General features: G+C 43.6%; 2 protein-coding genes and 1 non-coding gene across 6 annotated transcripts; all 3 read right to left on the bottom strand.

Annotated features, from left to right (window-relative positions):
• Window positions 1-13705: 13705 nt before the first annotated feature.
• Window positions 13706-13817, bottom strand: LOC133378638 (U5 spliceosomal RNA). Its single transcript, XR_009761074.1, has one exon. It is a non-coding gene; the product is annotated as a U5 spliceosomal RNA (small nuclear RNA).
• Window positions 13818-44206: 30389 nt separating this feature from the next.
• Window positions 44207-68854, bottom strand: VCPKMT (valosin containing protein lysine methyltransferase). 3 transcript variants are annotated; one of them, XM_061612612.1, is made up of 6 exons: window positions 68449-68854; window positions 67697-67807; window positions 66808-66880; window positions 64865-64984; window positions 64463-64567; window positions 44207-44789 (listed from the first exon to the last, which is right to left on the bottom strand). In XM_061612612.1, exons 1-6 carry the CDS (start codon window positions 68730-68732, stop codon window positions 44607-44609), a joined length of 876 nt encoding a protein of 291 aa, XP_061468596.1. In that variant the 5' UTR covers window positions 68733-68854; the 3' UTR covers window positions 44207-44606. The 3 variants fall into 3 exon arrangements, with proteins under 3 accessions (XP_061468596.1, XP_061468597.1, XP_061468598.1); XM_061612613.1 differs by lacking the exon at window positions 44207-44789 and adding an exon at window positions 57182-58331 and having other exon boundaries at window positions 68449-68852; XM_061612614.1 differs by lacking the exon at window positions 44207-44789 and adding an exon at window positions 61939-63176 and having other exon boundaries at window positions 68449-68848.
• Window positions 68855-71604: 2750 nt separating this feature from the next.
• Window positions 71605-114972, bottom strand: SOS2 (SOS Ras/Rho guanine nucleotide exchange factor 2). 2 transcript variants are annotated; one of them, XM_061612608.1, is made up of 23 exons: window positions 114588-114972; window positions 109130-109255; window positions 108288-108419; window positions 106707-106871; window positions 106141-106344; window positions 104786-104929; window positions 102977-103087; window positions 97025-97123; window positions 95787-95914; window positions 94189-94844; window positions 93962-94043; window positions 92404-92526; window positions 87885-87988; window positions 86180-86396; window positions 84987-85106; window positions 83981-84143; window positions 83238-83355; window positions 81904-82076; window positions 80221-80337; window positions 75229-75490; window positions 74589-74633; window positions 73968-74077; window positions 71605-73463 (listed from the first exon to the last, which is right to left on the bottom strand). In XM_061612608.1, the coding sequence occupies exons 1-23, from the start codon at window positions 114675-114677 to the stop codon at window positions 72963-72965; spliced, it is 3990 nt and encodes a 1329-aa protein (XP_061468592.1). In that variant the 5' UTR covers window positions 114678-114972; the 3' UTR covers window positions 71605-72962. The 2 variants fall into 2 exon arrangements, with proteins under 2 accessions (XP_061468592.1, XP_061468593.1); XM_061612609.1 differs by lacking the exon at window positions 114588-114972 and adding an exon at window positions 109851-109907.
• Window positions 114973-116426: the final 1454 nt, after the last annotated feature.

Genomic DNA, 116426 nt, shown 5'->3' with positions numbered 1-116426 from the left:
TGCAATCTGTTAGAATTCAGTTTCAAAAAAAAAATCAGTACATCCAACTTCTGTGTTCATGTGACTATAAAGTGCAACTGAATACATTTTTGAATGGCGTTAACTTTGTCTGGTAAGTGAATGAGTCTGTAGACTGTGATCTCCCTGAATAAAGTAAACAGGAATTCTTGTGTTCACAATATGGTTGTAGTGTTGGTAAAAGAACTAATAAACAGAAAATAAAGCAATTGTACAGTGCAGCACCAGCTCTCCTGTTATGTTTGAATGTGGGAGAAATAAGAGTATTTCAGTATTTGCTTTTGGAAGTTATGTTTTCTGGCAGGTGTTGAAAAGTTTGCCTGCTGTGTGGTTTCCTGGGGTGAGGGGAGTTTTGGTCTTGGGGATCTTTTAACTAACTGAAATGTAACTTTATCTGCTGTTGGAAAGTCAAGAGAATCTATGATCCACATATTTTCTTCAAGGATGTTAAACACAGCTATATGGAACATTTGGACAAAGATGCTGCTTTAAGGATATGCGCAACAGTAAAAAACTTACTGTCAAGAACTGATGAGTGCTTCTGTAAAGATCAATACTGAAAGGCACTGTGCCGAAGGAAGAGTAGCATAAAAGTTCAAGAAGAGCTTGGTTATTATTTATGCATTTATTTGTTGCTTTTTTCACAAAAAGTGACCCAAAGCAACTTACAAAGTGAAACAAAGATTAAAACCAGGTATAAAAACCACAATAAAATAAAAATCTAAAAAGCACATTTGTAATACATTTAAAAGGGGAGATCAAACCCAACCCACCCCACAAAAAAGTTGCGTAAAAAAGAGGCCTCAAATATATCTGATGATCTCCAGATTAAGGGCCAAAAACTTGAGTAAACAGAGAGAGACGTTTAAATTATATGAAAAATGCCAACTAAGTGGAAAGCATGAGGATTTCAAAATGCAGTAACTAGTGAGGCTCATGGGGGAGAATTTAAAGCAGGAGTGGGGAATCTGTGGCCCTCCAGATGTTCCTGGCCTACACCTCCCATCCTCCTTGACTACTGGGCATGCTGGTTGGCCCTATGCTATAGCTCTGACAGCAGTACTGTATAGCAGTTGTCCCCAAGACTGGAATACAGAGAACCCAACTGATTATACATGCAGCCATGTTCTATACGTATTTTGTAAGTAAGCCACACCAGCTGTGTGTGTATAAGGTGGTAAGCTATAACATGCACAGCAAATAACACCCACTTCATTCCTCCTGGCTGGCTTTGGAAGAATCCCTGGTTTAGGATTGCATCCGACACAGGCTCCGTGTGACTGCAGATCTTCCTTCCAGGCCTTTTTGAACATTTTCATCTTATTTCAACATCTAATTTTAGTCTCTGTTTAATCCAATGGGCAATTTAGTTTTTGGGATTGTATTCAACTAAGCCCTACTTAGAGTAAACACAATGGAACAAACAAGTGAAGTTATATCTATTAACTTCGGTAGGTCTACTCTGAGCAAGGCTAGCACTGAACACCCTTAGCTTGCGTGGGTTGTGTGGGGGGGGGGGTGTTTGTTTTTATGTGATTGTTCCAGTTTGATATGTGGTGTTGCTCCTGGCTTGTTTTATTATGAACTGTTTTATTGTGTGCTTTTTATATTTTGTATGTTGCCTAGAGGCTTATCACATGAGACTAATAAATATTCCCAATAATAATAACAACCAGGGATTGTGGTTTGTTTTACTCGAGAACAAACCTTGGCTGTAGGTTATGATCTGTTGAGAGTGATGATCCTTGGTTCAGACTAAAGAATCGTGGTTAGAGCAAAACATGGGTTTATGCCTTATTACAATGGACAAACAGCTGCTATATTCAATGGGCTTTACATGTAAGTGTTCCTACGATGTCTGGAGTTCAGAAAGGTGAATACATTAATGTTGGGGCAGCTAGTTCAACTGAGATAAAACGGTAGAAGTTCTGTATACAGTACATGGATTGAGATTATAAGTGAGACTGGAGGGTTGTAATTAGGAGAGGTAATTCAGGTCTGACAGCTGTACTTTAACCCAACTCTAAATCTCATCTTCACCGTAATTTTTGCTCCATAAATACTTGAGAATCTCAAAAGTATAGTTTTTGTAGTGTCTACATTTTATCTAGTTAATTAAACATATTCTAAATCAGTTGGATGTATGTGACTGAATTATCTGGCTCTTTCAACAAGTTGACTTCAAGTCGCTTACTAAATTTAAAGGAGTATTTTTTCTTTATTCTGTCGGGGTTTTTTTGTTTTTTGCATGGGTTCTGAGCTATATCTTGAAGGATATATCTAACATCTAAATTGGTGTTCACAAACCTACTTCATGAATGAACAACTTCAAAGTTAATAGCGATGGTGCAATGAGTAAATATATGAAAATGGTGAGGCTAGTGTCATTACTGAATTAAAGAGCTATGCAGGAAATTAAATTTTTATTTTGTAATAGCTCAAATTTAAGTAGTAGCTGCAGTAACGTATCTGAAGGTTTAAAATAATGTTGGTAGTCATGGTGCTTTTCTGATTTTTAAAATACGAGAATCCTTTTTTCATGGAAGCTTTTGAAGTCCATGGGAATATTGTCATAGTTGCTTGCTGTAAACTAATTTGGCTTTAAGTCCTTTTTATGGTTAGTATATGTGAGAGAACAGGATTCAAAATCACAGCGACTCCATCATGTGCTAGTAACTATTTCATGTTTTACGTAATCATTTTTCTTGCTCAGAGTTAATCTTAAAACCATTAGCATCCCATGACAGGTTTATACATACACCAAATTTCACACTGATTAATTAGTGAACACTGTATGAATTTCAGCCAAATGTGTGTTGTCTTACTTCAATTGCAAAACATTTCAATTATTGTTGGGTGACGATTAAACTGTGGTAGCACTTGCAAAGCATTAGTTGATGCCACAGTCAACATGGGATGAGCATGCAAGTGTGAATTAGCCTTTAAAGCTGTAATCCATGGTATACACACGCACCACGGAGTAAGTCCCATTGAATTGTGTGAGGCCCCTGAGTTTACATGGATAGAATTGCACTATAAAGAATTGTGAATAGTTCCAGCTAGAATCATTCTGCAGAGATAATGTAGCATGCTAAACAGTTTGTCCATGTATAAAACTTCTGGCATCTGGCCATCACTGGATACGTCATATGCTCAAAACCTGTGACTATTAGTCTCTCCTGGAGTTTGGTTAGTTCTCTGTTTGGCAACACGCAGCAGCCTTTGTCTCCCTCCATGCTTGCGTGTTCTGTTGATGCAGGCACTCTGCACAGTGATGGGACAGTGTGATCCCCAACTTGTTTTCTTTGGTATTGCAAAAGGCAATACTGGGAATCTAGCATATGTAGAGCATTGCACCCAAATGTCATCAATTTCCAGCCGTGCTGTGCTGGGCAGGCCTATGGCCAGATTGAAACATAGCTGGAAAACTCTCAGATCCTTGAGAATGGGCTGTACCACTTAGTATGTGGAGATAGTGCTGCCATGTGACCTTTCTTTAAATTGTGTTTTCCTTGAGTGTAAAAAAATAGGAAGGTGTGAAGATGTATAAAGTGTCCAAAATAAATGACTATTCCCTAGACCAGTTGGTCATGGAACCGACCAAAGGGACGGCAACCCTGGACTCAATCCTCAGTGGGGACCGGGACCTGGTGAGAGATGTAAGTGTTGTTGAACCAATTGGGAGCAGTGACCATAGTGCTATTAAATTAAACATACATGTAAATGGCCAATTGCCAAGAAAATCCAACACGGTCACTTTTGACCAAGAGAGGAAACTTCACAAAAATGAGGGGATTGGTAAAAAGAAAGCTGAAAAACAAAGTCCAGAGGGTCACATCACTCGAAAATGCTTGGAAGTTGTTTAAAAACACTATATTAGAAGCTCAACTGGAGTGCATACCGCAGATCAGAAAAGGTACGGCCAGGGCCAAGAAGATGCCAGCATGGTTAATGAGCAAAGTCAAGGAAGCTCTTAGAGGCAAAAAGTCTTCCTTCAGAAAATGGAAGTCTTGTCCGAATGAAGAAAATAAAAAAGGACACAAACTCTGGCAAAAGAAATGCAAGAAGACAATAAGGGATGCTAAAAAAGAATTTGAGGAGCACATTGCTAAGAACATAAAAACCAACAACAAAAAATTCTATAAATACATTCAAAGCAGGAGACCATCTAGGGAGGCGATTGGACCCTTGGATGATAAGGGAGTCAAAGGCGTACTAAAGAACGATAAGGAGATTGCAGAGAAGCTAAATGAATTCTTTGCATCTGTCTTCACAGTGGAAGATATAGGGCAGATCCCTGAACTAACATTTGCAGGAAGGGATTCTGAGGAACTGAGACAAATAGAGGTCACGAGAGAGGAAGTTTGTAGGCTTAATGGACAATATAAAAACTGACAAATCACCGGGCCCGGATGGCATCCACCCGAGAGTTCTCAAAGAACTCAAATGTGAAATTGCTGATCTGCTAACTAAAATATGTAACTTGTCCCTCGGGTCCACCTCTGTGCCTGAGGACTGGAAAGTGGCAAATGTAATGCCAATCTTCAAAAAGGGATCCAGAGGGGATCCCGGAAATTACAGGCCAGTTAGCTTAACTTCTGTCCCTGGAAAACTGGTAGAAAGTATTATTAAAGCTAGATTAACTAAACACATAGAAGAACAAGCCTTGCTGAAGCAGAGCCAGCACAGCTTCTGCAAGGGAAAGTCCTGTCTCAGTAACCTATTAGAATTCTTTGAGAGTGTCAACAAGCATATAGATAGAGGTGATCCAGTGGACATAGTGTACTTAGACTTTCAAAAAGCTTTTTACAAGGTACCTCACCAAAGACTTCTGAGGAAGCTTAGCAGTCATGGAATAAGAGGAGAGGTCCTCTTGTGGATAAGGGATTGGTTAAAAAGCAGAGAGTAGGAATAAACGGACAGTTCTCCCAATGGAGGGCTGTAGAAAGTGGAGTCCCTCAAGGATCGGTATTGGGACCTGTACTTTTCAACTTGTTCATTAATGACCTAGAATTAGGAGTGAGCAGTGAAGTGGCCAAGTTTGCTGACGACACTAAATTGTTCAGGGTTGTTAAAACAAAAAGGTATTGTGAAGAACTCCAAAAAGACCTCTCCAAACTGAGTGAATGGGCGGAAAAATGGCAAATGCAATTCAGTATAAAGAAGTGTAAAATTATGCATATTGGAGCAAAAAATCTTAATTTCGCATATACGCTCATGGGGTCTGAACTGGCAGTGACCGACCAGGAGAGAGACCTCGGGGTTGTAGTGGACAGCGCGATGAAAATGTCGACCCAGTGTGCGGCAGCTGTGAAAAAGGCAAATTCCATGCTAGCAATAATTAGGAAAGGTATTGAAAATAAAACCGTCGATATCATAATGCCATTGTATAAATCTATGGTGCAGCCGCATTTGGAATACTGTGTACAGTTCTGGTCGCCTCATCTCAAAAAGGATATTCTAGAGTTGGAAAAGGTTCAGAAGAGGGCAACCAGAATGATCAAGGGGATGGAGCGACTCCCTTACGAGGAAAGGTTGCAGCATTTGGTGCTTTTTAGTTTAGAGAAAAGGTGGGTCAGAGGAGACATGATAGAAGTGTATAAAATTATGCATGGCATTGAGAAAGTGGATAGAGAAAAGTTCTTCTCCCTCATAATACTAGAACTCGTGGACATTCAAAGCAGCTGAATGTTGGAAGATTCAGGACAGACAAAAGGAAGTACTTCTTTACTCAGCGCATAGTTAAACTATGGAATTTGCTCCCACAAGACGCAGTAATGGCCGCCAGCTTGGATGGCTTTAAAAGAAGATTAGACAAATTCATGGAGGACAGGGCTATCAATGGCTACTAGCTGTGATGGCTGTGCTCTGCCACCCTAGTCAGAGGCAGCATGCTTCTGAAAACCAGTTGCCGGAAGCCTCAGGAGGGGAGAGTGTTCTTGCACTCAAGTCCTGCTTGCGGGCTTCCCCCAGGCACCTGGTTGGCCACTGTGAGAACAGGATGCTGGACTAGATGGGCCACTGGCCTGATCCAGCAGGTTCTTATGTTCTTAAATGGCTAGCACAGCCTTACAGGAAAAAAAAGTCATACCTGTTGTATTGAGCTGCTGAGCTGCTTTTAAAAGTCTTGTCTAATGTTTGACTTGGATTTACATTGTCCTGTCATCTGCTGTTTAAATCCAGCCTAACTTTTCCCTTCATCCTTTTAACACCCTTTACTGAATAAACGATGGGTTGCTGTCATGTAAACCTCCACTACAGTTAGCCTTCTTTCTACACTAGACATACAAAGGCCTGGGGAACCGGGTATGTCATGTTTATCATCCTCATGGGAGGCACTCTGTACTACAAATCAAAAGCCTTGACACTAAGTCCTGCTGACCGCTAACTCCTCCTCTAAAAAACCAAAATGGTTGTATTTTCTGCCCTCGTATGTTTCCATGTTGTTCAGAAATACTGAATTGAGTATAAATTCTAGAAGAGTAGCTGTATTAGGGCAGGACTACATGTTGGAACACACAGCTACCACTGAAAGCCTGTGTGGAAAACCCAAGAGTTTTGTGGTACCCCAAAGATTAATGGCTACAACTGAACATGACTTAGTTGGATACAGTCCTATACCTATAAAGCAGCCTGAAGTAGTTTATATAAAATAAGTTTTCCTGTTTGGCTCATTATCATTCCAACATTTCAGATAATAGTTTGTATCCTGGTTCTGGTGGCTTATTAGAATAGCTGTTGGGCTACATCCTAAGAACATATCATTTATGTAAAAGTTCAGGAACATTACATCCCAGTTTCCTGCTACATCTGAACCAGGAAACTCGATTTTCATTTCAGGTGATAAATGAAAATATCCTGGTATGTATTTGGGGATGAAAGCAGTTTCCTGCTTTTTAGTGTAATATGGAAACGGTGGTTTTAACAACCCCATGAAGTTTGGCATTGTGGTGCACAAGGGAAGGGGAGAATCGAGCATGTAGGCCCAACCTTGGTCTAATAAATCATGGTTTACTTCGCCAAGATCATTGCCTCTGAACCAGATGACTGTATGAAACCTGTGTAGATGATGACAGAGATTCCAAATCTGGTGGAATCCTGGCTTTCTTCACAATGAATATCAAGTTCCTCAGATGGATATTTTGCCATTCCTGCAAGCACACTACCTCTTACAGCACAAATACATGTTCATAATATTAGCGTTTGGGTTACCCCGTGAAATTGGGAAGAATCCAACATAGCGCTAACTAGTGGAAGTTCTCAGCGCAAGGATTGTTGCTTGAACTATGGGATGTTGTCCCCCTCTCCTCCCCCCACAATCTGTTCTAGGGATTCACCCAACCGTCTGCAGCAGACTTGGGGAGAGAGGGGAAGTCCTGTTGCCCAAGCAGAAAGCGTAGCGCTGATGAAACGCGTTAGTAGAACTCAGCCCATTGATTCTGAACTGACAAAAGAAAGTACATTTTGCACAAGATGCATAAGTAGTTCATGAAATTTCACCGCCACAAGTTATGGCAACAGCCACTGAGTTTAAAAGAAGTAGAAAATTTGTTGGCGGGAAGGGATATTAAGGCATATTAGCAATTAAATCTAAAGTGTCTACATAAGTGGAAGTCTACCTCCCAAGAACTGAGTGCTGTGGTCAAACAACAGATGAAGACTATCACATTCACACTTCGCGTGTGGACACCCAGAGGGATCTAGTTGGCTAGTGCTGGAAGCAGAATTCTGGATTTGTCTGATCTAACATTCTGAATGGCCTTGTTGGTCTTGGCCAAGAGGCATGCATATGTACACACAGAGCTCCACCCATCACCTGCTATACCCTTTCATCAAAAAGGTTCTTGCCTTTAATCTGCATTATTGACTGCTGTATTTGGATTAATTTGTACTGTTAATCTTTAAGTAATGTAATGTGATTGTGCAGATTTTACTGAATTTTGAATGTTGATTTGTGAGGGCTAATTCCTGTAAGTGGTTTAAAAATAAAAACAATGCTTGTTGTTGTTATGTGCCTTCAAATCAATTACAATTTATGGCAACCTTATGAATCGGCAACCTCTAATAGCATCTGTTATAAACCACCCTGCTCAGATCTTATAAGTTCAGGTTTGTGGCTTCCTTGATGGAATCAATCCATCTCTTGTTTGGCCTTCCTCTTTTTCTACTCCCTTCTGTTTTTCCCAGCATTGTTGTCTTTTCTAGTGAATCATGTCTTCTCATGATGTGTCCAAAGTATGATAACCTCAGTTTCATCATTTTAGCTTCTAATAATAGTTCTGGTTTAATTTGTTCTAATACCCAATTATTTGTCTTTCGCGGTCCATGGTATCTGCAAAGCTCTCCTCCACCACCACATTTCAAATGAGTTGATTTTTCTCTTATCTGCTTTTTTCACTGTCCCAACTTTCACATCCATACATAGAGATCGGGAATACCATGGTCTGAATGATCCTGACTTTGGTGTTCAGTGATACATCTTTGCATTTGAGGACCTTTTCTAATTCCCTCATAGCTGCCCTCCCCAGTCCTAGCCTTCTTCTGATTTCTTGACTATTGTCTCCATTTTGGTTAATGAGTGTGCCAAGGTATTGATAATCCTTGATAAGTTCAGTGTCCTCATTGTCAACTTTAAAATTATATAAATCTTCTGTTGTCATTACTTCAGTCTTTTTGACATTTCAGCTGTAGCCTGCTTTTTGTGCTTTCCTCTTTAACTTTCATCAGCATTCGTTTTAAATCATTACTGGTTTCTGCTAGTAGTATGGTATTGTCTGCATATCTTAAATTATTGATATTTCTCCCTCCAATTTTCACACCTCCTTCATCTTGGTCCAATCCGGCTTTCCGTATGATATGGTCTGCGTATAGATTAAATAAATAGGGTGATAAAATACACCCCTGTCTCACACCCTTTCCGATGGGGAACCAATCGGTTTCTCCATATTCTGTCCTTATAGCCTCTTGTCCAGAGTATAGGTTGCGCATCAGGACAATCAGATGCTGTGGCACCCCCATTTCTTTTAAAGCATTCAATAGTTTTTCATGATCTACACAGTCAAAGGCTTTGCTGTAATCTATAAAGCACGGTGAGTTTCTTCTGAAATTCCTTGGTCCGTTCCATTATCCAATGTATGCTTGCGATATGATCTCTGGTGCCTCTTCCCTTTCTAAATCCAGCTTGGACGTCTGGCATTTCTCGCTCCATATATGGCAAGAGCCTTTGTTGTAGAATCTTGAGCATTACTTTACTTGCATGGGATATTAAGGCAATAGTTCGATAATTACTGCATTCCCTGGGATCCTCTTTCTTTGGAATTGGGATGTCATTCATTCATTCATTGGTGATCACTCGTGGCCGAGTAAGATTGTCTTCCAAGATAAGGTCTTTAATGGTGGGTCCGTAAGTGACTGTGGAGGCCAATTCTGGATCCACACAGCCTCCCACAGTGAGGACATAGGTTTCCAGATGGAAGATGGTCACGATGAGGATTTGCTTGACGTGCCTTTGCTTAGAGCCATTATTATCCAAAATTGTTGCCATCATGTTGTCATGGAGGAGTCGCAAAATATTCACAAATTTATCAGGGCATCCAATTTTCAGAAGGATGGTCCAGAGAGCAGTTCGATTTACAGTATCAAAGGCCTTAGTCAGATCTATAAACGCCATATACAGAGGTCAGTTTTGCTCCCGGCATTTTTCTTGAAGCTGTCATGCAGTGAAGATCATGTCCACTGTCCCCCTGGAAGGGCGGAAACCATTTTGGGATTCAGGGAGGATGTCTTCTGAGATAGGCAGGAGGCAATTTGCGAGGATCCTTGCAAGGATTTTACCTGCGGTAGCTAGAAGAGAGATGCCTCGGTAGTTCCCACAATCTGTTCTATCACCCTTCTTGAAAAGATTGATAATTATGGCATCCCTAAAGTCTTCTGGGATCTCCCTCATTCAGATTTTTTCAATGAGCTTATGAAGTTGTTGTGTAAGTTCAGGCCCACCTTCTTTAAAGACTTCAGCAGGAATCCTATCAGGTCCACTAGCTTCGTTATTCTTCATTTGATTAATGGCTTTACTGACTTCATCCAAATTAGGGGATGCTGCAAGCTCATCTCTAATTTGTTGTTGTGGGATTTGCAAGAAGACCTCATCAGCCACAATAGAGTTACGATTAAGGAGGCCATGGTAGTGCTCTTTCCAACACAGTGCAATAAACTTTGTCCTTTAAAAGTTTGGTACCATCTATTGAACGTAAGGGATTTGTACCATAATTTGTTGGTCCGTAGATAGCCTTTGTGGCATTAAAAAAGCCCCGTGCATCATGGGCATCTGCAAAATGCTGGATTTCTTGAGCTTTTTTTACCCACCAGGGGTTCTTAAATTCTTCTTTGGACCTCAGCCTTTGCACTGGCATATATTTTTTTCTTAGCAGCACAGTTAATGTCTTTTTTGCCATATCTAGAAGGCTTTCCTTTTCTTGTCAGTGATATGTTCAGTCTCACTATCATTCTCATCAAACCAGTCCTGATGTTTCTTAGTTTGCTTTCCAATAGTTTGTTCACATGCTGCAATAATGGAAGTCTTCAGTTTAATCCAGTGTTCCTCAACGTTTTCAGGGTAGATGTTTCTCGAGAGTTGTTTGAAAGCAAGCTCGTTTAATAGGATCTTGAAGGGTGTGGATGTTCATTTTACGCCTTGGTTTTCTTCCTTGGAGCCTATGTTGAGGAACAATATTAATGGCCATAGTGGATCAAATTAATCGGTGATCTGTCCAGCAGTCATCAGCACTCATCATGGCCCTGGTGAGGAGTACATAACGATGATCTCTGGCACGGTCAATTACGTAATCCAGGAGATGCCAGTGTTTTGACTGAGGGTGCTTCCATGATGTTTTAAATTTATCTTTCTCGTGAAAGAGTGTGTTTGTAATAACAAAATTATGCTCTGCACATTTAGTCAGAAGTAGAATACCATTCAGGTTGCTATTGCCAACTCCTTCTTTCCCAATGGAAGCCTCAGGAGGGGAGAGTGTTCTTGCACTCGGGTCCTGCTTGCGGGCTTCCCCCAGGCACCTGGTTGGCCACTGTGAGAACAGGATGCTGGACTAGATGGACCACTGGCCTGATCCAGCAGGCTCTTCTTATGTTCTTATGTTAATGGTTTCTGGCCATAAATCAAAATCATGCCCAACTCTTGCATTGAAATCGCCCAGAAGGATAATTTTATCCTCAGGTATCTCTGATAAGATGGTGTCCATTCTTTGGAATTGGGATGTATATGGAACGCTTCCAGTCTGTGGGCCATTGTTTAGTTTTCCATATTTCTTGAAAGGTTTTAGTCAAAATGTGGACAGATTCAGTCTCAGTAGCTTGTAGCAACTCTGTTGGTATGCCATCTGTTCCTGGTGATTTGTTTCTTCCAAGTATTTTAAGAGCAGCTTTCACCTCACATTCTAAAATTTCTGGTTCTTCATCATACGATTCTTCCATGAATTAGTCTGTCATCCTGGCAACTCTTTTATAGAGTTATTTAGTGTATTGCTTCCATCTTCCTTTTATTCCATCTCGGTCAGTCAGTGTGTTCGCCTGTTGATAGTCAGCATCCCTATTCTTGGTTTAAATTTCCCTTTCATTTCTCTAATCTTTTGGAATAGGGCTCTGGTTCTTCCCTTTTTGTTTTCTATTTCTATACAATAACTATTGTAATAGTTCTCTTTATCCCTACGTACTAGTCGCTGTATTGTTGAATTTAGGGTTCTGACCATATTTCTATCTCCTTTTGCTTTCCTTCTCTCTTTAACCATTTTAAGAGTTTCTTCAGTCATCCATTGAGGTCTTTCTCTCTTTTTAACTAGAGGTATTGTCTTTTTGCATGCTTCCCTGATAATGTCTCTGACTTCAATCCATAGTTCTTCTGGTTCTCTGTCAACTAAGTTTAAAGCCTCAAACCTGTTCCTTATTTGCTCTTTATATTCTTCTGGGATGTTATTTAAATTGTATTTTGGCATTATGATTGCTTTGTTCTTCTTTAGCTTTGCTCTGGTTTTCGATACGACCAGGTCATGATCTGTACCATAGTCTGCTCCTGGTCTTGTTTTCGCAGAAAGTATGGAACTTCCCCATCTTCTGTTACCAAGTATATAATCAATTTGATTTCTATATTGACTATGTGGTGATGTCCACGTGTACAGTCGTCTTTTTGGTTGCTCAAAAAAAGTGTTCGCAAGAAACAAATTATTGGCTTCACAGAATTCAAGAAGTCTTTCTCCTACTTCATTTCTGTCTCCTAAGACCCATTTCCCCACAATTCCTAGTTCTTCTCTGTTCCCTACTTTTGCATTCCAGTCCTCCATGATTATCAGCACATCTTGTTTTGTGTGATCAATTTCTTCTTGTACTTCTGCATAAAATCTCTCCAATTCTTCTTCTGCATTTGCCATTGGAGCGTAGACTTGGAAGATGGTTATGTTAATAGGTTTCCCATTTAATCTCATTGATATCATTCGCTCAGACCTTGTGTTGTAGTCCTAATTGCTTTTGCTACATCACATCTCACTATTAAAGCAATCCAATTTCTTCTTAATTTCTCATTTCCTGCATAAAATATTTTGTAGTTGCCTGATTGAAAATGTCCCATTCCTGTCCATTTTAATTCACTCACACCAAGTATTGTAATGTTGATGCGTTCCATTTCTTGCTTGACAATTTCTAACTTTCCCTGGTTCATGCTTCTCACATTCCATGTTCCTATTGTGTGCATCGTACAACTCCGGACTCTCCTTTCGCATCTGTGCGCATCAGCCTCTGGGCTTCCTTTCGGCTTTGACCCAGCTGCATCATTAGTTACAGCGCTACTCGTACTTGTCCATTGTTCTTCCCCAGTAGCTCGGTGAGTGCCTTCTGACCTGGGGGTCTCATCTTCCAGCACTATCTCGTGTTGCATTTTGGATACTCTGTTCACCGGGTTTTCATGGTAAGAGATATTCAGAGGTGGTTTACCATTGCCTTCCTCTGCGTCTGGATGCATCTTAGTCTGGTGTCTCAGCTTTGACCATTCCGCCTTGGGTGACCCTGGTAGAAATCTAGTCTCTTGGTCTAGACTCCTGACGGCATTGCTCTCACCAAAAATTAGCATTGCAAGAAAACTTACTTTGAATCCAAATAGCTGTCCATCCTATTGTACTCACTCTAAATGTAAAGAATCAACCTGCCTCCCCTATGAAGAATATGTGAGCATATTGTTAAATCAGTCTTGCTGAATCTGTTTATAAATGCATTGAGTTTAAATTCTTTTCTTAATACTACAAAGCATACCTGAAATTGGCAAATAAAACTTTTTTTTTAAAAAAGGACACATTAGAAGAGCTTGCTATAGGAACACACTAAAGGTGCATCTGGTCCATCATTCTGTTCTCATGGGTGCCAGCCAGATGCCTCTGGCAAGCACAAGTGTTCTCCCACTTGTGAATCCAAGCAACTCGAATTCCAGGCAACTGGCATATTAACTCTGATACTGGAGGTTATACACAGCCATTATGGCTAGAAGCCAGTGATAAACTTATCCTCCATTACCTTGTTTAATCTCCCACTTTGATGCTGTCCAAGTTGGTGGCTATGAGGTCATGTGGATTTTGGTAGCCAATTCCATAGTTCAATTATGTGCTATGTCTGTCAGCTTCACGGGATGATGCCGGGTTCTAGTAGTAGTATTCATGAAGGAGAAAAAAGTCTCCCTATCTTTCTTTCCACAGAAATCTTTAGTAAAAGGTGAAAGATTTTTGTGATTTAAAAAGAAACCAGAGTCTCCCTATTTACTTTCTTCACTCATATATACATTTATATGCCTCTTATGATGTTCCCCCTTGCTCACTTTTTCCTCTGAAGCTAAAACCCCCCAATGTTGTAACCTGTCTTCGTAGTGGAGTTGCTCCAACCCCTTCATTGCCTTTTGATCATTTTGGTTGCCCTGCACCTTTCCAGCTCTGCAATATCTTACTTGCAGTGACCAGAATGGGACGCAATATTCCAATGAATGCATTAGTAAGGGAAGAAAAATGCACTGAAGATTTCAATCAATGAAATTACCTCGTTCTAAATGGTGTTGGGTACAGTCCCCCCCTTGATGCCCATGACACTGATATTGGGGCCATAATGGAGACGAGCTATTTGTATCACTACAGATTTCTTTTGAAAATGCTTGTATTGCCAGAATGAGTGGTATTTTGAGGGATTTTTTTATGTGCATGTTGTTGTGATTATTCAGGGCTACATTGTGGGTCCTGCTTGTAAGATTTGATAAGTGCCATATAAAATTGTTTCAAGCTGAAGGAAGGAAATTGTTCCCTACTAAAAAGTGTGAATGCAGTAATGGACATTGGAGAGACTAGTATGCTGCATTTGGATGTGTGAAACGCAGGTTCAATTCTCCTAGACCAGCCTTTCCCAACTAGTGGGCCACCAGATATTTGTTGGACCACAATTCCCATCTTTCCTGACCATTGGCAATGCTGGCTGAGGCTGATGGGAATTGTGGTCCAGCAACACCTGGTGGCCCACTAGTTGGGAAAGGCTGTCCTAGACCTTGTAAACTCTAATAATGAAAAGTACCAGAGCTCAAATGTCAAAGCATCTGCGTAGCATTGTTGGTTATGAATAAGGCATACATTTGTTTTTAAAACAGATGGGCTTCTCTGCCACGTAGGGTCGGGGAATTAGTTCCTACCAATTAACCCAAAGCCGCTCCTGGGTGATCAAGCCAGGAGACGGCAGGAACAAGCAGAAGGAGTGTTGGGCCACACCAAGATAAAGGTTTTAAAAGATTTGTTGAAAGATGTCCAATTGACACACCCAGAGGAGCTCTTGTGAGTCACCCATTGCAGGAATGGTAAAACTCAAAATTAGATATGCCCAGTAGTCCTGATCTTTCACACTCAGACAAGTAGCTGGTGGCCAACCTGTACTGTAGCAAGGAAGAAGAGACTTGGAGAAGGAGCTCACGGAGTCTCAGGTGGTAAGCTATAGTAGAAAACCTCTCAAATCTTCTGGTGAAGCTGGGGTGTCTTTATAGTCAGATAATCTTTTGATATCTTCACTAAGCCCCAGTCTCTCATCCATCAGTTGGTCAGGTTGGTATCCTGTGCCTCTTTTCCATGTCACTATGCTGACACATCTCCTTTTTCCCATACCAGCTTGGTGCCTGTCAAGGGCTTTTGTCATGGGATCTCTTTCAGGGTACTCAGACTTACATTAGAATTATGACATTTGTTTATGGTTGATGTATTCTAGATACCCTCTAGTAGTTGGCGCCTTTATCTTCAGTGCCTCCAAGCCTCCAGTTTCAGCCATAAGCCCTAGAAAGAGAAATTAATTCACACCCATGCATCCTTTACATGTTATAACATAGACCATGCAGTCATCGGTGGCCTTGGGTAATTAGCTGGTTCTGTAGTACGTACAAGCACCATAACAGACACTGTGCTTTGTTTTGCAAACAAGATGGAGAAAGTTATAAACATTCCTGGCTTGATCTCAAACACTGTGTTTCTGACATTTTCAATTCTAACCTCCGTCCCTGAGGACTGGGAAGTGGCAAATGTAACGCCAATCTTCAAAAAGGGATCCAGAGGGGATCCCGGAAATTACAGGCCAGTTAGCTTAACTTCTGTCCCTGGAAAATTGGTAGAAAGTATTATTAAAGCTAGATTAACTAAGCACATAGAAGAACAAGCCTTGTTGAGGCAGAGCCAGCATGGCTTCTGCAAGGGAAAGTCCTGTCTCAGTAACCTATTAGAATTCTTTGAGAGTGTCAACAAGCATATAGATAGAGGTGATCCAGTGGACATAGTGTACTTAGACTTTCAAAAAGCGTTTGACAAGGTACCTCACCAAAGGCTTCTGAGGAAGCTTAGCAGTCATGGAATAAGAGGAGAGGTCCTCTTGTGGATAAGAAATTGGTTAAGAAGCAGAAAGCAGAGAGTAGGAATAAACGGACAGTTCTCCCAATGGAGGGCTATAGAAAGTGGAGTCCCTCAAGGATCGGTATTGGGACCTGTACTTTTCAACTTGTTCATTAATGACCTAGAATTAGGAGTGAGCAGTGAAGTGGCCAAGTTTGCTGACAACACTAAATTGTTCAGGGTTGTTAAAACAAAAAGGGATTGCGAAGAGCTCCAAAAAGACCTCTCCAAACTGAGTGAATGGGCGGAAAAATGGCAAATGCAATTCAATATAAACAAGTGTAAAATTATGCATATTGGAGCAAAAAATCTGAATTTCACATATACGCTCATGGGGTCTGAACTGGCGGTGACCGACCAGGAGAGAGACCTCGGGGTTGTAGTGGACAGCATGATGAAAATGTCGACCCAGTGTGCGGCAGCTGTGAAAAAGGCAAATTCCATGCTAGCGATAATTAGGAAAGGTATTGAAAATAAAACAGCTGATATCATAATGCTGTTGTATAAATCTATGGTGCGGCCGCATTTGGAATACTGTGTACAGTTCTGGTCGCCTCATCTCAAAAAGGATATTCTAGAGTTGGAAAAGGTTCAGAAGAGGGCAACCAGAATGATCAAGGGGATGGAGCGACTCCCTTACGAGGAAAGGTTGCAGCATTTGGGGCTTTTTAGTTTAGAGAAAAGGCGGGTCAGAGGAAACATGATAGAAGTGTATAAAATTATGCATGGCATTGAGAAAGTGGATAGAGAAAAGTTCTTCTCCCTCTCTCATAATACTAGAACTCGTGGACATTCAAAGAAGCTGAATGTTGGAAGATTCGGGACAGACAAAAGGAAGTACTTCTTTACTCAGCGCATAGTTAAACTATGGAATTTGCTCCCACAAGATGCAGTAATGGCCACCAGCTTGGACGGCTTTAAAAGAAGATTAGACAAATTCATGGAGGACAGGGCTATCAATGGCTACTAGCCATGATGGCTGTGCTCTGCCACCCTAGTCAGAGGCAGCATGCTTCTGAAAACCAGTTGCCGGAAGCCTCAGGAGGGGAGAGTGTTGTTGCACTCGGGTCCTGCTTGCGGGTTTCCCCCAGGCACCTGGTTGGCCCCTGTGAGAACAGGATGCTGGACTAGATGGGCCACTGGCCTGATCCAGCAGGCTCTTCTTATGTTCTTATGTTCTTATGTTAACCACATTTCTTATATGCATTTAAAAGACACAATTATAAATGTGAATACAATGATAGAATAATATTTATAGTAAATGCATAGCAAAGCAGAAGCATGTAGAAATATTCCAGTAGCATTATCAATAATAAATGGCATGAATATGTAAGCGTATAGAGGTGTTTAGGTGTTGATACATATAAGAAGGAGGAAATAAACAGCAAATATACTTTAATTCATGTCATCTTGGTATCAAAGTGCTGGTTCAATCCTTTTTCCGTTGCAGGTTCTGTGTGTTTATGACAGAGAACCCCAGGCATATAAATGCTTATGGACCATTCATAGTTGGTACTATTGCATGTGAGTCAAACCCTGTAAACTTGCATCCTTCTTTTATACAAGTTCCAAATGTAAAGTATGAACCTGGTCCTTGGCTTATGAAGATAAAACTGAACCTTGACACACTGCTTATAAGAAAGAGTAGGATGCAAAGGTGTCAAGACTCAAAACAACTAACACAAATTCTCCTTTCTCTGTTATTCTTCTTAAACCTTGTTTTTATTGGAACATTTTACGTGAAAATGCATTATTTACCTCCCCCTTTCAGTTCTACAGGGTAGAGGGCTGGAACAACAAATGAGTGGGGTACTGCAGGGCTCAGCCCTGGGCCCAGGGCTCTTCAACATTTTTATTAATGACTTGGATGAGGAGATGCGGGGAATGCTTATTAAATTTGCAGATGACACAAAATTGGGACGGATAGCTAAGACCCTGGAAGACAGAAACAAAATTCAAAGTGATCTTGATAGGCTGGAGCACTGGGCTGAAAACAATGGAATAAAATTTAACAGGGATAAGTGCAAAGTTCTACATCTGTGTTTAAGATAGGGCCTCATAAGGTCTGTTGTACTGTTCTATGGTCCTATTCTTAATGTTTTAAATTGTTTTAGTATCTTAAGTGTATGTTTCATGGTTTTAATGTCACGAATAGTTTAATTCTATTTTAATTGTGTATTTTTGTATGTTTTTTTACCTATGTGTGGTTTTTATTTGTAAGCCGCCTTGAGTTCCAGTTTTGGGGAAAGGGCGGGGTAAAAATACAGAGTAATAATAATAATCTGGGAAAAATAAACCAAATGCATATAGCTGTAAGAGGCGGGATACTTGGCTCAGGAATACTGCACTTATCCCAGAATCCAGGACATGCAATAATGGGCTAAGTTACAGGAAGTCAGATTTCAGCTGAACATCAGGAAAAACTTCCTAACATGGCTACTAGCCATGATGGCTGTGCTCTGTCACCATAGAGGCAGCATGCTTCTGAAAACCAGTTGCTGGCAGCCACAGGAGGGGAGAGTGCTCTTGGACTCTGGTCCTGCTTGTGGGCTTCCCATGGGCATCGGGTTGGCCACTGTGAGAACAGGATGCTAGACTAGATGGGCCACTGGCCTGATCCAACAGGCTTATCTTGCGTTCTTAGAGCAGTGCGTCAATGGAACCAGTTACCTAGGGATGGACTGTCCAACACTGGAGGCATTCAAGAGGCAGCTGGACAGCCACCTGTTGGGTATACTTTAGGTTTGATTCCTACATTGAGCAGGGGGTTGGACTCAATGGCCTTAGAGGCCCTTTATAACTTTACTATTGTATGATTCTTTGACTTATATGGGGGGGAGATGCTGACCGTCAAAATTGTGGATATCCAACATAAGCATCATCCCTCTAATTAATGGGTATTTTCAATTATTTTTTACTCCCACCTTTCCATGTATGCTGCTTTCAGCTTCCTGAAGGGTTATTCCACATCCTAATAGCAACCCTGTGCTATAGCATAAGCTGAGAGATGTGATTAGCCCAAGGTCACTTCATAAGAACAAAAGAGGAGCTTGCTGCATCAAGCCATCTAGTCCAGCTTCCTGTTCTCACAGTGGCCAGCTACATGACTATGTGGATTTGAAGCTTGGTCTTAGATGCGATTCCACCACCACGTTAACAGGGACCACTCTGATTTCTGCTGGGTTTCTGAAATTCATCCTCCCAATTCCTGTGATGCTGGTTGGCGTACTACAATCACTGCTGAATATAAAACAAAACTTCAAAGTCTTGTTCATCTCTTGAATTTCAGAATGATGCAACAACATTGCACATTGAGAGAGAGAAGCCCTCTTGGCTCAAAATACTCTTCCACTGTAGTATTCTGTGTTCCTTAAGCAAATGTTTGCTATGAAAGCAGGTGGCATTGACATGTTGCTAATGTAAAACAAATACTTCCAGCATTTCAATTACCACTTCTGTGTGCTGGCAAAACATGTTAATCTAATTACTGTATTAGCTAAACATCTGTCATGATTCCCTTCTCCCAACGGGATAGATTAATTTGGAACAGCCCATCTCCTGGAAGTGGTTCCCTCTCAGACATTGTCCCAATAAGCCAGTCTGTTTCAAACATCTGACAGTGGAGGCACTTTCTCTTCCGGATTCAAGTTTGGAAGCAGGGATGGGATCTGTTGGCTGGTGCCGGTTCAAAAGCATCCCATTGACCTAGCAAGCTGGTATCGATTTGAGTTTGTTCTTTGTCTTTATCCGCTGCTGTCACCAATAAATTTTTCCCTCCGAAAAAGTATTGCTATTAACATCAATATTTTGAAAGGGAATATTGATAAAATTATTGTTCTTAATATTAATATTTTATTAAATACCACTTTATTGATGTTTCAGTAACAAGAATAAGTACAATCATAAAATCAAGGGGAATAAGAGAAAAGGGAGGTAATTAAAACAAACATAGTGGATCAGAAAAAGTAGATAATATTGATATTTTAGAGGCAGTTTTCAAATACAGAGATGGATCACTGAACACCAAAGTCAGGATCATTCAGACCACGGTAGTCCCGATCTCTCTGTATGGATGTGAAAGTTGGACAATGAAAAAAGCGGATAAGAGAAAAATCAACTCATTTGAAATGTGGTGTTGGAGGAGAGCTTTGCACATACCACAGACTGTGAAAAAGACAAATGATTGGGTGTTAGAACAAATTAAACCAGAACTGTCACTAGAAGCTAGAATGATGAAACTGAGGTGATCATACTTTGGACACAAAATGAGAAGACCTGATTCACTAGAAAAGACAATAATGCTGGGAAAAACAGGAGTAGAAAAAGAGGAAGGCCAAACAAGAGATGGATTGATTCCATAAAGGAAGCCACAGAGCTGAACTTACAAGATCTGAACAGGGTGGTTCATGACAGATGCTGTTGGAGGTCGCTAGTTCATAGGGGTGCCATGAGTCATAATCAACTTGAAGGCACATAACAAAGAGGCAGTTTTTTTTAAAAAAAACCAAACAGTTCTCACAAATTGCTGCATAAAAACCCAAACCACAATACAGAATAAGCAAATTAAAGTAAAATTTGGTACCAAATCTGAATTGGGCAAAATTCTAGCACATCCCTTGTTAGAAGTCACCCTTTTACACCCATAGAGGTTTCTATGGTTTCTATCCTTGTATTCGAATCCTGACTAGAAAGAAGCTAACCTGGGGCAAAAACTCATACAGAGATGCATTGGGCGGCATCCCTCCTGAGTGTAGCTAATATTGCTATATCATTTTGCGCATTCGAAGGGATTGAATGGGATATTTACATCTTCTGCAAAGATGTGACAAAGTTATCTGCTTGCTGGAGAGGCTGGCTGAGAGGAAGCAAGGCCCAGAACATTGGATCATGCAGAGAACCAGTAGGCAACTGTCTCCTATGAATTAGCTCACTGGAGCCTTTGGCTGTTTGTTTCTCACTGGCACACTAGAGGTGCTTCCAGACTGTCGCTCTTTTGGGCGGGGAGAGAGTTCATTCACGTACTGGAAAGCTCTGGTTGTGCCATTAAAGTTGATTTGGAACTCTTGTGCAACAAATCAGTTTCCCCTCCCTTGCAAAAAAAAATTGGACTTTTTGTAGTAAGGATGGGGAAATGCAATGAAAAATATAGGATAATAATTGTTTGATGCAATGACATATAATGCCTCCATAGTCAAAGGCAGTTTGCTTCTGAAAACCGGTTGCTAGAAGCCGCAGGATGGGAGACTGCTATTGCACTCAGGTCCTGCTTGCAGGCTTCACTTTGGAGCATCTCCTTGGCCCAAGTGAGAACAGGTTGCTGGACTAGATGGGCCCTGTTGGCCTGATCCAGTTGGATTCTTCTTATGTTCTTTGTTGTTGTTGTTGTTATGTGCCTTCAAGTTGACTACGACTTATGGTGACCCTATGAATCAGTGACCTCCAAGAGCATCTGTCATGAACCACCCTGTTCAGATCTTGTAAGTTCAGGTCTGTGGCTTCCTTTATGGAATCAATCCATCTCTTGTTTGGCCTTCCTCTTTTTCTACTCCCTTCTGTTTTTCCCAGCATTATTATCTTTTCTGGTGAATCATGTCTTCTCATGATGTGTCCAAAGTATGATAACCTCAGTGTCATCATTTTAGCTTCTAGTGACAGTGCTGGTTCAATTTGTTCTAACACCCAATTATTTGTCTTCTTCACAGTCCATCATATGCACAACGCTCTCCTCCAACACCACATTTCAAAGGAGTTGAGTTTTCTCTTATCCGCCTTTTTCACTGTCCGACTTGCACATCCATACACAGAGATCGGGAATACCATGGTCTGAATGATCCTGACTTCAGTGTTCAGTGATGTTCTTAACCTCCCTGCAAACAAATCGAAAGGAATGCCCAATAAATAGCTCCCTCTAAATGTTGTGCAAACAAATTGGGTTGAATGCCCAATGAACAGGTTGTCTGGGAGTGACCTAGAAATGCCCTCCTGGCACCATCTCTGACATCTTCTCAGCACCAGCACTTTCCTCCTGTCCCTGGCATTTGATGAACTATGATCCTCTGTGTCAAGGGCAAGGTGTTAGTGTCACTCTGAATTGCTGATAACGTTTTGTTTCTATAGTTTTTCTGTGGAGGCTAGCGTTTTATGTTTTATGCATTGATATGTTAACTTTTGATGAACATTTTTAACAGTTTTGTATGTTTTTAGTGTAAGTCATCTAACTACTGCCTAACATTTCTGTACTCCTACAGAGTTGCAACACTATTAAAAGTTTGTGTTGCAACTCTGTAGGAGTACAGAAATGTGTAGTAAGTTCTGTGGGGCACATCGTTCAACTTCCTGAAAATTTCAAGCTTTGCTTTTGAAAAAAGGTTTCTAGTCCTTATGGCTGCAAAGAGATGCTTGGGATGACTTCTGAAATCTCCACAGTTAAAAGGGTTGCTGTGTAAGATTTCCAATTATTGGGGACAGAACTTCACTGTCCCTTAGCTTCTTACTCTTCCACGGGGTTTATCTGAGGCAAATAAAATTTCTAGGTTTTGCATATTTGCATTTAAGTTATAGAAGACTTAAATGTTATTGCATTGCATTGCCTGGGTTCAGAAACCCTAGTTATTTCAGCATGGAGTTCATGCAGCTCTGACCTTTGTGTCCTGAAGATAAGTTGCAAGAAATGTAATTAGATGGTTTTCATATTGATATTAACCCCCTAACGGGAAGGGGGGGAGGAATCATGCTGTCTGCAGAAGTATTGTTCTTGCTTTATTTTTTTTCTGTTTACGCCCATATTGGAAAAAAATTAAAAGACTTCTGTGGTACCTCAGAGTTTTAACAAGTGTGTACACAGAATAAAATATTAAGCAGTTTAGAAATACTGTTAAATAAATACATTTATTAAGGCATAAGCTTTCTTGCGCTTGACTCTATGAAAACTTCTGCCATAACAAATGTCAGTCTTTAAGGTGCCACTTTGTTGTTTCTCCAGCAACAGAGTAAGACAGCCACCCCTTCAGAAACTGAAAATCAACAAACTCAGTGGATGAGGGCATGGAAGCAATAGATGTGTTCTCCGTACATTCACTGTTCAACAATGGTTTTTCCTCTCTGTTTAATGAGCTGGAAGATGGAGTAATGAGGCTGAATTTCCTGCCCAAGACAAAGGGTCTTTCTTCCCAAGGGCTGTGATCCTGTTCCAAGTTGCATGTTAAACTCCCATGAACTGATCATTATGGCTTTTCTCTTAAGCGCTTGAAGAGAGGACAGGGTTGTTTTTTCAGTTTCCTTTCTCTTCTGCACACGCACATGTGTACACACACATGCACACCACCACCAACAAACATCAAATGGAAATGGATGATGCCCCCAACCCCCCAAAAGCATAAGCCTTTGTTTTGCATATAGCAAGACAGGATAACTATGGGCTGGTAATCAAACTGATGGTTTTGACCTATAAAGCTCTTTATGGCTCAGGACCCCAATATCTTCCGGAATGCCTCTCTTGATATGAACCTACCTAGACCCTTAGATCTTCTTCTAAGGTCCTTCTCCAGGCCCTCCCTCTGAGCAAGGATTGAAGGGCGGTGATAACGGAGAGGGCCTTTTCAATTGTGGCTCCCCATCTGTGAAATGCATGGCAGCTTTGTTGACATCTTTTCGGTGCCAGGTAAAGTCTTACCTTTTTTCCCCAGGAAGTTGATAGACTGAGATTATACTGGTGTGCTGCCAAAGCTTCCTTTGGCTGTTATGAGGATTGGTGGTTCTGCTTTTATAAGTATGCTTTTAACGTAAGTCACTTGAAGATGTTTGGATAACAAGCAACTAACAAGTCTACTAAATAATAAAAAAAACAAGCTTCACTTTTGCACACTTCCTGTGCGAGCTTGAGGAAAAAAATTTTTAAGGTGCACATGTACAAGTAGAGAAATACTTCATTTTAATTTTTTTAATTTATTTGATTTATATCCCACCCTTCCTCCCAGTAGGAGCACAGGGTGGCAATACCTGCACACACGCTCAGAATCAGCAAAAGTAGTTGAAGGCAGTGGAGTAGTATTGAGGGGAGGGGCCAAAAAAACAAACATCCCCTCAAGGACAACTCACTCACATGGGCAGGAAACAGAGGAATACGTGTGAAAAATCTTAAGACAAAAAAAACTCTGTATGTGGCCAGTCTCGCATACCAGAAAAATTAGACTTGAATGACCCACTTGTAATATAAAGCCCCCATTCGGAGGCACCCTAAGAGTCTATCAGATGCAGCCTCGCTGTTTCCAACACAAGCATGGAATGTAGGAAACATTCCTCATATTGTTTTCTCTCCAGCATCTGGTATTTTGAGAAGTATGCTATCCACGAACGTGATTATGGCTCAGCTACACACACAGCCGATGCCACATCATCATCTTGTGGCAGTTATGTAGGGGCATGCCAAAGTACTTGTCTGTACCTTTCCATTTGCCAAACTATAGCTTTGTTTCCAGTTTTTGACTCACTACCCCACAGTTCCAAGCTCTGATCTTACATTAGAACCGTACTCTAGACTCAAAGGGAGCTGACTGTCCTTCAGATGTTCTGGAACCCTTTCCTCAATGCCTAACTTAGAATTTTTAAATAATATGCTACTCCATAGATTTACAATATTCTGCCTGCTCGGGAAGAAGAAAATTTGGTTCCATTGTGTTGGCCAATGAATCGATACTCACTGGAATGGCTGGCAACTATTTGGGCAACTAGCCTAGAAAACAGACCCTTGGTCAGCTTAACTCCACTAGCCCACACTGAGCTACAGTTGTCAGTGGCCTGAGCTAGAGAGCAAATAGATGGACTTTATTTCAAGAGGCTGGCTTGTAAACTGTGCCATCCTACTTTGTGGGCAAATAAGCACAGCTGTTGCACCACACGCAAAGTTATTGTGACCCAGGTCTGAATTGATTCTGGGGTGATTTGTAGGAGCTGGGGTTTGTCATGCAGAGAAAAGATCAACTTAAAAAACCAAACAATCCACAGGGAAAACGGGCGAGGAGAGACAGAGAGAGAGGAAAGACATATGTGGCAGAACTGTTAACTGACCCAAGCTATGTTGCTGCAGCAGTTTCTGTTGTGGAAGAGGCAAGCCACCTGAAGAACAAAAGGTGGCTTGCAACTTCAGCCATCTGAGCTGCTGGGTCAAAACCAACAAGCAGAGCTTTGTATGTATTTACTGTTTTTACAAAGATAATAATGCTAGGAAAAACAGAAGGGAGTAGAAAAAGAGGAAGGCCAAACAAGAGATGGATTGATTCCATAAAGGAAGCCACAGAGCTGAACTTACAAGATCTGAACAGGGTGGTTTACAACAGATGCTATTGGAGGTTGCTGATTCATAGGGTAGCCATAAGTCATGATCGACTTGAAGACACATAACAATCACTAGAAGCTAAAATGATGAAACTGAGGTTATCCTACTTTGGACACATCATGAGAAGACCTGGTTCACTAGAAAAGATAATAATGCTGGGAAAAACAGAAGGGAGTAGTAAAAGAGGAAGACCAAACAAGAGATGGATTGATTTCATAAAGGACCTGAACTTACAAGATCTGAACAGGGTGGTTCATGACAGATGCTCTTGGAGGTCACTGATTCATAGGGTCACCATAAGTCGTAGTTGACTTGGAGGCACATAACAACAACAGAGTGGTGGGATTGCTAAAATGTGTCTTCCAATCACAGGCATTCAATTAAAAAAATCCACCATGAACAAGATCTGTCAATGTTTTAGTGAGTCCAGAAGTGCCAACTTTCAGCCAACCAAACAGATAAAACAACAACAGAAACTATTATAGGAAGGAATTGCAAATTAATGCCTCCTGAAGTGAAAATGAATTCCAAACATACCTGCACTAATTACTATGTTGACCGGTGAGTCCTCCCTTGTGAGGAGGCAGGCGATGTGTGGGATTTGGAAGCTTCCCAAGATCTGATTTGGAATGCAAAGTTGAGCAGGCTGAGCCTTCCCCAACCCGGTGCCCTCCAAATGGTTGGACTACAGTTCCCATCAGCCCCAGCCAGCACAGGTTGATGGGGGTCGTAGTGGAGAACATCTGCAGGGCACGAGGTGGGGAGGGTTGAGCTACTGAGTTTGGAAAGAGATACTGTATTTGGTGCACATTCTGAGGACCAGGGCTCAAAGTCCTGAGTTACCTATATACTTTATAGTGTTGGGCATTGTGGGATTTTTTAGTGTTTCATTTTATGGGTGGGGATAATAGTAGCTTATCCTGTCCCAGAGGACAGTGTGTTTTTCCCCACGGACCACTTGAAGATTACTGATGGTCTTGGTGGACCACTTAATGATTTTTTCTGCCCATCGTACCAATTGCTGTTGCTTCATGATTTTTAACTGTATTTATATTGCTTCTTTTTTTGTTATATTGTACTTTATTGCATCATAATTCAAAGTGTAATACAATTATCAGAAATAAAAGGAAGAAAATGCTACTAAATATGAATGTATAATGCGGACATGCATGAAGCTTGCAGGCTGCCGGTGGTTCACAGACCGTAGGCACTTTATTAATAAAATTGGAAGAAAACCTTTAAACACTCAGGCCTGCTTCTGTCTGGGCATCCTCTGCTTTGCTAATCACCCCTTTATAACATGGCTGGATCTTGGCAAAGGTGTAGTCCAGTTAGGAACGGACTGGAGAAAGCTGCCATTTACTGAGTCAGGCCATCAGTCCGTCTAGCTCATTATCGCCTACTCTGACTGGCAGCGGCTCTCCAGAGTTTCAGACAGGGGTGTCTCCCAGCCCGACCTGAAGAAGCCACAACCACTGAGCTGTGGTGGTCGCTGTCAGTGCCAGGTTTCTGGATGGCCTGTTAGTACCATAATCTTTCTGAGGTATACATAACCGATGTCCTCACTGTGCGAGGCTGTGTGGATCCAGAATTGGCCTCCACAGTCACTTACGGACCCACCGTTAAAGACCTTATCTTGGAAGACCATCTTACTCGGCCATGAGTGATCGCCAGTGAATGAATATCAAGTCTTCCATTTTGAAGGCATGATGTACCGTTCCAGATTCTTCTAGTATAAAAGGTCAGAGAAAGAACAGAGGCAATGTGATGTAGTGGTTAGAGCATTGGGCTCGGACCTGGGATCAAATCCTGACTCAGCCATGAAAGTCACTGGGTGACTTTGGGCTAGTTGCTATATCTCAGCCTAACCTATCTCATAGGGTTGTTGCAAGGATGAAATATTGGGGAGGGAGGTAAAGCATGTTTGCCAACTTAAGGGGTTTGGGGTACAAATGTAATAATTTACTATAATGTGCCATATTGCCATGCTCTCTCAGGGAGGGAATAGCCAATGTCGGTCTCCTTCAGATGTTCTTGGACTCCAGCTGGGGATGGAAGGATCTGCCCATTTCAATTTTCTCAGTTTCTAATTTTTCCAATCTTAAATTCAGTTCTCCACATTTCTGCAGAAATGTGCAATTTTTTTCACAAAAGCCTCTTGAAAATTCTTCAGCATTTTAGTGCAAATTTCTCCTAATAAACACATTTTTGCAAGCAAAGTTTCCTGATATAAGGCTGTTTTGTATGTTGTTTTCACTAATGTATTAATTTTAAAGCGCATTTCCCCTTAACATATACATTTTTGTAAACATTGTCTGGCTGGAAGACTGCATTGCAAAATTCAGAGAAGTGTGAATTTCGACGTGTGGCTGTGTTTCATTTCTCTTTTTGTTTTGGAAAATGTGAATTTGATACATTCAGAGTTAAATGCCAGTTGAAAACTACTCATGCTTTCTAGGCCTTGTAGAAGAACCCTAACCGTTTCAATTTGCCTGTGAGCCAGTGAGGTCCCATGTATCTTTGTAACTTCTAGCATAGCTGTGCTGACTGGGCCTGATGGGAACTGCCGTCCAAAACATCTGGAGGGCACCAGGTTGGGAAAAGCTGGGCTAGGCCTTTGTCACAGGCAGAGCTTCACTGGAGCTCTTGATTGAAACAAGGTGTGTACTTATTTGTACACACACACTAGCTAGTCCCTGTATTGCAGCCACATGCAGTCCCAGACAAGTGTGGGGAAGGCCCAGCACAGCTGAGCCATGTAAACTGAGGTGCTCCATGTTCCTTCTAGGGCATCCCATCCCTCCCTCATTTTCAGCGTGTGGGGAGGTGGAGGGAGAATATCATTTAGTTTTAAGTGTCATACTCAACCCATCTTTTAAACTTGGCACCAACAGCAGTAGAATCCATATTTTCAGGTTATTTAAATAACGTTTTTGTAACTACAAACCTGGTGTCTAAAGCTGCTCTCAGCTGAACTGGAAGTACACGGCTTACAATAGTGCATGTGACTAGAGGGCTGTTTTATGTTCTAATTCACCCTAGTTAATGTAATGTTCACTGTGGGGCAGCATAGAAATCTGTGGCTATTCTGTACATGCACAAGAAACACAAGTCTTATAAACCAATGTGTGGTAGCCTAAAGGGTTGTCTTCCGAAAAATCCCAAAAGTGCTTCTGGTTTACCTCCTCATTGGAACCTGTGCCATATCTTGAGGAAATCTGTGTTAACCCCTAAAATCTGATACAGCTTTGTAGGAATGGGCAAATCTGACCATTTCGATTTCTCTCATTTTCCAATGTTCAGTTCCCCACATTTCCACATGAGCTTGTGATTGGGGGGGAAAAAGTTCTCCTGAAAAGTTATAACCATTTTAATGCAAATTTCTAAGTTTTTGCAAAGCAATTTTTTTGCAAAGCAATTTCCCCTAATATCATGCATTTATGTATATTATTTTCACTAATATGTGCATTTTACCCCAGTATATGCCTTTTGTCGACATTACTTGACTGAAGACCAGCATTGCAAAATTCAGATAAATGCACATTTCAAAGACTGGCTGTTTTGGTTTGTGCATTGTTTTGACAAGTGTGAATTATGTGGGTTCTGAATCAAACATCTGTCTCCCCCATCTCTCCTGAGCTTTACCCAAATCAGACACCTTCCTCTTGACCTTCAGATACCTTCTATTTACATCAGGAGGGACAATGTTGACTTGTGTGACACTGTCCTATAGATGTGGTTTGATGACATTTGTAGGGGGTGGGAATGAGTGCCAAAATCAGATACTTTTTTCACATAAAAGGACTTTTTGCCCCCTTCATACAGTACATGCTTGAAACCTTGCCCATTTTCTGTGAAATACTTCCTCAGCCAAGCAAAGAGATTGTGCAGACATTTGCTGTCATGTAGGCTGCCATCACGTTTCTCTTTATTTCTGCTGTCTGCCTAAGCAGGAGCCCCTGAGTTTTGCTTAAGGTGTGGGGCAAGTCAGGGTCACAGCTGGTCTTGTGTTTTTCAAAATGGACTGTTCCTTGAACATACAAATTAAAACCCGGAGTGGATTCCACTGCCCCACTGACATGGAGCCGCCAGCCACCACTGTCTGTAGCACCTAGCAGATATTTATTCAGGCTGTGATCTCCACCTTGGGACTAAATCTAAAAGTTGACCTTATGGCTATGATTTCTAGTCTAATTTTTCTACTCTTCTCCCCTCATCTCCCTGCCGCCATTACGGCCTCCTGCTTTGTGTAACATTTTGCCTGATAAAAGAGTTCTAGAAACCTCAAACGTTTGCCCCTATTTTGTGACATTTTGCTTGGTCCTCATAAAGATACTGTCAGACTATGGATTTTGGAGTTTTACTCATTGGTGTAATGTACAAATGCTGTGTGAAGTATTGCAATCCTAATGAGTTCTGTCTATTGTGGGCTAAGTTCTATTTCACCATCCTACCACATTTTCTTCCAGATTCTTGTTTGCACGTACAAATGCCCAACTTCTGTAGTATTTGGAAATGTGTGTCTTATCCAAGGTAGGAAAACACAAGGACTTCCTCTAAAGACTTCTGAGTGAGGATTGGGAAGAAATTCAATTCAGTCCACACTTAAGAGTCGGCCGTACTGCAGTCACACTTTCCAAAACAATATGCAAATCAAAACAGCCATCCTTCAAAATTTCCACTTCTCTGAATTTTGCAATGCTGTGTTCTAGCCAAGTTATGTATACAAAAATGCACACGCTAGGGTACAGTGTGCAGGTATTAGTGAAAATGATATACAAACATGCATTATATTAGGGGAACCTGCTTTACAAAAATGTGTGTATTAGACAAAACTAGAAACAAAAGTTGTGCGTTAGAAGAAATTCACACTAAAATGCTGATGAATTTTCACAAGGACTTTTTAATTATTTTTAAATCGCAAACTGATGTGGAAATGTGGAGCTTAAGGTTGGAAAAATGAGAAACTGAAACTGACTTCTGAGTAACTGCGCTGAGAGTTGTGCAGCCCATCTTGCTGGGAAATGTCCCAACTGCTGAAGTTGTACAGCCTCTCGACCGAAACTCCACGCACACATAGACACACACACACCCTGTTCTCAGAGGCTGCCGAGTGAGTGAGTGAGCGAGTGTATCACCTGCGTGGGAATTAAAAGATGGGATCCTGCTGCTAATTTTTATGTGTGCCTGTTCTTAACCCAGCTGGCGTTGAGCGATGCCCGTCTCACAGGATAGGGCGGATTCCACGACTCCAGCTTCTTGCTAAGCCGGTGTGCCGACTCCTGCTTTTAATAGCATCAGCTTATTAGCCTGACCTTGAAGAGTGGCGTGTCTTGGGCAACTCCCTCTAGCAAGGCGTCTAAGGAGAGACTGCCTGCCTTTTCTGCAAAAATAAAGTTTTTTTGCTTGTTCATTTCTTTGCACTGAGTTCAGCAGATATGAGCTGGCTATTTATTTATTCATTCAAAATATGTATTAAAGCACCCTTCATCAAAAGGATTCCAGACAAAAGATGTTTTTTGTCTGCAAAGCAAATTGGCAGGATGGGTCAGGTGTCGTTTAGGGGGCACAGATGTTTCCTGAGACTGTTTCTGTGTCCTCTGTTTTTCCTGAGGTCTGTCCAAGATGGCTCTGTGGAGGGGAGTGCAAAAGAGGGCAGCATTTTTGTATCTGTAGGAGAGTTCTCACATGTCTGGGATCCCTGCTAAATATATCTGTCTATCTGTGGCTAGGGAAGGCAAGGAATTCATTTCAGTCTGCATTTAAAGGCAAATTCATCAAATTTGCATTTTCCAAAAAAATAAGAGAACCTCAACACAACTATCCTTTGAAATTTGCACTTATCTGAATTTTGCAGTGCAATTCGCCAAGCAGAGAATGTTTACAAAAGTGCATATATTAGGGGAAATGTGCCTGAAAAGAATATATTAGCGAAAGTAGCATACAAAAATGCAGTATATTTGGATAAATTGGTTGCATAAATGTGTACATTAGTCAAAGCTACTTACAAAAATGTGTTTATTAGAAGAAATGTGCACTAAAATACTGAAGAATTTTCCTGTCTTTTTTTAAAAGCACAAATGGATGCCGAAATGTGGAGAACTTAATTTAAGATTGGAAAAACGAGAAACTGAGAAAACCAAAATTTCCATAACTTTTTATCCCTGTCTGAGGCGATTGGTCGCAATAGGCACACTGATATCATTAGTGCCATTGGGAAAAAGAACATAAGAACATAAGAAGAGCCTGCTGGATCAGGCCAGTGGCCCATCTAGTCCAGCATCCTGTTCTCACAGTGGCCAAACAAGTGCCTGGGGGAAGCCCGCAAGCAGGACCCGAGTGCAAGAACACTCTCCCCTCCTGAAGCTTCCGGCAACTGGTTTTCAGAAGCATGCTGCCTCTGACTAGGCTGGCACAGCACAGCCATCATGGCTAGTAGCCACTGATAGCCCTGTCCTCCATGAATTTGTCTAATCTTCTTTTAAAGCCATCCAAGCTGGTGGCCATTACTGCGTCTTGTCGGAGCAAATTCCATAGTTTAACTATGCGCTGAGTAAAGAAGTTCTTCCTTTTGTCTGTCCTGAATCTTCCAACTTTCAGCTTCTTTGAATGTCCACGAGTTCTAGTATTATGAGAGAGGGAGAAGAACTTTTCTCTATCCACTTTCTCAATGCCATGCATAATTTTATACACTTCTATCATGTGTCCTCTGACCCGCCTTTTCTCTAAACTAAAAAGCCCCAAATGCTGCAACCTTTCCTCGTAAGGGAGTCGCTCCATCCCCCTGATCATTCTGGTTGCCCTCTTCTGAACCTTTTCCAACTCTAGAATATCCTTTTTGAGATGAGGCAACCAGAACTGTACACAGTATTCCAAATGCGGCCGCACCATAGATTTATACAAGAGCATTATGATATCGGCTGTTTTATTTTCAATAACTTTCCTAATTATCCCTAGCATGGAATCTGCCTTTTTCACAGCTGCCGCACACTGGGTCGACATTTTCATCGTGCTGTCCACTACAACCCCGAGGTCTCTCTCCTGGTCGGTCACCGCCAGTTCAGACCCCATGAGCGTATATGTGAAATTCAGATTTTTTGCTCCAATATGCATAATTTTACACTTGTTTATATTGAATTGCATTTGCCATTTTTCCGCCCATTCACTCAGTTTGGAGAGGTCTTTTTGGAGTTCTTTGCAATCCCTCTTTGTTTTAACAACCCTGAACAATTTAGTGTCGTCAGCAAACTTGGCCACTTCACTGCTCACTCCTAATTCTAGGTCATTAATGAACAAGTTGAAAAGTACAGGTCCCAATACCGATCCTTGAGGGACTCCACTTTCTACAGCCCTCCATTGGGAGAACTGTCCGTTTATTCCTACTCTCTGCTTTCTGCTTCTTAACCAATCCCTTATCCACAAGAGGACCTCTCCTCTTATTCCATGACTGCTAAGCTTCCTCAGAAGTCTTTGGTGAGGTACCTTGTCAAACGCTTTTTGAAAGTCTAAGTACACTATGTCCACTGGATCACCTCTATCTATATGCTTGTTGACACTCTCAAAGAATTCTAATAAGTTACTGAGACAGGACTTTCCCTTGCAGAAGCCATGCTGGCTCTGCTTCAGCAAGGCTTGTTCTTCTATGTGCTTAGTTAATCTAGCTTTAATAATACTTTCTACCAGTTTTCCAGGGACAGAAGTTAAGCTAACTGGTCTGTAATTTCCAGGATCCCCTCTGGATCCCTTTTTGAATATTGGCGTTACATTTGCCACTTTCCAGTCCTCATGCACGGAGGAGGACCTGAGGGACAAGTTACATATTTTAGTTAGCAGATCAGCAATTTCACATTTGAGTTCTTTGAGAACTCTTGGGTGGATGCCATCCGGGCCCGGTGATTTGTCAGTTTTTATATTGTCCATTAAGCCTAGAATTTCCTCTCTCGTTACCACTATTTGTCTCAGTTCCTCAGAATCCCTTCCTGCAAATGTTAGTTCAGGTTCAGGGATCTGCCCTACATCTTCCACTGTGAAGACAGATGCAAAGACTTCATTTAGCTTCTCTGCAATCTCCTTATCGTTCTTTAGTACACCTTTGACTCCCTTATCATCCAAGGGTCCAATCGCCTCCCTAGATGGTCTCCTGCTTTGAATGTATTTATAGAATTTTTTGTTGTTGGTTTTTATGTTCTTAGCAATGTGCTCCTCAAATTCTTTTTTAGCATCCCTTATTGTCTTCTTGCATTTCTTTTGCCAGAGTTTGTGTTCTGAGCTGTGCTCAGCTGAGGAGCAAGCAGTTGGTGTGTGGTGACAGGGAGACCACTCACTGAAACATCACCACACAGGTGTCAAAAAAGGCAACCAACAAAATAAAATATGTATCAACAAGCGTCCATGCCAGCCGTGGCTTGGGATGTGTAATGGGTTAATTTTTAATGGATTTTCCATGGTATGAAAAAAAATCTGGATTAATTTTTTTTTTTGTAAAGTACAGGCTGGCATTTGATAATGATGATGTTATTATGAAAGTGAAAAATGGAAATGGACTGCCTTCAAGTCGATTCTGACCTATGGTGACCCTATGAATAAGGTTTTCCTGGTAAGAGATATTCAGAGGGGGTTTCCCATTGCCTCCCTCTGAGGCTGAGAGGCAGTGACTGGCTAAAAGGTCACCCAGTAAGCTTCACGGCTGTGTGGGGATTCGAACCCTGGTCTCCCAGGTCGTAGTCCGACACCTTAACCCACTACACCACACTGGCTCTCCATTATGAAAGTACCAATTCCAAAATAAACCAGCTTCTGGAAGCTAAGATGGCCTGTACCGAATAACTAACCAGGCACACCATGAGACCCAGGTTCCAGAATACATAACAAGGAGGAGGGTAGACCAAAATCCTTGCAGCTAGAAAACTACCACAGCAAGGAGGAAGCTAGAAAAAAATCCTTGCAACTAGAAAGCTAGCATAGCAAGGAGGAAGCTAGAATAAAATCCTTGCAGCTAGAAAGTTAGCATAGCAAGGAGGAGGCTAGAACCTTTCCCTGTCATTTGCTCAACTTCTCTTCCAGAGCAAGACAAGAGGCAAACGACTGAGCAGCAAGAGTAGCAAATGAGGAGGAGCTGCCACCTCCTGCTTGCTCACTTGCCTACCTGCTTGTTTGGGGAAGAGCAGGTGAGCAAGCAGGAGGAACAGCAGCAGTGGCAGCCTCTCCCTGCTTGCTCAGAGGGAAAAGCAGGAGGGTGTGCAGTGGTGACAGCAGCATGGAGTGCCAGAACTGGAAAAGTCCCCTGTCCTGTCTGGATAACTTCAGAAGGGCCTTTAATGATGACTTTAATGATGAGTGCGGCATTTGGGCAGGCTCATGTAGGTTGAGGTGAACCTTCAAGTGCTTCTTGGAAGCCCACAAGGAAGGGTGAAGGCGACATTACCCTCCCTGTTGTTTGTTTCTAGCACCTGGTAGTTTGAGGTTAACTGCCTCTGAACTTGGGGGTTTCTTCTAGCTATCATAGCTAATAGTGGCCAATAGACCTTTCTTCTTCCTCCTCCTCCTTGAATCTGTCTAATCCCTTTTTAAAAGTATGTAGGCCAGGGGCCTTCACCACATCCTCTTAAAACTGATTCTGCAGGTTATTCATAGTGTTGCCTTTTCAATTTTGATAGTGGCAGCAAAAAGGAGGGGAAATAAAGTAGGCAGAGCACTGGCCTGCAGTAGGGAGAGCCGGCAGTCTGGCGAGGATACAAATAGCTCCTTGGGCACAGTCATTGCATGAACAAAGAGGGGGCAATGACCCCCGGGGTAACTGAGGAGGGGGGTTCTGTGTGTGTGTACAAATGTGAGAGTGTGGCATGGCCAAACCCACTACCGGCATGTGACCCCCAGAAGGTTGGCCAAGAGTGAATGTGGCCCTTGGTCCAAACAAGGTTAGCCACCCTTGCTGGAGGCAGAGAAACAAATTATCTTTCTCTACACTGGGTGTGGTGTAGTGCTTAAGATGTTGGACTATGACCTGGGAGACCAGGGTTCGAATCCCCACACAGCCATGAAGCTCACTGGGTGACCTTGGGCCAGTCACTGCCTCTCAGCCTCAGAGGAAAGCAATGGTAAACCCCCTCTTACCATGAAAACCCTATTCATAGGGTCGCCATAAGTTGGGACCAACTTGAAGGCTGGCCATTTCCATTTTACACTGGGTATAATATTGCCGTTTGCTTTTGCCTCCTGCCATCTGCCAGTCTCTCTCTCTCTCTCTCTGACACACACACACCACCCTACCTGCCTTTGGGTCCAGCCATGCCCAGGTGCAAGAATGAATTAAAACGTTGACGATGCTGACCTCACCACACCTGTTTATCATTCTACACTTCGTGATGTAGCTATATGCTGATCGGATTCTGATCAGAATCTGAAGAAAGGGGAGAGGGGTAAAAGGAGGAGGCATGAAAGGGAGCCCCATAGAGGTTAGGGAGTTGATTGCAGCATAAACCTTTGTGGACAGCCACCTCCTTTCCTTGACGCAGGAAAGAGACTGAGGTGGTGCTACAGAGATGCACTGCTGCTCTGTGCTTTCCTTATTCCACTCAAGCACAGGGAAAAAACAGGACTTTAGACCAGCTGCAGCATCCTGAGACTCTCGCCTTTAAAATGCCTAGATACATAACAAATTGCTAGCCCTTATGGTTGCAAATATGGGCTTTAAAAGGTGCGTGTAATCAATGGCTACTGGCCCATAGCAAAGTTCAGTTGACTTTTCCCAGTAGTCGCTGGTAATCGGTGGCCCACATAGCTCACTGCCAAATCTCATGACTGACAGGAGCAGAAAAAACAACAATTTGATTTCTTCACCATCCCAGGGCAAATGTTATTGTTGTTGTTATTGTGCCTTCAAGTCGATTATGACTCATGGCGACCCTCCAAGAGCATCTGTCATGAGCCACCCTGTTCATATCTTGTAAGTTCAGGTCTGTGGCTTCCTTGATGGAATCGATCCATCTCTTGGCCTTCCTCGTTTTCTGCCCTTTTCTGCGAATTAAAAATACAGTGTTAAAATCAGTTTAAAATAAGGCCAGTGAGGCTTTAAAAGCACCTCCCTTGCTCTTTATCTGGGCCTTCGACACCTGAGATGCATATTTTTAGGACCCGCCCTATTTTTTGTGATGTTGCTTATGTTATTTTTAACTGTTTTTAATTATGTGTTTTAAAATTGTAACCCGCCCTGGACCTTTGGGTGAAGGACAAGTAATAAATAATAATAATAATAATAATAATAATAATTCCATACAGGCTCCAGGACAGAGCCAAGGTGCAAAGCCTTGTCTGCTTCTCAATTTTCTTGCTCTCTGCTCTGTCTAAGCTCTTTGCCTTCTGACATGGGCTGCGGATGGTTCCGGACATTAAGCACGCAATTGCACCAATCCGAGCGTGGCATTTAAGACGGCAATTTGCCCGGCACTTTTGCAAATTGCCTGTTCACTGAAGCTGCTAAGCAGCCAAACTCCATGCAGATGCCAGGCGAGGGCATCAGATTAGTTGTTCCAGAGTAATGCTGTTAACTACAACTCTCGCTTCTGGATTTGCTTGCTTGCACTAATACTGAATACACAGAGGCTCGAAGGCAAAAGAAAGGACTTCTACCTGTAGAGCACAGTTGAACTGTGGAATTCTCTCTCCCAAGAGGCAGTGATGGCCACCAACTTGGATGGCTTTAGAAGAGGATTAGACAAATCCGTGGAGGATTGTGCTTCAGGAAGTCAACGGCTTCAGACCCTGATGGCTATGCTCTGCCTCTACTGTTGGAGGCTTCCAAATTCCAGCAGCTGGAAACCGCAGGAGGGGAGAATGCTCTTGCGCTCATGCCCTGCATTTGGGCTTTTAACTGGGGCATTTTGTTGGCCATTGTAAGAACAGGATGCTGGGCTAGATTGGCCACTGGCCTGATCCAGCAGGCTCTTCTTATGTTTTTATGTAACACTTGCTCTATGTGTTCAGAGAGCTTTGCATAAATTATCTTAGTAACTATGCCACCCTCGGCTCCTCCTGGGAGGAAAGGCGGGATATAAATAAATAAATAAAATGTTACAACAATCCTGTTAAGTAGTCTGTGGGGTCGTTTTCTGGGAGCAGTGTTAACTCCAGACTTTGAAGGCCCCTTAGGCAAGAGCAGAGAGCCAGTGCGGTGTAGTGGTTAAGGTGCTGGACTACGACCTGGGAGACCAGGGTTCGAATCCCCACACAGCCATGAAATTCACTGAGTGATCTTAGGCCAGTCACTGCCTCTCAGCCTCAGAGGAAAGCAATGGTAAACCCCCTCTGAATACTGCTTACCATGAAAACCCTATTCACAGGGTCGCTATAAGTCGGAATTGACTGGAAGGTACTCCATTTCCATTTAGGCAAGACCACCCTCCCTGGGCCCCTCTCCCTCAGTGAGATGACCTCCTCACTGCAGCAAGTCCAGCATGCTCTTCTCCGTGGGGGATGTGGGCCTCCAGCAAATGCCTGACCAGGTCGATCCTTGGTGCCAGCCCTGTCTGGGATCAGTGCACATGGTGCTTTGCAGCCCAACAGAGATGAAGGAGATAGAGCCCTGTCCTGAGGAGCTTGCACTCTGGATTCTGTTTGAAAGGGAGGCAGCAGGCGGAGGAAAGGGAAAGGGTGAGGCAGTGGATGGGTAAAAGCCAAGGAAGTTGCTTGCCCTTAGGCTGTTTCAGTTTAGGGCGAGCTTTATCCCAAAGCGCTCTTTGCACCCACCAGCCTATGCCCTGAATTCTGAATGTAGTGAAGCGATGGCAATTAGCTGCAATGAAACAATTGATTGTTTCCCCTTGGTTGGCCATAACACAGCCATTTGGCTTGCTGCGACATGGTTTTAATTAAGCAGCAGGTTTGTTACTACCCGCCGAGGAAGCTTGCCAAGTACCAATAACACCCTCAGCCAGCGTGGCAGGATGAGAGGCTTGCTGGAGCGATTGCTGCTGCCGCCTCTGCCTTCAACGAGAGCACAGAGCAACAGCTGGCCGTGCCTGGCTTTTGAACAAATACGCTGGCTTTTTCATTTACGCATTTGGCTTAGATTCACCCCCTGCCCAGTCGTGAAGGCTCTGTGCAGGTGACAATATTTATTTATTTATTTATTGCATTTGTATACCGCCCCATAGCCAAAGCTCTCTGGGCGGTTTACAACAATTAAAAACATTTTAAAAAATGTACAAATTTAAAAACACGTTTTTAAAAAGCAGAAACAGAAGTAGCTCCTTTATTCTGTGTCAGACTGTTGGTCTGTCTAGCTCAGTACTGACGGCACTGGCTGGCAGTGGGTCTCCAGGGTTTCAGGCACGGGATATTCCCAGCTCTGCTTGGAGATGCCACTGTGGATTGGACCGGGGACCTTTTGCATGCAAAGCAGGTGTTCCACCCACTGAGCTATGACCCTGTGGGACATTAAAACGCTGTCCTTCAACCTGGATCTCCAGACGTTGTTGGCCTACAATTCCCAGCATCCCCAGTCAGCTTAGACAATGGTCAAGGTTGATGGGAGCTTTATTATTATTGTTGTTGTTGTTATTGTTGTTGTTGTTGTTATTATTATTATTTGATTTATATCCCGCCCTTCCTCCCAGCAGGAGCCCAGGGCGGCAAACAAAAGCGCTAAAAACACATCAAAACATCATAAAAACAGACCTTAAAGTACATTAAAACAAAACAACTTTAAAAACATTTTTAAAAGGGTTAAAAACATATTGTTTTTTAAAAAAACATTGTTGTTGTTATGTGCCTCCAAGTCGACTACGACTTATGGTGACCCTATGAATCAGCGACCTCCAAGAGCATCTGTCATGAACCACCCTGTTCAGATGTTGTAAATTCAGGTCTGCGGCTTCCTTTATGAGATCAATCCATCTCTTGTTTGGCCTTCCTCTTTTTCTACTCGCTTCTGTTTTTCCAAGCATTATTATATTTTCTAATGAATCATGTCTTCTCATGATGTGTCCAAAGTATGATAACCTCAGTTTCATCATTTTAGCTTCTAGTGATAGTGCTGGTTTAATTTGTTCTAACACCCAATTATTTGTCTTTTTCGCAGTCCATGGTATGCGCAAAGCTCTTCTCCAACACCACATTTCAAATGAGTTGATTTTTCTCTTATCCGCTTTTGTCACTGTCCAACTTTCACATCCATACATAGAAATCGGGAATACCATGGTCTGAATGATCCTGACTTTAGTGTTCAGTGATGCATCTTTGCATTTGAGGACCTTTTCGGGACTTGAGGTTGGAGACCACTGCATTGAAGCATCTATCAAGCAGCTAATTTAAATACATGCAGCTGATCAAAGTGTGACCCCCGTTTCCAGCAGCAGCCCCACTTTCTCCACAATTCCTTCTCCACCACATTCTGGAGAAGCTGGATCAGTTTCTCCCACCATCGGTCTGTCTGTCAAAATGTTAGCACGCAGGATCACACAGTGATATTGATTGGCAGGAGATGGATGGTATGGAAATGTCATAGACAAACAAGCAAACTTTCCCAACCCTGTGAGAGCCAGTGTGGTGCAGCGGTTAGAGTACTGGGCTAGGGAAATCTGGGTTCAAATCCCCACATGGCCATGAAACTAACTGAGTGAGCTTGAGCCAGTCACCAATGATGAGTGTTGGACCTCCCTGGTTAGGGGAGCATCAAAAGGCCCAGTTTCCATGGCCCAGAGCTTGGAAAAGTTACTTTTTTTAAACTACAACTCCCATCAGTCCCAGCCAGCATGGCCACCGGATTGGGCTGATGGGAGTTGTAGTTCAAAAATGTAACTTTTCCAAGCTCTGCCATGGCCTGGGTCTCCCTCTTGCAGTGGGAAAAAATGCAGAACCCCCAGGACAGTTTGGCTTCTTAGACTCTGTTGGGGACAGTCCCAATCCCTAGGGGTGGTCCCTCAAGGTCTCTGGCAGCTCTTTCTCCCTCTCAGGCTGAAGACCACCCCCCCGGCTTCCGGCAGGCCTTCTTTTATATGGGCCTCTGAAGACCCCCTACCAAGAGCTGGGCGTCTTCCCAGCTGTTCCTCCTTTGGCTTGTCTCCCACCCCTTCTTCCTTAGCCAGTTCAGTCAACCGGGGAACTGATCCTGCATCCACACGGGACTGAAGCCAAGGGGGCAGTCCCTGGGGGTCCTTTACACCCCCTTGCTGGATCGTCACCTTGTAGTGGTGAGTGGGCTTGCATGTTCCAATGAACCTTGCGTGAGTGGGCTTGTGTGTTCCAATGTGAGCAATGCCGTCGGGAGTCGTGTACTCCCAGCAGGGTCACCCATGGCAGTAAGGTCAAGGGAGAGGAACCAGACAAAGAACGATTCAAGAAAGTCCTCAACGGCAGAACAGGCTGAGGATAACAATGTGTATGTTACAATGGTTGTGAAGGCGGATGAAGGCTGCAGCAGATAAAAGACTTCTAATCATCGTGGTATCCATGCCATTGGATCAAAGCCTTTTTCTGTCAAGATTGTGTGTGGATCGTCATGTGCCGATATCCCCACATAAAACAAATTCACTCACAGGCGTCTTCCAAGCAAAGACCTTATCTTGGAAGACAATCTTACTTGGCCACAAGTGATCGTCAATGACAATGACATTGAGCTTAACGGATTTTGCAGGGTTGTTGTGAGGCTAGAGTGGGGACGGAAGGCCCATGTATGCTGCTTTGAGCTCATTGGAGGAAATAATATCCCAGTCTGCGTCTGTGTTAGAATTGCTTTTAATATGTTTTCTTTAATAATATGTTTTAACCCTTTTTAAAAAATATGTTTTTAAAGCTTTTTAAAAAATGTTTTTAATGTTGTTTCATTTTAATGTATTTTAAAGTCTTTTTATGATGTTTTAAGGTGTTTTTAGTGTTTCTGTTTGCCGCCCTGGGCTCCTGCTGGGAAGAAGGGTGGGATATCCTTTTAGATCACCTGGAGAGTTTGGGATTGGGAGGCACAGTTTTACGGTGGTTCCACTCCTTTCTCTCTGATAGGCGCCAACAGGTAGCATAGGGTGATGAGGTTTCAGACCCTTGGCCTCTCAATTGTGGTGTGCCACAGGGCTCTATCCTCTCTCCCATGCTATTTAATATCTATATGAAGCCGCTGGGGACAATCATTAGGAGATTTGGGCTGCAGTGTCACCAATATGCGGATGACACTCAGCTCTATCTCTCATCTAAATCTTCACCGGAGAGGGCTGTGGAGACCATGTCCAAGTGCCTGGAATCCATGAGTGGATGGATGGGCAGGAACCGGTTGAAGTTGAACCCTGATAAGACTGAGGTACTACTTGTGGGAGACAAGGGAGGGTTAGGAGATGCTGACCTGGTGTTTGATGGGGTGAAGTTGCCCCTATAGGACCAGGTCCGCAGCCTCGGGGTTGTTCTTGATTCCAGGCTGTCCATGGAGGCTCAGATTTCGGCTGTGAGCCGGCAGCTTGGTATCAATTACACCTTATACATCGGCTGCAACCCTACCTCCCTGTTCAACAGCTCCCACTCGTGGTGCATGCCCTGGTCACCTCTCGATTAGACTACTGTAATGCGCTCTACGTGGGGTTACCCTTGAAAACGACCCGGAAATTACAACTTGTACAGAATGCAGCGGCGCACTTACTTACCAACAGCCGCCGCCGGGACCACATTACGCCAGTATTATTTGAACTACACTGGCTGCCGGTTGTTTTCCGGGCCCGATTCAAGGTGTTGGTACTAACCTTTAAAACCCTGTACGGTTTCGGCCCAGCTTACCTGAAAGAGCGCCTCCAACGCCACCAATTATGCCACCCAACTAGATCAGCCACACAAGGCCTTCTCTCAATCCCGCCAACCAAAACAGCTAGGCTGGTGGGTACTAGGGAGAGAGCCTTTTCTGTGGTGGCCCCCACTCTCTGGAACTCCCTCCCATGTGATCTTCGACATGCCCCTTCCCTAGAGGTATTTCGCAAGGCCCTGAAGACGTGGCTATTCCAACAGGCCTTTGAGGTCCTTGGGAAGGGTAAATCTTCATGATTTGGTCATCTATCGTATGCTGCTATTATAACTGTTTTTATATGTATTGATGACTCTCCAGTATTTTTATCTATTGTTGTATTTTATCCCATTTTAATGTACGTCGCCTAGAGTGGCTATTTGCCAGATAGGCGACAAACAAATTAAATATTATTATTATTATTAAATAATAAATAAATAGATAAAATGTTCCTGGAGCCGCCAGGGATTGCTCTTGGAGCCTTTTGCATGCAAAGCAGGTGCTCTTGCCAGTCAGCCTCAGCTCCTTCCTAGTCACGGTGGGCAACTAGCCACACCTAACAAGTGGTGGCCCCGGAGGACACATCACCGTTCACACGGAAAGAGACAGTGGGCCAACCAGCTCAGCTGGGATGCCGATGGGGATGGAGGTACAAACCAGAAGGTTGTCCCTGTGTGCGGATCTCTCTTGCCGGGCTGAGAAGCGCTTGATCAACTGATGGGCTTTACGTCTCATCCAAAGGTGTGGCAGGAGGAGATTGTTGTCTGGGTTCAATATTTCTGCTGATGATTTTTAATTCATCCCTTACACGTGCCCATTTCTGAATCTCCTCAGGCCTTTATATCAGCAGGTTGTGGCCCACTTAATTGAGGGGGGGGACGTTCCCACGAGCTGCCTTACCTGCTCGCCCTTCTTTGTCCCCATTTATCAATACCCAGGGGGGTTGGTGCAGCTGTCTCTGACAGGGGGCTGAAAAGAAACTGCACTGCCAGCTCGCCAGGACAGTGACCCTGTGAAAATCTATGTCTGTGTGGGGAGGGAGTGCGCCAACAAACCAGGGAAGCTTCCAAACACAACAAAATGGAAAAGTCATTCCAGACAAGTGCGGGCACTGCCTTGCAGGGCCACACCAGTGATCCACCTCGCTCAGCATCCCGTCAAGCAGACACCAACCAGAGGCCTCAGACAGGACAGTGACCTTGATCTTTGGCAGATAATGCCTCCACCAGCTGACACCCGCCAGCCAAAGACAGGCTCGTGCTGAAAATCGTAGGCAGTAGCCGCCAAGAGTTCTGTGCTCCAGGCTCGACTCTCATTCTTTTCTTTTTTAAATAAAAATGAATCCTTGTGCTAACACAGTATCTTGCCTCAGTGAGTTCCACAGCTCACTGTGTGATGGACGTGCCTGCCTGTCAATTTCAGGGTCTGTGATTATGAAGTGGATGCTGAGGAAGGCCACACTGCTAAGCATGCCTCTGACCCCCAAAGGACACCCAGAAGGGATATGATCCTTCTCCTCCCCATTGGCACATGCACAGTCATCTCCAAATCCTACCTTGCCATCATGAGATGGCCTGCGGCAAGGTAGCTACATGTCAGTGGGGCAGTGGAATCCGCTCCAGATTTTAGTCCAAACTTTCAAGGAGCTGTCCAAGGTGCGCCTGGAGCAGTTTTCACTGCCCTATTGACATGGAGACACCAGCTGCCAGTGCAGGAAAGAAAGGGGGCTCCAGCCTGAGCGCTCCCTCTGGGTAGCAGCTCAGAGCGTTTGGAAAGAAGTGACTTGCTCTTGGCTTCCCCACCGCCACTCCGGTCCCCATGGGGGCTTTGTGCCACCCACACCTGCCAGCTTTGCCTTGGGGACCTTCCCTGAGCTCTGCTTCCTTTCCCCACCACTTGTATGCACTCAGAAGCATCCACCCACCCCCGTGTGGCAGGGCAGGCTTCTATTTAAAATTTCTAAGGACTGGCAAATTTCATCAGTTCTGGCCTGGAAGTACTTCAGCCCTATTCAACTATTTTTCCGTATTTTATTTTAATGCTTTCATGTTGTGTTATTGGTAAGGTTGGATGCCTCTTTGTGTCGTCAAGCATGGCCTCTCAAGATTGCTAATAAAACAATTTTAAAAAGAAAGAGGTGGGTTTCAAGGAGGGATTTGAAAGAGAAAATATATTCTCAGAAGTCTAAGAAAAACTCTCAGGAATCTGAATGTTGTGCCCTGAACTACATTCTAACGTTCTTTTTCTGCACGTGCATATAATTAATCCCGCCCAACCCTGGGGCACCATGTTTACATGTCTTTCATCACCGCCACCAGTGTCCCGTCCTCCTGTTTGTCCATTTGTGACCCTTGGTGACCCTCTTCTGCAAAGTCTACACAAGGCTGTCATCCTGCGCAGTCACTAACAAGGGTCTGTCAGTCCCATTACATTCAGGTTTATTTCAAAGTAAACCTGCGTGGGACTGAGGCTGCAAAGCTCCAACCCTCACAGAAGAGAGGAAAGTCCTGCTTCAGTGCTTTGCTGGAATTGGTTTCTAGAGAGATTCAGATCACTGGGCAGTGCACCCTCTTGTGCGTGCAGGAGCTTGTCCACCGGTCATCCTCAGACCTGCTGTCTCGTGTGCTAGAAATTCCTCACTCCGATAAGCACATAGATAAATCAAGGGCCATCTGCAGGTTCCGCGAGTGCCGACCATTTTGAGAGTGTGGGACATTTCCATATGGTCATTTTCCTGAAAATAGAACCAACATTAAAAGGACAGTCAGAATTATAGGAGGTTGGGCCCAATGTCCTGTAGACCCTGCAGAATTGCGTAGCGGAACGGAGAGTATTGAGCGAGCTTATGTGTGTGTGTCTGAATCTTTGCTAAGATTCTACCTTCCCTGCAAATTAGTCAGACAGAGACTTTAAGCTTTAAAATAAGAAATAACTACTTTATTCTGGAAGTACATGCTTGATAGGAAAGAGTTCTATATCTAGCTAACTAGCTATGCTGGAGCAGCCAGCACTGGTCCCAGTGCTGGCCCTCATGCTGGTTGAGAGGGAGAGACAAAGGAAAGATGTCTGCTCCCCTCTTGAGAGAAAGAAGAAGACTGGAAGGCGGGAAGGAACTGAGATCAACATTCCTTGCATATCAGTCTAGCAAGAAGGAAGAGACAGCAGGAGATCAAAGGACAGGTGTAGCCTAGCAACTAAGAGGTCTCCTCTCTAGCTAAGCCTTTAGCCCCGTGCAGCCTCAACCCACAAGTTGGAGTTGAACCTCATACATTCCAACAAGAATAAGATGCTGCAAGACTGAAGCTGCTCAGCAGAGGAGGGGAAACAGCACCCTGAGTTGTTCATAGTCTCATAGGGCTATCCCTTAGGCTGATTCACCCAAGAAGTCACTCTGTGGCAAGGTTTGAATCAAGAACAGAAATGCCAGCTGGGGGATGTGGTTGTGTGTCGCCACCACAGCCAGCCAGCTGTGGCCAGCTGGAGGCCACCACATCTGCAAGGAGGCTTCTTGATAGCAATAGGCCAGAATGGATCAGATGATACTTCCTAAACTGGCTTCCAGGCTCAGCTTGCTCATTGGATGGAGAAACTCTAGTGGCAAGATTCAATTAAGAGGTCCCACCAGCGCAAGGATTACCACTAGCGCAACAGGACTTTCTCCTTTTCCCCTGCGTACGCACTTCACACCATCCCCAGATCTGCTCTGGAGGTCTGGGGGGAAACCCAGAACAGATTTAGAGGGCGCAAGGGGAAGGAAAGGGGGAGAACGTTCTGTTGTGTGCAGGGAAAATCCTTGTGCTGATGGAACATTCACATAACGTTACATTGAATACCACCCTAGACTTCTGCTCCTGGCTACGGATGACCTGCTTAGGTTTTGGCCTTGTTTTTCTCTCTCCATCCTTGACCTGTCCCAACTTGACACAAACTGAGCCTGAGTCTCTGTCAATCCAGGCAAAATTGCTTTTCAGCTCCAGCTGTACAAATTCAATGCAATCCTCATTCTGATCTCAAACAGAATGTACTCTCCACTCTGACATCCAGTGCAAAGTAGGGCGGGTAGGGCGGGTGGAATAGGTGTCTCTCGGTTTCCCTTTTTTCCACTCTTAAGTTTGGTTCTCCACATTTCCATAACAGCTTGTGATTTTTTAAAAAGAAAAGTCCTTCTGAAAATTCATCAGCATTTTAGTGTGAATTTCTCATAATATGCACATCATTGTAAGCAATTTTTCCTAATATACACATTTCTGCAAAACAATTTTCCCTAATATAAAACATTTTTGTATATTATTTTTACAAATATATGCATGTGTACGCTCATATTACTGTAGTCTATACATAAGATCATAAGAACATAAGAAGAGCCTGCTGGATCAGGCCAGTGGCCCATCTAGTCCAGCATCCTGTTCTCACAGTGGCCAACCAGGTGCCTGGGGGAAGCCCGCAAGCAGGACCCGAGTGCAAGAACACTCTCCCCTCCTGAGGCTTCCGGCAACTGGTTTTCAGAAGCATGCTGCCTCTGACTAGGGTGGCAGAGCACAGCCATCATGGCTAGTAGCCATTGATAGCCCTGTCCTCCATGAATTTGTCTAATCTTCTTTTAAAGCCATCCAAGCTGGCGGCCATTACTGCATCTTGTGGGAGCAAATTCCATAGTTTAACTATGCGCTGAGTAAAGAAGTACTTCCTTTTGTCTGTCCTGAATCTTCCAACATTCAGCTTCTTTGAATGTCCACGAGTTCTAGTATTATGAGAGAGGGAGAAGAACTTTTCTCTGTCCACTTTCACAATGCCATGCATAATTTTATACACTTCTATCATGTGTCCTCTGACCCGCCTTTTCTCTAAACTAAAAAGCCCCAAATGCTGCAACCTTTCCTCGTAAGGGAGTCGCTCCATCCCCTTGATCATTCTGGTTGCCCTCTTCTGAACCTTTTCCAACTCTATAATATCCTTTTTGAGATGAGGCGACCAGAACTGTACACAGTATTCCAAATGCGGCCGCACCATAGATTTATACAACGGCATTACGATATCGTCTGTTTTATTTTCAATACCTTTCCTAATTATTGCTAGCATGGAATTTGCCTTTTTCACAGCTGCCGCACACTGGGTCGACATTTTCATCGTGCTGTCCACTACAACCCCGAGGTCTCTCTCCTGGTCAGTCACTGCCAGTTCAGACCCCATGAGCGTATATGTGAAATTCAGATTTTTTGCTCCAATATGCATAATTTTACACTTGTTTATATTGAATTGCATTTGCCATTTTTCCGCCCATTCACTCAGTTTGGAGAGGTCTTTTTGGAGCTCTTCGCAATCCCTTTTTGTTTTAACAACCCTGAACAATTTAGTGTCGTCAGCAAACTTGGCCACTTCACTGCTCACTCCTAATTCTAGGTCATTAATGAACAAGTTGAAAAGTACAGGTCCCAATACCGATCCTTGAGGGACTCCACTTTCTACAGCCCTCCATTGGGAGAACTGTCCATTTATTCCTACTCTCTGCTTTCTGCTTCTTAATCAATTCCTTATCCACAAGAGGACCTCTCCTCTTATTCCATGACTGCTAAGCTTCCTCAGAAGTCTTTGGTGAGGTACCTTGTCAAACGCTTTTTGAAAGTATAAGTACACTATGTCCACTGGATCACCTCTATCTATATGCTTGTTGACACTCTCAAAGAATTCTAATAGGTTACTGAGACAGGACTTTCCCTTGCAGAAGCCATGCTGGCTCTGCTTCAGCAAAGCTTGTTCTTCTATGTGCTTAGTTAATCTAGCTTTAATAATACTTTCTACCGGTTTTCCAGGGACAGAAGTTAAGCTAACTGGCCTGTAATTTCCGGGATCCCCTCTGGATCCCTTTTTGAAGATTGGCGTTACATTTGCCACTTTCCAGTCCTCAGGCACGGAGGAGGACCCGAGGGACAAGTTACATATTTTAGTTAGCAGATCAGCAATTTCACATTTGAGTTCTTTGAGAACTCTTGGGTGGATGCCATCCGGGCCCGGTGATTTGTCAGTTTTTATATTGTCCATTAAGCCTAGAATTTCCTCTCTCGTTACCGCTATTTGTCTCAGTTCCTCAGAATCCCTTCCTGCAAATGTTAGTTCAGGTTCAGGGATCTGCCCTATATCTTCCACTGTGAAGACAGATGCAAAGAATTCATTTAGCTTCTCTGCAATCTCCTTATCGTTCTTTAGTACACCTTTGACTCCCTTATCATCCAAGGGTCCAATCGCCTCCCTAGATGGTCTCCTGCTTTGAATGTATTTATAGAATTTTTTGTTGTTGGTTTTTATGTTCTTAGCAATGTGCTCCTCAAATTCTTTTTTAGCATCCCTTATTGTCTTCTTGCATTTCTTTTGCCAGAGTTTGTGTTCTTTTTTATTTTCTTCATTTGGACAAGACTTCCATTTTTTGAAGGAAGACTTTTTGCCTCTAAGAGCTTCCTTGACTTTGCTCGTTAACCATGCTGGCATCTTCTTGGCCCTGGCGGTACCTTTTCTGGTCTGCGGTATGCACTCCAGTTGAGCTTCTAATATAGTGTTTTTAAACAACTTCCAAGCATTTTCGAGTGATGTGACCCTCTGGACTTTGTTTTTCAGCTTTCTTTTTACCAGTCCCCTCATTTTTGTGACGTTTCCTCTTTTGAAGTCAAATGTGACCGTGTTGGATTTTCTTGGCAATTGGCCAGTTACATGTATGTTTAATTTAATAGCACTGTGGTCACTGCTCCCAATCGGTTCAACAACACTTACATCTCGCACCAGGTCCCGGTCCCCACTGAGGATTAAGTCCAGGGTTGCCGTCCCTCTGGTCGGTTCCATGACCAACTGGTCTATACATGTTTGTAGATGTTACTTGGTGAAGAACTGCACTGCAGAATTCAGAGAAGGACAAATTTCAAACAATGGCTGTGTTTTGGTTCGCTCATTGTTTTGGAAACTGCAGATTAAATAAGTTCTCCTTTACATGCAAACTGAATCACATTTCTGCCCCATCGTTAGTTGGGGGGCTTGCCCTGGGGATGCTAAGGGACAGCCTGGCCCCATTGTGTGTGTGTGTCCGTTCATGAATGGCCGCTGCTATTGTTGACTTCCTGTTTTCTCTGGACGTTCAGTCTGTGTGGCCTTTTTTCTGCCTCAGAGCTCCTGTTGTCAGGGGCATAGTGGAAAGTATACTCTAGATGCTTGTTAAAGAAATTGATGTTTCTCCTAATTGTCTGTTGGGATCCACCCCCACCGCACCAATCAATTATCAGGCCAAACCACAGCCTATAGGGAATGCTGTCATAAGGAAAAGAAAACTGTAGCAATAAATAAATAAATACTTAAAATGAAAAAGAAAAGAGTGCACATTGTTCTAGCTGCATTTGAAGGAATGCAACTTTTGAGCACCGTGTTCTGTGGGGTTTCTGTCAAGCACTGATACAAGGCAACTCCTCCAAGCCTTTCGTGGTCCTAATCCGTGATGATTACGAAAGCCTGCAGATACCACGCGGGTCCAAGTGCCTGTTGTGAATTCCTTCCACTGCAGGACTGCGCAGAGCGGTAAATCAGCAGCACTGTGATGTGCTAATGGGGGGGGGGAACACAGGCAGAGCATGGCAAAGTAATTAACAAGGGCCTCTTCTTGGGTCTTTATTTATTTACGCATTTCCTTCCTTCCTTTTACAGCCCACCGTCCATCATGCCATGATCCCAGGGTTGATCACAACATAAAGCCTGTGCAACAAATCAAGACCGTCATGGCTATTACGATATTTAAGAACACAAAACAAAATCTCAAATAGAATTCCTTACAGGCAGTTATAAAGAGGCAGGTCATCCTTGAGCACCTGCCCTCATCACCTCGTCCTCTTCCAAAAGCCTCTCTCCAGCTGATGCCTAAAGCTGAACAACATTGGCGCTGGCTGTGCCTCAGAAGGGCGGGTGCTCCATAAAGAGGGGGCCATCACTGAGAAGTGTTGGAGCTCGATGGCAGAGCATCCGCTTTGTGCGCAGGAAGTCCCAGATTCCATCCCCAGAGGCATCTCCAGGTAGCGCTGGGGGAGAACCCTGCCCGAATCCCTGGGGAGCTACTTCCAGCATGTGTAGACAATACTGAGGTTAATGGAGCAATGTCATTGGCCATTGCTTGGTATCAGGCAGCTTCCTAAGTCCGTATTGTTAATTTTGGGGGAAAGAGACATTGCTCAGTGGCAGAGTACCTGCTTTGCATGCAAAAGGTCCCAGGTTCAATACCCAATCCTCTCTGAAATCCTGGAGAGCTGCTGCCAGTCATTGTAGGCATTACTAAGCTAGATTGACTAATCGTCTGACAGTAGCTTCCTGTCATGTACATGAAAGGTTGTCACAGAGAGGAGGGCCGGGATCTCTCCTCAATCATCCCAGAGTGCAGGACATGGAATAATAGGCTCAAGTTGCAGGAAGCCAGATTTTGACTGGACATCAGGAAAAATGTCTCAACAGTTAGAGCCATAAGACAATGGAACCAATTACCTAGAGAGGTAGTGGGCTCTCCGACACTGAGGCAGCTGGACAGCCATCTGTTGGGAATGCTTTGATTTGGATTCCTGCATTGAGCAGGGGGCTGGACTTGATGGCCTTATAGGCCCCTTCCAACTCTTATTCTATGATTCTATGATGTGTTTCTAGCCACGCCCTGGACAATGAACTTCACCAGTGGTGGGACAACAAGAAGGTCCCCCTCCACACCTCTCAAGACCTGGGCAGGCTGGTACAGGACAGGGCATTCCCTCAAATATTTGGGGCTCAAATCATTTAGGACTTGGTATGTTGTGATAGTGCTCTGCACATATTTATTATCTCCTTTATATCCCACCTTCTATATCCTCCAAGGTGGCGTACAGAGCACTTCTCCCCATTTCATCCTCACAACAACTCCCTGAGGTAGGTTAGGCTGAGGGTCAGTGCCTGGCCCAGGATCACCCAGCTTGATGGCTGAATGAGGATTTGAACCCTGGTCTCCTAGGCTCTAGTCCAGCCCTCTAACCCAGCCTTTGAAGGATGGGGTAGGACAGGGCATTCTTCCACAGGTGCACTTCCCCCTGCAGCTGTCAAAAGCCACTTCCCCAAATCACTCTTCTAGGAAGAGACTCTCGGCTGTCCTCTTTTCCATCTGGCCAGCTTAGCCAACAGGTGGGCTGCTCCAAGCAGGCACCCTTTTTATTGTGCATTCATGATGATTTGGGCTCATTATGGCATCGTGGCGATTATACCTGATCCTCCTTTCAATATTTATTTATTTATTTATTTTTAAAACTTATATACCGCCCGACTAGCAATAGCTCTCTGGGCGGTGAACATAAATACAATAAAATACAGGAAAATACAAAAGCATCACAATCTAAAATCAAATTTCACAATCTAAAAACTGCATAACTAAGATCAAATTACAAACATTACCATCATTAAACAAAAAATTAAAATGCCTCGGAGAAGAGAAAGGTTTTAACTTGGCGCCGAAAGGATGATAGGGTCGGCGCCAAGCGCACCTCCTCGGGGAGACTATTCCATAGTTCGGGGGCCACCACTGAGAAGGCCCTTGATCTTGTCACCACCCTCCGGGCCTCCCTATGGGTCGGGACCCGGAGGAGGGCCTTCGTAGCAGACCGTAGTGTACGAGCCGGTTCATAACGGGAGAGGTGTTCCAACAGATATCGTGGTCCCGCGCCGTATAAGGCTTTGTAGGTTAATACCAACACTTTGAATCTGGCCCGGAAGTGTACTGGAAGCCAGTGCAAGCGGGCCAGAACAGGTGTTATATGGTCCAATCGCTTCGTTCTTGTTAGCAGTCTGGCCACTGCATTTTGCACCAGCTGTAGCTTCCGAACCGTCTTCAGAGGTAGCCCTACGTAGAGCGCATTACAGTAATCCAAACGTGAGGTTACCAGAGCATGTACTACTGATGTAAGATCCTCCTTAGTCAGGTAGGGACGTAGCTGGGCTACCAACCGAAGTTGGTAGAACGCATTCTGTGCCACCGAGGCTACATGAGCCTCAAGTGACAGGGAAGAGTCTAGAACGACTCCCAGACTACGAACCTGTTCCTTTAGGGGGAGTGTAACCCCGTCCAGGACAGGATATGTATCCACCATCTGATTGGAGAAACCATCCACCAACAGCATCTCAGTCTTATCAGGATTGAGTCTCAGTTTGTTAGTTCTCATCCAGTCCATTGTCGCGTCCAGGCAACGGTTCAGCACATTGACCGCCTCACTTGAAGAGGATGAAAAGGAGAAGTAGAGCTGCGTGTCATCAGCGTACTAGTGACAACGCACTCCAAAACTCCTGATGACCGCACCCAACGGCTTCATATAGATGTTAAAAAGCATGGGAGACAAAACCGAACCCTGCGGGACCCCACATTGGAGTGCCCATGGTGTCGAGCAATGTTCCCCAAGCACTATCTTCTGGAAACGGCCCGCCAAGTAGGAGCGGAACCACTGCCAAGCAGTGCCTCCAACTCCCAACTCCGCAAGCCTCTCCAGAAGGATACCATGGTCGATGGTATCAAAAGCCGCTGAGAGATCAAGGAGAATCAGCAGAGTTACACTCCCTCTGTCTCTTTCCCGGCATAGGTCATCAAACAGGGCAACCAAGTCCGTCTCAGTGCCAAAACCGGGCCTAAAACCGGATTGAAACAGATCTAGATAATCGGTTTCATCCAAGAGCACCTGGAGCTGGTCAGCAACCACTCGTTCCAACTGTTTGTTGTTGTTGTTATGTGCCTTCAGGTCGACTATGACTTATGGTGACCCTATGAATCAGCGACCTCCAAGAGCATCTGATATAAACCACCCTGTTCAGATCTTGTAAGTTCAGGTCTGTTGCTTCCTTTATGGAATCAATCCATCTCATTTGGCCTTCCTCTTTTTCTACTCCCTTCTGTTTTTCCCAGCATTATTATCTTTTCTAGTGAATCATGTCTTCTCATGATGTGTCCAAAGTATGATAACCTCAGTTTCATCATTTTAGCTTCTAGTGATAGTTCTGGTTTAATTTGTTCTAACACCCAATTATTTGTCCTTTTCACAGTCCATGGTATGCGCAAAGCTCTCCCCCGACACCACATTTCAAATGAGTTGATTTTTCTCTTATCCACTTTTGTCACTGCCCAACTTTCACATCCATACATAGAGATCGGGAATATCATGGTCTGAATGATCCTGACTTTGGTGTTCAGTGATACATCTTTGCATTTGAGGACCTTTTCTAGTTCTCTCAAGTACTACTTTGTTTCCATTTGGGAAATGTCCTGTCGCTTCTTGCTCAAATTCCATAACTTTTTATACCACAAATGGTCCAGTTTATTTAGTTTTTTGACCCACTTTTGTTGTGCTATCACACAGGAGTGCCCAATCGTCTGGTGACATTGGGGAAGTATCACAGAACAACATAACAGAACGGAAAGATGTGTGGACATTCCCGTTTAAATATGCCGCTAATGCACTATTATGGTATCAATGACATGTTGCAAAATACAGGTGCAAAAACAGCATAAGTCTGGGGAAAGTAAGGCTGACTTTATTGTGTGGGATGAAGAGTTTTGGTGATCATATATGTCACTGGGTGTTTCCAGGTTGTACATTTTCAAGTGGGATTCAATCACGTACTGGCAAATTCAGCCTATGCAGTTAAAGTGGATTTAGCAGTCTTGCACAATAAACCCACCTCCCTGCAAAATCAGACTGTTTGTAGTAAGGAAACGTATGAGGAAATGGACTGCAAAGTGTGTGGTAACCACTGCTTGATGCAATGTCACATAACCTCCATGCAAATAAACCAGAATCGATGCTCAATAACCAGCCAACATACAAACTAATCAGGATTGATGCTAAATAAAGAGATTGCCAGAAGCAACCACTGTTTACTTGGATCCTGAGGATTGTTTGTTTTTAGACATGCCCTCATTTGTACTACTGCAAAGATGGAATTGGTCAGTGGTGGGTGATGTGGTCAAATGGGGGACAGGCACTTTGGGACTAAGACATGCAGCAGTCACTTGACTGCTTCCTTCTCATTCATGCTTGCGCATATCTGCACACACACAAAACTGACAGATGAGCCGCAAAAGCTTCCCTCTTTTCCAAAAGGAAAACCCAGTATTTATAATGAGGTTCATGCCACATCCAACTTTACATCACTTTCGGGGCTGCTCCATCCCTCTAATCTTTTAAGACTCTGGACAAAGTAGAAACTGGCTCTAAGTTTAATGCCAGTGGTAAATATTAGAATTTAAGTGGAGTTTTACCTGCAATTGATGATTTTCAGCTCAGGGGCAGACATAGGCTCCTTAGTCTTATGGGAAGCCCCCACGTTCCAGACATGGAGCCCAGTTTGGCAATTGCACCATATAGCAGAGCTTTTTTGATGAGCACAACCTTTCACAGCCCTCTTCTGAATTTTGCATGAGGCACACCATTAGCTAATGTTCCACGAATGCAAGGGCATGTGTCTCTGATTCAAAGGTTCCCCAGGAGTGGCATAAATATCCAGCTCATGGTGACAATTAACAGAGGGCCTCAGCTAATGATGTAGCCCACTTTCCCTAGGCCAACAACAATGCTTCATGATGGTCTCTTTGTGATCCTCACTTTGATGGGAAGTTTGGAGTGTATCGCCAGTGGTCTTGCAGGGGTGCCTTTTGCAATGAACGATCTGCTGAAAGCTAAAATAAATCAAAAGCCTTGGCTGATGGGTGTTGGCAGACACTGTCAGCACAAAACCGAGTGGTCTGCTGTTTATGGGTGTCTGGTTTTGTGGGTGGGTGGAAGTTTGGAAGAGCAAACACGGGTGGGTGGAACGGAAGGGGGCTGTGGAAGGAAGAGCTGGGAGTCTCTGGACAAGATGAAAACACTCCGCTGCACTGTCTGCAGCCTCCAAACGTCGCCCCCCTCTCTGATTCATTGCAAACCTCCTTTGACTCTGGCTGATTTGCACATTTCATTTCTTTTAGGAGTAAGCCCAAAGGTGAATTACAAACACACTGCTGTGAGAGTGGTAGAGGCAATTTTGCTGCTTTGAAAGCAAACTGGTTGCTGTTCCATGGTGAAAAAGAGAAAGAAGAAAGCTTGTTCAAAGTGGTAGATCTGAAGTGAGGAATATCCATTTATGGAAGGCCCCTATTGGCTGGTGCCCAATGTCATCACAAACCCATCTTCCTGTTCCAGTCCCCAGAAAAATTGTGCAAATGTTGTCGGGTTTCTGTTTGTTTGTTAATTCCATGGAGCAGCCTTTGCCAAGCTGTTGCCCTACAGATGTTTTGGATGACAACTCTCATCAGCCCCAGCCAGCATCTGGAAGGTGTCAGTTTGGCAAAGGCAACCATACAGGAAGGAGAGGAAGAATGTGGGCTCCTGCTAGGAGGAAGGGCAGGATATAAATTTAATCAATCAAACAAACAAACATGCGTTCAGTTCAGTTCAGTTCTGTACATTTTATTTTTTGTTTCAGTGGAAATGTTCAGATCACCTGACTGTCCTACCCAGGTCCCAAATGCAGACTCCCCAGCAGACCCGAGTGTTGTTGACACTCTTTGTGGCTGTTACACCGTATCTTAGCCCTCATGTTCATAAGCTCCTGGCTTTTGTCGGCACATATAGAGATCTGTGTGCTGTGAACAAGAGAGTCTATTCTTTCTGACATGTAATCTGACAGCCCTCAGGGCGGGGCGAGGAGGAGACTGGGCCATGGGCAGACAATGGACCAAGGGGACCACATGCGTCTTGTTCAAAAGATCTCATCGACTCCCGCCTATGACAAAGAGCATGTACTTGATTGTCTGACGCACCCTGAGCCATACAAACAAGAAACTCTTGCAGAGTCTGTTTCCAGACTGGTATTGCCAACACATGACTCTGTGAGTGCTGATGATTGCACAGATCAGGAAGCTTTACGCGGTACAGCACCAAGCATCTGAGTGCAATTTCATGAATGAAGGAAAGAAGTAGGAATGGAAGGATCTGTAATATTTGATTCTCCCACTTTCTAATTTTTCCAGTCTTAAACTCAGTTCTGCAGTAATGTGGAATTAAAAAAAAATCCTCATGAAAATTCTTAAGTATTTTAGTGTGAATTTCTCCTAATAACACATTTTTGTATGCAGTTTTGACTAATGGACACATTTTATCAAGCAATTCCACTACACTGCATTTGTGTATGTTGCATTGTTATGCACACTTTCCCCTAATGCATGCATTTTTGTGAAATGAAGAACTGTGTTGCAGAATTCAGATAAAGTGTGAATTTGGAAGGATTGCTGTGTTTCAGTTCTCATACCGCTTGGAAATTGCAAATTTGATAGAGTTCAGCTTTAAATGCAAACAAATTTCTCCCCTATCTCTAGAAGGAAGGAAATATTATTGTGGGCAATGCAAAAGCCTGAGGGATTTACGTTAGTTGAGGAGGCTTTAGGGAACCCACTTCCACCTGCTCATGTATTAACATCTACTTTGGAGGCCCTACTCTGGGTACCCCCCCTTCAAAGATAATGCTGGTGACATGGCTATGGGGGAGAGGGGCTTTGCTCGTGGAGCCCCACTTGTGGAATTCACCCTATATAGAGGTTCACAAGTCACTTTGTGATCTACTAGGCCATGGATGAAGAGTCTTTGGCCAGTGGGCCAAATCTGGCCCTTGGAGGGTTTCTCTGTGTTGCCCAGGGCCTCTCATTCTCTGCCCCCCCCTCACTGGCCTCCATTCTGGCTGTGTAGGAAGGGGCTCCTTTTCCTCCATAGCTAACAGTGAAATGCAGCCAATTGGACGTGTGGGCCCCCAATTTGTATTAGGAGCTTGGCATGGCGACTTAGGGGGCTTTACCCAGTTACCCCCAGTGAGGACCCGATCTGCATTTTTAGGGCCATGAAGGGCAGCTGTAGAGTGGAGGAGAGGCAGGAGACAGACAACAGCTGGTCCGTGGCATGGGGTGTGATGCACCAGGGGACATCTCTACAAGTCGCATTTTGAACGGAAGGCTCATCAGTGTGGCTGTTTTATTTATTTATTTGTTTAATTTGTATCCCGCCCTCCCTCCCAGCAGGAGCCCAGGGCGGCAAACAAAGCACTAAAACACTTTAAAACATCATAAAAACAGATCTTAAAATACATTAAAACAAAACAGCATTAAAAACATTTTTTTAAAAAAAACTGTTTTGAGCAGTTCCCGTCCATTGCAAGGAAAAGCACCCAGAATTGCACACAATGGATTGCGGTCTCTGTTCATTCATGACTGGGAAGGAGAGGGATTCGGATTCTCTTGTCTCGGGCCAGCCCTGGGAGCAGCCAGCGCTCTTCGCCCTGTAAACCGTGACAGTAAGCAGGGTTGGCAGAGGAGAGAGTGCCTGGAAAGAACGATGCGCCTGTGGGTTGCTCCAACTCGGGATGTCTTGACATTTCCATTCAGTAAACACTTTGATGTTTTCTCTGCTACTTAACTGCTGACTGCCAAAAGCTAATAAATGCCTCCCATTTTCATCTATGGTAGGAGGCTGCAAACTTTATGCCTTCGGAGAAGGCTTTCCACATTAACTCGTCTGCAGAGGATATCCCCACCCACCTACACACATGGTGAGTGTTGTGGAAGATTCCAGGGCCTCACCATTGCCCCTTGGTTTTATGTATGATTAAAAACACACACCTTTTTTCTTTGCAAATACAACAGGAGGAGAGAGAAATAGGAGTGGCATTAACAATAAAAACGTTCCATCAGTCCTGAGTCAAGCATACAGCAGCCCAAGTATAACAGCCTGCATGCAGATGGTATTTTTACTCCTGCAGCAGACATTTTTAAAAATGCTTTTCCTGCCCCAGCGGTCATGCCATTTCGGTCTCGCTAAATTTCACACAGCAGGAGAAGAAATCCGGCAGAGAAAAGGAAGTGAGACGGGCAAAAGGAAACAAGGAGGAGCCTAGAAGCCGCCTCACACGACTGCAACAAGGCTGGGAGCAAGTCCTGCACATCCTTTGATCTTCCCATTTCTGCAGGAACCACATCTGCAAGGAACACGCTTGTGATAGTCAAACTGGCTTGAATTCTGCCGAGGTCCAAACGGGAGAGGAATCGAGCAGACAAAAGCTCCGTTGTCTGTTTGATGCCTGCCTTGAATTATTGGAAACAAAGTTCCCAGGGCCAGGCCCACAAGATCACAGCGCACTGGGGGTGGGGGTCCATCCTGCAGGCAGACTGGGCAGCCCCCTAATCAAGAAAGGGCTTTGAGGTGAGATTCAGTTTTAGACCAATGGAACCTACCTAGGAGACAACAAAGATGATCAGGGGACTGGAAACAAAGCCCTATGAAGAGAGACTGAAAGAACTGGGCAAGTTTAGCCTGAAGAAGAGAAGACTGAGGGGAGATATGATAGCACTCTTCAAGTACATGAAAGGTTGTCACATAGAGGAGGGCCGGGATCTCTTCTCAATTGTCCCAGAGTGCAGGACACAGAATAATGGGCTCAAGTTGCAGGTAGCCAGATTTCGACTGGATATCAGGAAAAACCTCCTAGCTGTTAGAGCCATACGACAATGGAACCAATGACCTAGAGAGGTAGTGGGCTCTCCGACACTGGAGGCCTTCAAGAGGCAGCTGGACAGCCACCTGTCAGGAATGCTTTGATTTGGATTCCTGCATTGCGCAGGGGGTTGGACTCGATGGCCTTATAGGCCCCTTCCAACTCTACTATTCTATGATTCTAAGCAGTCTTATACTGAGTCAGACCACTGGCCCATCGCACTCAGTGTTGTCCACACTGACAGGCAGCACCTCTTCAGGCTTTCAGGCAGGGTGACCCTCCCAGTCCAACCTGGATATGCCAGGGACTGAACCTTCCGCTGCAAAGCAGGTGGTCTACCATTGGAGCTATGGCCATCCTAAGAGCAGCCCCGCTGGATCAGACCAAAGGGGGCTCATCTAGTTCTGCAGCCTGTTCTCACAGTGGCCAGCCGGATGCTCTAGTGAGAAGCCCGTAGGCATGCGCTGGGGGCAACAGCACGCTCTCCACTCATGGTTCTCAGCCGCTGGTATTCAAAGGCATACTGCCTCCAACAGTGGAAGGAGAACATGGCTGTATTCTCAATGGTAAGAGCTTTCTTGGACTTACACCTGTCTATGGCCTCTATGGGGGTGGGAAGGGGTTAGAATGTCCTTCCCTCCAGATCATATCACAATCCTTTATAAAAATTCTCTTTTAAAAGCCCTTTATGCTAATAGTCATTCCCACCATTCACAGAAGACCTTCACAAGAGCCGACCTCCTGGATAAGGCCAACACCCTGTTCTTGCAGTGGCCACCCAGATGCCTCTTTTGGGAAGCTTAAAAGCAGGACCTGAGCACAGCAGAACTCTCCCGTGTGCTTCCCAGCAACCTGCACGTTTAAGTAAAGTCACCAATCGCCTTTCTGTTTTAGTGATGCAGCGCAAAACGAGCCACGAGGAAAGCTGCCCTGTTTGAACAAGTCTCAGTCCCCCATGTCTGGACCGGGCACAAATAATTCCTGTGCAGTTACTGGGGGGGGGGGAAGAGAGAAGAGCTGCTTTAATGCACAAGTGCCAGCACTGGGAGATTGACAACTGAGGAAATGCAGTCACAGTTCTACAATAGCACCTCGGAAAAAAAGAAACCTTTCAGCTGGTTGAACAATCATCCCCACTCCCCAGAGAAGCCCAGTTCTAGGAGGCACGTTTGCTGTGTATTTTCAGCTCAGGACACCAACGTACAACGGCGATGATGCTTGCTATGGAAGAGGCACCACCGGCTAAACTGGTAAAAACATTTGTAGTGGTATTAGGCAGGTTCTATTTCTCTGGAAAGTTGTTACCTTTAAGGTGGGGGCGGCGGCAGAGGTGGGAGAGGCTAGAATAGGACTGTTATCTTACACTGCCCCCTTCTGGGTAGGGACGGGTGAGAAATTTGTTCACAAATTCAGTCCCCAAGCCAACAGGCGGACCGAAACACAGCTTTCCTTTGAAATGGATACTTCTCTGAATTTTGCAAGGCAGCTCTCTAGCCAAAGAAGGCAACCAAAATGCATATAAGCAAACAGCGTGTGCAGAGATGAGTTATATTAGTAAAAAAGTGCAAGTATGCATTCTGTTGGGGGAAATTGCTTGCATTAGTGCATATACTTGGCAAAATTATGTACAAATATTTGTGTATTAGAAGAAATGTGCATCAAAATGTGTACTAATTCTTGTGTGGATTTGTGGAAACAGGGTGAGGTGAGCTTACAATTGAAAAGATGAGAAACTGTGAGAAGACAAAACTGACGATTGGCCCATCGCTAGTTCTGGTTGGGAGAAACTCGCTACCAAACTACACTAACGAAATGAAGCTCCCTTGTCCTACTCTGCTTGAAGTTTGGTCTTCTGGGTTCAACTTGAGTTTGGAACCAGATGCAGGAAAGATCAAACCAACAATCTAAATGAGATACAAAACCAGGGCATATTTATGAGAGGAAATGCCTCTCTTTCTCTCTCTCTCTTATACACACCACATATTTGCTTAAGATGTGCACATGCTAATTTATATGCACATATGTGAATTAATAAATTTAAATATAATTGGAATACATTTCATCCTATTGGGGAAGGCTATGATCAGTGAACCTGCGATTTTGGCTCAATGCTGCCCAGGTGTCCACTTCTGACAGTCAGCTTCAAAGGTCCTGCAGGAATACCTTCTTAAAATTCTTTTATCTTTCAATGGGACTTGGACCAAACAGCCCTTCAATCAGAGGACTGTGTTCTGTAAAATAGATCACGTGGCCACCCTACGTACAATTGCCTTGGCTGTGGCAAATGGGTAATCTGAATTGTTCACCACAAAGAAAGCAGAACAAGCCTTTTTTCTATGACCCAACATGTGCTTCTGAAGACCTTTTCACAAACATCTGAAGCTGTACAGAAGTCAGGCCTATGGACCCATTTGATCTGCCCACTGTGGTCACCCCAGGCTGGCAGTGGCTCTCCCAGGTCTCAGGCAGGGGTCTTCTCTAATGCTTTTGTGGAGCAGCCAACGTGGTACTCTTGGGCTCCAACTCGGTCAGCCAATGGTCAGGGATGATGGGAGTTGGGAGTCCAACATCTGGAGGGCACCATGCTGGCTCCCTCTGCCCAGTTGCTTAAGAGCCTTTTTAGTGGCAATCCCTGGTTGAACTCAGAACCTCCTACATCAGCATTCCCATTGCTGGAGCCCTCTGGATGCTTTGGACTACAACTCCCATCAGCCCCTGGCAGAACACTCTTAAGTTGGGGAAGGCTGTCTTACATGCAGGGCCTGAACTGTGCTACCAAACTGTAGCCCCTCCCTCCGGGACCGCAGGTGCATTTCCCACGCTGTGGCAATCCAAGGATTAACAACAGCCTTTGCTACGCTGCACCCAGCACTTCTCACGCAGCACCAAAGCCCATCCTTGTCGGCACACGGCTCTGTTTGCTACAGCTCCGTGCAGGACTGGCTTCTGCTCAGACGAAAGCGGCAGAGCTGGGTCATAAACCAGCAGCAGAAGCTTCTGGGGCTGCCTAAGTGTTCAAGTGTTCTCTTACAAAGGGCTGCATAGCCATGAAGGGACCAGGCTGCAGCTCACAGAAGGTCTCCAGTTCAAACCTCACCCTGCCACGAATACAACCAATTACCTTAGGGCAGGAATGGGGGACCTGATGTCCCAGCAACATCTGCAAGGCCATAGGTTCCTCATCCTTGATTTGGGGAAAACCTCACTGCATTAGGAGAATTCTCTTTATTCTTTCCTTGGAGGCGTCTTTCCAATACAGTTTTACTTCAGTGGCAGCAGGAACATCTCAAATCGTACTGTGAGCTCAGGGAACTTGGGGGTGGGAGACGTGACTCTTCAAGAATCCATTAGGAACAAGAGTTTAATAAATAATTATATTTACATAACAAGATTCCTAAGAAACTGTTACTAACAAAGCAGATTGTTCACTCAAAAGCTGGAAAATGTGTGCAAACACACACACTAAGCCACCCACATGTGTTACACATTTGTGTTCCCTGGATTCACAAGTCTTCCTTTCTTCTTCTGCCACCAGCTCTCTCGTAGTGGAACACCCAGAGCCTTGAGTTTGTGTTTGTAGCTCACTCAAGGAAACAGACTGCATGCCTCATCTTAGTACGTAGGAGACTGCTTGACGATCCACTGTTGCCAAAGAGATGCTCTACAAAGAGCTCTTCCGGGTTATTTGCACTTCCAATTATTTCCTCCCCAGCTCCCAGAGAATCAGAAAAGTGCATCAGAGACGTTGTCATGATGGAAATTTATGGAAAACATTAAGAAGCAACCATCTTGGCTGAAACTAATAAGAGTGATAGTTTCTTGCTCCCTACAGAGCATACTTTCAAAAGAGGGTATCGGCCTCCCTACATAAATCCCTCGTCAGCATAAACCAGGGGCAGCTGATGCAGTGCCTTCGGTTGTTGCTGCACTACAACTCTCTCAAACCATGAACAGAAGTGTAGTGGCAAATTCAGAAGAGCAGGGTCTCTTCGTGACAGTCACAGCCACACCACTTCTAAGATTATCCAGCCTTCTAAGATTACAGACTAATCTGGGCTTGCCTGAATACTGCTTTCTGCTTCGCTATCACTGTCACCATTTGACTGCCCTTTCTGTCAGAGATACTGCTTGAGTTACTGAATTCATTAGCTACGTGTTTATCTCCTGCTGCTTCCAAACTGCTTAATGATGTAGGTGGAATGCTATCATCAGGATTCACAGCCTCTTCTGCAATTACAGTATTCTTACTCTCCACAAATTGTCTTGGCTTTTTAAGTAGGAGCTAATAAAAGCTTCCTTGCAATTGGCACTCAATGGGGCTTGCATAACTGACTCAAAAAGCCCTACAGCAATAATGAACAACACAAACTTCCAAAAAACTGCTCAGGGCATAGGCTTCCATCCGCCCATTCTCTTTCGCTGGGGCCTGTTTTTCCTAAATGAAGGAATTTACACTCTCAAAGCAGGCCACTCATTTTGCACAGGAATGTTTAGCCCTTTTGAACTTTGCCACCTTCAAGAAGGTAGGAAGGGATTTTTCCACTCCTTTCTCCTATGTCCCTGTGTCACCTCCTTCCACACATACCTAGGATTTTAGAAAAAGACAGGGGTTTTAGCCCATTCAGGTAGCTTTTTTCATCATCATCATCACCATTATGCTGTAAGGTAGGGAACTTCCATTGCTGAGTTTTCCTTCTTGACTGCCATAATAAGACTCAGGGTACTTGCTTTGGGGCAGAGCATATGAGTTTTAGGGGGAAACTTAAGCGTGGAAATTCCTGACCTTAGCCTCTAGGCTGCACCACACACACATTCTTAGCATATTCACTTCCATTTCATCTTACCATACATACATATACATGTCATTAAACACTGAAACACCATCTCTCTCTCTCTCTCTCTCTCTCTCACACACACACACACACACACACTTTCCCTCCCCACCCTCCTCCTCCTTCTCCCTTACCTGGCTTTGGGCTGGAACCACGTATCTTCCCCTCCCCCCTTTTTTGCTGCTGGTTTGAGAATGAGATCCTTGGTAATGCTTTCTCCCACAAAAACAGATGTCCCCAGAAGCCAATCAGCATGAAAGGGGAGTATGTTAGAAGAATCTTCTCAGTGGTTGACTCACCTCCTTTCACTCTGATTGGCTCCAGGACCAAGGAAGCATGTTAGATGATTCTTCTCAGTGGCCAACACACTCCCCTTTCATGCTAATTAGCTTGCAGGATGCTGGAGATGTACAGACCCTGCTGGGACCTTGCTCCCCAAAAAGTAAGGGGTTAAAGACCTCCCAACCCCCTGGATGACTACACTCCTGTCCACGACTATATTTGTGCTCCTGTCAGCCCTAGCAACAGCTGGAGGGCACCGCATTGGCTATCCTGGCCTAAACCATACTTGCTACATCTGCACCAATGGAACCCAGGGCTCCCTCAGAAACAGTAATTTGAAAACACGGTTTAAAGTGAATTAGCAAACCATAGTTATAAAAAACCTGGCTAGTATAACATGGCTAGCATAACTGCATATGTAATGCTAGGCCATGGTTAAGGTAAATAAGGGAAGGGGGATTTGCATCTGAGTAAGAAGAGGAAGGGGGTGTGCAACCCTCAACCTGGCTCCCAGCTTGAAAGCTATTTTGGAGGCAGCCAGCATTCCATCTGCACTGAGCCAATGATTATCCTTAACAGGTCTGCAGTGAGGAGGGAGAAATTAAGTTTTGTGGGAGCTTAAACTCATAATGTAGACAGAATTCAATCTTTTTTTTTAAAAGCACCTTGTACTGCACTGGCTCCAAAGAATGAAAGGCTTTCTGTACCCGTGAACAGAAACTGAGCCACTGTCAGGACCGTTACAGTGACCACCTACCGTTTTCTTCCTTCTGATGACGAATATATGAATGTCCTCACTCCGGTACTCCTCATCATGGTCATCTAGGGGAACCTTTTCCAGATCAAAATCCCTCTGAACAAGCTGTGATGTAAAAAAAAGGGTTAAAACTGCTAAAATGTCCTTTGCCTCATTCAGTTCTGTGCCTCCCATGACCTCCCCAGAGGAATTACACTATTTGTGTAGCAATAATTCTGGGACTCTGACCTTGGAATCTCGCCACAGACATTCTGAGAACCTAACAAGAGTTCTGCAAGATCAGACAAAAGGTCTAGCTAGTCCAGCATCCTGTTCCCCACTGGTTCTCTTGGGGTACTTCCAGGCTTTTTCCCACAACAACAAGGGCTCCTCCAAGACATTCTCCATTGTAAGATGACTTACTTCAAAGTATCTCTTCTCCACTTCTGGGTTTTTTCCCATAGTCCTTTCTTCATAGCAGCAAAAGATGCAGGTATCAGGGCCAGCCAGGTCCTTCAGAGTCTTGAGCAATGGCTCCAATGACTACCCGTGAAACAAAAAGCATTTGCCATTTAGCCTCATTTCGCACTTGTAATACTTTAGCAGGTAAAGGACTAAGCCAGATGGTACTAAAAGCTTAGGCACTTTCCACCTGGATTGCTACATTTCACAATCACCAGTTATTTTGAGGGCTGATTCACACACCCAGTTCCATGGAATAAATCACCTGCCAATTAATTGGAACCTCTCAGTTGCTTCAGTGTAACAGGTGGGAATGAAAGACAAGGTGAAAGTGCTAGCAACTCTGAGGAAGCTCAAGGGCTACTGACCCCGGATGAATGATCATGTGAACTGTAGGAGGGCTGTTATCTCAAAATTGCCTCCTAAAATTTATCACCCTATTTGCAGCTGGAAAAATTGAGTTTGGTGGGTGGTTCTGCATTTCACCAAATATTTTCTTATTATAAAATTCTCTTCTGAGAAATTTCGGCTCAGTTCCTACAGAATGAAGCTATATTGTTAGTTCATACCAGTGGATAAAAGCAGCAAAAATAAGGCTAAAGAGAAGTGGAACAATTACAGGCAAGAGTTTTGGAGGGAACCTGGAAAAGGAAGCTCTCAAATTTCTTATAAATATTGGCTGCATTCTACTTCTCTCTAGGGAGCAGAGTCGTTTTTATTGATATTAGTGGATTTATTATGTGCCCTTCAGCCTAGGGTCCCAGGGAAGGTTGTTCTCAGATTTATCAACCCAGTCAATCATGAAGGTAGTCTGGTATTTTTTGCTCATATACACAGAAACTCTTCTAAAATAACAGCCTTTAAACATGCAAAGTATTTTGTAAAATTGCAAGAGCCCTATTAAGTAATTATTATGTGGCAGGTAGCGTGTTGAACCAGAACTGGGGAGACCCAGGTTTAAATCCTGACTCATGGACCTCACTGCATGCGCACGGGCCAGTCACTATCACCTAGCCTAGCCTTTGCCAACCTGGAGTCCACAAGATGTTTTGGACTACAACTCCCATCAGCCTCAGCCAGCCCAGCCAGATGATGCTAGGGCAGAAGAGAGCTGTAGTCCAAAACACCAGCTGAAGGCCAACCTAGTCTAAACCAATTGCACAGGACTGTTGTGAGGATAAAACAAGGAGTGCACCCAAATCTCCTTGATCTTAGGATAGCCTCAAGAATCAGCTAATGAAATAGGATAGTGTTTGCCTAGAGATCAAATTCCAGACATTTCCCTGCCTCTAACACCACATGAAAGCTGGGAACTACAGTTCTGAGAGAGGGTCTGTTAGACCTTAACAATACCTGGAACACGTGTGGGTGGGTGGGTGGAGACACCAGGATGCCTCCTCAATGAGAAAGTTGATACCAGTACCTCGAAATATATTATAAAGCTTTTTAAAAATTATTTCAAATCAACTCATTTGAAATGTGGTGTTGGAGGAGAGCTTTGCGCATACCATGGACTGCAAAAAAGACAAGTAATTGGGTGTTAGAACAAATTAAACCAGAACTATCACTAGAAGCTAAAATGATGAAACGGAGGTTATCATACTTTGGACACTTAATGAGAAGACGTGATTCACTAGAAAAGACAATAATGCTGGGAAAAACAGAAGGGAGTAGAAAAAGAGGAAGGCCAAACAGATGGATTGATTCCATAAAGGAAGCCACAGACCTGAACTTAGAAGATCTGAACAGGGTGGTTCATGACAGATGCTATTGGAGGTCGCTGATTCATAGGGTCGCCATAAGTCGTAATCAACGTGAAGGCACATGACAACAAAAAGCTTTTTCCTAAGTCATTATTACCTTAACTTGGGGGGAGGGAAGAAGAGAATAAATAAGTGATTTACCTCCTCATAGTAAATGCAGTCTGCCATCAGGATATAATCAGGTGTGGGAAGGAAGTCTGTTATGTCTTCACCCCTAGACAAGAAATAGAGAAGGATGCAACTCTCACAACACGAAAAGAACTTTTGGTTTTATTTGTGCCCTGATGTACAAAGAACACTGGCTCCCAAAGCATCTTTATAATTAAAATGCACAGGAAAATCCCATTCTAACTGAGGTCATATAGGTATGTGTGGGGCAGTCTTCTGCCCACCCCACCCCCCAGGCAGTTGATGACACAGGCCAGGCCAGCCTCCACCAACCTGGAATCCTTCAGACATTCCAAAACGGCAAAGGCTGGTCCAGGCTCTTCCCTCCACAGGAAGGGAGCAGAATGATGCTGGGGCTGGTGGAAGGTACAGAGGCCAATCTACGGGAGCAGCCCCCTGTGTCAATATCTCCATTTATTTCAACTTTTAACCATCTCACTCCCATCTCAAGGCTTGAGGTGGGTATGTACTTACTGCCTTCAAGTCGATTCTGACTTATGGCGACCCTATGAATAGGGTTTTCATGAGGCTGAGAGGCAGTGACTGGCCCAAGGTCACCCAGTGCGCTTCATGGCTGTGTGGGGATTTGAACCCTGGCCTCCCAGGTCACAGTCCGACACCTTAACCACTACACCACACCAAACCTTTAAAACTTCCAATATACATAAAATGTGAAGTCAGCATGGAACAGCTGAAGTAAATCAAAAGCAAGCCCAAGTTTGTGTGCTATCTGTGACTTTGTGCCACAGACCTCAAACCCATTTAAGTTTCAGTCTCTCTGATTAAAATTGGCCCCCATTCTCTAAAACTGGTTTGCGCTCTCTGGAGGATTTCTGAAGTTATGGAACAAGTTCATACGAACCATTTCAGTATCTTGGCTTCAATGGAACCTGTGATAAGATGCCGATTATTCTCGATGTTCATTTTCAGCAGATCCTGAACTTCCTCGAGATCCGTAACTGTAACATTTGCCCTATGAAAGAGGTGGAGGGCCGTTTCAAGGCGCTTCATGGCCCGCCGCAATGCAAGCGAGCACATGCGTTGTTCACACCCCTCAATTCAGTTAAGAAGTTTTGTTTGCAACCAAGATCTTGCCAGAGGAACAGCGCTTAAAACTCGGCACATAAAACCACACACAACCCAGGAGCAGAGGGGGGTTGAAGGGGTAGGAACCCTATAGGAGCATAAAAGGGGTTGGGTGTTTCTGGAAAGTGGGGCAGGGAACACCCAAATGCTGGAAGCAGAGGAAGAGGAGGTGGAGGAAGAGTGGGCCTGATCAGTCTGGCAACACTATGGCGCGGGACCCCCGTGGGGGGGCGTGGGAGAAAGGCGGCCCCCATACGCGACAGGCCCTGCCCCTGAAGCAGGCTCGCCCCCGTCCTTTCTCTAAGAGGGGTCTTTGAAACAGCAGCAGGGTAGGCAGAGATCCCACAGGTGAAGCTTTCCTCGCTACGGCCACGCAGCGTCCCCTGTTGAATCCCCGCCTGTCAAGGGCTACAGGTACGGCCGTGGCTGCCAAGCCTCGCCGATTCCCCTGAGCTGCCCGGTGATGAGGGGACGCGGCGGCGAGGGCGAAGCCAGCCTCGCTACGCTGCCTTGCCTTGCCCGACGTACCCGAGGGTGGCGGCCATGAGGCCCACGAGGCCGGTGCCGGCTCCCAGCTCGAGCACGGCCTTGCGGCGGAGAGGGAGGCCCGCGGGGGGAAGCCGCTGCTCCCCTCCGCCGCCGGCCGCCGCGCTCTTCTCCAGGAAGCGGGCGAGCACCAAGGCGGCGTCCCACACCACCGAGCCCGTCCCGCCGGCCGAGCGCTGCGCCAGCCGCAGAGTCGAAGAGCCGTCCCGGCGAGCCAGCGCCCGCTCGAACAGCAGCCTGGCCGCCGCCTCCGCCGGGGAAGACATCGGCGCCTCCAGGCCGCCTCCTCACGCACCGCCGCCACGGAGGGAGGAAAGAGCGAGCGAGCCGGCGCCTCCAGCGGAGCGGCGGCCTCCGGAGCTGCCGGCCGGCCTCCACAGCTAGCGAGCGCCTCCGCCCTCGGGAAGGAGGGGACGACAGTCGCACTCATTACTGCGGGGAGTTTCGACGGGAAAACAACTACAAAAATGCATCGTCCTCATCCTCATTATGTCATTTTCCCGCCGCATGGTGCACTGAAGCTCACATGCAGTCAGTAATAATGCACACCGCACCAGGGAAATTTACAGCCTTTAGTGTTTTAAAATGTTTCTAGAGCTTTAAAACTGCGTCGTTTTGGCGCTTTGTTGTTCACCGCCCTGGCCACCTTTGAGAAGAAAGGCGGAATAAAATCATTCAGACCACGGTATTTCCAATCTCTATGTATGGATGTAAAAGTTGGACAGTGAAAAAAGTGGGTAAGAGAAAAGTCAACTCCTTTGAAATGTGGGGTTGGAGGAGAGCTTTGTGCATACCATGGACTGCGAAAAAGACAAATCATTGGGTGTCAGAACAAATTAAACCAGAACTATCATTAGAAACTAAAATGAAGAACCTGAGGTTATCATACTTCGGACACATCATTAGAAGACATGATTCACTAGAAAAGATAATAATGCTGGAAAAAACAGAAGGGAGTAAAAAAAGAGGAAGACCAAACAAGAGATGGGTTGATTCCATAAAGGAAACCACAGACCTGAACTTAGAAGATCTGAATAGGGTGGTTCATGACAGATGCTCTTGGAGGTCACTTTCATGGGGTCGCCATAAGTTGTAGTCGACTTGGAGGCACATAAGAAGAAGAAGATACTATTGGAAGGACCTGCCAAGAGCAACCTGGGCTAGGACTCGCAGCTCCTCTTAGGGTGTCCTCCTCTTTCCCGCTTTCTTTCTTCCAACTATTTTTATCCCACCTTTTGTGCCAAAGGGTGCTTCCTGGCAGCAGCTTAATTATGGGTGTTGAGATATCACAAACAGGTCATTGTCACCAGGCTTTTAAAACCATTTACCACATTTCTCCTGGATCTGGATTAAATGGGGCTGAGGGTGGCATTTTATATGCCAATGATGTCATGTGGAGTCTGTGGAGAAACTTGAATGCTGCCCTGGGCTCCTGCTGGGAGAAAGGGTGAGATATAAATCAAATAAGAAATGAATAAGGAGCACTGATCTCACAAATAAACACCCCTCTAGAAGCACCCAAAGACCTTGCAAGATGTTTCATGCTAATACAGCAGAACAAAACCCTTAGGGTCAGCAACCTTAAAATCAAGCAAGTTCCCTTGGCCACTTCTCCTTCCCAGTAGTTTGGAACTAGCCAGCAAAGTAGGAACTTGAGAGAGGGAATAAGCCACAGATATGGAGGAAAGTGAGCCTGATAGATCTGTAGCTTAGCCCAAGCAGCATGTGAAAGGGGTTCTTGGTTTTAGAAGTTTTCCAGCTGTGTGTACTCAGATTTTTAAAGACACATCACTATTTGCTGTGGGAAATGCCAATGAGCAATGTACACACGGCATTTCTTTTTACTGTGGAAAGGGGTAGAGCTCCCCATAGAAAGCATTTGTCATTTTCTCCCTTTTGCCAGCTACATGTGAAACTGCATCCCTGAGCATGTACATGATGCTAATTCTGTCTCCTTTTAACCTCTCTTTGAAAGCTATCTTTTCCCACACTAATCCTTATTCCCAACTCTAATAATGCATAATGCATTTGGCTGCTTTCTTGGGGACACAGGAAGCTCTCTTGAACCAGGTCAGACTGTTTGGCCATCTAGCTTGCTTACTCTCGACTGATGGCTTTCTAGGGCTTTGGGGAGACATCTTTCCCACCACTGTTACCCGAGGTCCTTCTTTTTTTAAGATGTCAAGTGACTGAATCCAAGATCATCTGCATGCAAAGCAGGAACTTTAGCACTGAGCAGAGATGGTGGAGAATTCAGACAAAAATAAACTGGAGTGGAAATTGCTGATGTTTGCTTATCTTTCCCACGTCCAGAACAGAAATCAATCCAGCGAATATGATTGGTATTCACTGCTGTTGTTTCAGTATACAAATGATACACAACTATGTTTTTTCCTCTGTTTGCATTGTGTTTCCTTTGCACTGAAATGACTAACGTCATTTTTGGCAGAAAAACTACCACAGAATAGAACGAATGCTGCATGCAATGAATACAGGGCAGAACAGAAAACAATGCATTCTTACAACCTGAAAGATCTCTCTCTCTCCGCCCCTCCATTTTCTCTATGCAGCTTGTATATAACTCTATAGGCTCCCATTCCAATGAAATAGCACAGAAATAATTTGTCAGAAGGAGTACCTATTGGGTGTTTTTGCAAGCAACATATTCAGATGAGACCCAGAGTGCTACCAGTATAACACTGAGTAAAAGCTACATGAAAGATAAAGTGAGGCTTCAGTAGTGCTTTTGCTCTCCAGCACACCTATGACAACTTACACCCTAAATATTATGGCTGATCTCAGTTATGAATAAGGTGCTTTTCCACCTCCTTATTTACACACGGATTGGAACAAATTCCCCAAAATTTATTGTGTAGCTTTTTTTTTAAGCTTTCCACACCTGCCCAAGAAAGTCCCAACTAGGGCTGCCATTCAAGAGAATGAGGCAGCCCACATCAAGCAGGAGATATAGTACAATTACAGGTCAATCATTTTCTCTCTAATTGAGTACCTATTTGGATTTCTTGCTTCCAATACCAAAACACCTTGTGCCATCTCTGGTTCAAACGTGCACGGAAGGTTGTGCTTGTCCTCCCTAACATGACGATATTTGCAAAGGAAAATGTAACTTGATCAGACTTTCTTAAAAATTAAGACCGAGTTGATTTATTAATCTGGTTAAGAACTCTGATACAAAGCACAGTAAAAGGCCACAGACCAGTTAAGTAAAGGCTTCTGGATTCTACAGTACTTGGACCAGACTCATCTTGTGCCAGCTTCAACTAAAGAATGCAGAGTTCTGCTGGCCAAAGGAAGGTGTCCCTTGTTTTTTAAGTTTCAAGAAGTCCAAATTAAGATCTTCAGTATTTGCTGGTTTAAACACAATTTCCAAGGGGACCCCCAAAATGAAACTGAAGTAAGAAACTAACTGAAGTTGTCTGAGTCCGGAAGGCAAAACTTTGTTCCTAGCGCATAGGAAAATGCTTATGACAATGTATGGAAGTAACAGACTGCAGAAGAGGCCTCACATAACAAAAATGTATACAGGTTATCAATCTGTAAATATACACTATAAACAACTGTACATAATTATGCCATAATAGCTTTGTTTGCCAAACAGCAGACAACTTTTTAGCTTAATACATTTCCACTTGCCCAAATGAAAAAAGGCACAACCTGACACATGCTAAATACTCTCTGCTAAACTGGAGGAGGCTGCCGCCCTCTGCTTCACTTGTATCAGCAGAACAATTGTAGTGCACTCTCCTTCAATTGCTTGTCCTTCTAAGTTTTCAGCAGCAAAATCCATGGAAAGTAAGACATGGTATCCACTAATGTTTGAGAACAGCGGTAATGGTCATTCACAAACTTCTAAAAATTTATAATTTTTTTGTTCCGAAAGGCAAGCAGCTGAAGAGTGTGTTTGTTCTTTTTTTCAAATGATATACATCTTCATGCTTTGGTGGGAATTCTACCAGTCGCGGGCACAACCCACCACAATGTTCTCCCAAGCAAGCCCCACTGAAATGAATCAATACATTCCAATGGGCCTTGCTCAGGAAAACATGTGCCCTTTAAAAAATACATATGTAGAAAAGGCCACTCGTGCTCCAATTTGGAAATAAAATATCCCACCAGTAACCATTTTTTTGGCTCAGTGCAATCAACTGATGTCAGTTTAAAAGTAGTGTAGTGTCTTGTTTACAGTGCAAAAATCTGTATTCTTTGACTGGCAAAACTGTCGGCACTGAGGAGGAGGAGGAAAAGGCAGTGCTACTGATCCCCTGAGGAGAATGCTGTTGCAAGCGACTACAAAGGCTGGGGAGCAGGGGGAGGTTGTTCTTGCTGTTCCAATGCTTGAAAACGATCAGCAGCACTCTGGGTACAAGTGTTACTTGCCAAAGTTCTCAAACACACTGCTTCATTGGAATAAATTAAAAAAGAAAATGGGTACTTTACAGCTACAATTCCAGTGTCAATGACTACTGTGGTGAGGGTCATTGAGGAGTTTCTGCATTCTCTAGCAAAGAGTGTCTGTGCAAAGGAGTCTGGGAGAATTCCCTCTTGTAAGTCTTTGGTGGCAGTTTTGGCAGCTGAGGGCTGGAATTCTGACGTGGGGGGACTGGGGGAGCTGCAAGGTGGTTGGGATTTGGGCTGAGCACACACCAACGGCGCAATATTCGAGGTGATGGGGTGCTTGGAGGAGTGTTGGGTGAGCTCGGACATGTGCTGGCGTCCCGGAGCCGGTCAGGATCTCTGTGAAAGCGTCCCACCGGCGGTGGCTGGAGGTTGAATGAACAGTTCACAAAGTGCTCTGGAGGGCGAAGAGGTACTGGTGGAGGGGTGTCAGGAAGAGGGTCTCTTGGAGGTGGCGGCGGAGGGCTTTGCAGTGGCTGGTCAAATGGACCAGTGTAAGCTGGGACTCGTGGCTGTATCTTTGGAGGAGGAGGCTGCCTGGGAGGAATAGCAGGAGGATCATCATCAGATTTGGAACTGCCCTGAAACACAGAGAAGAGGAGTGAGCCAGAATGTATCCAGGTTCCCAGAGTAACGTGAAGGAAAAGGAATATATTTACAGCAAAGATCTTGCAGTAGTCTGTCCATACTTCTCTCCTTAATTTTGAATCTTCTCTACAAATTGCTTTTTCAAACAAATCGCGATGTTCTCACACCTGAATTCACAATGCGGAATTTAAATAGCAGCCCCTCAGACATGCAAATGCACATCACACAATCCAAGCATGGCTCAAACCAAAAGGAGCACAACTCATTTTGAGAAGGCTGCTGTAGCATAGAAGAAGCTGTCGCATGGCATTATGTGTGTGCATATATGTAAATGTATGTATGTGTGTGTACACCCCCCCCGTGTGACATCCCTCCCTCCCTCCAAACAAAGGTGAAGCAGGGAGGCAGTGCAGACGGGTCAAATCTCACACAGCACTGAGATCTCTGCTGTGTCCAGAATCTACAAGTACACTTTCCCAGGAAGGCAGAAGACATACCTTTGAATGAGAAGAATCCTGATCAAACTTCTTGCGAGGAGGCAGAGGAGGAGGAACCAGAAGCTCTTCACTTAATTTATGCAAACTCCCACATGAACTGAAGAATGATTCTGAATGAGGGAAGGAAGAAAGAGTGTGTATTGTCTCTTAATTACTGCTGCTCTTTATCATCAAGGCCTTGCTTCCCGAGTACACTTGGTCTTGCAACAGTTCAGAAGCCAATCACTATTACTTCAACAATTCTAATGGGAAAGTACAGCAAATCTGTGAAATTGGCTAGCTTTTTAGACTAGAAGCTGGCATACACAAATTCTCTTTTGACAACCGTCAAAGCCCATAGAAATTAAGGTTCAAGGAAATACAAGATGACTGCAAACGAAGGCTTAGGAGGACTGATCCATGTCCTTTTTCATCTTTTCAGCTTATCCTTGCTCCTCAAAAGGGAAGGCTTCTCGCCACAGAAAATATCTTCGTTTGCTTCCTTTGATGGGGAGATAACACTGACTCCTCAATTATTAACAGCCTCTCTCTATAGGAGGAAAGTGACCTCTCAATGGTTGTACTTTCTTATTATTAGGCAATGAGCCTGTGGAATTCTGCAAGAGCAGCTGCAGTACTCACTTGATTGTGGTAAAAAGACAGGAGCAAAGATGCTATTGTTGCTACCTGTAAAGAGAAGGCAGAAAGGAGATCAATTGCATGGATCATGGTATCATTGCACCTACTAATGATGAAATAACAGCTAAGAGTGCTGGTTGATTATACAACATCTGCTATGTAAAGGGACACCGCTTTCTGCTACCCAAACTCTATGCAAGGGATATCAGGGGTTTTTGGGACTCTTAACAGCCCTTTTGCTCCAGCAAACACCTTCTATCTAAAAAGGGCTTTCAAATTCATTTCCAAAAGGTAAAGATAGAAGCCAGGAAAGAAGTGACCTGGTGAGCAAGAATATAAAGGTTTTGAGGCTTACAGGGAAGAACAGAGGAATACATCAGCAAAAATGGATGGGAGAGGACTAAACCATGTCACAGGAGTTATTTACACAATGGACATCTAAACATGAAAAAGCATCAGGATTCAATGGTTAGAAGACTCCAACAAAAAGGCAATGCTCAAAATATCCATCAAGCCATCGAACTGATTTCGTAGGAGAGCAATTCCCATCCATGCCAGTCTTTAAGCCAAGAGATGCAGGGAATACGCTCAGCTCCATTTTATCAGCATAGCTAATTAATTGAAAGCTACTTAGAACACACACCGTAAGAGCTGTTGAGATCAATATCTACGAACACGCTGAGTTCTGAAGATGCAGACACTGGAGGAGTGGATGGTATGTTTGGGGAGGTTGGTGCTGATGCGGCAGACTCCTGTTCGGCTTCAGTAATTCTACTAAAACTAATCTTGTAGGGCTCCTTTTCAAGAGGCGTTGGGTGACCCCTCAACGTGCCTGACGTGGAGCCGTGCCTGCCTGTGTTGGGCCTTATTCCAGGAGATTTCAGAGAGAAGGTTGTTTTCCTAGGCTAGAAAAAGAAACAAGCCATTTCAGAGTCCTTTCCCCGCCTCCTCCTCTTAGATCCAACTACTTTGCCTTCTACTTAGAGGTTCAAAGAAAGAAATGAGTGCAGAAAATGTTTTAATCATGATAAGTTCCTTTGGAAGGCCTGGAAATCAGTCAGAAGCAAATCCCAGAGTTAGTAATTTTAAGGCCTTAAAAACCCCAGTTGTTTCAGATAGCTATTTCTTACCAGTCTTTTCATATTGCTGGTCTGAGGTTGGTTCCATGGTGCTTTATGTGGGTGTCTTTACAGAATGATCATGGCCTATGTATCGGATTTATGCTGCTGTTTTAAAATTGCTTTAGAATTATTTTTAATATTGGCATGCTATATTTAATTATTATTTTTATAAGCCACCTTGTGAGTGCCATGCCCTAAAAGGGAGCATAGTAAAAGTAAATCAGTATAAAAATGCCTTTCATGATCAAGCAATATTTTGTTTAAGAATAAAGCGCCAATTTACAAACAAATCAACAGTATCTCTTTTCAAACTCCATTTGATACACCTCTGAAATATTCTTTTGCAAAAAAGCCAAATAGAATCTCTATTTTGGTTTGAAATGGAACAAAAATCAAAACACCCTTCTGAACCTTAAATTAATTGAAAGCATAAACATGGAGAAAACATTTTGCAATTAAACAGATTCCTCTCCTTCCACCTCCCCCGCCAAAGCTTCAAGGCTCTCCATGTAATAAAGCATCTCTTTTGCCCTTAAAGCAGGGCTGGGAAACCATTTTTTTCTGTCAAGGGAGGCATTCCCTTATTTATTATTTATTTGATTTATATCCCGCCCTTCCTCTCAGCAGGAGCCCAGGGCGGCAAACAAAAGCACTAAAAACACTTTAAAACATCATAAAAACAGACATTAAAACAAAATATTTTTAAAAACATTTTTAAAAAGCTTTCAAGACATCTTAAAGGTTAAAAGCATAACTGTTCTATGATTCTATAATCTTTTTAAAGAAACAAAAAGGTGAAAAACACATTAAAAAAAGTAATTGATTGATTGATTGATTATTAAAAAGCAATTCCAACACAGAAGCAGACTGGGATAAGGTCTCAACTTAAAAGGCTTGTTGAAAGAGGAAGGTCTTCGGTAGGCGCCGAAAAGATAACAGAGATGGGTGTGATGTCCTTATATGTTAAAAACTGTAAATATGGTAAGTGCGGGTTTATATAGGGATATATGGTAAGTGAATTGAGTAAGAGGGGGGAGTACATGGGCTGGAAGGCTGGAGAATGCTGGATGATGATTGGCTGAGGGTTTGAATGGCTGAAGGTATAAATGGGAGGATGAGAGTTGAGAGGAGAGTGATTGGAAAGGAGTTGAAGTGGGAGGCAGTTGGGATTGAGTTGACAGAGTTCTCAGGGAGGTTTGGATTATATTAGGCTGATATTTGGACAGAATATATATAACTGGAAACATAAGAGTGACACTATATGAAGCCATACGCTTGTTAAACATTCCTAAAGTAATCTTGTTATTTCCTGGTGTTATCAAATAAATACTTTTATTGGTTTAGCAACAGCCTGATCCTTGGCTGGGAATACAGAGACCAGAAGGGAGGGCAGGGTAATTACCAAGGCTGAAGCGAAACTGTAACTAAGGGTGGCAGCGGTGAAGGGAGAAATTGTAACAACGTCAAGTATCCAGAGCAACCCAGGATTGTATGCTTTATAGACAGAGATACAGGGGGGTTGTGGACAGCAAGGGCACCCAGACACAAAGTAACAAGCCATAGGGAGACTAAGGCGAAGTCTCTAGCAGTATTGTTTACAGGGAGTGGCAGGTGGTGCTGCCTAGCAGTGGGATCTTGAGAGATCTGTGCTAGAGCGGAGTGAGAAAAAATAAAAACGACAGTCCTGACTGGTGGTGTCCTGAGGTGGTGCCTAGTGAAAGGCGGTAGCCACAAGCAGGTGGGAACCTGACAGGGGGAGCCAAATGTGGGATCGTCACAATGGCACCCGTCTAATATTTAAGGGGAGGGAATTCCACAGGGTAGGTGCTGCCACACTAAAGGTCCTCTTCCTATGTTGTGAACAGACCTTCTGATAAGATGGTATCTGCAGGAGGCCCTCACCTGCACAGCACAGTGATCGACCGGGTATATAAGGGATAAAATGGTCTTTCATGTATCCTGGTCCCAAGCTGTATAGGGCTTTGTAGACCAAAACCAGCACCTTAATCTTGGCCCAGTAGCTAATGGGCAGCCAGTGCAATTCTTTCAGCAGTGGGGTGACATGTTGGTGATACCCTGCCCAGTGAGCAGTCTCGCCGCCGCATTTTGCAACAGCTGCACCTTCCGGACCAACCTCAAGGGCAGCCCCACACAGAGCGCATTACAGTAATCCAGCCTAGAGGTTACCAGTGCGTGGATAACACATGGTATCCCGGTCCAGAAATGGCTGCATCTGTCTTACCAGCAGAAGCTGGTAAAAGGCACTCCTAGCCACTGAGGTCACCAGGGCCTCTAGTGACAAAGATGGATCCAGGAGCACCCCCAGACTACGGACCTGCTCTTTCAGAGGGAGTACAACCCCATCCAAAGCAGGCAACTGACCAATTATCTGAACTTGGGAACCACCAACCCATAGCACCTCCATTTTTCTAGGATTCAGACTCAGTTTATTGGCCCTTATCCAGCCCACCACCGAGTCCAGGCAGCGGTCCAGGGCTTGCATGGCCTCTCCCGATTCAGATGTTACAGAGAAATAGAGCTTGGTATCATGAGTGTGCAGCTGACACCTTGCTCCAAATCTCCTGATGACCGCTCCCAAGGGCTTCATATAGATGTTAAACAGCATGGGGGACAAGATGGTACCTTGCGGCACCCCACCGCACAACTGCCAGGAGTCCGAAAGACAATCACCCAGTGCTATTCTCTGAAAACAACCCTGGTGATAGGCTCAGAACCACTGTAAAACAGTCCCTCCAATACCCTTCTCACCAAGTTGGCCCAGAAGGATACCATGGTCAATGGTATCAAAAGCCGCTGAGAGATCAAGTAAGAGTAACAGGGTTGCACTCCCCCTGTCCTTTTCCCGATAAAGGTCATCTATCAGGGCAACCAAGGTTGATTCAGTCCCATAACCAAGCCTGAACCCAGACTGGAATGGGTCAAGATAATCTGCTTCATCCAAGAGTACTTGCAATTGCTGTGCCACAACCCTCTCAATCACCTTCCCTACAAAGGGGGTATTTGTGACCAGTTGGTAATTGTCACAGACCAATGGGTCCAGGGTGGGCTTTTTCAGGAGCGGTTGGATCACCGCCTCTTTCATGGTGGCTGGAACCACTCCCTCCCACAATGATGTGTTGACCACACCCTGGATCCACTTGGGCAAACCCCCTTGGCAAACTTTAATAAGCCAAGAAGGGCAAGGGCTGAGAGGACACGTTGCTGGCCGCATCATCGCAAGCACCTTGTCTACGTCATCAGGCCGCATCAACTGAAACCGATCCCAAGAAGTTGCAGCAGACGTTGCACTGGACACCTCATTGGGGACTACAATAGATGTGGATGCGGCATCAAGATTGCTACGGAGGCGAGCAACTTTACCTTCAAAGTGCCTTGCAAACAATTCACAGTGGGCCTCCAAAGGGTCTAAGACTCCATTTCCTGGAGTTGATGTCAACAGACCCCTGACAATATGGAAAAGCTCCACTGGATGGCTACTTGAGGATGCGATGGAGGCAGAGAAGTGGGCCTTCTTCGCCACCCTCACCGCCACACAGTAGGCACAGTTATGATGTTTTACTTGTGCCTGATCAGCCCCACAGCATGTCTTTCGCCACTTGTGCTCTAGCTGTTGTCCAGCCTGTTTCATTGCCCTTAACTTACTGGTGTACCAGGGTGCAAACTGGGCTCCACAATGCCGGAGAGGGCACTTTGGGGCAACTTTGTCAAGAGCCCGACACACCTTGCTGTTCCACAGCATGACAAGGGCTTCAACAGGGTCAGAACTCCTCCAGGGCATTCAGGAATCCAGTGGATCCCATTAGTCTCCAGGGGCGGACCATCTTAATCTGTCCATTCCCTTGCAGATAATTTGTTAGCAGCTGCGTGTCAAGTGGTGGGAGAAGCCAGAGACAAAAGTACTCTGGATTGATTAATCTGGAATAAAGACCATCCTGCTTCTATTTTAAGATTTTAGAGTTCCCAATCCTATATAGATCTACTCAGAAATGTTCTATTGGGTTTCATGTGGTTACTCTGAAATAAGTATACGCAAGATTAATTTTTTTAGTGTAACAGACCAATTCTGTTCTGCAAGCAAGTAAATTCTTTCCAGCCTTAGTGTGATATAAATAACCTAAGTAAACTTATTTTCTTCAAGCCATACAATTGGGAAAAAGGGAGGGGCATTAATCAATGTTTATCAAATAAAATACTGCCCTTTCCAGTTGTTCTAAAACTATATAGAAAGAGAGGGAAACACTTGGAACAGTCAAGAAAAATAAAGAGTGAGTAAACAGGAAGGACTTCTGATGGGATGGAAGAATGCTGCAGCTTCAGGAGACATCAGGGGCCAAATGCAGACTGCTTGGCTGGTCCTGCCACCCCTCCCTTCAGACAAGCCGCTAAGTGCATCTTTCTCTACGAGGAAATTCCTTTGCCCCCATTTTTTTTTATAAAAGCGCAAATCACATGTATGCTGTCAAGCAGCATTTTAGATACTCCAAGACACTTACATATCTAGGAGGCTGCTTGCAGTTTCGAGGCTCAATCTCCTGCGACTTGTTGAACAAGTAGTCTGTAAACTCTTTCTCTGGAGAGCTCCCCATGGGGTTCAGGTTTTCAAAGAACCTCTGAAAAGGAGGAAAATAAATTTTTAACCAACTGAATAAAAATGCCTGTTTGCGAACTTGGGATGCATCTGTGACCAGACAGAGCTTTCAGAGAACTTCAGAAAGTCCCAATAAATATATATGGGCATGGGCAAAACCACCGAAGATGTAAGGAAACCCCTGGGTTCTAGACTGAGAGAAAACCTCGTGGCAGGTCCTTTCCTTTCACCTCAAAGAAGCTTTTCAAAAAGTCTACATAGTCCATATCCACGCAGGCTGCACACAGGATTCACTTTCCCTTTGAGCTTCCGAGTTCCTTATTCAGCAGAGGTGGGGAACCTGTGGCAGGTGGGGTCTTGGCAGCACCTGGCCCACAGTCTTCCCTCCTCACCATATGGCAGAGATGGGGAGCCTATGCCCTCCCCCCAGTTGTTGCTGGATTACAACTCCCATCATTTCTATTCATTAGCTATGCAGTTTGGGACTGATGGGAGCTGTAGTCCAACAACATCTGGAGGGCCACCGGCTCCCTAACTCTGCCATCTAGTGTTGCAGTTAGGCTGGAAGGGGGGGGGAGGGAATCTCTTACTGAAGCCAATACGAGTCTTTAAAAAAAAATCTAACTGCCAAGTTGGGGGGGAGGGGAAGGGTTAACCCTCCCCTCCCCATGCACTGTGAACTCCTTGCTGCAATTAGGCTTGAAAATAAAGACTCCTATTGGTTCTAATCATTTTTTTAAAAAGCCTAAATGCAGTGTGAGGAGGCTGTTTTCAGGGTTCCTCACCCCTTTTATAAAGTTCTGTGCTCAGTTATCAGGCAACATAAAGAATGGATCCAGGATAGGGTCTCCCTTTGCAAGCTGTGAAGAATCAAGACAAGAAACAGACTGGCCCATTTCAAGTCAGAGACGAAGAAGGCCTTCCTTGCTCCCAACTCCAGAGCTCTGAAGCTGCACAGGGAGGTATACGCTCAAAAACTAGCTGGGGAAAAGGGAAGGAGAAGGAGGAGTGGAAGGGGAGAGAAGTAGAGGAGGGTGTGGGTGATCGCACTCTCAAGAACGTGAGACGCTGGTTTAAATCATGAGGCTTCCTCACAGTATCTCGTATTTTCTCAGTAAAAAAGGAAAAGAACAAGAATATTAAAGCACTACTGTGCCTTGCACAGGACATGGCATCAATGCAAGAAGGGCTGCAGGTGTGTCTCAGAAGACTTGGGGCAGCACTTCCAAGACATAAATCCATCCAAATTTGTACACTGAATTCACAAATTGGTATGAGGAAAAAGATGAACCCCCAGTGTGGCTGATCCCTCCTTTTGAGAGGCTCTCTTATCACTTCAACAAACATCCATGTAAGGACATAATGCTCACTTCCGATTAGTGAAGAGTGCCCAGAGTGGAGGAGTGCCCAGTTCCATGCTAAGACCACTAACTGATACCTTCAACAAGTACAACTTGTAACATGGATGCTTTGAAGTAGTCTAAGACTTGGCTTCTCATTTGCGCTGCTGTCGCGGCCTCAGCAGAACACCAAAACATTCTCTTTGACCTTCATATGCACGCAGCACAGAGCAACGCTTTCCAATTACCCGTATGTCTGGTTCAACCCGTAAACAGTAAGGCTGGTTTTGGTACTGCTGGATTTCTCCTGTGATTTCTGCCACTTTCCTCCTCTTACTGAAGTTGATTAATCCTTTGCCTTGTCTTTTCAGGAAGTCAGGGTTCCCTTCTTCAGTCTTCAGAATATTTGTTAAGTATATTCCTAATTAGAGGGTGGGGGAGGAAAATATTTTAAATTTCTCGTATTTGTGCCATCTTTTTTTGTTCATGACAAACAATATAAACCAAAAAAAGGAAAGCCCTTTCTTTCAGAAGAGCAATCTTGGATTGGCAACTGTGCATAAGATATCAAAAAAAATTTTAAGTTCAACATAAACATACTACAAATTACTATGCAAATATCATACAAAAATTAAATGCCATAAAAATAGTTTAAATTTGCTTACCTTTGCCTTAACTATTTTCTTTCCAAAACTTTATATAAGAAAATAATTTCTTATACAACTATATTTTTAATATATAGTCAAAAATGATCTCCATTCATTTAAATATTTTGCCTAATTTTCCTTATGTTGTAACATTACTATTCATTTAATGATGCTCAATTGCACCTGCATTTTCCTAATAAAATCTAATTTACTCAGTTTTCAGTTCTATATGGAAAAATATAAAATGACAAAGAGACGTATAAAATCAGGAAGACGTTATAATTTCACTTATGTCTCTGCTTCAGTGCAGTCAACACAGACATCAACATTTTGAGGCTGCTTTTGTTTCATTTTAAAATTGGATTTGTTTTCACTGGAGTGGCAATTTGCAAGAAATGGCAATTATCTGATGATCTTCTATAAAGATGGGCACAAATTTTAATGGAAGCAAAAACATATTCTGAAAATATTTTATCACCTGAAATCTAAGGAGAATACAAAATAACTAATAGAATTTTATGTACAAAATAATACATTTTTTTTTAAAGTTCAATATTACATGGACTAATTCTTCTGCACGATAAAAAATGCAAGAAAGATACAGTAGGGTCCCGCTTACCGGCGCTTCGCATTCCGGCGTTCTGCTAATGCGGCGGCGGGGAATTCCCCTTTTAAAAGCCGATTTAGCGATTTTACGACATTTTTGCGTCATTTTCACGTGACGGCCCCATTGCTTTACGGCGATTTCCGCTTTACAGCGGGGGCCTGGTCCCTAACCCGCCGTATAAGTGGGGCCTTACTGTATGCAGCATAAAAGCACTTCCTCAAACAATAATATTGAAAGGCTTGACGGTGCCACAATTTTATCACCCATTTACAGGTAAAAAGGGATGTGGCAAACTGCCTCTTAACTCTGCCTTTGTGGAGTAACTTACCAAAGAAAGGCACACAGGGTGGGTTGATTGACTTGAGTTTCGCAAGGTATTTTTTAAAGTGATCTTGACTTAATTCTACTGCTTCATCCAAAATTCGCTTTTTTCTCTCCTGCAGCGCCTGAAAAAGAAAGGAAGATACACATTTTTATATTGCAGGTATGTCTATGGCATATTTATCACTAGTCAGAAAGCTGTGTGGTTTTCACAAGGCATTTATATTCTGTTATATCCCTGCTACCCCATGTGAGCTACCCTTGAGTTCAAAATGCTTTACATGGGATCATATGGAGCTATATATTATTTCGTTTAGCCTCTTTACTTTTTTATTATTTAGCAAAACAAGTTCCATGGTCAGCAATAAGGTCTGCCAAAAATATTTTACTCAATATATGAAGAAAAACGCTAGGAATAACTGGCAAATTGCAAAGTTTATCACATCTAAAACACAAGAAACAAGAAACTTCGTAATACAGAAACTGCCCCCAAGATTACTTTCCACCAGGGTCCAGTCTGCCAGAACACAAAGTAAAATTGGAATATGTAATCTCTGAACTACACAGGCTTGATTTTGGAAAAGTAACTCCACAACCACAACCCAGACTCCCCACCGACAACTGTATATACTTTCCCAGAGCAAAAATATACACATTTGTGTGGCATTTCCTTAGCCTTTAAATGTGAATAATTTTGGTTTTTAAAAAGCTGGCTATGCTGCCAACACTGCTAGACATGCCTAAGCTTACCTCAAACGTGTGATCCAGTCTGTATACCGAGACAGAATTCATTGCGCTGACTATTTCTAGCACACCATTAAAATTATTCAAATCTTGGAAAACCTGCAAGATTTCTATAATCCTGCTTAAGACAGCTGCTCGCTCTTCAAAGTTCTCCATTTCCACGATACACCTAATTTATGAGAAAAAAAGAAGAGTAACATTTGAGTTCTTTGAGAACTCTCGGAAGGATGCCATCCAGACCTGGCAATTTGTCAGTTTTTATTTTCTCAATTAAGCCTAGAACTTCATCTTTCTTCATCACTATTTGCCTCAGTTCTTCAGATTCCCTTCCTGCAAAAGTTAGTTCAGGCAGAGGGATCTGCCCTATATCCTCCACTGTGAAAACAGATGCAAAGAATTCATTTGCTTTCTCTGTAGCCTCCTTATCCTGCTTGAGCACACCTTTGACTCCCTTGTCATCCAAGGGTCCAAATGCCTCCCTAGACGGCTTCCTGCCTTGAATGTATTCAAGTAATTTTTTGTTGTTGGTTTTTATGTTTATAGTAATGTGCTCCACAAATTCTTTTTTAGCATCCCTTATTGGCTTCTTGCATTTCTTTTGCCAGAGTTTGTGTTCCTTTTTATTTTCCTCATTCGGACAACACTACCATTTTTTGAAGGAATCCTCCTTGCCTTTTTTAAAAAATGGTGGTGCCTCTTAAGCCAAACCCTTTCGAACAGAGCATAACATCTCATGAAATTTTTAAACATTCAGTATCTGTTTTATAATGCAGAGGTTAGGAGCTGTGTGAAAAGTATTATACAGTTTAGTCACGAGGTGGCACTGGTCTTTGTTATATCTGGACAGAGTCGGCAGTTTCCTGCTACTATTTTGTTCTTTGTGAGACAATAAAGTTCTTGTTTAGCTTCCTGGCTGGTGTGTCCTCTAAGCCTTCCAGATAGAAGCCTCCCACAGCAGTGATCAAAGTGATGCCTCTGCTTGATATAGATCCTAGGGGTCCACACCACTTACTTTTCAAACCAAAGCGTAAGATTTGTTGTATGCCGAATCATTTTGAGTAGATTTGGAGAATTAATTTCTTTATCTTCTTTTGTCCACACACTGCCAACAAGTTCAGATGGCTGAACAGCCCTGAGACAGAAAAAAATTAACCGATGAACAAACAGAAACCCACAATTCTCAGAGTGGTTTAAAATGCAGTCTCTCTTCCCAGGGAATTCTAGAAATTATAGCTCTATGAGGGGAATAGAGAGCCTCTTAACAACTCTCAGCACCCTTAACGAACTACAGTTCCCAGGATTCTTTGGGGAAGCCATGACTGTTCATAAAGTGGTATGATACTACTTTAAATGTATAGTGCAGATGGGACCCAGGTTTATTGCCTTTTAAAAAACAAACAAAACAATCATCCTCCCTATTTTGTATTATATTACTTATACAAGAAAGTATCAGATGAACTAACTAAAGCTGTGTCAGAGTTTTTTAAAGAAACTTATTTCCTTTCAGAAACCACCAATTATTGTTTTGAGTGCATCGCCATTATTTAGGATTTATATAGTATTTTAGAATGATCAAGGCACCTTGCTCTTCTGGGGTAATTAGAGGAGACAATCCACTGCTGAATCTCTCCCTCATACCAACCAGAGAACAAGCAAACCACTTTACATTTTATTATCTAAGCAGTTTTTAAAGGTAGGCTGATATTGTTTTTCCTGTATTACCTGAGGAAAGTTTAACCAGGGACTGCCTTGATCACCTGTATTGAAAAAAGACTATTGGTCCACTTAGTCCAGGATTGGCTATTTCAGCACTTGGCTGCTCTCCAAGGCCTTTCCAAAAATTTTTAATTGGGTTATCAGCGATTGACCCTGGGACTTTACACACACAATGTAAGCAATCAACCACTAAACTGCTCAGAGTTGACTGCTCTGCCATTTCGCTAGCCAGGCACATTGCACTTGACTGGGACATGACATAAACATCACAGACAGCTGCTCACATAAGGACTGTGCACATCCGGCATGTACTGGTGTGAGAGCATATAAAGTTCTTATGCTGCTGTATAACATTCAAAATGAATTTGCACCAATGAAACTGACAGGAGTGGAGCACTATGCATCTATTTATTAGATGTATATCCCACCCTTCCTCCCAGTAGGAGTCCAACTGACCAGGTGGCATAGATCCAACAAAACATGGTTTACCTGTAGAGATCAGATTCCAGGAGAGTCAGCTGCCGAGCAATCTCTATAGGGTGCAGCGTCATGAGGTCAAATGTCTCAAACTGGCGGCTGATATGCCACTCAATTGGGGGAGGAGGGCTCTCAAACGTTATGTTGTGGCTAACGCCATTTGCGTGAGCCTGCTTTTTCCTCCTGATAATCTTTGCAATGGATTCCACCCACTTCTTCATAGATTTGCCTGGAAGACATACTGGATACAGTGAGAAGATAACACTTTAAATATTTAAAGATGCTTTAAATATTTTGTGGCAGAGTTGCTCAGTTCCATATTCATATATCATGGCTGACTTTACAGTGAGTTCTGCAGGAACTAGGAACTTCTGTAGGAATTTCTGTGTGCAAAGTGTACGCTCTACCACAACACAGGGCACTGAAACTCCCACCTCCTGATCTCTGGAAATCTGTTCAACCCCACCCCCCTCTGGCTTTTTAAAAAAATATAAAATGATGGCTGAAGTTTACAGGAAGCTGAACTCTATGCTCCAAATAGCACTTACGTGGCATACACAGAGCTCTGGAAAAGGCAGGACTGATGGTGGATACTGGACGTGAACATAAGAAGAGCCCTGGCGGGTCAGGCCAAAGGCCCATCTAGTCCAGGAATGGCCAGCTACATGCTTATGGGAAGCCCACAAGTAGAGCCTGAACACAACAGCACTCTCCACACCTGCAACTCCCAGCAACTGCTATTCAAGCAACTACAGGCAGAGCATAGCCATTATGTAGCCTCTATGAATCTGTCTAACCCTCTTTTAAAGCCATCCAAGTTGGTGGCCATCTCTACATCTTGTGGAAACAAACTCCACAAGTTTAACTACGCGAAGAAGTACTTCCTTTTGTCTGATCTAAATCTTCCAACATTGCTTCATTAGATGCTTTATAGAATATGCTGAGAAAAAACTACTTTAAATGTATGAACGCCAGCCAAGCTCTTTCAAAGAGCTACATCTTTACATACATAACAGCCCAGTTTGCATGTAATGCTAAGCAAACCATAGCTTAGCACAAACAAGCAAACATGCAGACTTCTGGGGAGCAGATTGTACCAACTTTGCTTTTCCCCAGATGTTTGGCTGCAGCAGGAGCAAAGCGATCATGATATTTCTCTAGGAGCCCATGCGTTTGCTTGTGTTATGGGAGAAAGACAATCATGTCCATTACAGATGATCTGTACAGAAACTGCATGCATACTTTTATTATTTTTTTATATTATTTGATTTATACCCTGCCCTTCCTCCCAGAAGGAGTCCACATCTAGCAAGAGCATACCCATTTATCTGGCAGCATGAAAACATGGAAATGTATTTATTACATGTGATAATGTATGCATAGTTTTCCTACAAAAACTATGTATGAAATTGCTCTTAAACTATTTCTAGCACTACTTTAAATGTGAATTTTCCATGGATGAAGCAAGCCATGGATCCAAACAGCTTCAGATTGCAGTAATGCATTGCGGTGCTTTTCCTTCTGTAAAACAGAAAGTGAACGGGAAAGGAAACTGACAGCATGTCACTGACTTGGAGCGCTTGTAAATACCATTGTCTTCTGAGTAAGCACAGCCGAAACAGAATTCTCAAGATTTCATAAAAAGCTAAATATACAAATAACTGAGATGGAGCACTTCAATTTACACAAAAATTTGTCTGATTGTCAAGACACATACCTCTTACAGTGGAAATGAATGTTTCTAGTTTATCAAGTAGCTCCTGATCTCTCTCAAAGTCATAAAAATGGTGTTCCACCCAGTGCCGAAACACATTTAATATCCTGGGGGGGAGAAGAAAGAAATCCCACCATTTTAGTTTTCATAAAACCAGACCAAGATAGACACATTAGCCAACCTATGATAAAACAAGATGGGTGAAGGATAGCATTTTCTGATTTTTTGAAATGTGGATGATCTCTTGTGAGCCACAGTTATTTTCTCATTAAAATCTAGAGGAGTAAAGTTTTCTGTGCCGAACAAACTGCAAATCCCTTCACGTAGACATAGGGACTTGGAGCACACATCTCTCCCCAAATGGCTTTCAACTTCAAGGAAACATAACCCAACTGAACGGCAGAACTCTCACTGTTCTTGGAAAACCCAAGGCAATGTTTTAAGTGGAAAGTAGCAAAGGCAGGCCTAGACAGCCAACACATGTCTGAAGACCCACAAAACAACTTCATAATTATAACACAAAATATTATCTGCTTTAGAACTAGAGATGTAAAATTTCAAGAAATTTTGAAGCCATGGGGGATTTTTTCCCTCCTATGGGGGCAGGGAATAGAAAGTTGGGGGGAAATGAAAAATATGTAATACTTATTTTTTTAGTACCCTTTACAGATTGAACGTCATTTTTTAAATTTAGGAACATAAAATGCATTATGTATAACTTGGTTTGCCCATGAAATTATCATGTCTGATATATTTTTAAAGTACAGTTTATTCAGACAATAATTACAAACTGAATTTGCTTTTATTTATTTTGTTACAAACGGAGCTACGAGCTTCTGAACTGTAAGGAACCCAGCAACATCCTTCTGGTTTTGCCAGTTCATAAGGAGCAGGCAAAAAACAATAAAAAGGGAAGAAACTATCAACATTATATTTATTTATCAAATTTATATCCCATCCTTCCTATTGCAGAAGGAAAACCCAAAGACCAATTGTCTTCAAGACTGCCAGTGTCAGGGGATTTTTTAGTTTGTTGGGCTGGGGGTCCAATGAACTACAAAATTCCCTGTCACCAGAAGGACAGAGTTTCTTTTAGAGCAAGAAATGAACACCAATGGCCATCAGGGAACGGGACCACAAAGGGCATCATCTCCCCTAGACCCCTTGTACATAGGTTTATAAAGCCATTACACGTCATTATACATGTCACAGCAAAAAGCATAACTCATAACTATATATGGCAATACCTCATACCCATGGGTGGTCTTTACCCCACCTTTATGCCCTGCCCATCCATGTGCCATGTAGCTGGTACCATCCCCCTGTCATGCAGCCGGCTCATGCCAGCCACGTGAGGCCTGACATTTCAGACTGACATTCCTTATGGATTATTTTTCTACCTAACCACAACTTCTCATTTTCCTCACCTCTGTGGTGCTTTCAACTTCTTCCTCATTCTTGCTATTTAATACGATCTCTATAATGTGTATCAAAGGCAAAGCTGCTTTTTTGGCGTACATCTACTATTAGCAAGCAGATCTATAACTGACGAGCAGAGCTTGGAAAAGTTACTTTTTTTAAACTACAACTCCCATCAGCCCCAGCCAGCATGGCCACTGGATTGGGCTGATGGGAATTGTAGTTCAAAAAAAGTAACTTTTCCAAGCTCTGCTGATGAGTTACAATCCTTTCACACTATCAAAGGAGCCCAAAGTGGCATACAAGCAACAGAACATCTAAAAATATATTTAAATAAAGTAAAACCAAGACAATTATTATGAATTCTTAAAATTACTGTGTCTGCTCCAGCTCCCCACGGTGTCCAGCAGACATAAAGCACTCATTTCCATAGAAAGTGCTGAGAAAAAGAGTGGGGCAAGGGAGCAAGACAATAAATACCACATGAAATTTAGTTTGTCTCATTTTCTGAGCAACTGCTACTAGTTTATGCTCCTTTGTTTTGCTCTGCGCTTTCTCTCACCCCAGGCCTTTGAGGCCTAGTCAAGAGGACAGAAACAGATCCACCAGCTATGCCAACAAGAGGAAGCCCACAAGGGCAGAAGGACCTGGATCCTTCTGCCTTCTCGTGTGTCAGTGGCAGTCTCTCCTAGGGTCACACATCTTGCTCTTGCGTTTAAGAGTTGTACTTTCAGTGTGCAACTCAGGACTTGCCTGTCCTCAGTGTACAGGTATTGTGATGATCTGATACTGTACATAGTCTTACTTAAAAGCTTTCTTGTTACTTGGTTTCTGAAATAATTTAGGGGGAGGAAATATATGAACACCTTGTCTTAAACATTTTATTCATCATTCTAAAATGAAATATTTCATAATCCAGTTTTCCCAGAAAAAACAAAAACTACTTCAGAAAAACATTCTCTCCCCCTAACCGATTTGTTTCTGTTTTATTTTTCCCCAGGCCTTCATATCTCTATTTAGAGGTGTGCAATTTGGAATTTTTCCAGGCCATGTGTTCTCTGAGACACGTTTAGGCACAGGATAACTCCTGAGATCATCTCCATGTTTTTCTCAAGGGAAGTAAAAACATTTTACACCAATCTTGGTGAAGGTTCTCCTGTCTCCCCTACAGGGCCACAGCACCATCGCTAATCTTATGAACTCCTCTCTAGAGCCCTGGAAGGGTTTGAGAGACTTGAGACAATCAGCTTTTAGAGTGTGTTTTTTTCAAGTTACAGAGTTCTTAACACACATTTCAGACATCTTCTTTCAAACGTTCACTTCTGATGTGTAAAAGATCACACTGCCCTAGCTCAGGATGACTTATATTCTGTCTTTAGGGAATGCAACGTCTCACAGATAGCGCAACTACCCCTACTGCAACTGCCATCTAGAACATCCACGGTTGCTTACGGAATACTGGAAAATCTAGATTTATTGATTTATTTTAAAAATGCTTTTAACATTCTACTTGCTGTACCACTTATTTGGCTTTAGAACAAGAAGTGGCAAACATCAACAAAGATACCCTCTTCTGTAACAGCAATGTGCTTAAGATTGACAAAACACAATTGACCTTTTTTTCCTTTTTTTGAAGACTGTGCACTTCCCTTCTCCAGCACTAGCAGTGCGCATTTACTCAGAAATAAATCCGTCTAAGTTCAATGATGCTTACTCCCAGGTAAGTGTGTACAGCAGGCATGGGGAACCTGCGTCCCTCCAGACGTTGTTCAGCTCCCATCATCCCTGGCCCCTGGCCATGCTGGCTGGGGTTGATGCGAGTTGGAGGCCCAACAACATGTGGAGGGCCCCTGCAGGTTCCCACCCCTGGTGTGTAGGACTGCAGTCTGAGACGGCTATTTCCACTCTGTTTTTTAAAATGGTCAAACAGAATTGCCGATTCAACCCCCACTCTGCCCTATCCCTTACATATGTATTGGACAGTTGCACTATTATCTCTGGAGTCTTACTAATATTTAACATTTACACAGACCTTCAGACTGTTTGAACTGCTTGAACACATTATTGCATTAATATTGTGTTTTTAAAGGGCTGTAATTTATTATTATTAAATAATAACAGTAATAACAATGTTTTTCTACAACCTTGGTAGGAGTAGTAATAATAATATTTTTTACTATAACTGGTAATGTAACTTATTTTGCTTTGGATAAAAACAAACACCTCATAATGATATCCAGCACTTTATATAATGCTTTAGACTGTTCAAAGTGCTTTACACATATTTTGTGATTTTAGGTTGTTTTAAATTGTTTTTAATTCCGTATTTTAAAATTGATGCAGCCTGCCCTGGGACCTCTGGGGTGAATGGTGGGTATTAAATGTTGGTGATAGTACTACTACTACTACTACTACTACTACCAGAGCTTGGAAAAGTTACTTTTTTGAACTACAACTCCCATCAGCCCAATCCAGTGGCCATGCTGGCTGGGGCTGATGGGAGTTGTAGTTTAAAAAAGTAACTTTTCCAAGCTCTGACTACTACTACTACTACTACTACTACAGTAATCCTTATGATTGTCTGTAAGGTAAGCCTACACTATTACCCCCTTTTTGCAGATGAGGCATATCCTACGAGAAAATGAGATTTTCCTAAGGGCACCCAGTGGGTTCCTGATTGATGTGAGAGATCTCAGCTTCCCAGATCACACTTTTGGTCACTATGCTATGCCAGTTATTGGTGCACACGTCATTCACTGATCTCCTGGATAAGCTCTCAGGTCCTATCCCTACTTACCCAAGTGTAAATCTCGCTGAACAAGGCCAGTCTAACTCTATAAGGAAGATGTGGAAAACCTTTGGCTCTCCATATGCTGCTGAACTACAGCTCCCACCATCCCTAGATGCTGGCCATGCTTACTGGGGCTGATGGGAGTTCAGCAACATCTGAAGCGCCAAAGATTCCCTGCTCCTTCTATATCTGACATTCCCACATAACTCCAGGAATCCCTTCCCAAGCAACACGAGCCCGAAAGGATCCCACCCTCACGTTCTCGCATCTGATAGCACAGTTAGAGCCTGTGAAAGAGAAGGAAGCTCAAACCTGAGTTGCACTGGCTGGACATACTCCTTGCGAAATCTTTTAAGGTCTGCGCTGATTGGCTGTTCTCCTTTCTCTATTGCCAGCCTATCAGCTTCTGTTGGCTCAGGCTCCGGGATTTCAAATCTAATAATAAAAAGGAGATGAAACATGAATTTCGAGAGATCCAGAATACAAAGAGAAGAAATGTACCTTAAAAATACACTCTGATCCATAACTGGGGCAGAGGAGGGGTGACTAATGTGCAGCGTCTAGACATTTTCATGCTATTGGTTTTAGGGCACTAAATTCTCTAAACTGCAAAAAGCCTGATATTTATTAATTTAATTCTAATTATAATATTCCAATTTCTGTATCAGCCAAAGACTTTAACAGCAAAAAGGTCAAGAATTTTCTTTTTAGTTCTTTTGATGCTGCTAGATAATGAAGTTCCATTCCTGCAAGATCTCAACAATTACCTTTTTTGGCTCTCACTTTATACACCAGTTGAGAGAGACCATTATTCAGCTCTGGAAGTCATCCTGGGCATGATTTGCATATCGTAATGTACACACAATCAGCAGATTTGACATGTTGTACAAATGGAGTACAGTTTCCAACATTATAGAAAAGTTGCAGAATGACTTTTTTTAGATCGTTACCAAGAATTAATTTCTTAAAAATTAGTAAACAATACCATACTTTCAGATATAATTTCTACTGGTCTTCCAGTTATCAACACTGATCAGCCTTTAGGATGGGAGTCTCATTCCATTTTATAGACTTCTATCTGGCCTCACATGCCATTTCGTTTGTGGAGGGAACAATCTCTGGTTGGGAGGAGCCTTAGTACCACCAATACAGATATTTCTTAACTGCTCTCACAAAATTGCTGGAATTGCTTTTTAAGAGGTTTTAAAGTTATTTTTTAAAGATGCTTTGTTTTAATCTGTTTTAAAAGATGTTTTGTTTTAATATGTTTTAAAGTCTTTTGTTTTTAGGATGTTCTACAGTGTTTGTTTGCTGCCCTGGGCTCCTTCTGGGAGGAAGGGCAGGATATAAATTTAATAAATAAATAAATAAAACCATACGATTATAAAAAATTACTTCATCAGAATCCTGTCTCTTATTTTCAAGCCTTTCTTTATAACCAGGAGGTTTAGCCCAGCTGAAAAGCTAAGATCCAAAGGATCCTAACAAGACCGAGTTGATGCCAGGCCAAATTCTGCACCCCCTTCTCCCCACTCTCTTCATTCTGCATTTAGTAGCCCAGCTGGAATATCTTTTGCAACAGAAAACCAACCTTCAGCAGCATTATTTCTTTAGTACACATTCTGCTTTCAGTTTAGTCCAAACAGTTTCAGCTTTATATCTGCCAGACCACACAAGCCTAAAAGCACTATTTAATTAAGCACTTAATGGACTCTGGAGAACAGAGGAGAGTTAAGAAAAGCCCTTAGAATCGACAGCTCCAAAAGGATTCTGCCAACACAACACCAGAAATGTGCCTGCACTTCTTACTGCAAGTGTAACAGCTAAATCAATTGCAAAGTGATTGGGGAGATTTTTTTTTTTTACTTACCGTTCTATCAACAAAGCTAGGAGTTCCTGGGGCTTACAAAAGGAGCGGTACGTGGTAAGAAAGGTACGCACAAAATTAGGATCTAGGAAGGCAAACAGGAGTTAAGTTTAAATGCAGTATCACAGGTAAGATCTCTAACCTGTTTTCAATTCACAATTGCCCCCTTCCCTTGTGCCAGCAATGCAATGGAAACAGCTGTAAATCCATCAAGCAGAAAAGCCAGATACCTGCATACATGTGATAGGTGAGCCTTTCAATGAGCTTCTCTACAGTTCCACCTTTGATAATGGGAATTCCATTCCTGCTCTGAAGGTTGTCTTCAAAAACGATGTTCTCCTCAGAGTCTTGCACTGCAAAGCGATAGACGCTGGGACGAGGGAGCCGCAGGGGCTGCTCATTCTCTTCCTGCAACAGCACTGCGTCCAGCATTCGGTCCAGGGTGCTGCGATACTGGAGAGAAATCAGCGCTGCCATCCAGTTGTTCTTCTCTTCAGCAGACTTGGCCGCAAAGATGAAGCTGTTCTCATCTTTAGGGACCAGTTCAAAAGCATTCTTGTATTCACAGGTCTCATCCTTATCAACTATATGGACCTTCCTCATGACAATTTTTTCCTTGAGTCGGTACTCTGCATTGCTGTAGCCTGGGAGGCGAGACTGTCCGTGGTTAGCTTTGCAGCTGATCATTAAACCATCAAAGAGGAAGACATGCCGCTCATGTTTGGCTCCAACTTGGGCCAATGTCCCTTCCATTATGAATTCATTACAGCATTGACCAATATCTTTGCCTTCCCAGCCATCAATGTTTTTCTGGATCTCGTTCATTTTTTTAATTGCCAGGTGCTTGCTTCTGACTTGGCGGTTATAGAACCAAAACACTGGCTCCCTAAAAGACACACTTTATTACTTTAAGAGTTTTCCTAATATTGACAGTTATTAACTGGATGCTTGCTTTTTTTTTTAAATCAAGGATAAGACTATCTTGTTTGCTTTTATCTAAATACCCTTCTTGCCACACTTTTTTTTATTGATTAAATTCATATCCTGCCCTTCCTCCCAAAGGAGCCTAGGGTGGCAAACGCTTTAAAATGAAATAAAACACATTTAAACCATTTACAAACTGTTAAAAACATCTAAAAACAATAAAACATCTTCAAAAAAATTTAAGAATGGATGTAACCAGATCATGTGTCTGGATAGGCCTGCTGAAATAGAAAGGTTTTCAGCAGCCATCTAAAAAAGTACAATGATGGTGCCTGCCTACTCACCACAAAAATGATGTTCAAAGACACATCAAAGTAAATCCAAAACAACACATCCCACCCAAACTAACACAGGAATTACACACATTACATGTTAGTTATATATCCTTGTTTGCTATTGAATGCATGCTTGATAGGGAGCTGCAGACTGCCCAAACTCCCACTTGCGAATCCTTGATAGATGCACGTATTTACAAAACATGCTTGTTTTGTTTTTTTAACCACAATGGGTGACATTTAATGCCACACAGATTTCTGCTTGCGCTACAGGATTTCCTCTTCCTCTTCTCTCCCATGCACCCCCCAAAAACTTTGGGGTGTGTGAAACAGCAGAAAGAGAAGCCCTGTTTTGCAAATGGAAATCCACTGCAAAATTGGGCATGTGTCATTGGACGCCTCCCATCTTGTGAACAGGTCCTAAAGGAAAAGAAACTATTGAGATGCCTCACGCAGAGCTACAACTCCCTCAGTGCTATTTCCGTCCCTTCCAAAGATCCTCCCACTCATTACATGTTCCCAAAGGTCTCAAACTACAGCCACGTCCAGCACAAGGCTAATTTTCTTACCCAGGCCGGCGTCTAGGTGAGTGCTTGTTATAGATGCGCTCCATGCTGCATTGCAGATTAAGCAGCGCTGTTATGGCTTGTTTCAAGCATTCGCAGTCTTCTTCATCTTCACTACATTCTTGCAATTGCTGAAAAGACAGACATTTATTTCCGTCACGCCTGAACTATTGCTGGGGGAGGGGGACAGAAGAAGATTTAACATGGAAGTAAGTCCCATTTGATTTCTTGGGGCTTTCCCATGAGCAAATGTGCATAGAGTCAAGCAGAATGTCTAAAACCTCTGTGTGACCTTCATTTAGGTACTGTATGTTTTACGGCAGGAGCTTGGACAAAATCACACTGTGGGTCTCTTCCAATCCATGACAAAATTCTAAGCAGTTAAGATATGGAACATTCCTTGAAGTTAAGTCACTGCAAGTTGAGCATTCCTGTGAATTATTCACTTCCTTCTGCAGACATTCCAAATTGATTTCTTGAAAGTATCTCTTGAAAGCTTCTAAAAGCTTAGTTCAACTGTGAAAATGAAAGTTGTTACAGAACAGTGGGGGCCCAGGACTGTAATGACCAAGGCCTTGCCTAGAGGCTAGCCATTCTTTTATACCTGACTGACTGCAGTTCTTATTACGTACTCCTGTAAGATAGGATACTGGCATTTTGGCTTTGAAAGGGGCATTCTTCTGCCTCTAGTCTAGAATGCAAAGAACACAGCAGTGAACAATTCACTATAGTCTAATCCGTTGGGATGACTGGAGCAGCAACTGGTCTTTTAAAATGCATGTAACTAAATCCTTGTGGCCCACTGATGTGTTTAATACGAAACACAAGCCAGGAGTTGCTGGAAATCACAAGTGGGGAGACAGTTGCTGTTGCACTTATGTCCTCCTTTCTGGCTTCCCACTGGGCCATCTGGTTGGCCATTGTAAGAACAGAGTGCTGGACTAGATGGACCATTGGCCTGATCCAGTAGGGCTCTTCTTATGTTCTTACGATAAAGCAAAATTTCTGAAGAGCTGACATAACTAACCTGCATTAACCTTGCAGGTTAAGCGTGTACTTAACACGGGAAGTGTCATACTGGATCAGGTCAAGGTCTACCCAGTCTAGCATCCTTTGCATAAAAACTAAAGCAGTGGCATGAATGCTCTTTATTTCACCAACAGATTTGGTCCTATTAAAAATTTTCACTTAAATTAAGTGCCAACTGCCCTTCTGCTTCCTTCTGAAGAGCAACTGCTTACCTGTAATAATTCAAAGTAGTGCAAACAGTGGTAAACAGGAACTAACATGAGTCGCGGAAGGACATACTGTACTGCTTCTTTAAAACCATCGGCAATTGACTGAAGAGAAAATAAAAAAGCCAACTGTATTATAATGAACAGAAGAGCTTTTCAAAGCTGCACTGCATTTATGATTAAAATGTTCTTCCTGCGGCACAACCTAAAAGCTTTCCATGAATTTGGCAGGGTGGCAAAGCAAGCCAGGAGAGTTTGCAAAAGATCTGAACCAGTCGGCAACACACATCTAACCTTCCGTATGGGGAGAGGCCATAGGTCAGTGACGGAGCATATGGCTTACATGCAAAAGCTTCCAGGTTCAGTCCTCAACGTCAGGTAGCAGGTGATAGGCAAGGACTCTGTCCAAGACTTGGACAGCTTCCACCAATCACAGCAGACAGTTAGATGGTAAAAAAGGGCCAGTTCAGACCATTACCCAGGCAGCTTCCTATGTTCTTCTCCCTTCATCCACCCTCCCATGTTTATATAGCGGCTAAAAATTCTCATTTCCTCCAGCACTTTTACAGGATCTGTTTTCCCTCTTCCCCAACTACTGTTTTTTAAAAAGTTTCAAAATATTCTTAATGAAGATGCATAGGAGTATTTCCTCCAAGGGTTGAGGTTTGATGAGGTAGCAGCTCCTCTGGACACCCTCCCAGCAGCCTCTGCTGAAGATGCCAGAGATTGCTGTTAGTGTATTTGGGGATTTGCCTCTTTGCCACCCTGCATTCCCTATGCAACGGGCCTATTAATCCTCTAAACCAGGGTTGGGAAACCTTTTTCAGCCCAAGGGCCACATTCTCTTGTGTGCAATCCTCTCGGGGCCACATGCCAATGGTGGGTGGGGCCAGAGGAGAAAGCGAGCAGAGCAACAGAGGCGACTCTTACCGTTCTACAGCAGGTTATATCTCAGCCACACAAAAGTCAGTTGTTTCTACACACACCTCTACATCCAGGCTAGCAAAAGAATACCTCAAGGACACATTCCAGCCAGGCAAAAGCACTCAAGGAGGGTGCTGAGCAGGGCTGGCGAGGGGTGGGCCTGAAGATGGACATGGCCTGGAGAAAGCCCCGAGAGCCAGAAGGAGAGGAGTGGAGGGCCACATTTGGCTCCCGGGCATGAGACTTCCCACCCTTGCTCTAAGCAGCAATACATCACTGGAACTCAGGCACCTTCAAGCAATAACTGAAGGAGGGAAGGAATAAGCAAATGCCCACTTCACTAGCAGAGGCAGCGTTTAGGATATCCAAGAACTAATGGGATGTATGGAAGTGGTAACTTGTAACCTACGTGACAATTTCTTGCCTGAAAATAACATGGATTAGACCTGCAGCAAGTGTAAGCTTATTTCTCTGTGGAAGAGAAGGGAAAACAAGGAGCGGAGGAGTGAGCTTCTACAGTCTGCATTATTAGAGGAGAGGAGACCATTTTGGACAGAGACACAGAGCACTACAGCAAGGGCAGAAGCAGGAAGGAGAGAAGATGGGAGCAGAGACGAAATTGCATGGAAGAACTTAAGGGCATAAAGCAGTATTCAGCTAAATAATTGCATGAGCACAAGGGTTAATGCTAGAGCAACAGGACTTCCCCTGCTCTTCTGCTCCCCCATCTTCAAATCTGCCCTGAAAGGCTGGGGAAACCCCCTAACAGATTTAGAGACACGTGGGGAGAGGAGAGAGGGACAACATTCCACTGAGCAAGGAGAAATCCTTGCAATGATGGAATATTTGTCTTAGCGTTACTTTGAATACAACCCATAAAATGAGCCTGGCTGCTGGATCAGGTCAAAGGCCCCACAAGTCTAGAACTCTGTTCTCAAAGTGGTCAACCAGATGCCCCAAGGGAAGTCCACAACTAGGACCTGAAGACAGTGACCATCATGACCAGGAGAATCAAACAGCATTCTGAACCACTGAAACGGAGAGATCATTTTCAGCATATTTCCAATGAGAATGGCTCTGACAAGCCAGGTGGGGGACAGCTGCAAAAGGCTGAATAAGGTGGGAAAACCCTTCAAAGACAGATATGACTCCACCAACACATGCAGAAAAAGGAAGAGGAGAAAGGTGGCAGTGGCTGGGACTCCCTACTGAGAGGTACGGAAACGGCAGCGTGCCGACCGAACCTGTTCACTCGTGAATCATGCTGTCTTCCGAGATCCAGGATGTGATGGACAGGTTGTTGCCAAGATTTATCAACTCCACTGGTCATTATCCCTTCTTTCTCATCCGTGTGGGAATGAATGGCAATGCCAGGCACAACTATGAACATATCACATCTGACTACAAAGCTCTGGATCTTGGAGCTCAGGTGGTTTTCTTGTCAATTCTTTCTGTAAAAAGTAGAGGACCACAAACAGAGAGAAGAATGACCAGCTGTGGTGAATGGCTACAGAAAGGTCCTGGGACAACAGATTTCTGAGACAACAGTCAAAGCTTCCTTAATGAATGTCTACTGGCAAGAGATGGGCTTCACAACCTCACAGGGCCTGGGGAAACTGTGTTTGGCAGAAGCATGGTGAACCTGACCATGAGGTCTTTAAATTAAATTTTGTGTGAGATGGGTACAATGGGTTGCATTCAACCTAGTGCTAAGTCAAATGTTCCATCAGCCTTGCACAATGGAACACTCCCCCCTCCCCAAATCTGTTCTGGAGGTTCTCCCGATCCTCTGGAGTAGATTTGGAGTTGGAGTTGAGGTGGGGCACATGTGGGAGGGGGAGGGGATATCCCCTTGCACTAGTTGGAAACGTTCTGCTAGCGCAAGGATTTAGCTGAATACAACCCAATAACTTGAAGATTAACTACAAGAGAAAAGGACTAAAAATAGGGATCTGGGTGCCACTGGAGAAACTGGGAAAGTTTTAGGGCAAAGTGCCTAGCAAAAATCAAAACAAAACAACAGGAGACACAATGGAGCATCTCTCCTTGGAACATCCAAGACTTCTGATGCCCCTATGCCGATGCACAAAGATTAGAAAATAAATAAGATGAGCATGAACTCCTATCACAGGAAGGAACTAAGACGTGACAGATATAGCTGGGATTTGGAATACTCTCATGTTTCGAATGTAGCAATAGAAGGATAACTTGTTCAAAAAGAACAGATTCAACAGATAGGGAGGAGGACTAGCACTACATGTCAAAGGTATGTACACTTGCAACATGTACACCTGCACAGAAATTCTAGAGAGTGAACAAGGTAGTCCTGTGGAAGACACTTGAGTAAAAGTCAATCAAGAGAAAAGCAATAAGATTGTTGCTGGAGTCTGCTACAGACTACTGAAACAAGGAGAACGTGTGCATGGTTTTTCGTACAGAAATTAAAGATGTTTCACGAAAGCAATAATTAGTATTGATTGGGGATTTCAAGTACCCTGATATCTACTGCCAGCCATGCAGGCAAGCTTTTGCAGAGACACTGTAAGAGAGCGGGCTCCGTCTGATGCAGTATCTTCCTCTTAGGCCCCTCTCCTTGTACCTTTTATATGTACATGTTGCACTACTGAAGTGGGTCTAATGTTGTTTTTTCGGTTTTGATTTGTAACTGTTATCACAAGTCTATTATGCTGTATTGTTCAAAATACTCAATAAAAAGGTGTTTTTTTTTAAAGTACCCCCTGATATCTGCTGGGAGACAAATTCCACTAATAATGGAATCTCCACCAAACTCTTGGAATGACTTGCTGACAATTTCCTCCTTCAAAAGGTGGAGGAAAGAATGAGGGGATTGGCTGTTCTGGACTTGACCTTAACCAATACGGAAGAATTGGTCAATGAGATTAAAGTGGTGGGGAAGTGAACATGTAATACTAGAATTCATCTTCTCACGCAAAACCAGTGGAAGCATAGTCAAATGTGTACCCTAGATTTTAGGAAAGCGGAGTTTGATAAGCTCAGAGGAATGCTTAGGAGGATGCCATGGCTTGATATACTAATAGAGAAAGGAGCCTTAAGTGGGAGTTCCCAAAGAAAGCATTACTAAAGGAGTTACTAGACTGGCCCAAGGTCATCCAGTGAGCTTCATGGCCGTGTGGGGATTCGAACCCTGGTCTCCCAGGTCATGGTCCAGCACCTTAACCACTACACCACACTAGCTCTCTCTCTCTCTCCTCTTTTTTTTAAAAAAGATTTTTTTTAAGTCTGTTTTTAAGAATGCTTTGTTAATATATATTTTAAAGTCTGTTTTTATAGTGTTTTAGAGTGTTTTTAGTGCTTTTGTTTGCTGCCCTGGGCTCCTACTGGGACGAAAGGTGGGATATAAATCAAATAATAAATAAATAAAGCACAACCACAAACAATTTCAATGAGAGAGAGGCATGAGGGGCTTCTAAAAAACCAAATATCTTAGCGAGAAGCAGGAAATAAAAGTATAAGAAATGGAAGGAAGGAGAGACTCCCCAAGGAAGAGTAAAGATAAGTAGCCCAGACTTGTAGTGGCAATGTTAGGAAGCCTAAAGCTCCAAACAAGCTGAGGCTGGTGACAGATGCCAAGAGTGACAAAAAGGGCTTTTCCAGCTACGTTTGAAACAAGAGGAAGGAAATGCAAGATCTGCTGTTCGGTGAGGATGGTAAAATATTAACAGGTGGCAAAGAGAAAGCAGAACTGCTCAACTCCTATTTAGCCTCCATCAGTTCAACCTTACTGATGTTGTGTGACTGGTGAGGGATCAGGATTGCAGTTCAAAATCAGTAAGGGTTTGTCGAGAAATCTCTAGCTACCTTAAATGAGTTCACGCCTTCAGGGCCAGATGAATTGCATCCTTAGGTATAAAAGGAACTTGTTGATGGAAGCTCAGAACTTCTACCATCTTTGAGAATGGGTGAGGTGCCAGAGGACTGGAGACAGACAAATGTTGTCTCAATATTCAAAAAGGTGAAAAGGGAAGAGCCAGGTAATCTGACTTTGATACCACAGAAGATACCAGAACAGATTATAGATGAGTCAATTTGTAAGGATTTGGATAACAATACCATGATTAATACACAAACAAGCATGGATTTTTCAAGAATAAATCCTGCCAGACTAACCTTATCTCTTTTTTGATCAGGTTACTAGCTTAGTGGATTGTGGGAATGCTATGGATGTAACTGGTGGTATTCCATGCTAGTCCTACTCGGAACAAACCCACTGAAGTTAATGGACATAACTTAGGTCCATTAATTTCAAAGGGTCTACTCTGAACAGGACTTAGTTGAATACAACCCTTTGATTTCTACAAAACCTGATGAAGTTTGGTTAAAGTTTAGTTAGCAAGGTGGCTAAATGGAGGCTGGAAGATAATATCAACAGCTGGATAGAAAACCATATTCAAAGAGCGCATCATCAAACTGGAGGGAGTTTCTGAGTGGGGTGCCACAGGGCTCTGTCCTGGGCTTAAGTCAGAGTAGTCAACAGAGCGCCCTCCAGATGTTTTGAACTACAACTCACATCAGCTCCAGCCTGCATGGACAATGATAGGGATGATGAGAACTGTAATTGACAACATCTGGAGGGCACCGTGTTGGCTATCCTCTATATAGTGTTTGTAAGCATCAACACGTAATACAAGATGCACACAAAAATTATCTGGGGCAAGAGAGCTGAAGGAGGCACACTCTAGCCGCCTCTGCCACTGTCCAGGGAACCAAGGAGCACGGGGAGGCTGCACCCATTGCCTTCCAGGAAGACTAGCCTTAGCCCTTCCATGTGGCAGAGAAGGAGCGGCTGCTTCTCCGCTCCCTCCAGAAACAATGCTTGGCTGTAGAACCGAAGGGAAGCATGCGCTGGCCCCATTCACCAGGCAGACCTTAGGGTTGCTTGAGTTATGTGTGTAAATGCAAGTTTATTTTCATCATAATCTTTTGTATCTTGAGTATCATTGATAGAAAAGTGGGGTGCAAGTCTCTTAAACAGGTACGTAAATTCACTCCTACCTGGAAATGCAGAGCCACAGCAGGTTTAGCCATCAAGTTATTAAAATGTGCATGATATTGTGGTGAAAGGATGTCCTGGGACAAGGTCTCATAAGGGTCAAAGGCTTGTTCCTAGAAAAAGAGAGCATGAGTTCCAAGTGAATTATGGACCGGGGGGGGGGGAACAGCACAGGAGTGACATAGACATTACCTGAAAGCGCTGCAAATTATACAAGCCGGAGTGGGGGGGGGAGAGTTGGTTATAATGATTTTCCTGTTATGTGGGTAATGGCACCCCATCCACCTGATTTGTATAGCATGTCTTGAAGGATGACTGGAGTTGAGTAATTCAATACTACTTGAATAATGATGTCAGAGTCTTTGAAACAGCATTCAAGTAGGTACACTGTGAGGGCTTGGCCCTGAAAAGAAGCTAATAAATGACTGTGGACCACTTTATTTAGGCAGTAGGGGTACAGTGCAAATGTATCTGGATAGAGTAAAAATGTAGACATTACATGCAAAAGACACAAATAACTTCAAAGCATTCCAGCTCCTTCTGGTATTAGACAAGCCCTCTGCATCTCTCGTGAATTATTCAGATGATGATTTAGAATTCCCAGCTCACATATGCTCAGTTCAGACATAACGGCAACCCTGGACTCATCTGCTCCTCCTCCAATATTGTACATGAGTTCTATGTATTTCTTTGGTTTTACTAACCATAGTTTGCGATAATGTCTAAATTAGCAAACTACTGTTAGCTGTTACCTCAAACCACTGTTTATAAACCAACTTTGAACTATGGTTTGGCAGCATGTCACTAAACTATAGTTTTTCTGGTCCAAATGGCACAGAAAGCTAGGTTGGTGAAAACCAGGTAGTGCAGAAAAGAATTAATGCAACAGGAGAGGAAGAACTCTTAAGGTCATTCCTATTCACTAAACTATGGTTTGGTATTACTTCTGAATTGAACTGTAATATATTTTACCAAGATCTGTTATTGGGCTTCTTCTGGGAGGAAGGGTGGGTTATAAATTTAACAACAACAACAACAATTCATTTTAAAGAGCCTTGGGTTTAATTAAACAACCTCCAGCCCACCCCAATCACAGGTCACTTAATACATACATCTTCCAAAGAGCTATTCTATATCATGTATGTGTTTCCCCCCCCCCAATATGTTTTTAAAAAGTGGCAGAAATTACTTTTGCAAGGCCTTCAGAAGCAGAGTGGCTGACAGTATGTTTTAGTAAACAAATGAAAAGGAAGCCTGGCCAAAGATCACAGGCTCTCCTCTGCAACCAAACAGTGCTTCTGAAGCCAAAAGACAATTGTCAAGATAAGCAGTAGGGTAGCCAATGTGGTGCCCTCCAGATATTGTTGGACTCCAGCTCCCAGCAGCCATAGTCTGCATAGCCGATAGCCAGAGATTATGGGAACTGTAGCCCAAAACATCTGGAATGTTGGCTACCCTTCAGCAGGGCAAAGTAATTAATCTATCTGATTTGTACAGGCATATTTTTACAGATAAGATTTGACAAAAGAAGCCATTACAGAATATGGCCGTCATAGAGGCTTCCTCTATTCAGCAACATGCTTGAATAGTAACCCTATTCAGGCATGTTACTCATGTGTTGAAGCTACCCATGAGGAGGGATGAGGGTGCTATGCTCTGTCACCATTTTGCTCTCCAAGAGTTGGAAGGTGAAGCTGGGGGGTGGGGAGGTAATTCTCCATTGCAGGAGAAATGCATTCCGATCCAGCTAGAATTCTGAGCTAGTCATGCACTCAGCAGCATATTTATAATAGACTGAACAGCCAACTCACCTCTGCAAGATCCTCAAAACAGCTTCCAGCCAGGGGATGAGGACTGCTCTCATCAGTCATTTCCACAGTATCCTCAATTAACCCCAAGAGTTTTACTGTCAATTCATGGATATCTGTGATGTTGCTAAATATCATGTCAATATCCTAAGGAAAAGAGAATCCCCCATAATAGACATATATCTTTCTCCACCTTCATTTAAACATTCAGTAGTTTGAAAATATGTTCAAGGATCTCAGTTAAAAGGAGGCAAAGGATCCAAGAAAAGCATCATAGGTCATTTTAATGTGAAAGACTTCTTTGCATCTCACAGCATTTTAACAGCCTATTCTCTGCCCACCCCAACCATTATGAGCTTTGGAAGAGTCCCTCCTTCATATACCACCTATTTTTAAAAACAGAGTTTTGCAGAATAACTACTGTCCCCTTGCACAGCTCGTATTCGTTTTAACAAGGCTTACACAGAAAAGTTTATCCATATGTTGTGCCCCTGGTATAAACATCTTCAGAAGACAATAAAGAACCTCTCTTTTCAGAAAGGCACATGGGAATTTATTATTCCTGCAGCTGTTACACTATACAAGGTTGGGTTTCAGTTGTGGTTTTTAAACATTACTTTTTTATCATTAGTTTTTATTGTTGTATCTGAATGATGTGAGCTGCCTTGGTTCCCTGGAGAAAGAAATAATTCCTTTAAGAAACAGCAGTCACTGCAACTGCCTCCATCCTTGCCCTCTCTGTTTGTGACAGAGAAGTCATTCTCTAGGGCTTTCATACTGAAATCCATGCAATAAACCCATCACGGAGCAAGGAGGGGGAGGAAAGGAAAGGAAGGACTACACTCTTAAAATGCTGCTGTATCCAACCTTAGTAATTTCCTGTCAGGACTAAGCCCACATCAGGGCCCTGAGGACTGTCACATGAGGATTTGTCCTGCATGCCACCATCAGATTCAGGCCAAAGGGAACCACACCATCCAGAAAAGAGCCGTATGGCACTGCCTGCCCCCTAAAAAATTTCTAAGTCAGGTGTTTGTTGTGATAACTAACCCTGGCCTCTGCCTCTTTCCACTTTCAGCTCATGTCCCTATCTGCCACTTGACAGGAGTCCTTGAATTCTTTCTTGAGGTTTCCCAGTGCTTGTTTCTTTTCATTCATGGGAATGCCCCCTTCTTTCCTCAACCCCACCTCCACATGTCCACATGCTCTGGTCTTTTTAATTCAATTGTCTCCTCCTTAAAAGGAGCTGCAGCTACAAGACAGGATAGATGTTTGAGGGAAAATGTTTGTTAATCATGTCTGAAAGCACACAAGCGTTTAAAACACAAAGGAGTTGGCACAGCAAAAGACTAGCTTACATTAGGTGTGAACAACTTTCTGTTAGACAGGAAAGCTTCTCGAAATACTTTTATAATTAGATTCAGCTCCCGCAAATACTGTCTTTCATCTGCAATTTCAGTTCTGACAAGGTCACAGTAATTGAGTTCACCGGAAGAAGAGGGCTCTTCCTCACAGAGAGAAACCAGGCCAATGTCATCCTGATCAAACATATCCATTAACACCTAAAAAGAAAAAGACACATTTTATACACACTCAAATTTTCTATAACGAAACATGAAGTTGATGCCCAGTTGCAAAGCTCTAAATTTACCACTATCTTTCTGGCTAAATTTACTATTTTGCGGGGGAAAGTTTCATAATCTCTTTGCATAGATCCTGGTGACAAAGAAACACGTCCAAAAAGGCTTTTGGCTTACACAGAAATGAAACAATGAGGCTATTTAATTTTTTAAACATGGCAAGGTGGATTAAGAAGTAACAAAAGCAGTTCTTAAGGCGAAAAAAAAAAATTATAGCTACATAACGAATCTGGATGCATATGAAGGTGCTTGTTGTTTAAACCCAGGATTTCAAGACACCTCACCTTATCAGCACACATTGATACTTTAATGTCCTGCTGCGAGATCTCAAAGTGTCGTATGTTGAAAACATAATTGCCAGCCAGTTTTAAGATGTCCGCTGAAATATATTCCAGGACAGCCACAATATAAAGAGACACGTGATAATCTATTTTATAACCAAGAACCTCCTGAAAGTCAACAAGGGGGGGAAAAGTAAATATAAAATCACATTTATTTTGCTTTCATTTGAGCAAAAGCAGACAGCTTAGCTGGGAAAAGATGACAGCAACATTAATTCCAAGTGTGCATGCCAGGGGAGCAGGACCTATTATGAATAATGCCATATAGCAGTAGCAGTCACTGCTACCACAGAATCCCCACTGGCCAGCCCAGGAAAGGGAAGCTGTAGGCCCAACCTCTGCTGTTGCTGCATCCTCCTCCTCCTCCTCCCTTTTGGGGAGGCATTCTTCAGCTTGACTCCGTCATACCTGCTCACGTCCATGCATGCCAAACTGAGCCAGAACAAGCCAGGAAGGTGGTGCATTTATTTAACTCAGCCTTTCCCAACCAGTGTGCCTCCAGATGTTGTTGGACCACAACTCCCATCAGCCTCAGCCAGCATTGCCAGTGGTCAGGAAGATGGGAGTTGTGGTCCAACAACATCTGGAGGCACACTGGTTGGGAAAGGCTGTTAACTGATTGTTAATGACGGCTGATTTTTTTTATTGATGTTGTTTTTAAAAATCTTGGGCATTGTCTGATTTTAGAGTGTTTCTGAAAGTGCATCATTTCAGGTGTCTTTTTTAGTTTCAAAATGTTTTAAACAAACAAATGCAGCTCAGGCACCCTTCATGCTCTGGAATTGGGGATTCCAGCAGGTCAACAGGTACATTTAAATTACTGTATTGTCACCATTGCTGAGGCTGGTGCTATTTTAGCAAAGACCTCATGAGACCCAGAGGTCTTTGGGAAGGGACCCTAGCTCAGTGGTAGAGCCCATACTTTGCTTGCATACATAAAATCCTACATTCAATCCCTGGCACCCATAATTAAAGTATCAGGTAACAGCTGTTGGGGAAGACCCTCACCTTACACTTTGGAACGCTTCAGTCAGATAGTGGTAGGCTAGATGGGCCAATGACTCAGCACAAGGCAGCCTCAGAAGTACCCTGGAATGGAAGTCTAGCGGTTCTAAACGTATTTCTGTTCACATTCGCTGTGAATAAATGTAAACCACAGCTAATGCATGGAGGATCCTGCTTATGACAGAGAAGTTGATGCCCTTTCTGTCCCTTCCAACTTCCTCTTTCCCCACTTCAATTTCCCTATTTGAATAGGGGGCCGTATTCATTTCTTTGTAAAGCCACTGAGCAAGAGGGCAGCCTATTTATACAACGCTACAAGAAAGGGCTGGTTGCATTTCCTCCTTGAAAAGGGAAGATATTCTGCACATGCCTAAGGACATTCTTTTTTATCATTACGTCTCATGTTCCGGGGCAGAATCTGTTAGGTTGAAGGTCCTTTAACTGAGAAAGGGAGAAGGGGCAAACATATTAATTAAAAATGGCATCTGAAACCAGCTGCTAGCCCGCAGTACAACATACCTTTAACAAAGGATGTATTTTGTCCACAGGTAGCAGGAGGGGGCTTCTTCTTTTCCGCTTCTCAATAGCTGACTGTGCATCTGCAATTGCCCACTTGTCAATTGGATGAGGAAAGGTCTTTTGAACTCGCTCCTGTCCAAATGTAAAAAAAAAAGGGATTTGAAAATACTTGCCAGAAAGGAAAAGCAGACCCCCCTCCAAAGTTCCTTCAATGGCTACAACAGCATGGGGTGTATTTCTCTGAGGCAGGGTGTCTCTCCACTTGTGCTGCCACATCCTTCTCTCAGACCCCTCCTTCCTGAGTTTTCCCTACCTCAGCAGGGAACACCACAAGGAAGGACAAACCAAGCACAATATTAGAAGGGTACAAATACAATAATAAATAAATATTAGAAGGCAAGGAAAATGCATATTCTATCACAGTCCTTCCACAGGTTTGTTTGTGGGAGCAGAAAAGCAGTTTCTCCTGTATGCATTTTGTCTCAGTAAAGCACAGCTGTTAAACGCAGTTCACTGAACCCCAAAAGCTTTACAGTCACAGCAAACTCTCCAAGCCTTTGCACCACCCTCTTCATGCTCTCCAGACAACACTGATTAATACGCTCCTGCCACAGAAGGTGACTGCATACGCTTTGCCTGTCCCAGAGGTCTACAACTGCATTATGCGAGAATGAGTGCTGGTGTCTATTTTCTTAATTTAGGGAAGCATTCTACCCTCTCTCCAGCAGGCTTGCTCCGGTCATGATTCAGCTTGGATTACAACGGAGGCTTTTCAGTTCCTCTTTCTCCTACCAACATAGTTTTGTAAGGAAACACCTGGGCCTTTTCCCTTGCATTCGTACCTCTACGTCTTGAAAAGTCCGTGGCTGTGCAATGCATAGCTTGTTCAGCAGCTGAAGGATTAACTCCTCAATGTAGTAAAGGGAATCTTCCTTGGCTGAAAGGTTGGGGTGGACTTGCTGTTGAACCTGCACAAAGATTTCAATTCTTTATCCAATCAGAAGACAGAGTAAAAACAGTACAGAAATAATTACAACAAGGTCTCGGCCCTCCTTTCAATACCCTGATTTCTCTGGCACATGCCAAAATAAAGTGTCAGAAAAGAAATTGTTACATAAAGTGACAAAGGTTAAATTTTACTCGGTGAACTAAAAACCTAATTCCAGCCTTCTTCCATAACTGTCCATAATTTGTGAAAGCAACAGCAAAGAATTGCAAATCATTCAGCAATATCAAGGGCCCATCCACTGTTTCTGCTTTAACAAGGGACCTTTCATTACTTCCCTTGTTCTAAACCAGGAAGCAGAAACAAATTTCAGAGCAGTGGTTCTTCCGAGATTACCAAATCTGAGGAGACTCTTAGGAGAAAGGTGACGCTCAGACAAGACTCAGGGAATCTTAAGGGTCTAACAAGGCAGGTGTTAAAAAACTAGTTAAATATAAATAAATAAAAATTGCTAAAGTACAGGCTGTTTATTTTGAAATCTTTTACATAGTTTAATAGTTAACTTGCAACTATTTATAAAATTTCTGACAAACTCGGAAACTGTTAAAACAACCAACCCTAGTCAGTCCTCCAGCCATACCAACAAGGGGAGCTGTTCAGATGAAGACAAGAAGACTAAACGACTACACTTGGCAGTCAGGTGTAGTTAATTACCACTCCAGCTACTTCCCTGATATAAACACTGAGCAGCGTCAGAGCAACTTGTTCCTTAAGTTGATAAATCCTTCCTTCCCCGCTGGGTTTGCTCGTGCTGGGAAAAATATATTATCCTCCCAAGCTTCCTTTGAATGACTTTCCCCTGACAAGCTTCTCCACCCATCTGCATCCCTCCTCAATCAAGCTTGCACAGCTATCACATTTTAGGTCTCAGGGCAGATGAAAGGTTCTGCTTGGGGTAGATTTTTCCTGGGTGTGAACAGATTGCAATGTCTGAAAAGTTTAAAACGTATGAGCACACAGTTAGTGTAGGTTTAGAGGAAGCAAAATTGAGGAACTGAACTGAAAACCTTTTTTAGTATTGGGTGAAGAAGGGCATGCCCACTCAAAACACCTCAAGGTCTGTTTTCAGTTCATTATTGAAGACTGCTCTTCATCCAATGGTCACAGAGTGGTATATAATGATATGTAAAAACAAAATATACCAACATACATACATTATTAAAGCACTGGGAAGCATATTATGCAGTGGAGTCGAACAGTCTTCTCCAGAATGCTGAGGGCTAGATCCAACGCACTCATTCCATGAGCACAAGGATTTGCACTTGCACAAAGGAATGTCACCCCCTGCTTTCCTCCTCAGGTGTGCACCCTGCACCCATCCCAAAAACTGCCCCAGAGAGTTGGGGGGGGAAACACAGAATAGATTTGGAGGGCAAGCTGGAAGTTCCGCTGTGCAAGTAAGTGTAAATCTTTGCACTAATGGAAAGAGTCACTTAGTGCTGCACTGAATACAACCCTACGCATCAGTTAAGCTGTCTCTACAGACAACTTTGTGACTGTTTGGACAAATAGGCTCATCTTCTTGGTGTGTTCTTTTACAGCATGACCTTACGAGAAGCAAAAGTCCAGTGGGGCTTATTCCCAGGTAAGAAATCAAAGGACTGCGGCTTTACTTTGATATATCTGACACTTCACACTTTTGAAAGGTCAATGGCTTTTAGTTACCTGTGTGTAAATCCCATAGACTTCTTTGGGCTGTAAGCACGTATAACTCTGTGCACAACTGCAACCAACATGGTGTTTTCCCAATCAGCCTTCACTGTTGAATGGATCTTAGATATCTACTGTCATACTTTCGCCCCAAAAAAATCATTTAAAAAGACATTTTTTTTAAAAAAGGACTTGTTGCAGACTCAATACCTCTGCAACAAGCTGCTGTATTCTAACCACCAAAAAAGGACACTGAAGTGAAAGGGCATTGTGTTTGCTTGACTCTTTAAGAATCTCAGCTTTCATTTTTATAAAAAAATATTGTCCAGAGTTTTATTTTAAGAAATTATGAAACCATATACCGTGGGCCAACATGATTTAGGGGCTTTTCCCTGGTCTTGCATCCTCTGAAAATAGGACAGCATGCAAGATATAAAATCAAAGGCTGTTAGATAAACTACAGCTACTAGTGTGAAGAGAGGAACGATTGCTTTCTATTTATTAACTGAGAAAACATTCTGTTGGCTGGTTCATGCTAACCTGCCACTACTGAACTTCTCTCTGGGCCCAGAAAATGGGCAGAAGAGACATGATGCTTCTTGTTGCATTGTTCAAGCTAACCAGATCTCAGCCTGGATAAGGCATTCCCTGGAAGCCTAATTTCAGTTGCTCTGAAGTACTCAGAGAAAATGCAGAATGTAAATGTAGTAAAAACAAATCTACAAGAGTAAATTAAAATTCCAACACAGGAAAACAGGTGGCATCTTATTTGCAAATTTCATAGATTTATTTTAAAAGGACAGTCTCTATATACCTACTCATTCATTTTTAACACATCACTGAATGTTGTACTAGAAGTCCTCTCTTCCCCTATTCTGTTTCTCAGGCACACAGTTTTACAGCCATAGCTGTCATAATTCATCTGCCTGAGTAATTCACCCTCTGAATGGAAAAGAGCAACATAAGGTATATGTAAATTACTGCTCAAAAGCAAGTAGCTGCAAAAACTGGTGCAAACATATTATGGTAGACTTGGGACACATGGCAAAAGTAGCAGAAACCTTGAACATTTGATTCAGAAATAGAAATTTTTGGTTCCAGGATATCCATTCCACTAAACTAATGCATGGAAACTAATCCACATGCAATTTGAGTAAGGGAGGAAGGAACAATTTCCCTATAATAATTTTTTCATCTCATGGATATTCTGTTCATAAATATTAGAGATGAAAATCCGTTTAAAATAAACGAAGTTGCATACTCTGATCTTGCATACTTCAACTAGAGATAACAGAGCTCAGTCATCTCTCAGTATACTCATGATAAAAAAACAAAGATGCAAGGAACCCTTTGAACATGTAACAGAGTTCCTAGCAAAAGTGCTTACTAGGTTCCCCTGCTCCTCTCTTTTTCAGAGGGTCCAGAATTTTGGAGACAGAATATGAAAAAACAGAAAAACCCAGATTACAGTCACCTTTTTTTGGAAAGGGTTTTGGAGCAAATGTAACAACTCTGTATCCAATAAAGTCTCAGATTCAATTCTGAAGTGTTTTTTGGGGGAGAGGGGGATGCCTGAAAAGTGTTGCCATTGTTACAAAATTGTACCTATGCAACATCTTGCAGGCAAGATAATCAGAGCAATGTCTAATCTCCTGGGGACAGGGTAAATCCTGTCCTTGGAGAGTGACTGGTGCCTGGCCCCCTAGATCAGTGATGGCTAGGGCGGATGGGATTTGTAGTCCAAAATATCTGGAGGGTGCCACATTGATAAAGATTATGGAAGGTTACTGCAGATGCAGATATGAGAAGGAGGCATGTCCACCACAACAGGGAAAGTGACACTGTGTTTAACAGCGAATGCTGGGATATAACTAGTAAGAGTATTCAGGGTGATATCAACCTCATGTGCTGATTGAGGGTATGTTTTGACAACAGTATGTTAAACGGTGCATGCGTCCAGTGTGGTATTACAGTGAGGACAGTAGGTAATAAGAATCCTGTGTATACATGAGCGAGTAACAATGACAATGGTGCATTTTCTCAAAAGTGTGCGTTGGAGATAATAATGACAGCTGTAGGCATGCAGGATATGACGTAACTACAAAAATGGGGATCATAACACATAGGTAGAAGCTCTACAAAGCATAGAGTATTTTGAGTGTAAGGCATCTGTAGCGCTAGCAAAGGGTAACTTGCACATTTAGTAATGAAAACACGAAGGTGCGTAGAGTATGTAACAGGTCTGGGGCACTGTTGTTTCTGCAGAAGAGCGTGATTGTGCATGATTCAGTAAAGGACTATCACATTTCCAAGACGTTAGCCAACATCTCTTCTTTGAGTAACCCATAATTTGCTCCTACTTTTAAAACAGCTTTGGCCTTACCTATGGCATAATCTTTTTAATGTTATTTATTTTATTAAAAGTTTTTATAGTCTGCCCTTCATCCGAAGGTCCCAAGATGGAAATATACACAACTTAACCCAAACTAAACAACCAAGTTAAACAGCATAAAACAAAATATTTCAGTTACAAAAAAAAATAAAATTCAAAAGCAGAAGCAGGGGCAGAATTTCCCCCCCAATAGCCTGAGCAAAGAGCAGCATCTTGGGAGAAAAAGTGTAGCAGAAGGATGTGCAAGGAGGCTGTTGTGCCAGGAGAGATCGGGGTGGCGGTGGTGTGGACTAAAGACACATGGAAGAAGTGCCTGGCTCCAGATGAGCTTGAGGATGGGATGCACTTGCCTTAGGAGGATCTGAGGGAAATGCAAATGTTTATGGAGCTTTTCTGGAGGGAATCCGGCTACATTCCCACATCTTCCCCCCCAAAAGCATCCTGGGAACTGTAGTTTGTTTGAGGGTGCTGGGAACTGTAACTATGTGAGGGGTAAACTAGAATTGCCAGGATTCTTTGTGTGTGTGTGGGGGGGGTGCTTTAAAGGTATAGCATGCACACAGCTGTGACTGGGATGGAATCACTGGAGTAAAGTTTTAATCTTTTACTTTTCATTAAAGGTCTATCCAGCTCTTCCTCCTCAAAGGGCCCAGAGCATCAAAGACAGGAAAGGGGTGCCCTGAATGAATAAATAAATGGGGTGCACGTGTAGATATTGTATTGTTTTTGATAGTATTTTATGTTTTATAGGTGAACAATGCCCTGACATTTTATGCCACGGCAGTACAGAATTTTGTTTTTAATAAATAACTAAATACAAAGAACATTTGGCTGTGGAGATGCTGGGGGGGGCAGTGAAACTTATGGGATCGGGGTGCTGGTACAGCTGTACATGAGGCGTCTCTGAGGGGGGAGAGAAAATGGGGGGCACTTGGCTGGCTGAGGACTGGGGCGAGGGGCCACCTTATTGGAGGAAGAGGAAGGAAGGGGGCGTTCCCTGGCGCGGGGTGGCTGGGTGGGGCACCTGAGGCGTGAGGTAAATTGTCGAGGCACGCGAGTGAAGGAGGGGGATGGGGAGCCCTTGGCTGATTGGGAGGGGGGATCCCGTTGCCTAGGAGACAACGTTGTCAAGGTAAAAGACAGCTCCCTTCCTCCTCCTCTTCCTCCCCCCCCCGCAGGTGCGCGCGCAGAAAGGAGAGAGCGAGCGCGCGCATGACGGAGCGCCGCTGGCGAGGGGGACCGAGAGACTGACCTTGCGCAGGGCCGGCACGAGGAGCCCCCGCCATTTCTGCCCGTTCTCTTCGCTTAGGAACTCGTAGGGGGGCGGCTGAGGCGGCTGCATAGCCCCCCCTTCCTCCCGCGCCTCCCTCGCCTCAGCCGCTTCCCCTCCCCCTCGGGATGGATGAGGGGGGGAGGGGCGCTTCTCACCCCCTCCCCGGCCCTACCCGCCGGCCCGGCCAGCCAGCCAGCCGCGGTCACATCCGCGTCTTCTCCCAGGCCGCCGGCCCCGCCGCAAGCCGCAGCAGGCGCCGCCGCTCTGCTTTCCCAAGCCTGGGCCGCGGCCGCCTCCGTCCCAGACGCACTGCGCAGGCGCGCAAGCCGGCCTCCGATGCTCCCCCCTCCCACCCTAGGAGGACCCGGCCGCGCCCTCTAGCGGCTCGGGCGGGGAAAAGCAGGAGAGGAAATCTTGGGCGAGGGCCGACCGGCTGCGTAGTGGTTGTCAATCAAAAGGGGGCGGCCCCTTCAGGAGCCTGGAGAGGGGCGTGGTCGCAGAAGCTCCTCCTGAGAGGATTTTTTAGCGTGCTAGGCAGCACCGCTCTCGGTGTTGGAGGGTAGAGAGTGTTCATTGAATCGCTTTGCAAATAGTAGGTCGAGCGTCTACTGCGTGGACTTGCTTGCCATGTTCTCCTTGGGCGTCTTTGAAGAACTGTCCAGCTCGGATTTAGCAAGGAGCAGCTTTAGCTGTTCCACAGTTGCGACACAGAAAAATGGGAAGCCTGGGGCTCTCCAGGTACCTGGATTTCAACACCCTGTAGCAGACCCAGCCACCATGGCCAGTGGTGATAAGGGGAGTTGTAGTCTGAGACACTTCTAGGCAGTCACTGTTTTCTGGTGAGTCAGTCACATGCCTGCAAATTACATATCCCACCACTTCTCATCTGGCACACTTAAACTTTATTTGGAACTTGTGTACTGGAAAGTGGGATAACACTTGACACAATGCCATCTAACCTCCCTGCAAGCACATCAGAATGAATGCTTAGTAAATAGCTAATGTTGTCTAACCGCCCTATAAACTTTGTGCAAATAAATCAAGTTGTATGGTCAATAAACAGGTTGTCTGGAAGTGACTCCAACATCTGGAGGGATACAGGTCCTCATGCTTGCTGTGGTAATTCTTCACATGAGGTGATTGCAGATGCAGCTGTGTATTTTGCTGCCATGTGGGTGAAAGTGTATAGTAGAGGTTAGCAAATTATGATCCTGGGATGAAATCCAGCCCCCCTACCCTGTGGATCCTGCAGTTGCCAACACAGGGACAAGTATACTAAATAAATGTCCTAAGTAAGTAAGGGTGTGGAATGAGCAGTATTCCCAGGATAAACAACTACATGATTGCCAGTTCCTCTCTGAGCCCAATTCAAGGTGCTCACATTAGTGTTTAAAACCCTAAATCGTTTAGGCCCCAAATATCTGATAGACGGCCTCCTTCCTTACAGACTCTTGGGGGCTAAGAACAGCAGAGGGAGTCCTCTTGGTAGTTCCGCCACCCTTGGAAATTTTTGGGGGGTAGTGGCCAGAGAGAGGATATTCTCTGTAGCAGCCCCTAAGCTGTGGAATTCCCAGAGATGTGTTTGGTACCTTAATAGCTTCCACCCTATGCTGAAGATGTACAGTACCTTATTATCCTAGTCTTTGACACGTGAGAGAGATATTTTAACATTTACCCTGTTCTCCTGATTGTAATCTGTTTTTACTGTTTTTAATATTATAATTTTAAATGGTTGTAACCTGTCCTGGGACTTTATGGTGAAATGCAGGTAGGAAATATAATATAAATAATAATGTAACGATGTCCCATGAAATCACT

Source organism: Rhineura floridana, chromosome 2, assembly GCF_030035675.1.
Source record: "Rhineura floridana isolate rRhiFlo1 chromosome 2, rRhiFlo1.hap2, whole genome shotgun sequence".
NCBI lineage: Eukaryota > Metazoa > Chordata > Lepidosauria > Squamata > Rhineuridae > Rhineura > Rhineura floridana.
The sequence above is the reverse complement of the archived record's forward strand: the minus strand, read 5'-3'. Positions and strand labels throughout refer to the sequence as shown.

What these genes read in the sequence shown, in the direction of transcription:
- SOS2 (XM_061612608.1), bottom strand. Translation starts at nt 114,677, where the DNA reads ATGCAGCCGCCTCAGCCGCCCCCCTACGAGTTCCTAAGCGAAGAGAAC. An exon ending in CTAGCTTTGTTGATAGAACG is followed by an intron (nt 92,527 to 93,961) that starts GTAAGTAAAAAA and finishes TTTTATTATTAG; the next exon opens with ATTTGAAATCCCGGAGCCTG. An exon ending in CTTACGCTTTGGTTTGAAAA is followed by an intron (nt 84,144 to 84,986) that starts GTAAGTGGTGTG and finishes CTCATAAATTAG; the next exon opens with GTGTATCGTGGAAATGGAGA.
- VCPKMT (XM_061612612.1), bottom strand. Translation starts at nt 68,732, where the DNA reads ATGTCTTCCCCGGCGGAGGCGGCGGCCAGGCTGCTGTTCGAGCGGGCG. An exon ending in CTCATGGCCGCCACCCTCGG is followed by an intron (nt 67,808 to 68,448) that starts GTACGTCGGGCA and finishes CCTCTTTCATAG; the next exon opens with GGCAAATGTTACAGTTACGG. An exon ending in GAAGCCAAGATACTGAAATG is followed by an intron (nt 66,881 to 67,696) that starts GTTCGTATGAAC and finishes TTTCTTGTCTAG; the next exon opens with GGGTGAAGACATAACAGACT.